This window comes from Toxoplasma gondii, chromosome XI, assembly GCF_000006565.2.
Source record: "Toxoplasma gondii ME49 chromosome XI, whole genome shotgun sequence".
Lineage (NCBI taxonomy): Eukaryota > Apicomplexa > Conoidasida > Eucoccidiorida > Sarcocystidae > Toxoplasma > Toxoplasma gondii.
This window is the reverse complement of record NC_031479.1, coordinates 6,296,117-6,430,321: the sequence shown is the minus strand read 5'-3', so window position 1 is coordinate 6,430,321 and position 134,205 is coordinate 6,296,117. Positions and strand designations below refer to the sequence as shown.

General features: G+C 53.7%; 19 protein-coding genes across 19 annotated transcripts in view; 10 read left to right on the top strand and 9 right to left on the bottom strand.

Annotated features, from left to right (window-relative positions):
- TGME49_216055 (hypothetical protein) overlaps positions 1-1,175 on the top strand; it is a 2,774-nt gene extending 1,599 nt beyond the window's left edge. Inside the window, exon 2 of the mRNA XM_018779711.1 lies at positions 379-1,175. Coding sequence (XP_018635225.1) covers positions 379-510 — 132 coding nt within the window. The 3' untranslated portion in view covers positions 511-1,175. The remainder of the gene's footprint in view (positions 1-378) is intronic.
- Positions 1,176-2,499: 1,324 nt separating this feature from the next.
- Positions 2,500-6,239, top strand: TGME49_216060 (hypothetical protein). The gene is made up of 2 exons (XM_002370875.2): positions 2,500-3,315; positions 3,700-6,239. Exons 1-2 carry the CDS (start codon positions 3,109-3,111, stop codon positions 5,845-5,847), a joined length of 2,355 nt encoding a protein of 784 aa, XP_002370916.1. The 5' UTR covers positions 2,500-3,108; the 3' UTR covers positions 5,848-6,239.
- A 3,247-nt stretch (positions 6,240-9,486) lies between these two features.
- On the top strand, positions 9,487-21,733 carry TGME49_216070 (hypothetical protein; the record flags this gene model as incomplete). Its single annotated transcript, XM_018779712.1, has 10 exons — positions 9,487-10,825; positions 11,358-12,135; positions 12,489-14,259; positions 15,152-15,246; positions 15,575-15,656; positions 16,223-16,395; positions 17,159-17,503; positions 18,306-18,427; positions 19,171-19,778; positions 20,102-21,733. The coding sequence occupies 10 exons, from the start codon at positions 9,487-9,489 to the stop codon at positions 21,731-21,733; spliced, it is 6,945 nt and encodes a 2,314-aa protein (XP_018635226.1).
- Positions 21,734-24,048: 2,315 nt separating this feature from the next.
- TGME49_216080 (apical complex lysine methyltransferase) lies at positions 24,049-28,720 on the top strand. The gene is made up of 4 exons (XM_002370877.2): positions 24,049-26,978; positions 27,105-27,293; positions 27,386-27,478; positions 27,606-28,720. The coding sequence occupies exons 1-4, from the start codon at positions 25,368-25,370 to the stop codon at positions 27,840-27,842; spliced, it is 2,130 nt and encodes a 709-aa protein (XP_002370918.1). The 5' UTR covers positions 24,049-25,367; the 3' UTR covers positions 27,843-28,720.
- Positions 27,607-30,285, bottom strand: TGME49_216090 (hypothetical protein; the record flags this gene model as incomplete). The annotated part of the gene is made up of 12 exons (XM_018779713.1): positions 27,607-28,668; positions 28,727-28,888; positions 28,944-29,015; positions 29,071-29,236; positions 29,297-29,357; positions 29,417-29,447; positions 29,509-29,586; positions 29,647-29,682; positions 29,737-29,774; positions 29,831-29,870; positions 29,927-30,066; positions 30,129-30,285. The coding sequence occupies 12 exons, from the start codon at positions 30,283-30,285 to the stop codon at positions 28,597-28,599; spliced, it is 1,053 nt and encodes a 350-aa protein (XP_018635227.1). The 3' UTR covers positions 27,607-28,596.
- Positions 30,286-31,161: 876 nt separating this feature from the next.
- Positions 31,162-36,901, top strand: TGME49_216120 (hypothetical protein). Its single transcript, XM_018779714.1, has 9 exons — positions 31,162-31,766; positions 32,332-32,628; positions 32,784-33,506; positions 34,044-34,286; positions 34,848-34,974; positions 35,330-35,572; positions 35,692-35,816; positions 35,965-36,258; positions 36,558-36,901. The coding sequence occupies exons 1-9, from the start codon at positions 31,551-31,553 to the stop codon at positions 36,792-36,794; spliced, it is 2,505 nt and encodes an 834-aa protein (XP_018635228.1). The 5' UTR covers positions 31,162-31,550; the 3' UTR covers positions 36,795-36,901.
- Positions 36,902-38,812: 1,911 nt separating this feature from the next.
- On the top strand, positions 38,813-42,837 carry TGME49_216130 (ubiquitin conjugating enzyme E2, putative). The gene is made up of 5 exons (XM_002370882.2): positions 38,813-39,120; positions 40,059-40,194; positions 40,539-40,628; positions 40,965-41,053; positions 41,392-42,837. Exons 1-5 carry the CDS (start codon positions 39,106-39,108, stop codon positions 41,743-41,745), a joined length of 684 nt encoding a protein of 227 aa, XP_002370923.1. The 5' UTR covers positions 38,813-39,105; the 3' UTR covers positions 41,746-42,837.
- Positions 42,838-42,890: 53 nt separating this feature from the next.
- Positions 42,891-48,216, bottom strand: TGME49_216140 (tetratricopeptide repeat-containing protein). The gene is made up of 7 exons (XM_002370883.2): positions 47,249-48,216; positions 46,280-46,615; positions 45,979-46,086; positions 45,371-45,559; positions 44,621-44,743; positions 44,185-44,324; positions 42,891-43,637 (listed from the first exon to the last, which is right to left on the bottom strand). The coding sequence occupies exons 1-7, from the start codon at positions 47,951-47,953 to the stop codon at positions 43,547-43,549; spliced, it is 1,692 nt and encodes a 563-aa protein (XP_002370924.1). The 5' UTR covers positions 47,954-48,216; the 3' UTR covers positions 42,891-43,546.
- Positions 48,217-48,465: 249 nt separating this feature from the next.
- TGME49_216150 (peptidase family M3 protein) lies at positions 48,466-53,456 on the bottom strand. The gene is made up of 8 exons (XM_018779715.1): positions 53,067-53,456; positions 52,383-52,479; positions 51,924-52,073; positions 51,208-51,511; positions 50,331-50,551; positions 49,722-49,798; positions 49,268-49,566; positions 48,466-49,071 (listed from the first exon to the last, which is right to left on the bottom strand). The coding sequence occupies exons 1-8, from the start codon at positions 53,369-53,371 to the stop codon at positions 49,004-49,006; spliced, it is 1,521 nt and encodes a 506-aa protein (XP_018635229.1). The 5' UTR covers positions 53,372-53,456; the 3' UTR covers positions 48,466-49,003.
- Positions 53,419-56,660, bottom strand: TGME49_216155 (hypothetical protein). The gene is made up of 5 exons (XM_018779716.1): positions 56,511-56,660; positions 54,466-55,852; positions 54,209-54,242; positions 53,588-54,116; positions 53,419-53,521 (listed from the first exon to the last, which is right to left on the bottom strand). Exons 2-4 carry the CDS (start codon positions 54,547-54,549, stop codon positions 53,809-53,811), a joined length of 426 nt encoding a protein of 141 aa, XP_018635230.1. The 5' UTR covers positions 54,550-55,852; positions 56,511-56,660; the 3' UTR covers positions 53,419-53,521; positions 53,588-53,808.
- Positions 56,661-56,808: 148 nt separating this feature from the next.
- TGME49_216160 (hypothetical protein) lies at positions 56,809-58,576 on the top strand. The gene has a single exon (XM_002370885.1). It carries the CDS (start codon positions 57,010-57,012, stop codon positions 58,282-58,284), a length of 1,275 nt encoding a protein of 424 aa, XP_002370926.1. The 5' UTR covers positions 56,809-57,009; the 3' UTR covers positions 58,285-58,576.
- A 986-nt stretch (positions 58,577-59,562) lies between these two features.
- TGME49_216170 (SufS subfamily cysteine desulfurase) lies at positions 59,563-66,211 on the bottom strand. Its single transcript, XM_018779717.1, has 8 exons — positions 64,841-66,211; positions 64,153-64,239; positions 63,564-63,670; positions 63,087-63,204; positions 62,586-62,786; positions 62,181-62,324; positions 61,231-61,841; positions 59,563-60,852 (listed from the first exon to the last, which is right to left on the bottom strand). Exons 1-8 carry the CDS (start codon positions 65,717-65,719, stop codon positions 60,756-60,758), a joined length of 2,244 nt encoding a protein of 747 aa, XP_018635231.1. The 5' UTR covers positions 65,720-66,211; the 3' UTR covers positions 59,563-60,755.
- Positions 66,212-69,325: 3,114 nt separating this feature from the next.
- Positions 69,326-71,128, top strand: TGME49_216180 (hypothetical protein). Its single transcript, XM_002370887.2, has one exon. The coding sequence runs from the start codon at positions 69,579-69,581 to the stop codon at positions 70,020-70,022; it is 444 nt and encodes a 147-aa protein (XP_002370928.1). The 5' UTR covers positions 69,326-69,578; the 3' UTR covers positions 70,023-71,128.
- A 4,742-nt stretch (positions 71,129-75,870) lies between these two features.
- On the bottom strand, positions 75,871-82,076 carry TGME49_216190 (hypothetical protein; the record flags this gene model as incomplete). The annotated part of the gene is made up of 2 exons (XM_018779718.1): positions 75,871-77,448; positions 77,694-82,076. 2 exons carry the CDS (start codon positions 82,074-82,076, stop codon positions 75,871-75,873), a joined length of 5,961 nt encoding a protein of 1,986 aa, XP_018635232.1.
- A 1,344-nt stretch (positions 82,077-83,420) lies between these two features.
- On the bottom strand, positions 83,421-84,955 carry TGME49_216200 (hypothetical protein). The gene has a single exon (XM_002370889.2). It carries the CDS (start codon positions 84,276-84,278, stop codon positions 83,562-83,564), a length of 717 nt encoding a protein of 238 aa, XP_002370930.1. The 5' UTR covers positions 84,279-84,955; the 3' UTR covers positions 83,421-83,561.
- Positions 84,956-85,580: 625 nt separating this feature from the next.
- TGME49_216210 (hypothetical protein) lies at positions 85,581-110,716 on the bottom strand. The gene is made up of 11 exons (XM_018779719.1): positions 109,519-110,716; positions 108,808-109,025; positions 108,011-108,144; positions 107,064-107,471; positions 101,398-106,492; positions 100,210-100,502; positions 98,336-99,344; positions 93,905-97,789; positions 90,852-93,188; positions 89,752-89,948; positions 85,581-88,746 (listed from the first exon to the last, which is right to left on the bottom strand). The coding sequence occupies exons 1-11, from the start codon at positions 109,877-109,879 to the stop codon at positions 85,986-85,988; spliced, it is 16,698 nt and encodes a 5,565-aa protein (XP_018635233.1). The 5' UTR covers positions 109,880-110,716; the 3' UTR covers positions 85,581-85,985.
- Positions 110,717-115,902: 5,186 nt separating this feature from the next.
- Positions 115,903-119,148, top strand: AP2XI5 (AP2 domain transcription factor AP2XI-5; the record flags this gene model as incomplete). Its single annotated transcript, XM_002370891.2, has 2 exons — positions 115,903-117,520; positions 118,160-119,148. The coding sequence occupies 2 exons, from the start codon at positions 115,903-115,905 to the stop codon at positions 119,146-119,148; spliced, it is 2,607 nt and encodes an 868-aa protein (XP_002370932.2).
- A 187-nt stretch (positions 119,149-119,335) lies between these two features.
- TGME49_216230 (hypothetical protein) lies at positions 119,336-120,668 on the top strand (the record flags this gene model as incomplete). The annotated part of the gene is made up of 2 exons (XM_002370892.1): positions 119,336-119,657; positions 120,562-120,668. The coding sequence occupies 2 exons, from the start codon at positions 119,336-119,338 to the stop codon at positions 120,666-120,668; spliced, it is 429 nt and encodes a 142-aa protein (XP_002370933.1).
- A 2,031-nt stretch (positions 120,669-122,699) lies between these two features.
- On the bottom strand, positions 122,700-133,460 carry TGME49_216240 (hypothetical protein). Its single transcript, XM_018779720.1, has 13 exons — positions 131,759-133,460; positions 130,986-131,216; positions 130,438-130,537; positions 129,877-129,975; positions 129,333-129,395; positions 128,110-128,189; positions 126,950-127,075; positions 126,158-126,391; positions 125,548-125,794; positions 124,939-125,166; positions 124,051-124,139; positions 123,672-123,741; positions 122,700-123,229 (listed from the first exon to the last, which is right to left on the bottom strand). Exons 1-13 carry the CDS (start codon positions 132,559-132,561, stop codon positions 123,185-123,187), a joined length of 2,415 nt encoding a protein of 804 aa, XP_018635234.1. The 5' UTR covers positions 132,562-133,460; the 3' UTR covers positions 122,700-123,184.
- Positions 133,461-134,205: the final 745 nt, after the last annotated feature.

Here is a 134,205-nt window from a genome sequence, read left to right as displayed (position 1 = left end):
TGGAACACTTGCTTCCACAGGAAATTGCGTGGCGAACTCGTAGACCCGTGGAGCAGTGGCTGAAGCCGATTTCGGTGGCAAAATACCCTTCACCATTTCATCGTAATGGCTTGCATTGCTTTTAGATAGCTCGCTCTCCCACATATCACCCTTGCTCGGTGGCTGTTGAGTCTGACAACCGGTCGCCACTGCATGCTGTGGAAAATTCCCACGAGCTAGAGTTCTCCGGACTACCGGCGTCCTTACGGCCTGTTCCCTCACGCGTCGGCCAAGAGTACATTTTCGTTTCCTGCGACTTTACGGCAGGACGGGGAACAGCTCGTCTGTATGCGTGCCACTGGAGTGTCAAGGAACCTGTGTGTCTGTGCTGTTCTCCAGGATGACTCAGAGAAGACCGGAGCATCAGAGGCTACTTCGCCTCCGGTCAAAGCAGCATCGGAGTCGGCTGCAGATACCTCAGCACCTGACTTGGAGCGGACCAGCCAAGAAGCAGCCGGAACGTCACCATAGAACATAGATGAGAATTCTCAGAAGTAATAGAATGAAGGGCTGCTAGATAACCGCGAATGCACTCCAGATAGCCCGAGGACAAACGGTGTTTTGTGGTGCGTCCATTAACTGCAGGCCCCGTGGTGCTGCGCGTGGGGGTAAAGAACAAAAGAATTTAGTGTGGAAGTCTAGCTCGAGGCGGACCGTGGACCGGCCGATATTTGTGTATTAGAGAAGGAGCTGAGGTTTCCCTCGTAGAAGTAACCGGTTCTTATCGCCGAGATGGCAGAACCGTTATCTGCCACCCCATTACCGAGGGGGAGCCTTCATACAATGGGACGAGCATTCGAGAGTGGCTCGTCTGAGAATGGATTGGTGTGGCGCACCAACATTCGGCTCAAAAAGAAAACTCACCGGCAGAACATTTCCCTTGAGAGATCCACAGCCTCGTACTGCTGTTTACAAAAACGAGCACAGTTTCGACACAAGGCGCTGCATTCTGTGCTGCACTGTGTCAGTTGCTGGATAGTCGCATGAAGTGGATGTGAAGGGTAAATGGAAGTTCCGTTGCTGATATTCGCAATATGAAGACTGCGTCTCTCGTCTTTCCTCTTTGCTCACTGAAGATATATAGCGTTTGGGTACGATGCGTGTGCGGATGGTGGATGTTTTCGTGGAATCCTCGGAAGAAACACCTCATTGGGTGTTAGGTGATACTGAGGTGTACTTTTTCAAGCCCTTCAAAATCTACTCTATCAACCTGCACGGACTTGTTTCCGAGCGTCAGCTTTTTTATGACGCTTCTGAAGTCATTGCCACAGAGAACGAAATCGCAGTACGCTTTAAAATGGAAGGTTCCCCTTCTCACTTCGTCGACGGAACCCATCACATCGTCGCACCTGAAAGCATTTTCTTAGACCCGCTTGATTGTAGGGAGTGAAGATTCACAAGGTGAAACGTAGACATGGACAACCCGCGTTCGTGTGGAACCAAGCACGGCTTGCTATGAACGGTACGCTAAGGCTGTAGCCGGGGCCGCTACTCGTGCTTGCCCAGCAATGGCGAGATGGCGAGCGTTTTTTATGTCCTGAAAAGGGAACTGAGGCCCCTTTCAGGATCCCATATCTTCTTCCTAATTCTGCAGGGGGTGTATGATGTGTACGCAGTAAGACAGTGCCACAGAGTCGTATTCAAAACTGTTCTGAGTAATCGGAACCGCTGGAAGTCTGCCGCTACAACGGAAATCGAACATGCGAAGAAAGCTGCTTGATTAACGTCCATATGGACCACACGGACCGCGTGCAGTACTGTTGTAACCAGAGTCGAAGTGGCTGTTCCGCGATGCTGCGTCGCAGGCACTCTGTGATCCGACTTACCTTGGTTTCCGTCTTCTACCCCTTCGTCCCAACTTCGCATTTCCTAGTTTAAGCCGCCAGCCCTTTAGTAGCAAGCTTTTGAAACAGCGAAAGCCTTCAAGAACGTCTGTCTCTCCCATAAAAACATGCCAAGGTTCCAAGACCGCGCTCAACCGAGACAACGTGGCACACTCAAAGCTTCAACAGTGTGTTATGCAAATAGGAGCCACACTTCAACCATCCCGAGCAGGACATGACATCTGCGAGGATCGAGCTTACGCCCAGAATCAAATGTGACCAGATGAAAAAGCCGGTAGGCATTGTTATCAACTGAATGCTAACGCCGTTGGCTGCTTGGTCGAGCAGACAGCCACCTACAAAAGGCATTTGGCGTTTAGCTCTTCAATTGGCACTTGTCTGCGCTGGAAGTTTCATCTTTCTCAGCTTTCTCTGCCTCAATGTCGGTTCGACTATAGAGCTTTTTAAAGGTTTCCAAAGAAAATAAGGGTTTTCTGTACGTTTTCTCACAGCTCTCGAGGGCTGCCACGCAACTCGCACAGCACATGCGCATGCAGCCCTACAGGAAGGACGCTGTCGTATCTACGGAAGTGACCAACAGCAGTTTTTCCCGGCATGCGTCGATTCGGCAGCTGCAGTTGACCTGTCTCCCTTTTTCGCCATTCTTTTTGCTTACAGTTCGAACACTGACTTCTAGTCTAGCGTTCTGCCACAGAAGCGCTTTTTCAGTACCTAATTGCGTCATGTCTACACTCGCCGCCAACGGGTAACAATTTGTTCCGTCTCCTGGCACCGAAATTCTATGCTCCTCGGTCTGAGTCGCTTTGCAGTCCCAGTAGCATGTCACGTCTGCCACCGAACGACGGCAACTCAGTGCTGCACATGACTCGGATATGTTGACACTGTCTGAGCGATTTGCCGGCGAACATCCCGGTGTAGTCAAACAAGAAAACGCCGTCCCTCGTCTCGCGCTGCCTCAGAAACATTCTCTGTGTTCGGTCTTGAAATGACCGGTCTCTCAGTCCGCACAAAGCGTGGATGCGTTCGACCAAGCTGCGAAAGCACTGTTGGGTGTGGGGTGACCAACTGGGAACTGTCAACTTTCCGTGCCACTGCACGTGCGCTGTTCAGTGCCAAAGGGGAATGCCGCGAGCCTTTGCCGACGTTTCGCTGATTGGTGGAGCGGCTCGGGGTAACTCCGTCCTGCCTTTTCGCCTATTCGTGTTGCGTCGCTGCCCTCGCTCAAATGGTAACTGGCGGAATATGGCGTCCCGACTCCCTCCCGCTTTACAGCCGAAGCGGCGTCAGCTCGGGCAACGCGAGTGGCTCTCTTCCCAACTACAGCCGCAAGTCCAGCTCAAGTGCGGATGGTACCCAGCAGAAACTGAACAGCTCTCGCGGTGGACAACCCACGAGGAAAAGGGGGAAGCGACGGAGGCGGCTAAGCCGAACAGTAAGTGCAGGAATCAGTGGACGAGCAGCGTTTGTGTAGCGCGGCATTCCACCAGAAGCGCCAAGGTGAAAGTCGTCACACACTCTGCTTTCCTAGGCACAAACAGCCAAAACCAATGCGAGCACTCGGGTGGGGACCCGCAACGAAGAGCGGGCCGTACGCGGCGATCCGGCCGGCATACCAGTGGCGCCTGGACAGCTTTTCCGTTGTCGAGCTCTACGTAGTGCTAGGCGTTTAAGAAAATACGTGAACGGGAGTGTGCCTCAGCGTACGTCGATCGCATGCACTGTCGCTGGCATCTTCAGGGAAGGCGCTTCCCGAGGCGTTGGAGTTCAGAGAACCTGTGAACAGCGCCCCTGTCTGTATGCTGTGTGTGGAGTACAGGGCCGCTTCGTTGTTGTGATCTTACTGCTGCTCGTCTGCCTTTGGCTGGTGGTTTTGTGGAGGTGGATGGCAGTTCCAGCCACATCTTCCCAGTCTGGAGACTTGCACGTCGTGCTAGACCAGCAATCCGCTGGAGCTAGGGAGCCGGTGCCTCCTGTCTCAAGTGACGAGGCACCTGTGGTGGATAAACCGGACAACGAAGGCGATCCTCAGAGCCGTGCAGAACGAGGCATCGATGAGAAGGTACCGACGGTTCACAAAACTTCAGTTGTCAAGCCCGAGGTAGTCGCTCCTGCTGCAGGCGGGCAGGCAGCGGTCGGGTCGCCTGCTGCACCCAGTGCTAGCACCACCTCGAGTTCGTCGCCTTCTCCAGGTTCGCAAGAGGCCTCCGCGTCCCAAGAAGCGGTAGACGGGGAACCAGGCGCGACAGAAGAGACGAAGGAATCGTCGCACAAAGACAGCGTCCCTCCACAAAGCACGCCGGACATGTCTCAGACGCCTCCTTCCGTGAGTGAGCTGAAAGACACGGAGACAGCGACACCGAAACCGAGTGTCGCTTCAAGCGTCCCTGCGCCTGAGAGTACCTTCGCGACCGAAAGCCCTCTATCGGGGGAGCAGCAGGGAGCTCCGAAGAGTGACTTAGAAGCGCATGCACCAACTCTACCGGAATCGTCGGATCTCTCAACTGCGAGTGAGTCCAAGGTGAAAAGCCGGGTATCTCCTTTGGAAACGTCACCGGAGCAGAAGCCAGCGAGTCGTGTGGAAAACCGGGAGAGTCAGAAGGGTATGAGCGATGCGGCTGAAGGCGACCAACGAAGGAAGGTGGACACCGAGGGCGCAGGCGCAGTCGAACACGGCGTCCCAGTCAAAGACGCACACTCCGAAGCAGAGGGGAACAGACAGAAGGAGATACGAGAGGCTGCAGGAGTGCGAGCGCGGCAAGTGGACAACCGGGCGCTAGCGTCGGAGAGGAGGGAACAACTTGTGATGGCCTCCGAACCGGCTGTTGGAGCAGGCGCTTCAAGGCAAGCGAGGAAGGGAAGGGACGCAGGTCAAGAAAAAAGAGCCGCGGCGCATGCACGCGAGTTCCGGGTTGAGAGAGTGCATGCTGAAGAACACGCTTCCCGTCGAGCGGCGTCATTGACTGCCGCCCGGCGTGAACCGCAAGTGTCAGGGGTCCATCCTCAAGCCAGCGAACGCGCAGTGAGAGCTGCGAAGGCGGACCATTGGGGACTCGGACAACTCGATCAATTCTCGGAGGAAGAAAGTGACGAAGATTTGATCCCGGAGTGGCCGCGTCCTTCAGATCCCCGAGGCTTAGTGCCAGAGGGCCCTGGGCTGGGAGACGCACGTCACGACTCGTACAGAATGCAGCCTAAGGGAAGAGTGGATGAGGTCCCGCAGAGGCGCTGGTCCCCGGTTTTCTCAGAGGAGAGAGAGTCTATCGCTGCGTCCGAGCTGAAGCGCGCGCCGTCCCGGGGGGCGCCCTTCGTAGGCATCCGTGGCCGCAACCCAGTGGGGGGCGTTCTAACAGAAGGTGCCTTCGGGGGTGCACGACAGGGGCGACACGAGCGTTTTGCAGCTCCAGGGATGGTCTTGCCGAACACTCCGCATTCTAACGGAGGCCGGCCCTTCAATGAGTGGGAGCCGCAGGGTGTCTATGGAGTCGGAGCGCAGAGGCGGTTCCATGAGAACTACGGACCGGAAGCGACACCCAAGCGACTCGAGTTCAGGGTACCAACAGTCAGGCCCGGTTTTGTGCGCGGCGAAGTGGCGGACGCAGAGGCTGTGAATCGGGCGACAGCGCATGCGTTTTGGGCTGCGCAAAACCCTCAGAATGCCGGGGTTGTCCGAAGAGAACGCCCTTGGGTCGATGAGGGTCTGTCCACACCTAACAAGGCGCCGTTCTACGCTCACGACAGGAGCCACTTCCCAGTCGAAGAGGAAGAAAGCGACAGTGAACCGTCGAGGCAAGGGGAAATGGCGCTGCCAGTCGCCACCCGAGCGCCCGAGCGCACTAACTTCGAGCCCCCTGTTCAACAAAGAGAGGCAGCTCCGCAGGCTCTCGAAGGGGCAGAACGGCCAGGGAAACACAGGTCACGGCAGGGGGAAGGCAACCTCAAAGGTCACGTGTGGGGGTGGAAGTAAGGCGGTTAAAAGAACAGATCCTTCCCAATCTCGGTGGTGCCTGAAGCGGCGCCGGAGACTCCGAAAAGGTGGAGTGAGCAGCTGTAGACGAGTGCAAGTGGTTCCCCGTCAGACGCTACAGCAGAAGGGCTGTGGTTCTTATTTTTGTTGGGACGTAGTTTACAGTGATCTACAGAGCTCGTACGCTGAATTATAAAACAGTCTATCCCCCTACGCACGTGCGGAGGGTTCACCGAGACTGACCGCGTCCTGTATTTGTGAAGTGGATTCCTTAACGTGCCCAATGGAGGAGGGTGATTCCTGAGTCCCGATTCTATGGAATAGGAATTTTTGTTCCCACAGGCATTTTGGGAGTCGTGTGACATACTGGAGTTAATGCACTATGAGCCGCCCGTCGCTCCCTATTATCGAATGCCGAGCCGATACGTAATCTCTGTCGGCCCTGTACACTTGGGGTGATACGGTAAACTAAAGAGAAGGCATTCTTCATGCTGAGAACTTTTGCTACAAGCTAAATAGGTAGGCACACTACAGCAGCGCATCTGCGAGAGCCGTACCCGAATCGTTCCACACTCGCGGCTTAGTGATTTAACTTCCACGTACTAGGGTTGTACAGCCACTTCTCACGAAACCAGTTCCCTCGCAGTCAATTGTTCTTGCCAAAGCACAGAGATTGGTGTCCATGGTTCGATGCACTAGGGCCGACACGTCGTCTCACTTTTTGGCGTTCACTAGTTTCCCCTGTGTAGTTCTTTGCTCCTGGCCTTAATTTTAACAAGATACCGTCGGGATATGCCGCCTTCTGGCCGTACCCCGTATGACTGAACGCTTCGCATATGGCATGGCTTGCGATATTTCGCTCGCTATGTCAGTCCTTAGATGTAAGTAATTCTGAGGGATCAGCTTGGTGGATGTAGCGGTTCATGCACTACGGAGCTAGGGTTGAGCGACGATTGTCGGCGACCTCAAGAAGAAGTCGGTGTGAGTTCGTTATTTTTGTTTATTCCGGCTTCCGGGATTTCTTGAGTTGTCGCCCTTTCGGTGACAGCCAAGCAAAACAACGACCTCGGGGAAAATGAATTTAGGATAATAGCAAACACTTACCAAATACAATGCGACGGACTTCCTAGTGTAGGCAGCATAGTGAAGGAGAAACGATACGTCAAGAACAGTCCGTTATTTTCTACCGTTTAGAAGTCATGGCAGCCTGGGAAGTACGGAAGCTCGCTGCTCTGTGTAACCGGTTGTATGCACACGTTTTACGGCAACAAAGCGCCTCATCGACAAGAAACTCTGCACGTACTCCATTTGAAAGTAATATGCCAGCAGAAGTCCGATTCGACGTACAATTAATCTTTCAGGCCTTCCTTGCTGTGCGTCCAGGATGTGCATTTAGCCTTGACCCAGTCACGCCCCATTCAAATCTCGTGTCTTCCTCTAGTCCCGGTAAATCGTGGGTCTTCTCATCTTTCACCCGTGCGCCACTCGTTGGAAGAAAATGTTGCGAGAAGAGTCAGAATGCATCACATAGACGTAGCAGATGACTTTTAGGTGAGAATGCATCTTTGCATGTCTACAACATCCCAGGGATCAGGTCCCTAATCGCTTGCCCCTCTAAATGTTTTGTCGTGTCTAGTATTCTCACCGACAGTTCGGTGCATTGTGCCGTGTTTCAATAAAGGGAAAACAGTTTCTCCGATATTTGCTGAATCGCATCTGTGTTCAGCTAAGATCATCTGAGTACTGTGCTGGACTACGGACTGTTCCGCATGCCAGATTAGGACGCTATGAGAGGCCATCGTGAATGCTGTCGAAGAGGTCACACCCGAGGAGACGAGCTCTGTCGTATCGCCTCCACGGATTGAAAACAGAATTAATCAGCGGGCGACATAGCAGCTTTTCGAATCGCGATTCTATCTCGAAATAGTTAAATGACAGTGCAGCTAGCTGATACGCACATATCTCGAGGGGCAACACAGTGATCCTTGCCGGATGGAAAGCTTTGGAACGGATGCCCATTGCCAACGGCTGTGTTGTAAAGAATAACAATATACCATCGGAGTCATTTCCTTGGTGGTCTGCGGAATCTGGGACGGTTATGTCCTCTACGGGCAGATGAGGTACCGCAGCAGTCTCGTCTTTCTTACAGTTTTCAGGCAACCCTCAGACATAGTCTCTACCAGCCCTGTCGGTGAGCATTCTTGGCGCATTTGCAATCTACATTGTTACCACGGCTGGCACGCAGTAGAGGGAAGACTCGTTGCAGATCGGGTCTTTCTCGATTTCAGCTCTCGAAGGCGTTCTACCTGCCGGGGAGGAACAGGGTTCAGGCTAACTATAAAAAGTTTAGTTGACCAGATTGGAGAGCTGGGAGTCAGTAGGAATGAAATGGGTTTCGCCAGCGGAATCTTGGTTCCATTCAATGATGCGGTGGCTGGTCAAATAGAGAACGAAGGAGAGCGCGACGAATGCTGCAGGCGTCCTACACACTGTCTCTCGCTTCGCAAAGACACCCTTGAAGGAGCTGTCACCGGCATTTTCTGGAGTTGCCACTATTTAATGCAACACACCAAGCGACGGTTTTCAGCTTCTGTGTACTGTCAACGCGAAAACGAAGTCCTCCGCGCCTTGCAAGCCCGTTTGTTGTGGTGCCTTGAAACTTTTCGGCAGGAAGCCCCCCGACAAAGGCGCGCAGAGTACAGGTCCTGGCTTACTGGAGGGCAGTCTCGTCTGTGCATGTGTTCCGAGCAAGTGACAGCAGGGACGCAGGCCAAACATCTGGAGCAGTTGTGAGAGATTGTGTGCCACGTAGGTAGTCATCTGACCTTGTTTAGGCAACTCTATGACAGGGAGACATTTCGCGCAATAGCTACCAGCGAGCGATAAGTTTGCTCGTGTCTGCATGAAAAAGACGCAACCGGGCTGCTTCTACGCTGCAGCGTTTGTGCTTCTGTTGCAGCAATCCCTGTGGTGTGCATCTGCTCTTTGGAGCAGCCTGGCAAATAAAAATCGGCAGCGTTACCCTTCTTGAACACCCGCGTTTCGAAACGTCCGTTTTCTTGGTCTTTTCTTGAAAATAGGTGCTTGGCAAAAGTCCGTTTGGCGATTTTCTGTTCCATTTCCGAAAAACCAGCACCCACGTGCCATACACTGACTACCAGTTTCACCTTCGGAGAGCGTCTTACCAAACAAACAAACAAGATCTACAGTTTTTCACCGCACTCATTTCTGTTTTCGTTAGATGGCAGAGCCACTCTTCAAAGATGTGATATTCGTCCAGGGAACGGCGGACAGCAGCAAGTGCTTTTCGAAAAAGCTTGGATGCCCACGAATCTTTGTTGGCTGGCATCGGATTGGCGCAATAGACCACAGTGTCTAAATAACAAAAAAAGAGACGCGTGACTGCCTTTGCGGATGTGCGATGCAGCGTCGCTTGTAGCCAACACATCGACATACATCCGGATCTGCCAAGATGTGGCTGTTCTGGGCAACGTCCTATTGTGGCCCGCACCCCGGTTTCTTTCAGCTGCGCCTTCACGGTTTCGAAGAAATGACCGTGCTGCATCGCAGAAGTCCATCTTGGGAGGCTGTATATACTTTACTTCTCTGAAGTGGTCACGCGTCACTGTGTTTGTGCCGATGGCGCCCGCTTTTGGCTCGTCTGGACCGTCGGGTCCTACGTACCTGTACTCCAAGTCCGAGTGTGGCTCCAGCACTGAAGGCCCGGATGAGAGCTCGATTTACCATGGACCATGGGAGTTTTCCTACGGTCCGTCGGAAGGTTATTCGGAAGTTCCGCCACAAACTCCGTTTGACTCTATACCCCCTCGTGGCGTGCCTGGCCAGCTGCCCCGCACACGCGGTCCGTACACCTCTCCACGGACAGCATATTCGCGTCAGACCTCTCGGTTTTACTCTAATGGAGAAGCCCCTTTTCCAGCGTCCGTGTATTACCCGTCGCCAACAGGGCCATGGGAGTTCGCGAACTCAACCTTCAGGAAATCGGTCTCGATGGCGACTCCCTTCGGGCGGCAATCGTCGTCCTCTGTTCTCGGCTACCCATCGGGGGATGCGTCGACCGCCTTCCTCCCGCCAGTTCTAGGTCTCCCGCGCCTCGCGTACGAAAGTGAAGTGGCTCTGATTCACTTCGTTGTCTACCTCATCTGCGCAGTGGGATGTGTGTGTGTGTACTACAATCTCGTGGTTTTGGAAGCCTACGTCTTGGCGCTCTTCTGGGCCGTTGTTTTTTCCATTCCGCTGCGCACGGCGATGAACGTGCTCAAACGTCTCATTCTGTTGAGCGCGGAGCAGAGCATTGACTCCGTGGCTGCGGCGCAACTGTCTGCCGCGTCTGCGGGAGCAGAACCCAACCAACCAGGCGCATCCTCTTCGCTTCCGACAGTCACCGCGAAATCCATTTTCCGGCGGTCACCGCCTCGCCTAGCTTCTTCCGCATCCTCGGCTCTCACGGCGGAGTGTCACACCGGAACTCCCCCGCCAGAGGGGTCTGGCGGGTTTGTCGCTCCTGAGGTGTACAGACACCGCAGCACGTCGGAGTCGATCGCCACGCGCATTGCGTCGCGGTTGCTTTCTTCCGTGGCGCCGACTGCAGCTGCGGCTGAGAGTCTGCTCGCCCAGGAAAACGTCATGATTGCAGAAAAGCAGGGGAACATCAGCGGCATCCTTCAAGAAGTCCTGGAGGAGTCAGGCGAGGGCGCCCAGTCGTCGGCTGCCTCAGGGCTGGAAGCTGCCGATCTGTCTGGAACAGCCTCGTCATCCAAGCACGTCCGCTGCCATGCTCTTGACGCTCCCGCTCGCGACGAAGCACGCATCCCCCAGCTCGGTGGCGAAACGGACGCGCTTAGTTCTGGACACGCTGAAACATCGGTGAAACCTAGGGGTGCCTCGTCTGTCCCACCAAATTTGCTTCCGCTAAGCGAGCAAGGCGGAGCTGACGCTGGTGCGTTTGTCGAATTTGGTGAGCTTTTCACAAACATCGATGCTGCGGCTGATCCCGCGCTGACTGTCCCCGACAGACTAGATATGGATGTCCGCGCAGCTCCAGAATCCTGGACTCGAAATTCGCCTCTTTTCTATCAACGTGAAGTCTACTCTATGTCTCAGCGCACTCTCTCGCTGTCAGCATCATAGAACGACTCCTAAACCTTTTCTTGTTTCACGCAACGCAGGTTCGCCTTCGCAGATTTTCTAAGTGGTGGACTTTCCATGTCGTGTGGAGCTCAGAGCTTGTCTGCATGCGAAGAACTGCTTAAACGGATGAGCTTAGAGCCTTTTCGACCGCGTGCCTCTCGAGTCTTCATGAGTTTTAGTCTGTGCTTCGAGGCTGCTTCTGAGAGTCAATGCCCACTCCGTAGGAGAACTCACAGCTGTAGCTCTATATTGAGTCTGTCCACCCGCGTCAGCTACCTCAAGAGACTTTGCAGCTGCTCAGAAGCTCCCGCAAACCAGCGCTCACGTGATTCATCACCGTTTGGAGACCGTGCATGCAGGCGCTGGATTGGAAGGGAAGCCGAAAGAACGCGAAGGCACACGAACGGGCCGTAAAAGCGACGGGAAAGGCCCAGGTGGAATCAAGAAGAGCCTCAGAGAAGATCGGCTGCGCTTGTCAGCTGCAGCTCTGGCCGCCGCTAGGCGTCCTCGAGATGTTCATGCCCACCGCCGAAATCTGGACCTTGACAGGCGCCTGCGTGCAGGAGCCGGAGGCGTTCGGACGCCGTCGGGTCGCCATCCCGCCGGGAAACGCGCCAGAGTGCGGACGGGTCTGTCACCCAGCCGGAAGTTGGACTTCACCACTTCACGGTGCTCCCTTCGCACGAGAAGATCCGTCAGATCTTCAGCGGAGAACTACGCAGAAACGGACGTTTCTGACATATACGCGCATGCCAACTCTTTCCTGGATCCCGGGGCCTCCTCCGGAACGGGGTCTTTCGTCACGCAGCCCTCGTGGTCTCTACTCGGAGATGTCGTGCTGTCTTCGTCGCTGGTGCGCCTCCCCGCGAGGTTTCTGCTCTTTATGCTCGAGCCGCTTCTCTCGCTCGTTTCCCCGTCGCCGCCTGGAGGCGGAAACTCAGACAGACACGCTTCGCGCCCGTGGTTTGCTCTCCTCTACCGGAGCTGCTTGCTTCTCCTCGTGTACAGACTGGTGGCTTCCTGCACGCGCTACTCTGTCTCGACGGTGTTGCTCTCTGCCGCGGGGGTCGGCCTCGTCTCTCTCCTCGTCCGGTTCGCCCTGATTGTCGCGGGCAAGGAGGAGGCGGCGAAAAGAAGGTACCCACGCACAGTACAAGGAGGGGCATTCTGTTTCATCACGGCCTAGGTTTTCCGTGGCCGAGTAGCCAGTGGAGTCCGAGGCTGCGAGACGCGGGGACGTTTGGATGCAAGCCCTACGTTAGGTTTCCTGTGCTTCCGCTGCAGTTCCTCTCTCTCACTTGACGCAGATCTGTGGAGTCTTCCAGAGGTTCCACGCCAGAAGACCCGGCTCCCGTAGAGTTCTGTGGAATATGTATTTTTAGTGTTTTGGATTCGACAGTGGAGAGTTTTGTCAAGGTCAAAAGTCGACAACTGCGTGGTTGTTGATCTTGTGCTTCTGTGACTCTCTTGCGCGCTGCTCGTGTCTTCAGCTTGAAGTGGCTGTCTCCGCCTTCGATGTTGACGCCAGTGTGGCGTCTCCTCGGCTGGCTCTACGGATCGATGCAGAGTTCGCTAAACCCGCTCCTCGCGATCATCGTGATGTTGACTTCGGTTTTCATCGTCTCGCTGGTCGTGGCCTTCTTCTGTTTCCAGTTCTACAACGAGCTGACGCTTCTCTGGGACGCGTTCCAGCGCACCATCGACACGTACATTTTGCGTTCCTCCACGATGCAGCAGGCCCTCGACACGATTCACAGTTTCGCGGGCGGTCCAGAGCTGTCCGAGTCTCCGGAGAAACCTCCGTCCGCGCCGTCTAACACGACGGCACCCGGGTCGCTGTCTGCCTCTCAGATTCTCTTCAACCTCATCGCGAAGGCTGCGGAAGCCGCGAGCGCTTCGGGCGCAGACTCAAGCCGGGACTCGAGCGCCGAGAGAGGCCCCGACTCTCTTGACGCGTCCGTCGTTAGCGCCTCGGGTGTTCCCTCGAACGCGGCGGGAGCGATGGGCAGTTTAGGCGCGACGATCGCGGCGGCGGTCGCGGCAGGTGCGGGGCGTGTTGGGCGAGAGAACTCGCGCAAGAGAGACAGTTCCGCGGCTTCGCACTTGAAACAGCTGCTAGGCAACAGCATCGGACGCTACTCGGATTTGTGGCTCTCGATTCGGCACTTCGCTGCGAGCGCGTCGGGAAGCCCCGCGGTGGCGCAGGTGACGGTGGCCGCGCCCCGGAGCGCTGGAGGCCCCGCGCTCGGTTTCAGGACCTCGAACCCTGGGGGCGTCCAGTGGAAGGAGCGCGAAGAGGACATTCCCGTCGTGATTGTGCGCAAGGAGCCGGGCGCCGAACCGCAGCTCGCGGGGCCTGAGACGGTCTTTTCTCCTGGGAGCGCAGAGCCAAGTCGGGGTGCGCCGGCGGGTCCTGGCGGCGCCGCGACGAGCTGCGAGAGACGCATGCAAGTGGCGCGAAGAGGCGCCACGGCGACGACGCAATCGCCGACGGAGACTCACTTTGGAAGCCGCGACCGCACGTCGGTTGTCTGGCCGTTTTCGTGGTTTTTTCGGTGGAAAGAGGCTGGCGAACGAAGTGGACAAGGCGCCGTCATTCGCGCCGGGTTGTTCCACTTCTTCGACGACGGGGAAGGCGCCGAGACGCTGCAGCGCGTCTCGAGGGAGGGGCCGAATGGACACAGCGACGGCGCTCGCGAGAACGTGACTGCGCCCGGCTTCTGTCTGACAGACGAGGACGCGAGTCTCGTGTTCCCACAGAACGCGTTCGGAGACCGTGCGAGCTGTGTTCGGGAGAAAGCCAAGGAAGTGGACTTGTTCGACTCCGTTCGATTATCCAGAGAGGACGAAGAAAGCGCGTGCTCTGGGAATGGAACCGCGAGAACCGCTCTTCCCTCAGAAAGAGACTCAGGGCGAGGCTCCACGGTCGTCGGAACGCTCGACGGCGCCGCATTGGGCGAAGGCTTCGCTCTGCCTGGAAGCGGATTGCGTGAGCTGGCAGGGAGTCCCGAGCTGTCTACTCCGCCCACGCGTGGAGCAAGAGAACTCCGCGAATGGTTTTCCGGCGGAACTCCGCGGTCCGCGGACGGCGGCCCAACTCCAGATGTCACGCACTGGCAGGATGCCGCAGGCGACCCAGGGGACCAAGCCTCGGACTCGGCTTTGCACGGAGAAGTTTGGAAGCGATGGGTAAACACCGCGGAACTGATCGGCCAGCTGCGACGCGGGAATTTGTCTGGAGCAGCCGGAAAAGCCAAGGAAGTAAGGCGTCGAAGACGGGCCGTGTTCGCCCGTTCCTCATGGGGAAAGGGGGCTTGGGTTGCGAGTAAACGGGGAAGAAACAGAGATTGGGGGCATGTGCCTCTTCTAGTGATGACATGGAAAGTCCCGAAACAGCGGCTCTGTGTCTTGGCCAGACTCAAACGCGCGAGTACTCCGCGCTGGATGTTCTTTTGTGGGAGAAGCTTCACCGCACACTATGCTGGAAACTGTTCAGGCAGGATGTAAATAGACAGCGGTGGTCTTGAGGAGCACAGGACCTGCCACACACTGAAGCAGATTCAGAGGCTGTGGAAGCAGGGCGGTTCAAGTCGCCAGCGGGCGAGCAGCTGCTTTTCTCCGATGGGAAAACAGATTAACACAGACTCGAGAGTCGACTTTCGACCTCGTCGTACATACCTGCTTTCTTGCAAATCGGCTTCTTCCTAGGGCGCCCGCGAGGGATTCGAAAAGTTCCGGAACGCGTTCCGTCGCCTCGTGCGAGTCTCTTGCGGCGGCCTGAATGCTACGCTTCTTGACTGAGCGACAAGATGCTCCGTCTTTCTGTTTGATTGCCTCGCTGCCACGAAAACTCCGTCATGGGCTTGACTGTCGAGGCCTCACCGTGCTGCAAGGTGTACAGCGAGTGTGGAGGCGAGCGGGGCTGGGGTCGCTGACTGTGGTTCTTTGAATTAATTTCAGCCACGGCATCAAACAGACTACGCGCGGCTTCATCATAGAAGCGCGTGCAAGCAGGCAAAGTCAGTACAGGGTTCTCGGGTACGGATTCTTCGTCGGGGGTGTGTGTGTCTCGTGTCGCTACTTTCAGTTTCGAAAAACTTGATTTCGAGGCTCCTTTGTGTCTCTTCCCTCCGGTGCGATGTGGCGTTTGCAGGCGTGGAGCGAGATCTACTCTCTCACCAGTGAGGGTTGGTGGTCCTATGTCACTACCTACGCGAACACATTGTTTTCGGGTCTGTTGAATAGCGGGTACGCTGGTTTTCCAAAAGTGACGGAGAACTTCGCACTCCTGCTTCTGCAAATCCTAGACAGGAGGGGAGACACCAGTGTCCCTTCGCATGCGTCGCCTGACGTTGAGGTGCATGGCGCGCGGGAGCCGAGGCAGGTGGTCTCGCGGATGAGGGCACAAGACAAATCCGTGGGGGTTCAGCGGGCGGCGAGTCTTCGAAGGGCTCGACAGTTCAACGATAGACAACCGCGGGGACCCTGGTCCACACTGAGTTCAGAGAAGCATCGGCTTCGTCGGAGCAACGCTTCGAATGCTAATCTCCGTTTGTCTCTGGTGCGTGTTGAACAGGTTCGGAGCGGCTCGCGTCTTTTTCTTTGTCTGCTTCTTAGTCTTCAAATTCTTCCTCTCTGCCTTCGACATGCTTCTTCAGGCAAGAACTGACACCCTGACAATCCCACGGCGAATCCAAAGTAGTGACCATTTTTTCTCCTTTCCTCACGAATGCGCGGCGGGTGTCCGACCTGAGTTTTCTGTCCGCGGGTCTGACACTGTGGCAACGTCGCGACACACTGGGGCCGGACGTTCTCCCCGTGTGGGGCACCCGTAAACATCGGCAGCCATCCTAAACGCGGGAGTCCTGTTTTTCTTGCTTTTCGACACTGAAACTTCCAAAGTTTTCCCCCTGAACAGTGTGTGGTCGTGTAGTCTTTAACATCGAGTTAGCTTTGGAACACAAAAATGCCACCTGAAAAAACGCGTGAGTCGTATGGCGTGGAGTTCCTTGCAACTCCCAAAAGAAGCTAGCAACTGCCGCTTGGGTACGCTGTATTTGGACTCGGATTGTCCTGAGAACGACATGGGAGAAGATGCGCAAACACTGGCGTCAAAAGGAGAACTTGGAGCGTTGACCGCGCGCACTGGCGTGGTTCTTTTCTCTCCGGGAAAGGCGTCCGAAACGCGTTTACCCTTGCGTGTGGCGTCTGCGGTATTTCTCAGGCAGTCGTTTTCTTCAGCGCGCTGTACTACCTGTTGTGTAGCAGCCGGAGTTGCTTGGAGTATCTGGAGGAGCTGCTCTGCATCGTCGACCCCAGCTGCATTGTTTCTCACTCAATCAACCGCGGACTCCGCGCCATTCTGTACTCCTCGTTCAAGCGTTTCTGGTTCTACAGGTGAGACTCCGCGTCTGCTTTGTGTCGGAATTATGTGGAGGGTTGAACTGCGTACATGCGGTGTTTTTACGGTGCTACCGGAAATCCTCGAGATTACCAAGGTGGCGCGTTGGTCTCGTGTGAGTGTCTGCGACCGTGACGTTCAACGGGCGGCATGATAGGGCAGCAAGTGTAGGAGTTCTATGCGTGGACTGTGTGCAAATATAAGCACAGAACTGCAGCGTTCCTGCACATGGATTCAGTGTCCAAGACTACGTGGCGCTGTGTCGGGTGTATCGACACCTTGCTGTCGACGCAGTCGTTCCTTGGTAGTGAACCCGATTCAGCTGGGAAAACGAGAGTTCACCATATTTGAAGTTTTTTCTTTCAACTGGCACACAGAGTTGCTCGCTTCTCCACGGATCTTCCAGCTCTTCCCTTACGTCCCGCGTTGAAGCCACAACGCAGCTAGGTCGGCCGACAGCGGGTGGACACCCGCCACATGGATCGAGGGTGCATGCTGCCAGGGTTGAAAAGTTCTCCTGTTTCAACTTTTCAGCCATTCGTTCAGACGTCACGCACAAAAACAACGAGTCTCAGCTCGACGCTGGAGAATTTCCAACTCTCTCTCCGTCGCCTTCTGTACCACCTAAAACAGTGGATGTTTTTGTCCTGAGTGGCGGGTGCGTTTTCGGTTGATCTTTTTTGTTGGTCAGTGTCGCTTTCCTCGTCGATAAAAGCCGATTTCCCAGATGCTTTCCCTTCTCGTACCGTTTGCCTTCAGCCTGTTCACCTGGTTCGTCTACGAGAGCGCAGGAATGCCGGTGGTGTACGTCCCGACGGCTGTCTCGGGGCTCCTCGCCCTTCTGCCGCTTCTGCCTCCTGAGAGCATCTCCGTCATTCCCTGTCTAGTTCTTTGGTGGGGTGGCGCCGGTGAAGAGGCGAGTGCGACGCACGCTGGGGGCGCCGACTCGCCAGGAGCCCAAGGCCCTCAGCCGCGAGGCGAGGCCGGGGCAGAGACAGCGAGTGTGGCATCGGAGACCGTCGCGGGCGCCTGGTGGGCGGTACTCAACGTGGTTGCAGGGTCTCAAAGGAAACTCGGCGCCATCACTCTTTTGGCTGCCAATGCGTAAGCTGGAAAAACGTGTACACAACCGAAGTCAGACACTGGCAGTGAACAGTCGAGAAATTCGGTCTTCACGGGAGACGCTGATAGCGACGGTGAGAGAAAACGACTTCTCCACCACGATATACCGGGGCATGCGAAGGAGAGGGAATCATTTCGGGGATTGCGACTTGGGTCAGAAACAACTGGAAGGGGAAGATGGCTCGCAGCTTTTTCTTTTCATCTGAGGCTATGAAATTTCGAAACGCGGGTGTGGATCCGGTGTGTACCTCTCTTACCGGCAAAATAGTTGAGCCCGTTACACCTGGTTCACGTGTATATTTAAGATCGCCCAGAGCTTTGAATGTGCAGATCGAGATGACACCGTCCTGCTAAAGACGAGCAAAAGTGGTGGAGTTCAAAAGTGCTCTGGAATTCTTGTTTGCCTGGAAGCTGTAGTCATAAATACTGCGGGGTCGGGCGAGTGTAGAGGCAATCAGATCCTGCAGAGCACGCGCTGTGTCTCTCGCGGAAAGACACTGCTTGAGACACAGAGTTGCGTGCTTCATTCCTTCTGGGTAAATTTGTTTCTGAAAGTCTCTACTTTCCAGTGACGAGCTTGTCGGGATACGTTGCGCAGTGCCTTCCTAGTTTTTTCTGTCGATTTTTCAAAGGGAGCAAGGGTGTTCGTCGGACAAGCCAGCAGCGTTTCGCAGGGCTTCTCTCTATCCCGCAGTTTTGGAGAGTTGCCTAGGCCAAGGAAATGCAGGGCATCTACGGTTGGAAGAATCCCTTTTGTTCTCGACGCGTTGTGTCTTGCGAGCAGGGTCGTCTGGTGGAACGTGACGACTGCGATTTACCGGGAAATACCCGATAGCAATCCGTGGCTTGTCGGTTTGTCCGTCGCTCTTGGTCTTTCGACGTTTGGCATGAAGGGGATTATCATCGGTAAGTGCGTTTTTCCTAAGCGGCCATTCGTTCTTTAGGTCGTGACTCTTGTATTTCTTTCCGGAACCCTGTTTGCGTGTGAAGGGTAAACACGCGTCTCACCTTGCACGACCCGTCAGATCCTACTGTAGACTCTCTCTGCAGGAGAGTCGCATGCAGTCGCGTAGGTACTATCCTGTCTCCCCACACAGCAGACAAAAACAAGGAGAACTCTTCGCATTTCCTAAGTGCCGTCAGTGAAAGAGCTCCTGTGATTTCCAAAAACGGAGTTCCAAAATATTGGGTGCTCTTCGCTCCCATCGACTGGACCAAGTTAACAGAGCTCGGAGCGGGGGGCATCCGAGAGAGAGGCAGCAAGTGCTGTCGGTTTTCAGTGTCTTGGTCCTCCGAGTCCAAGCGTCCTTTCTGCGGAAGTGTATCCTGTCGAGCTCCGCACATGTCGCCCAAGTTTGCCAGTGTTTCTCACCACTTCACGACTCCAACGCGCCAAAGGTTTGTGATGTCTGCGGGGTACGGCCGAAAGTTCGGTTGGCTCCAACTCATCGAAGAGCGTTCTTCTGCGAAGGGAACGTCGTAGAGTCGTGAATGCGAGGGCTCCTCCGATGTGGATCGTTTCCCGCGAAGTCACCCTTCACGCACACACACACATTTCGGAGACCCGTGGAGCTGTCGAGAAGGCGCGTCGTCTCTTTCTTTTTCCTTCGCCCTATACTTTCTCGCCTTTCTTCGCTTTCGCTGCTCAGGACCTGTCCTGGCCACGATTCCTCTGATTGCGTTGACGGCGGCCGCCAAGTTCAGCGAGCGACGGACGCGCGAGCACCAGCTGGCGGCGATGGTTGCTCAGCAAACGACGGCTTCTCCGCGGCCTGGCCGCCCCGCCTTTCGGGCCGCGGGGGCCGAGGCGACTCGGCGCCACGCGGCGAAACGCCGCCTGCCGAAGGCTCGACCAGGGTTTGTTTCCGCGTCGAAGGCCTCTGCATGCGCCGTACCGATCTGGCAAGACAGCCGCCAGGACGGCCCTCTTTGGTCGAGCCGTGGCACCAATTGGACGGAGCCCGAGAGTCTGCAGGGGAACGAATGTAAGTCCCGGTCAGAGCGTGGCCTCCGGACGTCCTCGTTCTCGAGCTGGGAAGAGGAGACAGCAGACGCCGTCGCGGGAATCAGAGAAGTGATATCAGGCCCGCCGGCCTCGCCCGCTGCCGCTGCTGCCGCCGCAGAACTCGCAAACGCCGCACATGCAGCGGCCACAGCCGAAGTCGCCGCGCCCATCGAAGAAGCCGGCGGAGCGCCGACTGCCGCCCCGGAAGCTCATAGGCTTGCCCAGCGACCCGTGACCTCTGGATCTAGCCAGGTAACCTCTGAGGCCAGCTTCGGCGAAAGTGCTTCCAACCGAAATGGGAGATGCTCGAGTGCCTCCAGAAGAGAGAAAGGCGTGCGTTCCGCGAGAAGTCGGTTTCTGAGCAGTCTCACGATTGGTGTTGGGCGGGGGTCTAGCAATGACTTGGTGGCGGTGTTTAGGGTTTTGAAGGCCCGTTTCGAGTGTCTTTCAAGGAGGGCAATCGTGAAGCCGTGTTTCTTCAGTTTGAATTTCCTCGGTATGCAGGAGCGCTGGCTTTAAGTGGATGCTCTGCATATAGACCTCTTGTCAGTGTACCTGTCTTTCCCTGTCTCCAGCAACCCGACTACAAGACGTCGCCGCCCCCCGCGGGAGACGTAGAAGGCGCATGCAGTGGCTCGGCGAGGAGTGGTTCGCTGATGGCACCTCAAAGGGTATTTTCGGGTGGACTGTCGGCGCGGGGTTTCTTTGGAAACGTGGGTTCGACGACAGCGGCCGAAGCAGACTTCCCGGTGTCTCCGGAAGACGCGGCAGCAGCCGCGCCAGGGAACCCCGTCGGAGGCGCTCTGCCCGGCGAAGAAGTGACAAAGGAAGCCAGCAGTCGACGCGGGAGCGTCGGCGCGCCCAGCGACTCGTCCAGCGAAGGCCACAAAGAAGCAGGTTGGGAGAACTTCGCAGGCGAAGGCGGCGCGTTCTTCTTGCCTGACGACGTTTGCGCTGTTCCTCGGGTCCGGGCCTCGCTTGCGTGCTACCCAGCAATGCGTTCGGGGACGCGCCTCTTCGCGGGGAAGCTTCACTGCTTTGGAGATAGTCGGCATCCGAAACTAGGGACTCTCTGGCACCATCGGAGACAATCGAAGCGGAGTCGCGCAGTCAGTGGGAACGTGGCGTGGCGTGTGGTGCCGCACCACTTGGGGGTTTTCGCGGGGCGCGTCTCCGCGGCCCAGATGGCGCGACGCAGACACGTTCCGTTCGGCCGCGACTTGGCGCGCTGCAGAAGCTGCGGGGAGGCGCGGTGGGGCGGCGAGTCTGAGGCGAATGCGCTCTCGGTGTCGGGCCTGAGTTTGCCCGCGCGCTTCGTGGAGTGTGGTTCCCGCGAAGGCGACGTCGAGGGTTTGCATACGCCCCTCGGCGGACTCCCGGGACGAGCGGCCGGACCCCTCCCGCCACTGTACCAGCGAATGATGGCTGCTTCAGCGCCGTGGTCTGCAGACGTCCGGGCGGCCAGCTGCGGCGGCGACCTGGCACATAGGAGTTCTCTCACATGCAGCAACCGGAGCGCGCCTCACCTGACTGGAGTTTTGGCTGCAGTCAGCACAGACGAGTTGGAAACCTCCCAGGCCGACGCAGCTGACAGACGGAGCGTGAGCAAACCCGAACAGAGCAGCGGCGACACAGAGGAGAAGGCTCGGTCGTCTTCCATGTTGGCGGCAGCCGTGCTCAAGACTGCGCAAAAACTCGAGTGGCTGCTCGACCGCTCCAGCGGCGCAGCTGGCGCGGGGGCGGCACCAGCAGAGACCGGCGTGGCCGAGGAGGCTGGCGGCGAGACGGCTCCTGGGAGAGGCTCCGAAGAGACGGGGAAGCGACCCCTGCAGTCTCACGGGACGTTTGAGAGCTCCAGCAGATCGCAGCCGTTCCGCAGTGAAAGTATTCGCCACCCGCCTCTCGTGCCTGTCGCTAAAGATAGCCGAGGAAGTGCAGCGGCCGTTGCCGATGCCATTGGGGGGTTAGGTGACCGCCGGGGCGGGAGGTCTGTGAGGGGATTGGGAAAGACAAGTGACAAGGCGGGGAAAAGTGCGGGCAGCCGCGCATCCTCAAGTCCAGGGGATCAAGCCACAAACGCAGACGCAGCGAAGGTCGGCTCCAGCCGCGCCGGTCGGGTACAGGAAGCGGCCTCTGAAGAGGCGCCACGTTCCACACCGGACAGACAGAAAGAGAAAAAGACAGGCGAGACCGGCGGCTCGAAGTAGACATAGCCCAAGGGTGAAAATTGCAGTGCCTTCGTTTTGTGTTTACACGTCAGCTTAGATTTTGCAGAAAGTATCTAGGGAAGGGGTCCCGCCGTTGTTGTGCAGATAGTCGCCTTTGCACTTTGACGGGAGGCTGTCTGCAGAAGAAACAACAACGCTCCGTGGAAGACAAAATGGCAGGTGGACGCGGAGAGGATCAGGTGGTAGGAAGTGACCATGAAGAGAGACACGAAGACAACTCGGTAGTCTGCACACGAGTCTACTGTCACAAACCACCAGGCAGATGATTCGAGCCGAGGAGGTGGGCCGAGTCGTTTTGCGATCTACGACTGGGAATAATGAACTGGTGAACTTCACAGCCCGTCGATGGAGGTTGGTTCCAAGCAGGCTACACAAAGTGTATGGGTCGAGGCCGCTGACAGTTTTTCCAGCAACTTTTTTGGCTTTAGGGCATTCGAGTGCGTGCGCCTCTTCCAGGTCGTGAACGACTCTGCCGCTACATTTGGTTGCGAAACAGATTGGCCCCATGCTCGCGATGACGAATTGCAGTCGGCGCGGAAAAAACTCTCATGCACTCTCTTGTGGTTTTTCGTCGGTACTGAAGGGTGCTAAATGGGGGACGCACTCGATGGATTGTGGCGTTCGGACTTCTCCAGCGATCAGAACATCGCGTAGAAAATGGTTACTGGAAAACTTACTCTCCCGCATATGTAAACGCATGAAATGATGTATTTGCGTGTAATAAACTGTAAACGAGCCGCTTCTGCGAACGAGCACAGCACCGAGGAACGTCGGCTCTTCGGTGTGCTATTAGATGTCTTGTATGCACTGTTGACGATAGTCAACAGCCGGCAGTCCTCCAGTAGCAAATCGCAAGTTTTGAGGTGGTAATGAAAGGCGGCAACGTTAGGAATGAGTCCTCAATTAACAGCTGAAAGCAGGGATTTCACTGAAAACAATTCTCAGAAATCATAATCATTGTGTAAGGGATGTCGGCAGAAAAAACTACTCGAGCACACCAGAATCTGAGGCGTAATCAGTGTTGGCGTTCAGACAAACAATGTTTGTAGACCGCAATTATCACTCTTAGTGCCCTCGGGGTAAACATCTCATCGATGTTGGCCTTACTTCATGTTTTTCTAAGTGGTGTGTTCATTATTCCAGGGGTACAATAAATGGGCGTATTCTTCAATTGGGGCAGCCACTTTTAGTCATTTGATTTGGCGCTGATCCCTGCACGCCCAATGTTAATTATTTCACGCAGCTGGCAACAAGTTCTGGGTACGATGGAAGTCGGTCATTTGTCAGTTCCTCGCCTTTCTAGTTCTCCCCTATGAAAAACCATCAGCCTACAAAGTGGTCAAGTTGCCAATGGATGACGCTCAGAGAAACTCAGTTGCTGTGCTCAAATTATGTGGCATATCATTATCACCAAGCGTAGGCATACTCGACTCAAACACGACATTCGCCCGTGAAGGAACGGCAAAGTATTGGCAAAGCCATGCTACCCGACATTCTGCTCATAGTGTCCGTCTGATGATTACACTGGAAAAGTACGCGAAGAATGAGGGTGAACAAGGAACAACAAAATGGGTGTCCCTCGAAGTACAGAGAAAACACTTCAACCACCTTGTGTGTTCATTTGTTGCTACAAGCAGGAGAGTACCTGGTTTAGCCTTCTGCAAAGCAGCAGAGGAGGCGCATACCAACCTTGGATGTCAGCGTTGCGATGCAGAGCCCTCTCAGGCGGTAACTAAAAGGAGCAACAAGATCTGCATAGCCATGTTGGTACCGCGTACTGACTTTTAACTCGACGTGAAAGGCGGCACTGAAATCTCTACTCGACGTGAAGACACTGAGATTTGTATTCGCTGTCTTCCGATATAGCTACGTGGCGGCACGCAGCCTGTTGTTGCACCTTGTAGCTATTCTGTGTCGTGCTACCACTCTTCAATTTGACAAAAAGCCCACCGGTATCTCACGGTGATAACCGGGCTGTGATTCGTGCACGGCGTGCTAGGGTTACGGCCGCCATACAGTTCGGCGAATCGCGGACGAGAGTTCAGGGTGAAGAGATGCTGTGTCGTCATGTTAAAACGTTGTTTCCTCGAGTATATCTCTGTTTTTAGCACCGATCTTCAACGATTTCCCCGCCTTTGTGCCACCATGTCACCTGTCGTGTCTACTTTGGGGTGGTTTCAAGGGTACCCAGCTGGACTAGGAACAACGGCGCTAGCACTCGCTCGTGTCTGACCGGTTTTTGTTGTTAGCTGCACTGGAATGTGACGAGGTAGAAGAATGACAATTGCGAAGACTGTGGACTCAGTGACGCCTCCTGCCGACGGTTTTCTTTGTCTGCCCAGAACAGCACGGAATCAAGATGAGGATCCAAGTATGACAGTGAACACACAGACGGGGACCGTCCAGCCTCCCATTTCGAGTGTTTCTTTCCGCCTCTCTGTAAGGCGAGCCTGGGCTATGTCTGTTTAAGGTGGCCGCGCTTACGGCTCATCTGCGCTCGCAGATATGTTCCGCCTGCACAAAACTACAACATATCAATAAGTTGAAGAAGCTTTTCCCCCCTCACCATGTCAAATTTTCCAATAGTGCTTGGCTTACCCCGGTTGACACACATTCGATGTGCGGTTCTGCATCTCTTCGACCAGTAAAGAGAGTTGTTTCACCCGTGATCGAGCGCCAGCTTGCTGGTGCCCTGTTCGTCGGCAGCTCCTTACGGTGAACGATCAGTCCGCTGTGGCGCACGCCGTGCCACGAGTTTCCTGTGAGTCTGAGCAAAAACCGACTTTTAAAAAGGGAAGGTGGGCGGCACTAAAACAGAATGACAGCAAGTATGACGAAGTTGATTTGGATAATCCTCGCAGGAAGCAACACACAACAACTGAAGACTTATACGCGTGTGAGCCTTTACTTGAGTGTCGAGCGAACAAGACTCGGCTGGCACGGATGCTGCCGCACAAGTGGCAGCAGTAGCTGTAGAGCTGACAGCGGCGTATGGAAGGACAGCGGCTCACGGGAAATCGTTTTCCGTGATTAAAAATACCCTAAAATATTGGTTACGCGCAACTTGGTGGATGCGGTAATATCATGTTACGAAAATCTCGCAGGCTTCTGCCGTCATGAATGCGGACATTTGGTGACTTCCATTTTTATTGCTCGGGAGTGCAGGCAGCTGCCCAGAAAGGCGTATTCGTCCGGCGTCTTCTGTCGCAACTCAAGTTCTCTACGCAGCCTCCAGGGGCGACAAAAACTCGATAACTGTTTCTCATGGGCATTTCCCAGGAAGGACTGTGGCCAACTGTCTTTGTTCCATGAACCTGCAGTCAAATCTGCGGCATTCCCTTCTCCCGTAACGCTGTTTTGCTCGACGAGCTAAGCGCCAAACGGGGTGCGTGGTTCCCTTTCCGTCCAGAGAGGGAGGAGACATGCTTTTCTCGCGCCGCGGAGGCGACTTTTCGTTAGAGAAAGTTTTTTCTTGTTAGTTGCCTGTTCGTTGAATTGTCTTAGACGTGTGGAATGCCTTGCCTCGCGAGCCGTGCCCCTGGTGACCACAGTACCCTCGACTCTCCATCAACATCACGTCTTAATCTAACAGATCGCTCGTGGTTCTGACAAAATGAGCCGTCGCGTTTCCCACAACAGTTCCACGCGGAACAGTGGTGCTGTTCTGACGGGGGCTGCACTCGGAGGCGCCCGAAACCTCCTCGATCATGTTCGTGGAGTGGCCAGGTCGGGAACTGCACAGGGTGCCCGCCGGCAACATGGGGTTCTGGACCACACAGACAGCATCAAGAGGCGGGAGCTGAATTTTGACGAAGAGGCGTGGGCGAGGACCTCGACCTTGGACTATTCTCCGTATAAGCTTCATCGCATGCAAGAGAGCGAGGTCACCACTCACATAAGCGGTGACGACTACGGGGAAGTGTCTCCGGGAGAGGAGGCAGGCGAAATTGAGGCTCTTGACGAACAAGGAGAGGAAGATGAATACGAGAATGACTATGAAGATTACTACGGGGCGGACAAGGCCGGTGCGGGCGAAGAAGAAGAGGCAGCAGATGCGGCGGATGGATACACCTACGATGGTGGTGAAGAGGAGTACTACTACGACAATAGCTATCAGCAAGGCGAAGGTGGGATAGAAGAAGAGGCAGAGGACGAGGCGGAAGTTCCCGAGGAATACGCAGCGACAGGAGGAGAACATGAGGTGGAAGAGGGTGGTGAGTACGCATACAATGAGTACGGCTACGAAGAGGGAGAGTATGCAGAGGAGGCTCCGGAGAAGGACGTAGGAGAGGCAGAATGGGGTGAAGGTGAGGGATATGATGAAGCAGAGGTCGAGGCAGGAGACGACTACGAGGAAGCAGGCGAAGCAGATGAGGGAGAAGCGTACGAAGAGGCAGCCGAAGGGGAAGTGTACGAAGAGGCAGCCGACGGGGAAGTGTACGAAGAGGAAGATCAAGAAGAGGAAGCGGCAACTCCTGCCAACCCCTTAGCTCCATACACACTGCCCCAGATTGCTACCAAGGTGCAGGTCAAGCATGTGCCAGGCAAGGGGCGATGCTTATATACCAAGCACGACCTCGAACCTGGATCGATTATCTTTGTGGAGACGCCCGTACTTGTGGCAATCCCGTCTTTGGACGAAGAGCTGTGGAGTGTTCTTACCGAGATAAACGACGAAGAAGCACTGGAACTTCCTCCGGTGTGGCATCTGGCAGCGATTTGCAGTCTGACAATGCTTGACGACGAGAAGAAGAAAATTTGTCTCGACAAATGGGTTCCCGATCCAGACAGGGCACCTAGTGATGACGTTCTCCGAGTTATCAACAGAGCCGGATTGCAGGTTCACCCAAAACTTTATGAGCGCATGCTGATGGTTTGGAGGTACAATTCTTTCGGCCACCACACCGAACAACACGGCTTGGTGCTGTACAACCGGATCAGCATGATGGCACACAGCTGCAGAGCGACGGCTTGTTGGCACTACGGAGAAGATGATGCCTTTATTTTGCGTGCACGCGTCAAGCTCCAAGCAGGAGACGAGCTGACGATCTCATACATCGGAGATGACGATCTGTTCAAGTCGACAAACGTGCGAAGAGAGAAAGTGTATGGCTGGCTGTTCACTTGTCAGTGCGTTCGGTGCGCAGCCCCGGTTGACAACGCCCGAGGGTTTAGATGCCCTCTGTGTGGCACTGGTGCGATGTTTTTCAAAACAGAAGACGGGGTAAGTGACAATGCATCCAAGAAAGAGCAGTTTATCATTGGTTATTTAATTGCCTAAGAGCATGCTCTTCGGAAGAACGTAGCACCTCAGCCTGACTGTTGTGTTGTGTGCATTGCCTGTTGACAGGAAACAACGTCGTCCGCTTGCACTATATGCCAAGCCTTCCCAACACAAGAGACGATTCAAGAATATTTGGACTTTGAACAAGCTTATGTGGACAGGCTGGCTGAGACAGACAAATCAGACGTTCCCGATGCAGAGCTCGTGTACAACCAGGCCACTCGCGTATTTGCACAACACTGGGTTTTGTACCAAGTAAGCTTCATGTATCGATAGCTATGTTGAACAACAAGGAACAGCAGCAGAGGCTCACTGTTAAGTTCGATTTGTTTGGGTTTGTTTTGTAGCTTCACACAATACTGTTCGAGGGCTATCGCGATGCTGGCAACTCTGAATCGGCGTCATTCCACCAAATGGAACGAATCAAATACGTGTCGCAGGTAAGCGGAATCGACTGTGTTTGCTTTATCCCCTCATTCGAAGTTCATTTCGTTGCAAAACTCTTGTTTCTTGAGTCTAGGAGAAGATGTTTATTTTCGTCTCCATGCTTTCTGCTTGTGGTCACAGGTCATGCCTCTTGCGTCTTACACGTTGGCGTGGCTCTATGAAGAAATGGGTGACACCATGTTAAACAAGGCAGAGGAATCCGGCCCGGAAGTCCCGGCCCACAAGCTGAACGTGATATCTAGACACTTTGAGGACGCGTATAATCTTCTGTACATTCTCTGCGGCGAAGACCACGACTACACGGTCGCTGCCGGAACCAAAAAAACTGCATGCGAGGAACGCCTACCGGCCAGTTGAGGAACAATTGTGGGAGACTGGCGGAGGACTTCTCGTGTTCGCAAGGGGTAAAGGGCTCAGTGTCGCAGTGACATTTTGGCTTTTATTTCGCTACCAACAAGGAAAAACGGCTAGGTTCCATCAGCGTGTCAAGGGATCAAGTGTCAGCAATATGTCGGTCACTCGAGTCTGTGTACCGGTCGAGCACAGGTTACTCGATCCACTGCATGTGACAGTAATCGATGTTACAATACGGGATGAGATTGTATGAAACGGGAAAATCTCTAAGAGGTAAACACAACCAGGGATGTAGCGTCTCTTTTACTGGCTGGCCGTGTGCACTCTGTCGAAATCTGGTCAGCCTCAAGATGCCAAAAGGTCCAATCTTTTGTTTGCGACTCGAGCAGAATGGGGTGGCCGCATCGATGACGAAGTGCAAGTTCTTCCATGGAAGAAACAGATCCACACTGCGTTGCAACTTTTTCGAATTCAGTTTGAGCACCCTTTAGAGTCTGAGTTCCCTGCCGTGCGGCGGGATGCAGGGTGTTTCTGGCACTTCCGGTTTAGTCTTGATTCACAAAACGGAGTTTGTCATTGCAAAAAATCACAATTCAAGGCGCGTTGGTCTACGGATGGTAGGCGAAGCAGAATGTGCAGCCCCTGTAGCCGTGTGATGTCATGGACGATGGCTGCTCTGTGAGGCAGTCATTCAAGAACAGGGTTGATCAGATGTCGTTGTCTTTCTTTGTCGGAAGCTTGGTAACATAAAAATGTGTTAGTCCTCTTCTTCCGACTCTTCGGATAACTTGTTTCCCTTGGCGCTGCTCGCTCCTCTGGAGCCTTTCCCCTGTGCCACATGACATTGTCAGACGAAACACATACTGGATCGATAGAAGCACTCTTACGTTTCTTCGTTTTTTCTTCCCAAAAGTGCCTTCTGCTCGGGACTCCTCGGCACGGAGTTTCGCCAGGCGATCCTGCATGCTCTCTAATTTTGTTAGCAGAACCTCTATCTTCTCATCTTCAAGCTTTAAATCATCTTTTAGAAAGACCATATCAGCTTTGGGCTGCAACACGGTGTGTCTGCCATAGACGCTTATAGTGAGTTCGCGTTTTACTCACCGCAGCCCCAGCCGCAGCGTTTGAAGTAACCTGACGTAGCTCTTCTTGAAGCTTATGCCTTGACGCTTTCGTCTAGAAGACAGCGTATGCGTTAGTGAGATAATTCGTGTTCTGAAGAAGGACGGACTTCCTGTAGCATCGCCTCCGTGTCTTTAATCTCTTCTTCGAGCTGTGCTACTGTCGTTCCCTTGATTGAAGCCATTTCGGCGAGTTTTGCAGTGCGGATAGCTCGCATTTCGGCAGTGTTCATTTTTCCTCGGCAGGCGATGGCCCTCGAAAACTCGAGTTTCTCCCTAGGACAATGGTAGTGTGGGTCTGTTGACCAATCCCAGCGTCGGAACGGGTTAACTCACATTGCGCTAGTGTCGGGAGAGAGTAAGACGATAACTGGAGCCGTATACAGAGGAGGTGAGGCTGAAAGAAATGACGGCGTTAGATAGTAACTGGTTGGAAGACGGTGTGCTCTAGCGCACCCGCTGCTTCCGTTGTTATCCCTTCAAGAGTCTATGGTTAGATTATAATTTTCAACAGTGAAACCTATTGTTGGCACCCTATGAACACCTACTTCTTCTGCCTTTTCCTCCGGGTTCGCCGCTTTCTCTGGTTGCGGAGGGTTGATCACCGTCGACACGTACTCCACTCCCTATTAGAGTCAAATGGTGAAAAAAACTGCATTATTCAACTCCCACTGAGTGCGTCGGACCTTCCTCTCATTTGCTCCAGTTGCCTTATTCAAGTCCTAGATGCTTGGCGTGTGGAACGGCTTGACTATTGGATGTTTTAAATGACTAACGTTGACTGCTTCTTCCAGCTTCGAACCCAGGGATTCAGCTGAGTTGCCGTGTCAAGCCGTGAACCATTATTCATTTTCGCATGTCTCCGCTTACCCTCCTTCAGTTTCTCAGTCGCCTGATTCTGAACGGCTGCCTGTGGTGGGGTATTATGAGGCATCAGTGAGTGACTCAAAAGATAACACTCCTTACAATATCTTGCAAGTTGACTGGAGCAGGCGTTGGCGTGGGCTGTGCGCCGGCGATAACCGGCGCCGGGTATGGGACAGCAGGAGCAGCCATGACTGCCCCCTCTACTGCTGGTGGCGGAAGCGGTCCCTCGGCAGCACCATCTGTGTGTGTGAGCACAGTTTTCTCATAAATATACACGATCGACCACCGAACGCTGCCGTACCTTGCTGCTGAAGGAAACGGGAGCCGGCTAAGTTAGGAGATGCTGCTTTGCCCCGAACGTGCTTCCCCAGCGCATGGACGGCTTTATGATGACGCGCATATGCCGCAGTCATAACCAAGGAAAAAACAATAATAAGCGAAGGCAATTTTATCAACATTTTGCTTTGCGTTGGCCGTTTGTGCAGTATAGAGAGTTAAATTCGTGACAATAAGCTTTCTGCAGCAGCGGCGCCTGCACCACCACCTCACCTGGTGTCCCTACAGCCGCGAGTGCGCAGAAAGGCTGCTGAAAAAGGCAGGCAAGCCACTGATTGGTCAACTGCCAGTAGCATGGAAAGCGTTCTCCGGAGAGCACAAGATATAACGAACTGCTGCGCCAGTTACGCATGGTTAGCTGTGAAGCTTGTGAAGAGACACCACGCGCAAAGCGCTGCTACTGACATACGTTTGCATCATGGAAGAGATTCGCCGTTCAAATACTGCAGGCTGTCAGTTGATGCGGAGACGCAGACATCTACCTATTCAACAAAAGGACTGTCTCCAACGTCTCACCAATCGCTCAGTCAACAGGCCCGGAACAGCTTCATTAACTTTCCAGGCTGCTGATACCGATCAATTTTTACTCCAACGCACTGTGAATACTTGAAGCTCAGTTCTGTGTATTACATTTCTTTACCATTGCAGTGTGTTGGAAATCGTTTTGACATTGCCTACCTTAATGAGGGGGGGGGAGAGCGTCCGCCACCATCACTATGGACGTCATCTAAGCATACATAAGCGATACTTCTGCCAACGATACCTCAAAATGTGGAAGCGTACGAACCCCGTCCTCATCTGTTCACAGAATTTCTTAGCAATTAATATTTGTGTTTCGAGCTAAGTTTGTTTTTGACGTAAACTGCACATGCTCTGGTAGCAATGGGCAGCGCTGTCCCGTTCTGCGAACTTCGAATGCAGGCATGCATGCATGCATGCGTATGGAAAGCATTTGAGGTCGTTGAGCCAGCCCATGTGGGGGGAGGAAACGAACTTCCATAAATTCGTCCTGGGGCAATATCATTTGGTACTGTATTCATTGATGACTCAGAAATTGGAAGACTCAAGTGATTTGTGCTGTGCTGCGAGGCACGCTGTGGCCTCCGGTGTTCTGGCCAGAACCTATTCTATCAGAGCGAGGTATGGATTCTGCGTCAACGGTCGCATTGGCTGAACGTTATGTTCAAAGAGACAATCAACGGCCAGTTATAGACTGTCTCTTCGCTACTGGATGCAGCAGACAGCAACGAACCTGGGTTGCACTTACAAGCGGGTCAAGTTCGAAACGGCTCGCAGCGCTTGCTGAAACGAGGCAGCAGCAGGAAAGGAATCTATCAATTGTGAGCCTGTCGTCGCCGCTAGAAGAACGTCTGATACGACGCCTGCGATGACGGCCCAACGACAGTCGGGCTCTACCGCCCCGCTGGCTGCGAAGGCAACTGGATCTTCGCAAAAGTCTTTGGATGGCCTTCCGGTGTTTTGCCTACTACATGGAGACAATGAATCGGGACCGTACTTGCCTCTTGGTATGGCAAACGGCGATGGCAGGCTGAATAGCGCCTTTTTTTACGATGCAAAGGCTCACGTTTTGAAGGAGATAGGGGTAAGTCATTGCGTGCCAGCAGCTGCGGTCACTGACGTTTGTTTTTGCCGGGGGCGCGAATTTCCTGCCGCCAAGGCTGATGATAGGTGATAGCGACGCTGTTGGGTTGTCCCTGCCTGATTTCGAAATGCGCATGTCCCATACATGAAGACTCCATTTCTCACCTGAGCACCCATTTCTCCTTTCAGAATTTGTTTCCCCTCTGTCAGTCGTGACGTTACTGCTGGGCGAGGGCAGCGTAGTGTCCCGCGTGAACTGGATCGGTGCAAGAGGATTTTCATGTTGCAGTGGACATTTTAGGTGCTGAAGATGCAGTAGCTTTTGCTCGAGCAGAGCGTACCGGAATCTACGGGTGAATCAACTGTATGCGTGCCCCAGATTTCTGTGCGTATGAGGCGCATAGCTCATCTGTTGTGTGCGTAATGCCAGACTCCCCTGTAGTGTCCACAAGTAGTATCTCTACGCGCCGACATTTTCTCCTTGGAGAGGGAACAAACTTACAAACAGCGACTTCGCGGAGATGGGTATGCAATTGCGTGCACATGTGCTGTGCATGTGTTTCCAGCTTAACCTTCACACTCCCACGCGAGTGTATACGCTGCCTGACTCCTGCCGAGGCTTGAGTGAAGGGAACGGCTGCGTTTTTCGGTCCGGGACTGCGGCAAGCATAGAAGCAACAGGGACTGGAAAAAAACGTTCGAGGGAGGGACTTGTTAACTCCTACGATGCTCTCCGGGACGAAGGCGATCCGCCTGCGGAATCACTAACGTGTATTTTGGCGCGAGGTCAAGGCTTACACAGGCTCAGTGCGTCAGAACGTGGTCTTGGTAACCTAGCGCTCAAGGATGATGCTTTCCTTTCGGTAAGTTACGAGCAGGTATCTGAACCATGTGGGTCATGGAACTCCGTTTCGCTGGCGCGATACCTGCCTGTTCCCAGAGCGAAAACCCGCAAAATCAAGTGTATAGTGATTCGCTCTTTTGCTTTGTCCGTCCATGCGTTGTGTTCTTTTTACAGATTGAGGAAGATATTGTGCACGTGGCTCCGCTACCGGCGATCGGTAGGGCAGGATCCAAGGGAGGATCCGGTATGCAGCTCTGTCTTGCAGTCACGTCCGCAGCGACAAGAGCGCCAAAACAGACGGATGAGCAATCTGAACGTCAGGTGGAACTGCGGTGCCACCTGGTGTCCTGCTCACCTTTTTCGGTTCTTGCCAGCTGCACAGTGGGTCAGTGCCCGCTCCGCGCTTGTCATGGGGAAGGAGGAGACCAGGTATCTTCGGCACAGCGAAAGAAGGGCTCACCCGGACACAGGAACCACAAGAATAACCCTTCGTCTGCGTATCGTGTTGGTGTCAGTAATTTGATGCTTGACGGGGGTCGCATTCACGTCGTTCTATTTGTTGGCGTGGACGCCGACGACATGGACTGTCTGTACGCGCCGCTAGACATAGTTTATGAAGACTCTGGCTTTGCAGTACGGCCGGCTTCCCCGAATCTTGCCGAACACGGCGAAGGCGACAAGTGTGACAAGAAGCTGGGCCAAGTTCTCCCTCCACGTGGGGTAGTGAAATCCGGCGCTGGTTGGCGGGTTCGGCCCTGCTATGAACCGATGCACGAGATGTGTGCAGCTTCGACGTCCGCCGGCTCCATCACCAGCCGACTGGGGTCGAGGCATGCCGGTCGATTGTCCGGCGAGGAGAAACTACTTGTGACTGCCGAAGACGGTTCCGAGTTCCAGGTGAGCATGCACAGCGTCCATGTGCGAACTCGACTGGGATTTCGAGCGGTGACGTCTTTTCTAAATTCCGGACATAGTCATACTGACAGAAAAAGGAAGAAGGATCATTAATTGAAAACGAGGCAGATCCATCTGTCTCTGCTTTTGGAATGGCTCGCATTTCAGCTGATAAAAAGACAAACCCAAATACCCGGCAAGTGCAGCGTTATGACGGAAATAGACACTAACCTATTTGATGTTGCGTTCAAGTTATCTTACCACACTTAAAAGTGGATAAGCCGCACGTTTACTGTGGACCTGCACAGGTGGACCACTGTGGTGTGACGTGAGAATGCTAATGCAAGCGTGACGCCGTGAGTGATTACCGACTGACCAGAAACCTGTGACCACCTATAAATTTAGGGGAGTGTACTCACTGTAGTATGGAGGTGCAAGTATTCTGGATAATCGCTTGCTTATGGTTCAGCTTGTGAAGCATGTGAGGAAGTCCACAAATGTTCACTGGGTTGTCGTGTAAGTTTATCTGTGTATGTCCAGGTACTCGCTTACCACCGGCCAACGTGTTCCTTCGTCCCGACCAGACGCTTTCGCCGCTCACTACCCCCCGGAGACACTGATGGCACACAGCGAGGGGGTGTTGTTCTCTTGAACGCTGATTTGTGCTTGGAGTGGCAGTGGAGCAAATCTTGGTGCAAAGTCATTTTGCGGGAGACGTCATGGGGCGTTCCCTGTTCGTCTATTCTTCGTCTTGAGCTGCCGGCATCTGCCATTGGAACAGTGGTACGTCCGTCTCCGCCGATAGGACCATTGTGAAGTGTCATTGATTTAAGTGAGAGTGCTAATTTAAACATGATAAAGTAGTAGCTAATACAGTTTCTGCTAATATTCCTATTCCTTTCACAACGGTGTGAAAAAATTTATTTCCTGTTGCCTCACTTGAAACACTATGCGGCAGCCCCCCTCCCCGGCAGATTGTTTAGAGCTCCACTGCAGGTGAAGGCAAGTGCCAAGTATTTCTTCTGTTTCTGACTTTTGCCTTTCTTAGACGTTCTCGGGGTGACTAACACAAGACGGGCGAGTGCTACAACTTCGTGGTTGGTTTGAGTGCGAAATGCTAAGAGGAAGATGAAATAGAGCGACTTCTGCATTGTATGAGACGGCGGGTCGGTTTTCATTTCTCATAAGCGCTGATACATCATAAGTGCTTTTGGTTGTGCACATGTGCTCGCCGTGCAGAGCGAGAGGGTGTACAGCGTTTTCCACAGATAGTGGCGATGGAGGCTTTGAGGGCAGTCCAGGGCCTCCCGAAGAGTTCGAAGTGTGATTCGTTTCTGTTTGCAGCCTTCGTTGCTTCCTGGGAGTTCATGGAATACGCCACCGTTCCTAGTGACCGTGCTGTGGCAAACACGGAATGCAGTCTTCTCCACTCCGCTTTCCGTTCCGTCACTTCGCGCTTCCAACACCGTCGGTGAGCAGATGGTGTGTGGTGAATGATCTCTTATGAGGATAGCATCTTCGGCTACAGGACTACAGGTAGTACAAACGACACCGAAAAAGTTCCCCACTAGACAATCGCTCAAGTACCTAACTAATGGAAGTTTCGCGCCACCACAGCGGTTCTCTCTCATCCCGTTGGTTCCCTACGGATCCTATGTCTCATTTCTTCATCAGACGAGCTGTGCACCAAGGGAGGGCTACAATCTGCTCTGTAGATTTGGACTGCTGTGGGAAGAGTTGTTTGTCTCTCGCCGCTGAACGTGTTGCCCTACCAAGCGGCTACGTACGTGCTGCCTTGTGAGAGCTCATGCCGTGTGATGCCTCAGGAGCTTTGGCGGAAGTTCCTTTTAATGATATTGACGAAGTGAATAACTCGAAAGCGAAACGGAGTCATCAGAACGATGATTTAATCCTCGCCGCCGCGGTAGTTACTGACGACAGAGACCGACAGCTGTGTCGGAGCTTGCTTCACTTGTGCCACCAGCCGAGTCGGAATGGGGCAGCTTCTGTGGAACCGAATGCGTTCTTGAACGCGTTGAGACAGCACAAAAATGGCCGCAACGAAATCGGTGAGTCATCTAAAGAGTGCCGCACAGCTGCGAAGTAAGGACTCGATGAAGTGAAACGATCGGCTCAAAGAGAATGCAAAGCTAAGCTGCGATGCGTGTTGGATGTGTCTTTCTCGCAGAAAACGGGATCTGTCGCTTTCTTCGGAGCGGCATGTTGCCGGCATCTTCAAGTTTGGTATCTTTTGTGATCCAGTTCGAACTGGAAAGAGCAGCTGAGTGCTGCTGTACAGACCCTGGCATTCATGTAAGTGCTTCTAGTTGACGGAGAGCCATGCTGCTTCATCCGCTAAGCTGAAACATCTCAAATGACAATGTGAGTTCGACCTCGCCGGTCTGTGAAGACGGCGTTTTAGATAATAGTGTGACCAGATTACTGTGCTGTGTACCCACAGGAACGTGACATTGTCCGTCTCCTCCGTTGGCGTCCCGAGGTGTTTTTGCCGGTTGTTCTGCACCGCACGCCGCATCTGTCGAAACCGCTTCTGATTCAAGCCTTCCAAGAACTCCTGGTGCAGGAACGGGGACAACACTTGGTCTCCGTGCTGCGGATGCTTCAGCAGCTCCTTTCCTGGTTGGAGCTGTACAGCAATGCTGCTTCGCAACAAGACGAGCAGAAGACAGAGAAAGCTCCTTCGCTTGATCTTCTCCTTGACTTCGTGACTGTCCTTGCTGATGCAGAATTGCCGGTGAGTTTTCGAGACAAACCTTAGACTAACAGTTAACTGTCCGGCCCGCGCAGTCGTTGCCTCGTCTGGGCATTCAGTCATTCGTGGACAGACGCGTACTACCTCTCCGTCGCTCTAAGAACCGTGCACACCTTGTTCCTTCACTCCAGAGCTCGCGAAGCATATCACTGCGTCTGAGTAATCCCATGTCCTGTGCCAATTGCCCTGCGATTCGTTTCCACGTGGTGACGCTGTCCAGTCCTAGTGGAACTGAGAGAGTGTGGATGGCCGTTTCCCTCAACTTCTGCTTCTGTCTGCAGAAATCGTTCAACGAAGGAACAAACGAAATGGAGGTTTCTGGTCCGGAACACCAGGAGAGGGTTGTTTTCTCAAAAATTTTGCGAAGGGTGCACGACTTAATGCAGCAAGAGGATGGGGCAGTACTGCGCAAACTCGAAGGACACCTTTTAGCTGTATTGACAAGTGGGCAAGCACTCAGTTCAGGAGAAGCTGCAGTGGGGCATTCTTTGGTTAACAGAGTGACCGTATCCCTTTGATTCTGTTTGCCGAAGATTTTCCTCCTCTATGCCGACAATTCTTGATTTCCTCGTTGTGTGAGAAACTTTCGAAGTCAACTCTGGACCCGTAATATATAATATACCCACATGTTAATCGTCGACTGCCTTTTCATTGTAGCGTGTAAGGGTGCGCCGCGTTTACGAATGAACAACATGAGTGGTTCAAAAGCGTCAACACGGTCTCCTGAGAAACTGCCATTCCTGCTGGCATCGTACACATCTTGAGCTCGCACATGTAGTTCCTTGATAGGGAGACTTCTTTTTGCTATCTTAGGAGCGCCCGGACGCCTGCTTGATCAACTGTGTTTCTAATCGGAAACAGGATACCGCTGTGCTTCAGCACAGATGGTTGCCAGTGGGCGTTTGTGCTTTGACGCTGCACTCTAGGTTGCTATCTGCAGCACTATTTACCGTATAGAGACAAATCCAGAAGTGCTCGAAAACTATTTAGCTTGCAATACTATTTCCCCTTAACAGTGCCGTCCAAACGCGTCGTCCGTTGAAGCGTTTTCGGTGCCAGTGTTTGCTATATGATTCATATTTGTCTCCGAACGACAGAAAATCGCATCCGACGTTAATCCTGTTAATCCAAAAGAATCTAAGATCGTAATCACGTTGACAGCTGATAACGATAGTGAAAACATACGATAGATGCATACTCACTACCACGCGCGTATTTACTGGAGTTCAGGAGGCACACTTGGTGGGAAGAGGCGAAAAATGAAATCGCTGACTACGGTGAACTCGCTGGAGAAGGGTATTTTAATCATTTTCAGACAGGTAGCGGCAAAATGTTGCTGGCATAGGTAAGTGAGGAGTTCCCGGTCCTGAGGCATATAAAGTCCTTGAATGAGTGAACCTTCCAGTCGCGTATCAACTTCGCAAAGCCAACAAAGGTGAGGACAGAGTAAAGCAACTCAAAATTTCACTTCTTCTGTGACCGACGTGGCGAACTGGTTGAATTGACAACTGAACAGATGCGGGTAAAGGTGAGGTCCAACCACTGGGAACACGACTGGTAAAAACAATTTACTCGCCTGTTGTCTGCGATGGTACATTTATTAACTGCTTAAGATACTGCCACCGTACTGAATGATGTCGTTGTGATACGCGCTGCTGAAGCCTCCTGTTGAAGCAGTGAAGGCTGCATAGGAAAGAAGCCCCGCGCGAACACTGCTCACACGGCAAAAAGTCGCCTTCTTTGCGACATCCCTCCGAAAGAGCCTTACTTCACCCAGCAGAACACACAATGTGTCAGCTGAGTAGCAATTTTCACGTGTGTCGAATCGAGCCCTGCTCAGCCTCCATTGCGTAGCTCTTACACTTTGACAAGCTCGGCAAATTAGTTGTAGCCGGCTTCTCGAGCAGTCCATCTCTGTTTTCTGCCGACGATGGGCAGTGTGAAACAATCCCAAATCTTAATTGACGCGGAAAGGGACCAGGCACGTCTTCTCAGACAGCAGACGGCACGCCGTTGTCGCAGCAGCATCACAGAATACACTTCCTTCGTCATCCCCTATATTCGTTTCGCTGTTGGCTTCTCATGTCGGCATATAACTCCCAAGCAAATAACAGTGGAGAAATCTATAGCAAGAGACCGATCTTTATGCGAGCCACTAAAGGACACCTGTTTCGAGGCTTTCCCTGATCTACATCAAAACAGGTGAATCGACTCTGCTAGCGTATCATCCTTTATAAAAAAGCACCCCATAAAAAATTCACCATCAGCAGAAGTATAATACATGCCTATGAATTGTGTGTGAAAACTTTGGCTGGTTTCGATCAACCCGTCGAGCAAATTCTTCCTGCCATGCAATCGCGTGACGTCTCTCCTGTCTGCATGTGGCGGCATGCGGCCCGCGGTCAAAATAATACAACTATGAGCACGATGACACATACACACACAAACGGGGATGTCGAAGAAAATCTTCCAAGCACCGGTGTCAGGTTTTTTATGAGCCAGTCTTGAATGAAAGGAATATCCCTGCACCGTTTGCACAGCCGATATCGCCCTCTGTGGAGGGAGACGCCCTGTGAAAAATCTCAACCGCGTCGCGTCTAGAGGTATCACGATGAGTCGGGTTTCTCACATACCGTTGTGTTGGACTGTGCGCAAGCTCACATGCGACGGCTGAGACTTTCGGTCGACTTTTGTGCCACAGATGATGGAAGAGAAATATTTTGTTCCGTCAAGTCTTCAGTAGACACCGCGTTTCCAAGGAGAGGCTTTTCGGTTCCTTTTTTTTGTTTTATTTGCTCTTTCTAAATTCCACTTAACACCTGCGAAAAGATGTCGAGCCACGCGGTAAGCCATTCAGGAGAACTGAAGGAAAATGACATTTCGTCCTCCTTCTTCTGCAGCAACTTCTTGAGTTCGCCGTTTTTTTGCCGAAGCTGATTGCCCAAGTTTTTCCTCCACAATCTCGTGAGGCGACTCTCTGGCCACTTGGTTGCCCCACCCTGCTGTATCTGTGTTGGCTTTCGACCGAGATGCTATCGCGTGCAAGCGGCTGCTTCATGCTTTGACTGAAGAATGCAGCAGATCTGTTTCGTGTCTTGACAACTCCTTTGTCTATGCGTACGCAGTTCTCGGAAATGAATGGCTACCAGGACAACCAGTGCCTACATTGACAAGAGGAATGCCCTGTCTTGGGGAGGGGGGGAGGAGGGAAAGGCTGGATAGGGGAAGATGCTTGCCTCACTAGTTTGTTGTCTGTGTATGCACACACCACATTTGTTCTCCACATAGATTGTAGAGAAATGCCGGAGGTGCCTGACAGATTGTGAAGGGTGGAACATGGACAGTGAACGCGCGTGCACACAGTAACTCGCCTGATCGGTTACGGTGAACACGAATATCGTACCACCAAAGTCACCGTGGATCTTTTGAAAGAGTTGCTTTCCGTCTAGTATGGCTAATCAAGGGTCGAATGGCAGTGGAGAGACATGGAAGCCGAGCGTATTTTCTTCGTTGATGGCACTGCTTGTTGCCGAATATCTGCTTATACATGCCCTTGAAGCCGCCCATCAGAGGGGCCGTCTGGATTTTGTTCACCATTCGTTCGCCCTACCAGCTAGCAGATCTTCCTTGTCTATAGATCGTAGTTGTCTCGGATTCAGTTCTGCTGTGTAACAGTATTTTTGTCCGTATGTTTCATCTGCCTGTGCTACGCCATACGAGGCGTCCGTATTTGGTGTAAAAACCCTAGTTGATTCGTGTGCGGTGCAACATCGTTTTTGCAGAGAAAACGCTTGATTCGTGATTTTCGCAAGCTACAGACAGATCCTCCCCATGGCGTCAACGGAGCGCCGGTCGGCAACGATATCATGAAATGGAACGCCGTGATCTTCGGTCCGGAGGATACGCCGTGGGAGGGAGGTAAACATTTTGTTTTGCTTTTTCTAACCCGTCGAGTGCCGATGAAATGTATGCATAGTGTGGACAATATGTGAGGGTCGTGTAAAAAGAACAGCGAATACGCTTGCACGGGAATTCCGGCAGATGGCAGGGCAGCCGAGTATCTGCGGGCATCGGTGTCACTGACAGACTGAAGCCCTTTTTCTTGCCCGTTGCTATAGAATAAGTCCTTTCCTCCGAATGAGGATCCGGAAGCTGATGTTGTGTTAGGGAATAATTTGCTCCGCGAGGATGCCACAACATCCCCGTTAATGCTTACTGTTTGTTCATGTTGCTCTGGGATCGGTCCTCGGTTTCTGGTGCAGGCACCTTTCAACTAGAAATGATCTTTAGTAACGAATATCCGAATCGGCCTCCGCTAGTCAAGTTCCTGTCAAAACTCTTTCATCCTAACGGTAGGCGGCCTACGGTGGCCAGGCGGCGTGAACTCGACTTCTTTGTCCTGATGCACGCCTGCAGAAAAAAAATGCTCGTAGGGGGTGAAGGTGTTCGCTTGCACATTGGCGACGATTTTTATGTTTTGCGTACAGTCGATCCATCGTGTGTGATTCAGTTATATGCTGCTTTACGGAGGGCGTCGTGATTAAATAGGGACAGCAGACAACTGAGGATATTATGCAGTTATGTTGCTATTAATGGTATAGTTAGGATGCATTTGAGACTTCTATTCGGTCACCTTATTTTCCGCACGTGATGTGCTGTTCTGGACAAATGTGTGTGTGTGTGTGCAGTCTATAATGATGGCAACATCTGCCTCGATATTCTTCAAACTCAATGGAGTCCGATTTATGACATTTCCGCCATTCTGACATCTATCCAAGTAACCAAATGTTCCGGAGCAACCTGAAAAACCTGCGCAGCGTACGGCACCGCATTTTTACGTGGCAAGGAAAATTTCCTTTAGGTCATGTAGTGGTGCGCTTTAGGTAATTCCCGTCGAACAAGGAAAACTGACCCTCTATGTATGTGTGCAGTATGGAATTTCTATCGGCACAACGCTGTGGATCAGTGGAACGTTGGCATTTCTTGGTAGCTTTAGCAAGTTGTTTCGGTTAGCTGGTTCCTTTGCATGGCTGCCTCTCGCATATACATTAGTCGGCTTTCCCTGTCGCACGATTACGGCATTATGGCATTTGCGCGTCTGGTGCTGTCTTTCAGTCATTGTTAAGTGATCCAAATCCAAGCAGCCCTGCTAACCAGGAAGCAGCTCGGTTGTATGCGGAGAACCGTCGCGAATACAATCGCCGCGTTCAACAGTGTGTGAACGAGTCGTGGGCGGCGGTCCCCAGTGAGCCACCCAACGAGACGGCGCAACAGTCCCCCGCTGCCACCTCAAGTCAAACTGCGCCGGCAACGGATGGTCCCTCTGCTACACAGAGTGGGGCCACAGGTGGACGCTTCGGGTCTGTGGATGGCGCGTCTGATCAGCGGCCTGGTGAGCCAACATTAACGATAAGAAACTCTGGAGAAGCTCCGTCATCTCCGCCCCCGCCTGCCGACTCTATGGCATGACAGTTCCTTTCCTCGAATAGTTGAGTCGTGTGTCAGGAGAGATCGGTAGAGAATGACCCACTGGGGTAAAGGAGTGCTGTGCATAAAAACAGTTGTTTTCCATTCCAGCAGCGGTCTGTCCACGCGAAGTCGGTGGATGCTGTGATTTTTGCGATATTCGGCTTCGTGACTTATCAAAGACTTTTCGTGACCCGAACCCGTCATACGTCATTTTTTAGCCACTACGGGAAAGCGGCTTCTCTACGTGCCCGTCATGGAAACGCGGTTCTTCTGTTGGCTGAATGTTCCACGTGCACACCGCCAAACAGGAGTCGTACCTGCTCGTCATGCGAGAAATTTTGGTCATCTCTCTCAGTGTAACCGGCGACCGGAGAAGTGTGTGGGACTAATTTTTCGTTATTCTGGAGACTGACTCAGTATAGGCAAACTGGAACAGTGAATCCCAGATCAAGGACGTGGTGCCAACGAATACCGTTGGCTACATTGGAAACGTGGCTTAGACGTTCGCCTTCCGGGGTATCGAGCGCTTCGCGTTCACACGAGAAAAATGAAATAGCGACGTACCTCCTCGATCACTACGCATCATCCTGTGGTCATTTTCGAGACCAATTCTCCCTGCGTGGCCCAAAGGCGCGCAAAGAAGAGAGCTTAAACGGGTGTGCACCATGGCTGTCAACTTCCTATCGCCGTGCTACATACTCTGTGATCCCATGGTGACACTAGATAGTGAGTGTGAAACCGGTGGTGGCTGAGTTGTCTGTGATCTGTCTCGGGCGTCACACAACTGAAAAGCTGCATATCGGTTCTAGCAAGTATCTGATTAATGTATTGATAGTTTATATCGTATGCGCCGGATTTCCGTCGACCGGCAGGCTTCCACTTTCCTTTGATACATGCCACGGTCGCAAGCGCATTTCCACTCTTCACCGGTCCCCCTTTAATGCACCGGCTTCGCAGCGTGTGTTAAGTGTACGTTCTTGACGACCTAGAGGAGCAGTGCTCAGCTGGCCGAGCCGTTGGCCGATGGCGCTCGCCCGGTCTCTCAACATGCTTACAGCGCCCCTCCGGTGGCGAAAGAAGCTCTCCGCGCCGATGTACTTATCAACCTTCAAAACCATAAACCGAAACGTTCATATGCCAAACTGTGATACATTAGCTCCTAGCATTGACTGTCAAATTGTTGAGTCGTTAGATGTGACTGTTCAGACATCAGGATGTGGCCACAGCCTCTCTATCCACCAGAAGTTAAGCAATTTCAATACATTCAACAGTCGAATGGCTGCGCAACGAACTTATCTATGGCAGGAGCAGCAGGTTCGAAGCGTTTATGACTTAACACACCCCGGAGAATAGTACTGCCGAGTGGGATTACACTGAAGATGGATTAAATCTTCTGAGCTCAACGCCCATCCTACACGCTGTCAAGGACTCCACCCGGACAAAACTGGCAGGTGGTCGTCTGAGAGGCACTTTTTTTTTTTGAAAACGGGCAGTGATTCCACGTTCCCACACATCCAAGTCTCGTGTTTCGCGAAAACCGCATCCGGGTTTCGCGCGTCGCAGTGGTCTGACGCTGTAGTGTTTGGTTTTACGGTTACTCATTCAAAAATCTTCTTTACTGCGACACTGAACCTCCCGGAATTTACATCCCTGTAGCACGGAACGGTGCGCTGTTGAACCTCCCGTCCAATCAGTTTCCATGGTGGATAACGAGCTGGGCACGACATGCTCTTCGGCGCCGACGCGGCTGCAGGGGTGGAATATTCTGCCTCCGCGCCAAGTTGCACGCGTACGTTCATGATCAGCCGTTTATCTCGACCACGGATGGCGGAGCTTGATCCTGTTTTGTCTGGTTTCGCCTCGACATCGTTATAGCATGCTTTAGCTCCGATCTGCATGTGCAAACGTTTCGACGCAACTGGTAAATTCCTCCACGATGTGTGTCGTCTTGATCCTTCTCAGTCATGATAGTCCTGTACACCCTGTAGCGAAACTTCCGCTTCTGAAGACCAAGCCCTCCTCTAAGTTTAGGCACGGCAGTAATCCGCATGACTATGTACGACACTAGTTCTCATTCAACGACGGTCATTGTGTTGCTTATGACTGGTCTTCCGCTCGTATCCAGCAGTACCCTTAAGTTGCCTTATAAATACTTTTCTGAAGTACTACACACAATTCAATCAACGTATGTCTCGCAGGTTACACCAGACGCTCGAGCTCTGTGGGTACTGAACTCAAAAACCTTCGCAAGGATGGTACAAACAGTCGTAGCTGTATTCGTCATTTTGTCAAACGAATCCCACTCCCCACCGGCCCCGTCCCCCCAATATGTGTGTTGAACAAACGCAATAATTTATTCTTCAATATATTGCTTCATATTCGGCTTGCCCGGGCGTATAGTCCAGTGACTTCTGTGCTCGAGTACGTATGTGAACTTACATAAGCTCCTCATCCCTAACAGGCTCCCTTGTACACGCCTCATATAGTTGCTTCGTGTACTCGTCACTTTGATTCTTCGCCTTGTATACACGGGCTTTTGCCGCATACCCTTTGCTCCACAGAGGGTCTAGTTCTGTAGCCTGAAGACATACGTGGGATGCTTGCTCCAAGCACATGACACTTTAATAAACGTGGGGGTTGTTCGACATGCGAAACGCTTGTGGGCAAAAGGTGGCTACTATACACGGTATGCGTGTGGTCCCGGACGATTGTTTTTCGTATGGTGTTGGGTAGTGCAAAGGCAACGTCTTCGAGAACTCGCGCGCCCTGACGTGATGAAACCAACTACCGCTGCGTACTATTACCCGGTTGCTTTATCAAGAGGAAGCTGGAAGATTTTTCGAAAGTTATCACCGCACGACTGTGGTTTTCCTACTTGTTGAGCGTCCGCTTCCGCTGCCTCGAGATCTCCCAAGCTTATATACATCATGCTCCTCGACGCGTAAAGCATCGCCCGCGCTTCCTTCGTTGTTTCGTTAGCCGGAATTCGCTCAAGAGCCTAAAACGCAGTGATCACGCCTCAGTCAATGTTACCGCAGCCGGGAGCACAGTTTGACAGACATTATGACATGTGTTGCGGTCTTACGGAACAGCTATACACTACAATTACCGTCGAGAGGTGTCACCTATCCGTCTTCCTTGACTGCCCGGGTGTCGCTAGCGAGAAGTCACCGAGTGAACGGCAATTTGACTGACGTGCTAACGAGATCGCATTGATGCGCCTGAATCTCCACTCCGTGTTCATCTCTAGCGGGCCTGCAACGGTACCATGAATATTCATGGATGGTCTTCGGAGCATATCAATCATTTTCGTCAATGAGTAACCTCACTTGAAATCTCTCCGCGCACACTAGCAAGTCTGTCTGCGGGAGAATTCGACGTAAAGACTTTGCTTCGCCAAAGCCTCAGACGGACATTCAGACCGCCAAACCCGTTTCGTCAGCATCGCCAAGTGACGTTTGCCACGCGAAACGACGTACAATACTTCCTTTAATGACACACTGACTGCAACAACCTATACAGTCAGATCTGAGTTAACGGCGTACTGCAGTGTATGGGCGGTGAACTTAGCTGTCTACCCTAGATGGTTGTTACACTGCACAATTTTTAAAGTAGCATTCCGTACCTGCGTGTACTTGTCGACTGCCAGGGCGTAATCCCCTGCTTCGTTAAACGCATCTGCATCCGCCTTTGCTTTCATCGCGTCACTCAAATGCTGTTGCGCCGCAGTACCTACAACCCTTTCACCTGCTTTCTTTTGTTTGTCTGCTTCCAACGCATTCATCTCACAGCGCTTCTTGCGAGCCTCCTGCAGCTGAACACAGTCATGAAGCTTCACATAAAAGCTGGTTTCATGTGCACCTTGTTGAAGGGATGGTGTACTGGGCCCCCTTCACTGTATGACACAAGTGTACCCTCATTCAGAGGTGCTGGTGACCAGCCCCTATTTCAGCAGCATGTTCTGTCGGTGTTCCCTTCTGCTGCTTGGTTTATCCACCGGGACGATTGCAAGAGTTTTTCCTGTCACACGAGGCGACTACTCTTACGAAAAAGTAACCGCGTTTACCGTAGCACTGCTATTGAGACTCCTTAGCGCATATTCCCGCCTAGACAAACCCATACTGAGCTTCTCATTTGTTCAAGCGAGAACTGCATTCGCTCTAACGTTTCCCGTGTCGATACCCTTTTCGTATGCCAACCCGCTCCACACACAATTGACTTCCGTTGTCTTACTGCTGTGAAAATTTTGCCTTGGTCAGTTATAAGTGCCGTTCTGTCTTTAAGCAGATCCGCCACCGCCCAATTCTGGTTTTGCATTGCTAAATCAAACGCTGTCAGACCCTGTAACAAAAACAGCGACACGAGTGTGGATCTTTCAAAGCTCTGCCACAAGTGCCTCCCTCTCTAAGTTGTCCCAACTTTACTGCACAATTTCCGTTCAGTAGTCTCACTTCAATGGCGTAACTATGCCACTTCAAGTGAAGCTTTTCGCCAGTTGAGAGAAGAACGGAAATCGGACAGACACAGTCCTCACCTGCGTCGTCACATCAGGGTCCGCCCCCGCCTCGAGCAACGCCATCGTAGCACGGTATGCACCGCTCTCTGCGGCGCACTGGAGCGCCGTCCAGTTGTGTTTGTCTCGGATATTCGGATTTGCTTTGTAATTCAGTAATAGCTCTGCAATGCAATCCTGACGTGCGTTGCACGCCAACAACAGAGGCGGAGGGAATACCGATAGATGGAGTCGCTTTTCGTTGAATGGGTAATTAGGATCAGCCCCTTTCTGTAGCAGCAACTCTGCCGCCCCATAATGCTTATTCGTCACTGCGTACTGCAAAGGACTGCCAGAAGCCTCTGCAAAGCAGTTGACCTGGAGCACAACGTTAGCAAGTCACGATTCTGAACATGCGTATCGTAGCCTCGACCCTTACGACGGCCGCAAAAGGTACGGTGACAGCGAATCTGAACTGGTTCGACTGCATTCGATTTGCTCTCCTGCTCTACTGCACAAACGGGACGCCATGGGACGAACGAAAAACACGGCTCCGACGCGAACGGAAACGGTGTAGAGAGGACTTATAGTCCATGCTATAGTCACTTCACCTATGCCGGAGCTTGTCAGGACACTTTCACGAGCGTGTGCCAGACAATGAAGTTTCACTTTTTAGACACGCCGATGCCAACAGTGAATCCATCGTAAGGATACGCGGCGGCTCTGTCGAGGCTGCACCCAAAGCAGAACTATTGCCAAAGGCCACGGGACATCAAACACAGCCTCGCTGACTGCAACTATCAAACGTGCTGTTCAGACTGTAAGAACTCCGGTAGACTGCATGAGACGCAAGGCGCTCAGGGCACACCACCTGGAACACAAGCTTCGGAATGAATTGCCTGTGGCGTCACACACGTAGAAAACAGAGGATCGGCTGCAGCCAGTCGCCCCCTGTGGAGGAGCCACAAGTTCACTCTTGAAAAGTCCTCCCTTTTCTGTTTCGATGCTGACCTCTGCTCCCGCATCCAGCACGGCTGTCACGCATGACTCGTCGCCGCTCTCCGCGGCTAAGTGGAGGGCTGTGATGCCGGTTTGGCTTCTTTTTTTCACATCAGCGCCGAAGTTCAGTAACAAATTGACCAAGAGGACATCTCCAGCCCGGCAAGCGATCATTAGGGCAGTTTCACCTGTACTATCCTTGTAATCGACTATGGTAGGACATGCCTTCAGTATCCACTCTGCGTTGACAGGACGCCTCCCCAAGCACGCGTAATGCAGAGCTGTCCTGCCCAGGTCATCTTTGAAGGCAGGTAAAAGAGATCCGAAATCGGCCGGATTACCTGCCTCTTCTTTCAACAGTTGACCTCCTGTCGTTCCTCCCACGGCCTTTTCGAGTCCTGCACTCACATCCCGCGGACCTTTGCAGAATGCAGCCTGCAAAAGGCTTACGACAGCATCTCTTTCAGATTCTCGATCAATTGGAATGCTTGACAGTGTATCGCGACGGCGACGGGGCCCGTTATCTCCATCTGGAGTCATGCTTGCTGTCGCCATTTCTCCAGTTGTCCAACGCACAAGCCCACCGCCGTCATCACAAGCTGTCTGTCTCCCTAACAGCGGGCCAAGGTCCACCTCTCTCGGGCGACGTACAAAAGTCCACCTTGCGATGTGACTGTCTACAAGTAATATCTGTCCCACACGGAAACCAGCTAGCATAAGAGGTTACCGTACGCCAAGCACAAACGCTTTTCCTTTCAACCAGCGTTGCTAGAAACCACCGTCGTGTGCACACATGTGCAACGTCCAGTGAAGGGATCATCCCTGCTGAACAACCGGTGACTCGCACGCTTTAGTTCCACGTTATAAACAGGTATGCAGACCGCACGTACATATATAAGGTGCGTAAAAAGTACACCTTTTCCGATCTAATGCGTTGCACATCGAAGTATCTGAGCTGTTAGGCGAAACCACAAAACGCCACACTGCCTTCTTGTGTTGAATATATGCGTTGCCTCCCTTCCCTCATAGTGCTGGTCGCAGCTTTCTATCGATGCGACGGCAGACGATTGCGACGGTGGTGCAATAGAAAGGCCGCCATTCGATCCACCTGCCAACACGGCAGAGGGCTAGGGAACCCGGCTCGAGGGTGTGATACCCAATCCGAATACTACCAGCGGATTCTTCGATGCGTGGTGCGCCGCCTATTGGCCGAAAATGTGAGCTTCCTTTTTCCTCTGGGGGTAGAAATGTCTTATGGAGGCGTTTAGTCGCACAGCGCCGGTTCTCCTAAGCGTACTCGTGTATAACACAACGGCGCCACGAATGTCCCCCAGTGCATCGAGTATGCGGTATCACGGATGCTACACTGGCGGGGGACGACATGGCGGCGGTATTATTGTCAGCAACGAAAGCTGGCCGGTTGGTCGTTGAATACGAATTCGAGACTACTGGTCCCAACGGCGAGACGCGAAAAAATTTCGGCCCGTGACATTCGAACAGTTCACTGTTTTGAATCTTGAGGGACGCAAGATCGAGAAACGGTGCCAGCTCCACAGCCAACAACACCAGACATCCCTAGACAGACTCTCAGTCCAACTAAAACTGCAGCCATGAGGCACAACCTGACGTTTTGCATGATTCTTTTCGCCGAATTGAATCTCAGGCATGATTCTCCACCATCGATAACGTACGCCGTCCCGTATGTGCAAACACGCTGCCACCTGCGTGGGTGTTTCAAGTGCGTAGAGGTAGCCTCCTAAAAGGAATTCAGTAGCGCGAAGCCTCTATGTATCCTAGTTCTGACGCTAATCGTTCCGCCCGTTCGACTGCAGTACCTGCCGAAGACGACAAGAGAGTGATTGCCTGGTCTCGAATACTGCCACACGTCACTGCGACGACCAGCGCTATACGTCATTTCAGACCTTCATAGGGGCATCACAAGGAAATGAGTGCGTAAAGGGCAGGCTGCATTAGTTCGCTTGGAGTGATCCCTGAACACACGATACTTATGGTATCGGAAAGAATCCTCACCTAGTCTCATGCCGATAGCGTCTCTCCAGAATGACGGTGTTGTGGGGTCGAGTCCAAAAGGGCGGAGGGCTGTCTCCAAGTCGGCCGTGTCGCCAGCCTGGAGAAAACTAATAAATTTTTCTTCAAAGTCGCTGCCATCGTTTTGCGTTCTCGCTGCGAGCAGCGAACCTACCAGAAGGTCCGCAAGGGCGTAAGAGTAGACATAAAACGGGGCCTTTGTGAAGTGGTGGACAGTGCTCCAGTCTTTTTCAATGCCGGCATAGTCATCGAACACGTCCCCCTCGTCGCCAAAAAATTCCCTGCACGCACACTGTAGTGTCCGTCTCCTCATTTCAGCCTATCGAGTAACCGCTGTTCTGTAAGATGGCTATGTCGAGTAAATGCCTGATCATGACGATTACACTCGCTTTCGCTGGGGAAAGCGAAGTAGAGTGGTTGCGAGTAATTAGCCTACTTGGTGCTCTGTAGCCACAATCGGTCGAATTCGTCGTCCCCCACGATCCCTGAGAGCCGGGTCTCGTGCACAAGTTCCTAAGAAAGGGGAACAAGTTGACAGTGCATAAAGCGGGGAATGCCGTAGAGGCCTGGCAGCGTTCTGTCTAGCGGCTAGTGGCCATATTGCATTTTCACGTACGTGTCCTTCCCAAGAATTCAAGAAAAAAGTAGACACATCAGCTGAAGGACCTCGGAAGGCGTTTTAAAGCCAGACGTGACTCAATTAGTTTTACTATCGCATGGCCAAAGCTGTGTCATTTTCACGCATGGGCGCCACACAGTCGAGGGTAACACACAGGAAAAAAACTCCTTCCAACTATACTTCGTCACGCTCGAAGACATAGCCTAAAAACTAACGTACGTAAGGTTGAATGCCTTAACGTAACTGATGACCGAAACTCGAGTCTGGTTTAAGACTGTGACACACTAGTTGTGTTTCTCTGACAAAAAGGGATTCTTTTTCCGGGCCTAAATCTTTTCAGGACCCATTCAAAAAGCTTTGCCACACACTGCCGTTTCGTCCTGGGGCAGCGTACAAGCAGTAAATAACGAAGGTCGGCTTACGAACCTCGAACCGATCGAAAGAAACTTGGCGAGTGATGGTGCCGACCAAGCTGTCCAGGTGTTCCACAAGCATTTCTAGAACTTTGTGTGGAGATTCCGTTTGGTCCAAGAGATGAAAGAAGACGACGGTTTCACCCATCAAGCTTGCAGTCTCTGCCAGTGGAAGAGGGGGATGGTATTGCAAGTTGCCCTGCTCGTATGCAAGCAGGAAGTGAATGGCGTGTCCTGCAGCAAAAAGCTCAGGCGGTTGCCCCGTTCACTACGTGTGCTCACCAGATGAGAGCTCTTTGGCAGAACGACAGTCATGTCATGTGCGTATCTATGGTCTCCTTGTCACAGCACTCACATTGATACTCGGCCAAGGAACACAAACGAAGATACCTAAACTTCAAACTGAAACATGAAGCAACCAACCAATGGAAAAGCGCTACTAAAGAACTTAAGTTCAAGAAGGATAGCGAAGGAGGGTCGTAATGAAATTTGTCATGTCGAAGAATGTCGGATAGAATGCAGATGGCGGGGGAGGGGGGCAAAGTGCCCTGGAGTAATAAGGAGCCAGAACTCTCTTTCCAGAGTTAGACAGAAAAACACTTCAAGAAAAAGTCGGAGACAGGAAGTGCGACTTGCTGACCTCGTGCAGATCAGAAATACCACCAAAGCAGAGCACTAGCCTAGTGACGTCAAAAGCAAGAAATCACATCTTTTGGAACCTTTCCCAACCCTTGTGAGGAATGGGTAGTTGGTGCCCCGCGCGTCCGTTAGCCTCGTTCTCCTTTCTCTTGCCTGGATTCCACGAGGTACATTTTGTTGCTGGCAAGATGGACACCAGAACACACTGTGGGGAGATAAACCTGTGGGAATCAGCGATTCTTCTGCCTGACCTGCTTCGTGGGCCAGTGTCTGGACGTTCGCCTTGACGCCAGTGTGGGTCATGAGAATAAATGGACCAGTAGCCGGTGTGCCACCACTACAAAAAGCACCCGTCTGCTTTCCGTCCGCGGGAGCCGCATCAATGCGTCCTTCATTCAGCAACTTCTCGAAAAGCCTCACGAACACAGGAGAGAAGCTAGCATAACCGTTTTTGACTGTCTCGACTGCTTGGCACCACGGGACGCGTGCGGTCGCTTCCGCCGACGAATCTTTGGTTAAGGTCAAGGGGGCCAGACGATCCACGAAAGAAAATGTCTGGATGTCAAAATACACAAAGGGAACGGGCAAATGTAATATCACGGAACAGACTTGAGAGAACCGTTGCCACTTTTTAATGGTCGGCATTCGGGTGTGAAGCCGTGGAACCGACAATTCGCAGACGTATTTGTCTTGATAAACAAAGTAATTGGCCACCATAGTACTCATTACACAGAGAATCATTATTCTTGTGAACTATATGGATTGCTACCTAGTGGTCTGTAGCACATTCCCATAAACAGTGTTGTTTCCGGTTTCGATAAGCGGTGTAGTTCCGTAGAGAACCCGGGCCGAGTACAACTCTAGCACTTATAGTTGTTTGATACTCATGTAACAGAATTCAGTACATGACGAGACAGTCTGGATGAATTTTTCTTCGGTGAAAATCAGTCCCTGTTGTTTGGCTCACCTTGATCTTCCCTGTTGCAGTAAGAAGCCGCTTCTTCAGGAGCATGGCTCGCCTCGTGACTTGGACACCTTCTTCCTTCACTGCAGCTATGAGTGCATTGACTATTTCATCGGATATGCTGTTCAGTACGTTTCTCCGGGAGCGCGGGGACTGTCAAATACATACCAGCAATTACATTTGGGTGCCACATTTGTATCATGTTGCATACGAGTACACCTTACGGGCACGCATATACATATATTTTTATATTGACGGTGTGCAGACGCAAGAATGTAAGTTATTCGCTGCAACACTACTAATATCTGGATGCAGAGGCGTGTGGAAACGTCTAGCCAAGTATGCATGTATACTTATATCCTTGCACAATTGTATGAATGCAGATCTACATGTGTGTAAGTAGGTAAATATTTTCGTGCATTGCCATTTCGTTGCATTACATTCAAGTGGAGTACGTCCTACGTGGTATCCTCTTTCTCGTGTTTCGATGATCCAGTTGCCCACGACCATATTCAGGGCAAGGGCGGCGAATTTGTCAATGCGATTCTCGACAATTCCACTGCATCCACGCGGAGACACAGCACGCGTATTCCCATGGACACACATGCACGCCGAATCACTTTCCGTAGGCAGTTTTCCTGTTAGCCACTGACGCACCACTGAAACAAACAAACAAACCGTAGTTCTTCCCTCGGAAATATTTAGTTTTTTACGCACTATGCAACACTCATACCGTTACTGGAACTACGTCAAAAAAGGCTCGACCACGGTTTATAGACTGAGCTGCTAGAGCGGACGGACGGAGATCGCAGGAGGGGCTGACAAAGATGGAGAACTCGCTCCCTGTCTGGTATGTTGAGTACTGATGCCACATATCAATGAGCTTTCACAAGTGAGGAAGAAAGCTAAGCCAGAACGCAATGATCAAGAACAGACATGTGACTTTATAGAGAACCTGTTTTTGATTGAACGAACCTTATTCACATGTACAGCAGCATCGAAACAAGGCAAGTCACGCCGAATAATATCTCGACGTCAATATTTTCATTCTGTAGGACACATAACGAATCGGCTCCATTGTAAAAGCAACAAAATCCTATCGTCACTGCTGTGTGTTACCAGAAACCATTTGCACCGCGACCTCACTCCTTAATTGCTTGTTGCCCGAGGTGTCGCGTTTCTTGGTTTTCGCTACGCATAAATTCTCGTATCTGTGAGTAGGAGAGAGCCTCTGGTTGTCCTGCTATTCGGAAGGTCGAGGAACTTAGCTGCTTCCGATAAGCTTTGACAGCAGTGTCAGGTGATGTCCACGGCGCACGGACGTTAAGTGCCCTTTCGATAGCCTCGTCTAGTAAAAACTGTCCTTGTAGTCGAATTCGTCCGACGAAAGCATGATACCGGCGGACGCGCTCATCCGCGGAAAGCAGCTCCTCTAGCGTCTCGGACGGCATATGCGCAATTTCATGCACAATAAATGCCAAATGATCTGCCCGTATTCTTCCACAGTAAACAAGCCCCAAAAAAACGACGGTTTACGGGGGACTGGAGCAGTAACCGACACCCCACCATAGCGGCACCTGTCCACGAATGCTTCCAAATGACTATATGAAAATGTATGCTTGTACAGCGACATTCGCATGAACCGTTGCACGCACATGTGGACGTACAAGCTCGAATATGGTGCAAGTACGCGCACGCATACTGGTGCACGCATATGCGTCTGGCAGTCGTTACTACTTCGATTTAAACTCCACGGATTCTCCAGACCACATACGCGCGTACACACACGTATATAAAGACGTGCCTACATTACCAGAGTGGAGACAGCAGCGGTCAGTTGTTGCGGGTTTTAAAAATTACAAGGGGATGTTGCTTTCGCTACTGAAATTCACCTGCTCGCCCTAGTATCCGCTTTACTTCTCTTCCTTCTGAGCGTGTCGTCAGCCAAATTTTGGCTCGTCTTCAAGCTCCAGTACAGGGCAAACCTGTCGAGTTCTTCGTCTATCTTTTCATATTCTTCTAATGCATCTCCAAGAGATCTGTCCAAGGTTCCACGGTGCTGCTCAGCGAACGCTATAGCTCTCTCCTCAAGTCTGTCCAGAACTGCGTCATCAGCGGTATTTCGCTCGTCTTCTCGCAGCCGAGGAAAGTGTTCCTCGAGATTCCATCGTGGTGCATTTCTGGAGCAGGTTGTGCCTGCACGTAAGGCGTTTTAATTGTCAGAGCTGAAATGCATATGCTTCCCCATGTCGGTTTCAAGAGTGTCCGGATATAGTTTTCTCGCTTACCCGTCACAAATGAAGACGTGATTTCAGTCTCAGCCTGTAGAGGACCCGGAAACAACGGAGCCAATCGCTTGGGATAAAAGTGTTACCAGGGTTCCCTGCAGGTCTCTTCAGCGGAAGTCAGCCAGATATGCACCTCTCAATTTTTAGGAGCAATACCGCAGCCGACACAAGGCTTGTTAGCGTCATTGTTATTTTGCCGGAATCCGGTGTTCTAAATAACGAATCCATACTATCCTCAACCGCACATTTGAGCTTACCTGAAAATCTTTATCAGACGTCCCGGAAACAACGTAGATTCCACAGTATAGAAACGGCACCAGACGCACACATTTGCTCTTCATGGTGGTCAAATACGGCCAATGACAGAGTTCAAATGCACTTCCTTAAAAGACGTCTGCTTCGACAGCTAGTGGGAGTGGTGCCACAGGTGAAACTTTGTCAGGGAAAATGCAGTATTCGCCGTGAGGCATAATCACTTGATCAATATAGTGCCTCCGCTCTTCACAGTCACACCAGTTCAGAGGTAAATGGAAACTTCCTTTCACTTCTAAAGGCGTTAAGGCTGAAACGCGTGAGCAGATGCACGTACATAGCTTAGTCAAGAGAGTTGGAACAATTATTCTGGGGACCCGATCAGCTGTATGGATTTGGAATTGCTAACGCCCAGTTGTCGTGGAAATAAGAAGGGGACGTGTAAGATGAAGAACTCTTACGAAGTGACGAAGCAAATATAGAAAGTGAGGCGATCAGGAGTTTATAAGGGCACAATGAGTAATCATCCAAGAGTTGATTTTCTCGTTTTACAGTTGGCTCAAAAGTCGCAATGGTCATACGACCCTTTGTTAGTCCGATGTCAGTGTCCGCAAGTTTCAGTGGAGTCCACAGTCCACAAGCGGGGCATGTCATATCCGACAAAGACAATTTCACCGAACAAACCATAGGCTGCCGCTCTCTCTCTCTCGTGTCTCACTTCTGTCTCGTGCATTCGTTTCTCTTGGCGAGTTGCGCAAGATGCCCGCCTCTGTCTCATCTTCCTCGTGGAGCTTCTCTGCAGTTTTTCCGCGAACGCCTCCAAAGGAAGACGGTCGGCAGATCGTAACTGGTTTACCTGGACTCTGAACTACGTCACATACGTGAAGGATACAGTGTGAATATAGACAACCACTGTACTCACGCATCCTTCCTGGGGCGTAGCATATGAGACCAGAAAATTCATTATGAAATAAACACGCGAAAACGGAAACCACCAGTTTTGAGAGTCTACAGCATGCGCTGGCGAACACTGCATTTAACAAGTTTTCTTACACAGTTTTACTTCAAAGCACTAAAGTGGTGTGCTTGTGGCTGATGAAGTGGTTTTCCTTGACTGACGTCGGGAACACCTTGCAGCAAACAGCCCGCTGAGAAAGAGTCTTTTCTTCGATCATCCATCTGATTTTGCAAAAAATGGAGAGGCCTCAGGTGTATGAAGCGCGCTCCCGTTCAACTGCATATGAACCTAGGCACTTCTTTGCCATAATGCAAGATGGGACAATACAAATTTCCGTGTCAGCCCGCTATCCTAGATGCGGCAATGAAGTCCTTCTTAAGCACACACATGAGTGGCTGTCCGTTGTGCAACGCTTGGGTGAACGAGATATCAACCTGGTTCAGACAAGGGAAAAAATATTCATTAGTTCCGGAAACACGGACCTGTGTGGTGCGTCAAAAATGAAGACCATGAGTAAAACTGTCACCTTGTTGGAGCGAGTGTACTGTCTGACGTTACGGATCAGGGCCACCACTGACACAGTTGCTGAGGAATACCTTTTTATAAAGACCGGGCACGAACCACATCCCTAAGATGAAACTCATTGGTTAATCTTACGCTGGCGTGAAGCCCTCAGCGCTTCGTTGTTATCATGTTCAGCTCTCTGACAGCCTGGCGATTCTTCATCAGTCCCCATCGGAAGACGCACAAAGTTTGTCAATACAAACAACTGATGCATGAGCAACAAATCCGGCCGATACTGTTGCGGCCATTAAGCGAACCCGACGTGATCCTATGTTTGAGAAATGTGAACCAGATACACAGGACTTCGTCGGCTTTCGGTAACCCGTTCTGCGCAGCGCTTCTTCGGTTCAAAGTAAAGTTGGGTGCCCATTGGAAGCCCTGAAAACTCACCGAGACTGCATCTCGCTTCTGTTTTTTAATTGGGCGACTCACCGTTGTAGCAGTGCATCTGATTGCCACCTACCTGGACAGCTGGTGCCGTCATCTTTCGTGGACACAGTTGACAGAGCACGCCGTGCACTATCTCACTTTTTCTCCGACTTTGATGGTATGTCGCTTGGACGGTCGGAAGGCTGACACTGGAGTCTACACCATTCGAATTGCCTCTTTACATATCCGCTAGTGAGCGACAATGTACGCTGTAGCGTAGGGTTGCAGCTGCAACGAAGCATCAATATTGTGACTCAGGCAGCACCAGCTCTCCCGTTCGCAATCTGTCATTTGAAAACAAAGGCTGGCGCCATTTCACGGCCAACGCGACGCCGATGCTCGCAGGCGCTGCCCCGGCGGTGCTACCGAGAGGGTGGATCTGTCCATGGTTCTTTCATTTCTGTTTCAATCGTTTATATCGCTCCTCGTATGTATTGATCTTCTTGTAGATATCCTCTCATCGCGACTTCTGCTAGTGTCACGAGCCGCTCGCACAGCTGTGTTACCCGATCAGAGCTTCGAGTCCCATGCCAGTGTATTTACCGTTGCGATTTGCTTATTCGTAAGTGTGTTCGTCCGTTGAGTTGAGAATTTCGCGATGTTTCCGGAAACCAGAAGGGGTCGCAAAGCACACAGGGATCCACTTGAACGTGGGACTAGGCGAACGCTCACTGATGTTTCTTTCGTGCGTCGCATCGAGGTAGAGGATGAGGGCAGCGAGATTCACTCTGTGTGCCCGGAATGCTCTCCAGGACTTCGGGTTGACTATTCTTTACCGAGGAACCTGCCATACGGATGTGACGTGTTCATTCCCACCTCTGCCGCAAACGTCCGGGTGAGGGCCGTTGCCCTTGGCCGCTCACACCACCGCTTTCGACGCAGCAGATCAGCAGAAAGTACCCCGGCATGTAACAAGGAATCTTCATGTAGTCACAGTATTTTGTGTCAGGCTTCGGATTTGCCTTTCGTTTGCTCCCGCTCAAGTCTCTTCATGAACTACATCTGGAATTTTTCTGCTTTGCCATCGCCAGCGACAAGGTCACAACGCAGCGCTTTGGGATGCTTTGAGGCTTTCGGCACTCCTTCCTCGTCACAACGGAATGTCGATACTCCTCTCTGCCTCCTCGATACAATCCATGATGCCATTGTTGCTGGTGTGGAGTTAATGCATGAGGGTCCGACAGCAAAAATGGAACGAAAGCTCTTCGGTGCCTCAGGTTTTGAGAGCGGTTGTAAAACATCACAGGCTTGTGTTCAAATCGCCCTAGGGCCGTGTCAAGAAGCATTTGCGGGTGCTGTGGACTGCGAAGACCTGGTCACAATCAAGAATATACAGCCGGAGACAAACACAAAGCTCGACTCGGCTCCCTCTGGCATAGAGGTTTCAGACGAAGAAAGCTGCTTGCTGGACGACAGTTTTTCCTTGGCAACATTTGGCTGGGACACCGACCACTTCGCGAGCGAGGACTCCCACACGTTCACAGAAGACGTGTCAGCTGATAATCTACTTTTCTGTGGGGAAAGCCATGCTTTTAGGGTTGTGCCAAGGGAGGCTCAAGCCGCAATTAACTTGCAATCAGCGACGGTATGCGCAGAGCAAAGGCGTTCCCCGAAGACAAGCAGAAGCTTGCTACAGGCATGTCCGCTCCTCACATTCTCATCACTCGATTTGTCACCGTCACCGACGGTAGGCCCAGCCGCAAGAAAGTGCTTCTGTCGAGCTTTCAATATAGCCCAGGGGCTCCATGGGCTTTGCCATGAAGAAGTTTCACCACAAGGGAAATGCAGTGGCACACATTGCGGTGCCTTGCTTTGTGACAGAGCTAGTGTCGTGGAGGGAGCGATGGGGATTTCTGGAGCCTTCTCGCACTAATCTGCTGTTGTTCTTCTGCAACGAAAAAGCCAGAGAGACAGGAAGAGGAATTCCCTGCTACAAGGTCTCCACACGGATTGAGGAGTCACTGCAACTTGTCACAAATCACTTGCGCGAAGATTTTTGTCAAGGCATAACGCAAGCCTCGCGAAGTGTATGTAGGCGATTTCGGCAACCAGGGAACGGCTTTCAGTAAAACCTTGAACAGGGACGTTATCGCTTAACCGTGCCTACCTCAGTTATTCGAACACCACGTTTCAACTGACAATGATGACTTGAGGTTTTTCGCTCCTGTTTGTTCGAGTATTTCAACGAGGCAAGATCCTATTTGTCCTCTTAAATTATCCAGTTTCTGTACATGCATTCGCGGTGATGTTCTGCCATTTCGCAGTTCTCCCCCATCCAGGTAACAATGCACCGTGTGCTGCAGGTTCCGTGTCCGTCAGCACTCATAACCAAATACAGCTCCCTACTTCGGCTCTTCCGTTGCCAGCGTGCCTTTGAAGGCGCACGCTGGAGAGTTCTGCCAGGAAACTGCTTGATCAAATTCATTTCGTACAGCCGATCACTGTTATACGTGGGACAGCAATTCGTGCGTTGGCCGGACTCAGCGACACATCAAAGAAGGGTTTATTTACGTCTATGCGTGGAGAAGCAGGTAGTATGAGTCATTTTCACGGTATTGGAAGTGCATACGTTATTGTACTATTCACAGCAAAACTGGTTAAACCGTGTTTGTTCAGTTCCCCCACACTGTCCTTTTCCATAGGTAAGGGCCGTGTGGGTCCGCAGGTCAGACTCATTTCCCGTCCGTGTGCCGCAGTCACCGGACGTGTGCTTGGTCAGCTTGTACATTCGGTGGTTTCACTAGTGCATGCTACGAGAGCGCGATACTGCTTGTGTATCTCCAGAAGCGCGTGTGTTAGTCTGCGCAGCCTACTGAACCCTTTGAATAGTTCAGAAGAGCTCGAGAAAACCTCCGGAAATCCTTGCCACGGGTTGACCAGCCTTGCACGCGCCTGCAGTAATGAGTAGCTCACCTATATTCTCTTATCAAAGAGATGCTTCGAAGAGCCAACACCCCCGCTCACCCAACCTTGGGGCCCGCAGTACTAGAGCCAAAGATTCGTATTGCTACTGTGGATAGAACGGTGTTTGACTTTGTGCACAACTCCACAGGAGTGCAGTGCAGAAGGGCCCGTTCCAGAAGCCCAGAAGCGCTGAACGCAGCACTGCTGCGAGCGCCTCCTTCATGTGAGAAAATTAGATCCTTACAGTGTCGGCGGAAAACATTCGAAAAACACAGGTGACATTGTCTTGCAAGCAAGTACCTAGACAATGACTCAACAGTCAAATGATACCAGAACCCGGCTAACGTTCAGGATATGTCACCTTCATACAGATCATATTCAGAAGACGGAAATGGTAGATTGGCACAAACAACACATCATATTTCGTCTTTTACCTTGAAGAACGGTTCTGGAGAAAGCGATCGTCTACAAAAGTATAAATCCTCTGAAGTGTTCGTCGTTCGAATCTTCGGTGGCCTTGAAAAAAGTCGCGTGCCTGGAGAATACGACTCGCCTGAGTCGTTATTAGAGCATGTTTTTAGCATACTCAGTAATCTGGTGCACTGGAAGCGGAAATTCGCAATCACCCCGGTGCACACCAGCCGCCAATCGCCCCCAGAAATGCCAACGTTGCCGAGCTCCCTTGTTCACCGTTCACACCATTGGACGGGCTACATCATTTTCGATGAATTAGCAAAACGTCACGTGTCTCTCAAAAACCCTGTGGTGTTGGCCGCCAACCCTCTTCTTTCTTTGCGTAGCTTGTTAAAACACCGGCTTACTTTACAATAAATTCATATGCAAGTCTGTACATGTCAGTCCGCCAGCATCTCGCCTCGTAACACGCGCGTTCAGGCAGCTGCGCTTTACGAATCTTGAGGTCCACCACCACCGTAATGCGGCGGATTCTTCCTGGTTCCTCAAACAAAATCGAACCTGTACACTGCAAACTGTTTGCCTGCCACAGCAGATCTTCCTTCACTTGCCTTTTCTCGGGTTTCCGTCGTACCTCTGTTCAGCGCTCTTCCTTCCCTCTCCCTTTCGTCGTTCTCTTTCCTTCCCGTTCCGTCTCTGGCTTCGGACGCCGATTCTTCACCAGGTAGAGCAGTTTGTTCCAATTATTGCTGATCTTTCGCCATTGTCTGTCGCTTTTTGTACAGTCTCCGAACCTCGGGGTTGATTATGCGCGAATCACGTATCGTATATGACCCCGCATAGCGACGACGGGCCTGTTTGCCTTCCACAGCATAGCGGAGGATTGACAACAACGAGTTCCTGCTCATGTCGTCGCAGGGTCGACAACACATGCTCCGAATATGCCGCCGATAAACGCTGCTTGTCGGTGAAAACAGTACCACATTCCACGCCAGCACGATGTTTGAGCCAATTCCAAATGAGAAACTAGCTGCTTTGTAAATTTTCAGCGCGCCTACTCGAGAGGGGCTGGTTGACTTGCCGTCCAAGCGTCTTGAGCACCGTCTGTAGCACTTCTCCGAATCTACAAGTCAACGGATGACACATGGTAACTGCAGAATGTCTGTTCTCCCAGACGATGGTACGACTGATCTAGGCGCACTCTCGTTCTTGATATTGGACACACTGCTGGCCTTCACCCTTATTTGTTGTCTGACACGCTAATAATCCGAGGGCATGTCTTCGTTTGCTCTGTGTACAGTGCACCGCCACGGAACTCAGCATGCAAACACGAATTCACCACAGCTGAACTACTGCTTTGGAAATATCACGAACGAATCTGAAGCATTGCCGTCGCAGAAAGGATAACCTAACTGCAGTGTTCCAAGGCGTTCAACTTGACAGAGCGTCAGTAGCCTTCTTAGCGACGCGCTACGTTCAACGAGGTTCTCCTGTGACCTACCTGTCAATCTCCTGCACTGTGTTATACAGTGCAAGACTGGCTCGACATGTCGAGGGCACAGACAGCACGTGGCGATGAAGTGGCTGACAGCAGTGGTGTCCGGAGCGCACGCAGACTCCTCCGCACACGTCTAAAAACACGGCTATATCGTGTGCGTGGATCTCAGGGTGCGCGAACGAGATCAGAGGAATACTTGGAATCCGTTCAATGCCAGAAGCGAAGGCCCCATTCCTTGCTTCGTCAGTGGCCCCAGCAACCGCTGAACGATGAACAGCATTTGCTGTAACTGCGGATCGACCGTCCGATTGGTCCGACTGTACCCAACGGTGCTGCTTAACCTTGGAAAAGTCAAACGCGTCCGACAGCAACTCTGGCGCGTACGCGGTGCCCGCGGACGGAGGACAAAAGAGGCGGAGTTCGGGGAATCTAGAGGCCAAAACTTCGTGCAAGGCACGCTGTAGACGAGCGTCATGCGAATAAATTGCTGGCCAACCGACTTCCTCGATGAAATCTACAGCTGCGCCTAGGCCAATCACCTGCAAGAAGGGGGGTGTTCCTGCCTCAAACCTGGCTGGAGGATTCGCGTACGTCGACTCACACAAGTCCACGAACTGCACACATGTTCGAGACATCAGAAAAGTTCCGCTTTATTGGTTCCGGCTAGTATAACGAGCGTTTTGAGGTGACAGCATGAGGCAATGTTTGTGTTCAGTTCACCACAAGAGCGTTTGGATTTGTCTGATAATCGTGCGTATCACCACGCGCCCACTAGAAGAGTTGGCTTGCTGCTCCTGTTTGTTCCAAAAAGCGCCAGGAATCGGGTAAGACGACAGCACTCTTTCAGCGAGGCAGAGCCAACCGAAGCGCTGAAACGGTGAGTTCACCATGCCCTACATTTGTTGAATGACCTCCCCTGACACTAAGTTGACAGTCACTGGCGCCACACTCACCTCAATCATTTCGCCACCTCCCTTCCAAGGGGGCATATTCCGGAGCAATTCATACTTGCCATACAAAAAGCCGACACCCGTCGGCCCGTACATTTTGTGGCCGCTGCCAACAAGGAAATCACATTTTAGTTTACGGACGTCCGTCTGCAAAATCACACAGAGTAACTAGACAAGCTGGTGCACAACGGTTCTGTGGGCACCAAGACTTCCAGTTCTCTGTATGGCAGGTACGTCATCACGTGATTATGTTACCGCGACACTGAGATGTTTTCGGGTGCGTTATCCCTCTCGTCACAAAAGTCCCCAGCCAGAACATGTGATGTAGTCATTACAGCCGTCTCAGCAGGCGTGACATGGAGACGCCGATGCTCTGAATCGGTTGGTAACTCGAGAAGTGCAGCGTACTTGATGGTGAGATAGGCTCTGCGTAGCGTCGAGAAGGACAACAATGTTAGAGTTGATCTGCTTGATCAGCTTGGTCACATGGTGAACGTACGGATTGAAGGACCCCAGAACGTTGGACGTATGCGAAAGTGCGACGAGCTTCGTGCGTGGAGAGAGATTTGATACAAGCGAAGACACGGAAAGCGTGTAGTCTCGATTGAGCTGAACGCAACAGACATGTCTATTTGGAGGAGCGTGGCCATGTCTCACATTCCGGTACACGCAAACAGAACCGCCAATTTATGTGAACAAAGAAAACCAGCCACCGATCGCCCCCCCCCCCACTGGATGAATTTGGAAGCTGCTACTGTCGCGGAGACAGTTGCCAGCCGCTACTGCGTCACCCACTGCGATTCGCAGGAGGCAAAGGCAGCGAATGTCGGGTCTGAACAGACTTCGCCAGGAATTATGCATTTTTGCTACCCATAGGCGTGGATAGGTGCCCCTGTGGAGTGTGCTGACCTCGACAAACTTCAGTTGAGCTTTCTTTCTCCTCGCCAGAAGCTGCCAAGGAACAAGGTTGCTATGGTGCTCCGCAATAGTGAGGACAATCTCGTCGCCTTCGCCAATGTTCGCTTCACTATAAATACACACGAATAGCAGACTATAACACTGATGAGTCGTGCGTGCTGCAGTCTCGAGAGCATAGAAAATGCAGGAACAGTGAAACGTCTTACCTAGTGCAACCAGTGATCCTCCACCGCCGAAGCGTCCCGCCCACCCAAGCCAGCTACGGGAAAAATCTCCTTCTGAAGCTGCCTACCGCTAAAAGCAGGGAACCGTTCAAACTCGAAAGAACAGCGAAGCAACCCTAAAAGAGATGCTCCTTGTCCTCAGGAAGGCTTGCAGTTAAACCTTGTCCCTGGTTTGTAGTATGCGGACTATGGTGCCGTCAGTTTGCTTTTCTTCCAACTGGTATATTCTTTTTTGTGAACTTACCCCCACGTGTTTGCGACAAGATTGATACCGTCTGTAGCTCCAGATGTAAAAACGATCTCCTCTGGTCTGTCTGCGTTAAGAAATTTTGCCAGTTGAGACCGAACACCCTGCAAACCGGATATTTCCGGGAGGCCGCAGACACACTTCCCCAGTCAATTTTCACTTCTAATACTTCCTTGCAAATCACATTCACGTCGATAGGCTTTTCAGGACCACTCGTAGGCACGGATTTTCATGATTTGGGATACGAACGAAACAGGACACTGCTTGATGAACGCGCTACCCGAGGGTTTCCATGTGGGAAAGGCTTGATCACCGCTGAACTCACCCCAAAAAAGAAAACGCTTCATCAATAACTGGAAATAAAAAGACCAAGGTATGCGCGAGCTACCATAATTAGCCTCGTCTACTGAAACAGGAAGACTACACGCGACGTTATGTGATGCTTGTGCGTGATATATCGTTGCCTGACCATGTTTCCCTACGATGGCGGAGAACGGTCTATCATTTCTCAACCAGAGATTTGCCAAGGACACGCATACAGGCGCGGGAAAAGCAGCCCTTCAAATAGCTGTTTCATACAGCTTACCTCCATTCGCTCAGTGGATGCTGCGCTTCTTGCATACGCTGCTCGATGGACATTGGCATTGAGGTGTACGTACGCTTCTTCAATGGCCTGATTGAGAAGGGTTTCAGAAACAGGAGCGCAACACACGGCACGCATCAAAGTCGAAAATAGATAGCATTTGCACTTACTCTTAGCAGCAGAGTGGCTCCTGCAAGCGCCTTTGAGGAGCACGCATAATCGAACGGAAAATGACATCCCGTGTAAAAAACGCTTCATTCTATCCTCGTTTGAAAATCCAGAGTACTAACATTCCTGAAGGGTCGATGAACAGGGGATAAGCTCTTGCCAGCAGTCTTCACAAGAATGGCATCTGCCAGCCTTCCGATATCTGCTGGAATGGACGAGCTGTCTGCCGGAGCTCCAGTGGAAAAGGCTACAGTCTCTGAAGACAAGAAACGATAACAGAAGAGGTTGCCGGACTCCGCAGGCGGAGTAAATCTCACAAAGTCACTAAGAGAGACCACGAAGTCTCCGGTCCTGAAACCGAGGATGTTTCCAAACACAAAACGTTGCCATACTGATCCGATGTTGTAATTATGCCAGCTAGTCTGCCAAAGGTGAATGTGGCTGCAACTGGTGTCTCAACTACCTCGTGTATGCGAATGTTCCGAATCGGACCTCTCCTGCAAACACTTCTGTGTGGTCTTACGTCGAGCACGCGTCGTGGCTTCTGCGAAGTTGCCGCACTGTCGAAATAAATCATTTCGTCCTGTTCTTTTCCTCCACCACACGACCCTTCCTTATTCGCGCTTCCTCTCTGATATGGAAACTCATCCTTCAAATCAAGCGTGGAAGCACAGTTCACAGAGTGGGACCGGGTAGGTGGCCTCAATGTACAGCACCGGCGCCGTTTCTGCACAGAAGCGGGCGTGAAGGTCGAACCGAACAGAGTCTTCCCTAAGGCACCGAGCCCAGCGTATCGATGAGAGGAAAACGGCTGAGAACTACACCGTACGAACGCCTGTAAATACATCCCAAACCCTCGGTGATTCGTACCCTTCTCTCCCCTGCTCTCTTGAACTGTAAAAAATTGCGGATGGAAGAGGTGATGTTCTGGTCGCTCCTGCCGTGACAGTGTAAAGCCTCGGCTCCTCGAATTTAAAGAAAATATGGACCTAGGGAAAACGGAAGATGATGGGGTAGTGCAGTTGCGTCTGGTGACTGACGAAACACCACTGGAGCAGGCGTATACTGGTGACGTAGCACAGGCACCGGAAGAAGCCACAACTTTTGCAACAAGATCTGCAACTAAAAGAAGGACAGTGAAGCCGAACAACGAAACGCAGCGTGCACGGACACTGCGGTGGCAGAGGGGTTTGAACGTGCCGGTGTTCAAACATTGAAACCGTCTCGCACGAGTAGCAGCGTGTGGAGCAGGAAGGGTGATACGCGTCGACGGTGAAGGGAAGCTAAACAAACTGAGAGGAGTCCACGAATAGCACTTCAAGGAGGCTGTGCAAGAGGAATATCTACGCCGCATCTGTCCCAGAAAAAAACTGAGAAGGAAGGCAACGGCGCCAGAAGCCATGGTGGACAAGATGCCCTGGAAGAACCGGGGAAGCACGCAAAGCCACCGCTGACACAAAAAAAAATCGAAATAATCTTTCGCTCAGTTGATCCTGTGCGGTGAATTAGGAACTCCGGTCGTCCGTTTTCTTTGTGTCAGAATACTCGCGCCTCACAGTCGTGATGAGCGCCTCCGGAATTGCTTTGACGGAAGAAATCACCATTGTGGACCACGCGGAAACATCTCGTCAACTTCCAACTGGTTGCGCTGCGGCATGAAGACTTCCTTTCTCGAATTAGCGGAGAGTGGGCTTGAGTCGAGCCACTTTATTTGGAGTGATTCGAGAATACGGGTTTTTTGGCAGGTCCACTCATGCTCGGCCCTTCACCGCTGTAAAAAACGAGTGCACATGCAAATCAAGCGCCAGAACTGCAGGGGTGACGCTGATGCAACGCCAATCTGACGGATATATCATCTGATATCGGGTCGACGCGGTTGCCACCAGAAAACGCCAACAGATGCTGCGGCAAGGTTACGCCTTCCAGCACCGCCTCCTGACCATTGGAATACGTTTTCCGAAGAGAAACATGCCACAGAGCATCTTCTGTTTTATGCATGCTTCGTGGGTGAGACAGCAGTATGTAGAACAACAGTCTCCTGTGGTTGTCTTGTGCATGCGCCAGCGTGTCTCCATAAGCCAGCGTCAATCAATTGGGCCCGACATCGACGAAAACTCACAACACTTTTAGCTGTCTTAAGCAGTCCAGTGGGGTGGTGGTGTACAGCAATCATAAAGAAGATATGTAAAACTATTATAATACAACCAATAAAAGGCAAGATAAAAAAGTGATGCATGAAGTTGTCAACAGTTCCAGTGTGAAAACGTACTTAAACGGATACGAGTGACTCAGCAAAGAGGTACAACTAAACGGGGAGCAATTGGAACACACAAAAGTCTCGACGATGCCCTTTCTTACAACTTTCGGACCGCTGGGGGCGGCTGCTTTTGCACTGGAACGGCTTGGGGTACTTCGTACCACGTTAGTTCCCCGGAAATGTTCCCAGAAAACACAGGAGTGGTAACCTTGAGCACTTTATTGGCTCGAGGCATCCACCTTGACTCGCTCCCAAGTGCTTGGGCACCTCATTTGGCAGTAGCGCTTGTTTGTTGGAAGGTGAGTGTCGGTCTGCCAAGCGTTCTTCCGCAGAACTTCCAGAACTGCCCGATCATCCTGAATCATTGTTTCTTGAGATCTTTCACAGTGGAGCGGGTGCCCTTCCAAGATGCCTTGCAAAACGAACGCAGGCCTTTCGGCAAGCGTGTTTGCGGCAGCATCATCGGTTGGACCTCCTGTAGCTGATTGACTGCGACACCTCGAGCATACACGTAAGCAAACAACTCACCAAACGGGAAGGATAGATATCGTCACTAGGCTATGAACAGCGCCTTACAACCGCAGAGGCGATCCAACGGCATCCCTCCGGACGAGACCTGCATTTCTGTGAATACGGCCGTTGAGTGTGAGATTCAGACCAACGGGAACGTTCTGCTGCGCCAGCGTAGTAATTCGGGCGCGAATCGTTATGGAGGAATTCCATAAGCTCACTGGAATTCATAAAAGGAAACAGGTGGTTTTATGGCTTGTCAAAGAGTCACGATGAAAATGGACTCCTGCAAAAAAGGTGAACTGTCTCTTTTGGTGCGAACGGCGCCCATCTGAATGAGAAGAGTTACTTATCACAGTCTGCGGCGTAAACGGGAGGAAGCGTCACACTGTGGATAGTGGCGGAACCTCTGACAGTGTCGCCTCAAAAGCCATTCCTTAGCAGCGTCGTATTCCTCTGCGGCAGTGCGATCATTTGCACAAGACGGCCCCGCGGGTCTCCAATCCTGAAGAACAGAAAATCGCTCTCATCCCCAAGATAACTGCGGTCAGGGTACAGAACACCTTCTGTCAATCAGGTGCAAAGGCGGTTCCGGATAACGAGGGGTCATGAGCAGCACCTACACTGATGATTTTTCTTTTCGGATTGACGAACACTTGAGTTACTGATACCACGTAGCACACAGGGGGACGCTGCTCTCCCTCCCGAGGAGAAACTTGTCAACCATCTGCCGGAACCATTCTCGAAAAAGGCAGATCCTTCCTCGGAGTAGTAAACCCTAAACACGTTTTGCTCAGGCCTCAATCCTAACGGGGACTCAGATACGGTCCAGTAGTCCCATGGCTCCCCAGATGCCCCTGCAACTGGGCCGGTTTATTTGATTCCGCACTTGCTACTACACGCGGGACCACCTTTACAGACTATTTCCACGGTGTATGTTGGGGAAAAAGATAGAGTTCACTGACTGAGAGACGTACTTCTGTAGGAACAACAGCATGTAGCTGCTTGCTGTGACACCAAAAGAGCGTGTTTTCTTGACAGACAGACAACATCGTTCCTGAGTGAGAACCACCTTCTCCGTGACACCACCGTAACTTACAAGCGTCGTTATTTGGTCCGCAAGTCTCCTCATATCTCGTGTTTGGGCTTCAAGCAGAACTTCAGCCGAAAGGAATCCAGGAGCCAGAAAAAGAAAAATCAGATGGATATGGATAAATGTCGTCGTTCTAGACAAAACGTGTCCAATGGGCGCTGCTCACCTAACGCGCCTCGTGCGAATGTGTATGCCAGAGTTTTAATATCCCATGCCTGGCCTCAACGTATACACAACACAGGCAGATTCTTCTCTTCTCTCGATGACACGATCACCGCACAATTTGTAGTACTCTCAACTACCATAAAACACCAGCTCGTTATTTCACTTAATCTCCGAAACACTCTGGGCATCTCTCCTACAGGCCTTCACTAGAAAACATGGAGACACTCAGAACGCTAGACCCAATCATCGGTCAGTAAGTACGTAATGATATCCTGTGAACGTCTCCAAATAGACGTTATACGTATTTCGTGCGATGATATCCCGAGATAATTTGATAGATACTTGCGCTGGGCCCACGATACTACATTATTCGAAGGCGCCACGCAGAGGCCAACGCTGAGTGCAGGTAGAATACAAGGAGCTTCTCGACTGTAGAGGACTGTTTAGCTAGTTCTCTTGAGTTCATGACTGTACTTTTTTGGTTCTCGGTGAACACATTAGAAAAATGGATTGAGACACAAGAGCTATAATGCGTAAACTGGCGTGGTGGAACTCTGTGGCAGGGCTGGAGCTGTGTTGATGAATCCATGACAAGAGTAGAACGACCTTTTTTGCATGATCGCGTATTGTTTTCGTCACCTGTCGTGCACCCACTGCAGGGGCATGACGCCGTCGGTCAAACGCCGCTGGCGACAGGAATGACAGGAAAGTGTCTGCGTCATTCCGTCCTCCCGAAACGGGTTTGAAAAATGGGACGACAAAGCTGCGAACCCGCCTGCACCAGGGAAAAGCAGCTAGATTTGTTACCGTTAGTTTCTAGAAACTGTTGAGGGTGGCACGCTTCTACCACGAGAAAGAAACTGGTGTAGTTGGCCTCACATTTTTGCGCGCCCAGTGTCTCAGCTTGCACGCAGCGGAATAACTTCATGGCACCACCCGGTTTGCACACGGGGGGGGTGACAGTAGAGGAGGTCACGTCTCCCAGTCCCACTGCCTCCCAAAGAACCAAAAACAACCGTGCCGAAGAAGTCTGTTCGATTGCATGATCCACCTCTGGTATTCGGGTCTTCACGGATATCACCTGTTGTGAAACAAGGCTTCCTTCACGATTATTTTCCGGTAATTTTCGCCGTGGCAGCACGTCCTTCTCCAAACCGATCAGTTGTGTCTCCACAGCCGCTCGTGGAGTAGTCAGAAACTTTTATACGTTACGGCGGTTCTCTGAATCTCTTCAGGATGATAACTGTTATTTTGTGTTCGGTGCTCTTCTATTCGTTGGGCCTTGTGGCCCCAACCTCGGCGGCATTGCATGCTTGCATTAAGCAGAAAACATTGCCCAACGAAAACGCGATGCTGCTGTGGACACAGTACTTCCTGCTTTTTTCTGCTCTCGTCACTGTTGTGTTTCCATACGTTGTGACTCCTCTTTTCTTCTTGCTGCCGTCCTGGCTACTTGCTATGGTGAAACTGGTTCTAGTGGTGGCACTTGCTGTTCCCAAGCTCGGCTTGACCTCACGATTTTACGGGTGGTTTCTGTGCCATTATGTCGAATACCTCGATTTGATTGCTAAAGCTCTTCAGCAGCATGTGGTGATCCCTCTTAAGACTTACGTTAGTGATGCTATTGCCCGCATGCAAGCCAGCACCGAGGCCTCCGTATCTACTCGGAAGGAGCTGTAGGACGCGGCGTAGGAAAATGAGCGCCGGGAAGAGCTTCCACTGCGCTGGTTTTATGCACACTTTTGCAGGGAACAGGTGATGCGCCATAACGGCAGTGACGGGTGCTACACGTGTTGGCGGAACAAGGAGATGTTGGCCAGACACCACGTTTCGGAATGTTCAGGCGATTTGGTCAGAAGAAACCCGGTAATGTGTAGGGACCGCCAAGTCTTGCTAATGCTGTCTGGTGTCTATCCCAGTGAATATGATGCCTGACTCTTGCATATATGGTAAGCGTCTGCGCCGTGATTGAGTGGACAACTGCGCCAGTCAAGTGCCTGAGGCACTCGCGGTTCACAGGGAAAGGAATCTTGCTCCTGGCGCCCTTGGTGACGTCACTGGATTCTCGAACGCGTTTTTACGCGAAATGCCAAAAGCAATAACGGATAGGAGGTGGCTAGCCAAGACTCGGTCGTATGTACTGCATTCTCCTTTTTATCAGCGTGCCCAAATGGTCCATCAGACCGCTTGTCTCAGTCCAGCTCGGCGCCAGTCGTCCCACATGTGCTGGGGTAGCTAGACCAAAGATGCAATTTCCAAGGACCGGTACCAGAAAAGTGGCAATATTCCTGACATAGCGTAGAATAGTTAAGCTGCAGACACCGTGGCTACTGGTAAACCAACACCACCCCTGAAGCGATTGTACGAGCCCGTTCGCAGCACTGACTGGGTTATGGTACTGTCACAGAAGCCACGCATAGGATGAGGCAGCATCGCTTTTTCGATTACCGTAGCTGTGAGAGCTGTATGGCTGCAGTATTGTTCGAGCAACAAGTTCTTACTGTGAGGTAATTCTGCCGCTCCTTGGCAGTCTTCGTGTAGCTGCGACAGTGATTTCAATGTATGGCGCCACGACACGAAAGACGTAGCAGCGAGGCCGTCTGTCCCTTGTGAATAAGAATGGACGCGTTTCTCATAGAATGCCGTGGTCGTTTTTGGTGGAGAGTAACCGCAAGCACGTGAAATGGGAGCAAGCGTATTGCAAGCATACCGCGTTGCAGCTAGTTAGTTCGAAACTCGGCTTTGCTTGCACTGTTAACAAACTGCAGTCGATGCGGAATATGATGGCTGGGGTTCCATACCGTGTCTAATGCGGTGCTGTGGAATCGCTAGAGACCGAATACGCAATTCAAGCTGTATTTGTTGTACAGAACACTTTTGTAGCACGTGCTACGCTGGTCGGAGTTAGTGCACGACTGCGAATGTTGGTGGCTGCAGAAGAGTTCGGACAATAGACGACATCTGAGATGCCTCCTTGACTTGCTTTGTGCAATGCCAACTGGACAAACAGTGACGGCACCTATTACTACACTACCAGCAGCAAGCGCTGAACGTCACTCATTCAGCTATCAGCTGGCTACAAAGCTTCAAGCGTCCGTGGTATTTACCAGAGTGGCTGGAAAGCCTTTGATGGATTCTCCGGGCTATTGCCCGTTGTGTCCCTCTGTAGCATGCAGCGGTAGGAGCACGTAACTCGTGCTGTGAATATTCAAGAAATAAGCCCGCCTCTGGCACCGACGAAAGATTCCTCGTTTCACAAAGACCTCGCGGATACGAGAGCCAGGGCAAGCTATCATATCCCTTTATCGTGCTTACTTTTCCTACACACCACTACGTGTAAAACTACAGCCAGACTGAACGTTCAAATACACATGAAAATCTACACAGCACCAGATGATTAACAGTACTGCAGACATGTAAACATCAGGAGAACGGATTATACATGCCCTTGATCCCGCTGTGGGTGTGCGTACAAGCCAAGTTGGACACTAGTACCGCGCGGTGGTGTCAACCCATACAGACCAGCCGTCCCTTATACACTGGCCAAAGAACGTCTGCATTGGAGTACAAACAGCAGCGTTTGAGCATTTGCATATTCACAGGCAACTACGTGCCTTTCCTACTGATAAAATCGCTACATATTCCCTCACTATGACTCGGCGTTCTTTGCGATACTCAAAACTGCAGCTGGATAAATACCACTTTGTCATCTGCGGGCTACGCCTGCCTAACCTGTCCCCTTTCTAGATCATTCGTACACCTTAAGCAGTAACTGCTGCCAGCCTTTGTGGGTCTTCAGTCGGCAGACTGACACAGAATCCGTTCTGTAGCTTCTGAGTCGACGTGAAGCCACACCATTTAGAGTAGATTAAACCAAAAAATCATGCGTGGTTCAAACACTTAACAAAAATGGCTCTCGTACGTACCTCAGGTACACCGTTATGTCGCAACAACCGGACAATGAAAAAAAAAACTTCCTGCAGTAAGACTGAAAGAGACTCCCTGACATATATCGAACTCTTTTTGCACAACGACCAGAAATCGGACCCCGGGCACCATTTTCAGACGAACATTACTCAACGTATAACACTGACTTAATGTCGCAGTCTCTCGCGAACGTCGGAGAGCGGGGGGTGACTGTAGCTTAATCACATTTTGCCACTGAAGTTGACGCATAGGTCTGTATCCGATGCGGAGGAGGACGCACGCACCACACGAACGCATGCAATTGTGACAACAAATAACATTTGCTTGACGCTTTCTCGAATTCTTAACCTGATCCCAGAGTCCCAACGCAGATATTGACAATACAGACGTTTCAGCGACAGCGGCGCTGTTGTTTACAGACCACTATCGACCTCTCCACATGCCCTCCTTCGAATGACCATCAGCCGGGAATATTCGCTGCAGTTTGTGGCGATATCGGTAAGACTCTTTCCATCCAGAACAACACCGGATGGACGAATCACTGCATCAAGGACACTGCCACATTTAGATACCGAAGCATTATGGTACTCGTTACCCCCCTATTCTCGGCTATCACACAGCCGTTACACAACTAGCAATATCACCACACCCACATGGGGTAGGGCGGTTGCCGATGCCAACCAGCCACTTTCATTTCTGCCAACACCCAAGAAGACAGTGCACCATGCTAGACTGAATCCACAAAATCGCATGACACATGAATTCCACGCCAGAGGGGCACAGGTCACAAACTCTACACTGCGGTCACGCGCCGACAAATATCTGAAAACGGCCGAAAACCGAAGTGGGTTTTGGTTGAACGTTGGCATACACCGGACCTCTTGTGTGAAAACAAAGGACCACACCAGAACTGACTGCAGAATCCTGGGCACTGCCGGCTACCAGTATCTTCAAAAAAATGAAGTGCGTAGGTCTGTGGAAGAGCAAACGGGATAGTCACGGATGGAAGTGGTCGAAAACACCACCGAGAATCTCCCCACTAGATGAAACACGACAGATTCGAGCGAAATATCCAGAGATCGTTGAGAAGCCTGTCTTCACCTGAAATTTTGAGCACGATATCAGACTGTGGACGTATGCACAGGGTCACAGGGACATCTCCGAATATAACCACTTGCACCGTCAGCATCAACCAAAAGATGCGGAACCGAATGGCGTTAAAAAAAATCTGTCCGGTTCCCAACACTGCGGCCACTACACTCCGTCGGAAAACCTTTTCAATTAGTTGAACGGACATCCACGCAGACGAACCCGTACTGTGGCACTGCACACATGGTTCAGATCCTCGCTCTTGACTGCCGAGTGCAGCATGCCGAAAGATGTTCGTTCATTGAGACTTGCCCAAACAAATAACATATGGCCACTGTAGTGAGCTCGCATTTCCGCTCACTGGGGATGTTCGCACCTCCTCTGCCACGCAATTACTATTCTAACACAAAAGGGTTTCCCACTGGATGACGCACCTTACTACAGAACCCAGTCAACCACGGTCCTCGGCACCACTCACCCGTCAACAAGGGACGCACGATTGTCACACATTTGGAACGTGTATTTGCGCCAAGCCCCTTGCCCCACCAGTAAAAAGAACGTGCTCCCTTTTTAATTTATTGCTTGCCACAGCCAGTGGGTTTCGCATTAGGGATTGTACCACAGACCCTGATCGTGTTCAGCGCCGACGTCACACTGAACGACTACTCGGGCAACGCCATCCCCAGGGGCATTGCTGGAGCTCTTTCTCATCAGGTAGATACAAATCACTGCATGGCCCACACTCTGAAGTTGTTTCTGGCTTTTTGTCGGACCCTGGCCGGGGGTCGAGACCGCCGAGAACGACATCATGGGGTCAAGGGAAACGCTCGGCGCCTGCTGTGGGAGACCGACGACATCCTTGAAATTACTAGAACAGCGGCATGCGTTTCGGGGGGCTCTCAGCACTGTGGCGGAAGGGAGTGCGGACGGACTCCATCAATGACGCGTCCACCAAGGCAGTTCCTGATACAAAGTGAGCGTGAAGCATCACATTCCGAAGAAATACACCGCCAGCCCTCCAGATCTGACACACCGTCCGCCTTCTTCACACCCTTCCAAGTTCCTTGTTCCAGGGAATCTTGCTAGACCTGTTTCGACATCACACATCTTCACTGACACAGTGACAGTTTCGCAAAGACTAGCATTCACCTTGGACGGATCAACTGAAACAAAATCATCATGCAGGACAAACCCGAACGCACTGCACGAGGACAGAAACGGGCGGAGACAGCCTGCACCTGAATGCAGTCAGCCTCGCCCAGCCGGCCTCGACGGCCACCGTTACCTCACTCTTCCACGCAACCACATACGCACACACGCTCGAGATTCGTGCAAATTCTCGACCACTCCCTCGCTGCACGCGCAAACGGCGTTGGTCCCCCTATTGATGAGCACCAACCCCAGCAAGAGGACACGGACAGAATTCTAAGTACCACGGAAACATCCCCCACTTCTACGTTTTTCACAGCCGAAATCGGGACAGTCTCACACGAACACACACCTTCCGGTCACGCAACTCTTGGCAGACAAAGGAAGAGCGCCTGCCTCATGAAAGGACCTTGAGAACCAAGAGGAAAAAACAAAGCGAGCTCGACATGGATATTTCCACAACCTGTTGTCTTCACGAATACTTTTCTACTACTCGCGAAGTCTGCGAACGCCACGTTTCCCTTTCAACAACGTTTCGGCGGCCAATCACATCACGCTTCTCAACCAGTACGAACTCTTTGCCACAGGGAGACGCTTGCTTGTCAAAGCACTTCACATAGCTCGCCGACGAGGGCGACAAAAAAGCACGAGTAATACGTCAGGGCAAGCCAACGCCGAAGGGCAGGGCAACCAATGCAGGACGAACCACAGAAAGTTGATGCCTTTCTTCCTGGTATACACGCTTCCACAACTGCTCAGAGAGGGTGTTCACCGCTCCCTGCACATGCCTTCCTCTACAGACTGATGTGACGCATTCAAAAAAGTGACTGAGACAAAGATGACAAGTCACGTCACCGTAAACTCTGGCTTAGATCCACTGGACTCGTGACATAAGATGCCGTTGACAACGAAAGGAACCAGGTGGCAAACAGAAGGCCTCGAGCAAGAGCAGAGAAACAGCCGCGTCTTGTAGATCTGAACCGGTGAGGACGACCCACGGTAGATGGCATAAAACTAAATTTTGTCCCTCGTGTGAAAACTAAGGCACACCTCTTTAGACTCCTACGATGTTTTTTCGTGATTTCCGCTTACACGGAGACTCGAAAACTCCGAGCGCCCACCACACGCGCTCACAGATCCCGGGTCCCAGTCACTCACATCACGAACGTTGTTTCGTTTGTTCCTTCGAGTAGCTCGGACAACAAAAATAAGCTGTTCTACTGAGAATGGCCGTGGACGTAGGATTATCTCCTGCCTTTCCCACGCACTGGCCTAATTAGAATGTTGACCTCAGTCGCGTCGCCAGCGACTGCTGTTGATGTATCCCACCTGTAATGAACACTTGTAGCACCTGGAGACTTGATCACGCATGGTGACCACGGCCACTGGGACCCCCCCGGTGCCGCTGTCGGGCGCCGACGACATTAACTCGGCTGTAGCTGCCACCGGCGCCGCTACCCCCAACGTTCCCATGGCGGTGGCGCGGGCTCTCCACCCTCACTCCGTGTTGAGGCACAGGAGCTAAGCATCGCTGAGGAGCGGGCCACTTCCCTTCCTGTTCTTGTCCACCGCGGCCTGACCCGAACTGCGACCGGTGCGACTGTGGCAGCCTCGAGGCGCCAGTTCGCGACTCGCCGGGTCGGTGACTTCTAGGGGCAGGTGTCGCGAGTTTGCCAGTGTTTTGTCCAGCGCCATCTTCTCTCGACGAGAGCGCGTGCTTCCCGAGCACGCCGGAATTGCGCTCCGCACCACGGTAGTGAGGATCTCTCTGCCGGCGCTGCGGCGGGTGCTGATCTCGGCGAATCTGCTGCAACCCAGCAGTGAGGAGTTGTTGAGACGGACTCTGCTTGGCGAGGCCCGGGGCTCCTTGGCCAGCCCCAATCAGCGACTGTTGCTGGCGCATCAATGTCTGCCACAGCTGCCCAAGCTCTGCTTGCTCTTCGGGCTTCAACTCTGAGAACAGTCGCGCGCTTGCCTCCGCCAGCTGCTGCTGAGGGCCCAGTTCGTCTTCGGCAGGCTTCGAGCGCGACGGGGCAAAAGGTCTGTCGCCACCCACGTCGACGCAGCCTCGAGGATGAACCGCTGGCGTGTTTTGGTCCCGGAGATCCGCTGTCTGCAGAGAGCCTCCCGGCCATGACACTGACGGCGTATCCATCGTGGCCGCTCGTCCAAATCTGGGGTGCCGACGCTGCTGCAGTGCTTTTGCGGAGCCGTCTCGGTTGGACAAAAAGTTTGCAATTTCAAGAGCACCTTGGACAGCAGACTGAGACCGAAGCAGCACACGTTGGCGTTGAGCCTGTAGCTCCTGGAAGCTGCCAGGTTCCGGCAACGCAGACGGAGCCACGTGAGGCAGGAAACCCGACATCGGCGCGGTGGACCCTGCCCCTTCCTCCACTTGCGGCTCCCCACTGTGCTCCTGCCGAAGCTGCTTGAGCAACAGTAGCTGCTGGTGCGGGTGCTGCACGAAACTTCCCTGGCGCGCGTTCTCAATCACTGTACGCAGAGCGCTGATGCTTGCAAGAGCACTCCCTAGAGGCCCTTGCGGGTGCCTCAGGCCGGCGCCCTGGCGCCCTAGACCTTCAGTGATCGACGCAGGAGGGAGGTGTCGAGCGCCGCCTGCGGAACAGCCTGAGCCACTGGCTCCCGACCCGTGCATCGGCTGGTTTCCGCACGCTTGCTGCAGCAACTGCGGTTTGAATTCCTCGATGCGCACAAACACGCGCTCAATGCCTCGGTCAAATGTGACTGCATGCGCCGCACAGATCTCTGCCTTGAAACGCTCCGTGCTCGACGTGTAGGTTGAGCCTCCATACTGTCTTATAAATGCCTGGGCTGCTTGCGGAGTGTCAAACAATACGCAACAATGGGACCCACGCGGAGGGAACAGCGCGATGCGTACAATGCCGCGAACTTTCAAGCTCACTTCAAACAGGAGCTTCAGCTGCAAGAAAACAAAAGAACACACTACCCTTTCATGACCTTCGGAACAGAGCCTCTACCTTCAACCCACGTGCTAGGATGGCCACCAGGAGCAGCCTACATACAGAAGAATCCTACTTGCTGACTCAGCCCGACACTCTCGAGAGACCAGATGCGGCACCTGATTTGCCGTACAAGCAAAGTCTTGCAGGAGTGTATCAGGGCCCGGTAGCCTGCATGGTCAAAACTGCTTATGGCTGGACTTACTCGCTTCTCCATCTGGTCCTTTTGTCGATAATCTTCTGCACGTGCGACTCGCGGAATCCAGCTGATGAAAACGGAGCAGTGCTCTTTGAAGTCGTGAAGATCGTCGGATCCGTCAAGCCCAAGAATGTCCATGTGCGAAGGAGTGGAGCCACTAAGACTTGGACCAGGGGCGGGGCGCGACAGAGCAGGAGGCGCGGCACCAGGCGCCCTCAGCGCCCTTGCCGCCCCCACGGAGCAACCCCGACTTCCGAGAAGTGCTGCCGCTGCAGCTTCGATTGCGGACGCCGGACAGGCCTCTGAAGCCTCCAGGTGCTCATTACCGCGCCCCAGCTGTTTGGTCCGGGTCGAAAGAGAAGGCGAGACGGAGGCGCCGTGCGGCACACCGGAGGCCAAGGCACCTGAAGCCCTCAGACGTTCGGTCGCTGTCCCGCGATGAAGCTGAAGTTGCTGCTCGATCTGCTGCTGCAGCTGGTGCTGAAGCTGTTGAACGAGAGCATTCATTAACTCCGCAGAACCCGGAAGAATTACCTCACGTCCTCCCACTGGTGGAGGAGACAAGCTGTCCTCCGAAGGGGCGAAGGCCCGCGCTGCGGAGTCGCCCACGGCTTCTCGAGGGCGCAGGCCGCACTCCATCAAAAGCTTGGTGGCCTCTTCGATGCCGGGATGAAATGGACTCTCCAGGTGCCCTCCAGCGACTAAATCGCACACACTCTCGCGCTTCTCGGTTCGCAGTTCCCCACAGGCGTACTGGTCCAGCAGCCGGGAGGCCGCAGTAACAGCCGCAGCAGTTTCGCGGGCCAGTTCGGTTGCCCCCGCCAATGGCCACGGGCCTGTCTCTGCCTGAACGGTATCCGACCCATGAAGCCCCGGAGACTCGAGCGGGCTTCGCAGGCACCCCACGGGGCTCGGCGACTCACCTAGACGCGCCTCCGAAGACACGAGTGGGAATGGCCCTGGCGATGCAGCTGGTTCTCCTACAGCCAAATCGTCAATGTGTCGCGGAAGACTGTCTGGTTCCGGTGCTCTGCTCCTGCGTCCCCCCACTCCCAGCGCACCACCTTCGCGCCCTACCTGAAACTGGGCGTTGTCCTCTGCAGACGATTGCCTAGCGAGATCCGGAACCGACATATGGACTGCAGACGATAGCCACATGCCAGCGGTCTCAGGCGGGGGACTGAAGGCGCGGACGCTCACCGACGAGGAGTCGGCGTCGCGGCTCGTCGTGAGAGCATAAGACGCGGCTGGGCAGGCCTTAGTGGCACCCTCGACACCAAACACGGGCGGGACACTGTTCTGGTCGTCGCAGGACAGCGCCCGAAAAGACGGCAAGACGGACAAGGATACCGGCTCACACACGCTCCGCCGGCGATCAGACCCAGAAGACTGGACACTGGGACTTCCACTCCGCGAAGCGCTGCCGGTGCGCTTCAGAGTTGCGTTTGATCCAGACGGGGCTGGAGGAATGTCCTCGACAGGGTCGAAGCAGGCGCTTCGACCACGGCTTCCTGCACCCGCTCCCAGCGGGCCTTCGCGACTCTCTCTGTTTCCGTCCCGCGCTCCTCCAGACATTAGAGATAACAGCGCGTTAAGCAGTTGGCGCCGCTTCGCTGTATCTGAGAGCAACAACATGGCCTCGTTCTTTGAGAGGCCCGCAGCAACTGCCGCCGCCCCTGAGGCTCCGTCTTGACTCGGATTCGATCGGAGAACGAAGATTTCCGACACAACTCGAAACTTCCTCTGGATCCCCGCAACTCGGCTGTCACGGTGGGCGGCGCGATCCGCCTCGTCGCCAGAAAGTTCCCCCTCCGAAGCGCGCCGGTTCGGCTTTTCCTCAATGGTCAACAGTAGAAGATGCTCAAAAAAGCGCGACACAGCTCGTTCACTTGCCACCGTCTCCTGGGCCCCGGAAGCGTCGTCGGAAGCTGCGCCCGTGAGACTCGCCGCAGGCTTGGTGTCTCTTGACGGCTCACCGCTCGCTGGCACCACCCTTTCAGCGACGTAGCAGCAAACAAGGTTTTGGGATTTGTCACAGACAGCGGAGAAGTTAGTTCCCAGCAAACGTAAACCCTTCAATCTTTGCCGGACGTCCTTCAGTTGCCTTTGAATCTGAAGAAGACCGGAGGCTCGTCGTTCTTGGAAACGTATCCCTGAGTGGTCGGCGCACAGAAGCGTGTGTTTACATCGGTCGCTGTAAAACTGCTCGAGCGTCGAGAGACGAAGTTCCGCGAACGAACCTGGGTCCACCATGCTCGGGTGGTTGCTGCACCTGCTGGCGCTCCGGCTGAACGCGTTGAGGGAGCGGCCGCCGCCTTCTTCGCCCAGAATTTCCCCCACTTCCCTCGATATCACTCCAGACTTGAACGAGTCCAGAGCGCAGCGCCCAGACCCCATGGAGCAGGCTCCGAGAGGGGACCCCACGCCCGGAAAGCAAATGCCCTCCGCGCTGTGCAAACTGCTGTAGGTGCTGCATCTGCCGAACACACTGTGGGTGTACCCCGGACTGGACCAGCCTGCACTGTTTGTGTGGATAATAGAAAGGCCCTGGGTGAGCCCCGGCCTCGGCGGGTGATTGCCGACGCGAATGGTCCTCACCTTCTTGCCCTGACTGGAGTAGTCTGCTTGACTCGTGCTCCGACTCAAGTCCTCCTCTTGCGACACGGACAGGCCTGCCTCCGAAGACGCGCTGTTCTCTTCGCGGCTGTCCTCACAGGTCACTTCCCAATCGATCTTGGGCGTGAGGTCATCCTCCGCTTCTTCTTCATCGCCGCCTAGATCCGCAACTCCCGCAGCTTTACCCGACTGTGCAGACTTTACTTCCACGGTGAACAGAGACTGGTTACACGGCGCCCATGCCGCGCAGTCTTCGCCGTTCTCCGGCATCCGCCCCTGCCCCTCTGACCGTCCTTGCTCTCGCAAGGTCTGGCCCGACGGAGACTGCTCGTTCGCGTCGAACGGCGACCCGTCTCCGTCTGTGTTGCCTTGTTCTTCGTACGCCTCGTCGACCGACATCGGCAGCGAAAGGGGACTGGCGCTTCCCTCGCTGACGTTCAGGAGTCGCTGTGGAGTGAGGAATGTCTCGTGAAGGCTTGTGACAAAGGCTGCGGCTTCCTCTTCTATGGAATGCCATGCCTCCTGACTCGGCTGCATCGTGTCCGCCTGGCCCTCTTCTTGCCGCGCTTCTCTGACACCGGATTCCGCCAGGAGACCCCCGCCGATCTCTGAGTTTTGGCATCGCACCTGCGGCTCTGAATCCATCCCTACCGCTCCCCCGGACGACCTCTCTCTCTCCGCGGTACACTCCGTCTTGGGAATGCTTCCTCCACCTGGTGTCGAGCGGCAGTTCGTCTGAATAGTGCACTGACGCTCAGGCGCTCCTCGCATAGGTGCCCGCCCGTCTCTTGGCTGCTCCGTTGGTCCCCGAGCTCGGTTCTGCACACTGGGCCGCGCGGCGCAGAGTCCTTCTGCCGCATCTGTGAAGCTGCGACATAAAAGGTTCCAAGCATCCACTGACGCATTTGTCTTTGCTTCGCTGTCGGGCTCGAGGCCGAGACCCCCAGCCGAATCCAGCGCCGTCGAGGCAAAGTTCAGGAGCTCCTCTACTCTGGCACCGGCCGCATCGTCGGTCGTGTGTCCTAGGTCTTCTCTCACATTCGGCAGCGACACTGCCTCTTGGTTGGCGGGGCTGGAGCCGTGCATGCGCTCGCTGCGGCCCCCCGACGCGCTTGCGCGCGCTGAGGGGTCGATGCTCAAGTGCAGGTGAGGAGAAGCACTGCCGGCACCATACGCCGGCGCAGCATCCGTCGTGTATTCGGGAGAAAACCCATCAAAATCCCCACCACGCCCGCAGGTGAAGCCTTTTCCCGCGAGTCCTTTCAGTGGAACAGACCCCTGGCCCTCTGGGAGCAGAGGACTGTAGGAGGGAGACACAGCTCCGCCAATCGACGGCAATGAGAAGTCTGGACTTTGCTCCCGGTTGGAAGGACCTTCGGAGCATCCGACACCGCTGGTGAACTGCGGAGTAGAGTCTACAGCAACGGAAACCACACCCGCCTCTCCCGCGGGACAGCGGGGACCTGGCAGGAAGCCCAGCGTCTCGCCTTCCGGCTGGGGCGTCTCGGCAGCGTCCACGAGAGAAGAGAGAGATGAAGAGAGGGCGCTGAGCTCGCGCATACACGCAGCAGCCGACACAGATACAGATAAGGGATGAGACACAGATTCAGATAGCGGTTGAGAAACAGATACAGATTGAGACGGCACCAGGGGGCCAGGCGAAAGGTAGTCACATGAGGCTTCGATCGGCGTATCTGCATCAGGGACTGAAGGGGAGAGGCTCCTCGCCCCTCGTTCTCCCTCCTCCAACGAAGAGGAAGAGAGAAATGTCATAGTGGACGAGCCTGCTTACGACAGCCAGGGACGACAAGGGAGGCAGACTCTCCGAAGGGGAGCCACCACCGAAACCGACACACACAGAGACGCACACCGATGGAGAACGAGACAAATCCCTACGATCGACAGGGAAGCCTGCTCAACCTTTCAAAAACGCTGTCCTGAACCAAAACGCTTGACAAATCAGACGCGGAACGTTACCAAGCCAACGCAAATGAACGAATCGCCCTTCCTTTCGCGGGACTGAAACACCTCAGGAGAAAAACTAGATGGTAACTTATTCGAACAAAACGCCGTTTGGAGGTATCCAGTACACGCATGACAAAACGCCCCGCCGCGCATTCACCCGCGGCGAAGGCGCACGTGGGGGAAAATAAAACCGACAAGACGCGTCAAACAAGGACCGTACAGTTGAAAAACGAGTGCCGTGTACGAATAGGATTGACGAAAGACAAATGAGAAAGGAGACGACAAACACAATCGACAAGCACTCGGTGACACTCTCAGACCGGGAAGGCCCACCCTAACAAGGCTATCCGTCCCGCACCAGACACAGGAAACGGGGTCGAAGACAAACACGGTAGCATCTCAAAACAGTTGGGTAGGATTGGCTGCAGTTATTTAACAAGTCACTGGTTAACCCAACACCGGAAGCTTGCTCATTGGAAAACTCCTCGTTCCCTAGCAAGGACACCGTCGGCTACGGCCCGGCGAAGCATAGGGAGTAGGAACGTCTAGGAGCCAGGAGGCGCGGAATCCGCTTCGCAGGAGGAAAAAGAACCACGCACCAATAAAATCACCACGAACAAGAGATAAACACCGTGGGACGCGACGAAATACCGTGGAAGCAACGAGAAAGAAGGCGCAGCACCACAAGAGTGAGAGGCGAAACCTTTCAGTCAGCACCGTCGGTACTCGAGGCAGAGAGCGGCGCCCGTTGCATGCGATGTGGCGCGACCACGAATCCCATCGACTCGATAATGCCCCTGGAAAACATCACGAAACGCATCCAATTTAAACGACCTGGCATCTCCCCTACTGACAACGAAACTGGCAAAAATGCGGGGGGCAACACGATGCCAAGGCACGATACGCCTCCGTAGTGTGCTCAGCGTTTCCGGTCGATCCTTGCCGTTCCAAATCTACGAGAAGGGACAGGCCGCATACAAGGATTCCTGCGCTCAGTCCCGTGAGTCGGGGGAGTGTCGCCAAGTGTTGACGAGAACGACGGGTTGAAAAAAAAAGCTGTGTCCCTTGGCCACTCGTTCCCAAGAAGTAAAAGTAATTTCCACAGAATGCCTTTTCCAGGCGTTTTCCGCCCCACACTCTTCTCAGGTCGCTGTGCCCCGGTACCCACCGCCTGCAGAGAAAGGAAGAGACAGGTGGGACGCGAGCGCCGAAACAGACAACGCAAATGCGTCGCCCGGCCCCGTTTCGGCCCTCGGACGGCGCGACACCGGACCAGTCTCGACCAGTCTCTTCTCAGGCGCTACTGGCCGTGCACCTCCGACGCTTCTTACCAGTTTCCCTGCTTTCTCTCCGCTCGACACGTCGTTTTTCGAAAATACAGGCATCCGTCGACTTGTACAGGTGACAGGCACAAACTCCCCGAGAGTCACTGCGGAATCCTACCAGGCCAGAGAGCAACAATGGGTGAGAATGGAGCGGCGGCGGAAAACATCGCCGGTGCGACCGATGCGGAGGTTCGTTGCTTCGGCCTCCTCCCACAATTCTTCTCAGCCCTGTAGGGAAAAAATCGGACACAATTCCATGAAGATCCAACCGCGACAACAAACCAGCGACCTCTCTTGGCACAAAACTTGCAGACGCACAAACGGGGGGCCAGACAAGTACGCCTCGCCTAGGGTGTTCATATACCATAAGCGAATCGGCGAAGAGGTCACGCGAGGTCACGTGAGTACTGGACCTGGTGTGTACACGGTTCCACCGTCCAAGACTAAGAAGGGTGAACGGCCGACAGCGTGTAGGCGCCCGGGTCCTCTTCACGGATTGGCGACTGGCGGGTTTCGGTGATCCCGTCGAGCCGCGCTTTTCTTCAAGTCCGGCGTACCGATCCGTTTCGGTGGAGGCAGGGGCTTCGCGTGTCTGCCCATGCCTCGAACCCCAAACAACCCAAACGACACGGAAAGAAAACGACGTCTGCGTCATCGTGACATGCCAACAGATGGTTAACGCCATCGGCGGACCCCGCTGAAAAAAGTGCTCTTAATGTTATAGCTGTTCCGGGCTGCGGGGGCGTTATTTTGCAAGCGACGCCTCGTTCCAATGGCGCCCGCCAGTCGGACGACAAACCGAGCGATGCCAGTCAGGAACCGTAGCTGCAGAATGAATGGAACCACGTCTTCAGTCGCGGCACTTGACCTCCAAGTGTACATAAGAGTTTCGGAGAGTGCCGGGCTGGAGTATTTGCTCGAAGAACCAGAGATATATCGAGGCTCCACACGGTAGCGAATACTGCGAGTTCTCGCGGTCAAATATCAGTCAGCCTTTTGCGATTCACTTTTTTGGACTCTGCGTTTCACGGGTGCCCCGGCAGCTATGCCTTGTAACTTTGTTTAGGCAGGTGAAAAACCTTGACCCACGGTGTGTAACTGAGGCCGAGACAGCCTGTGTCTAGCGGAGCTGGGGGACTTCCTTGAGAGATGATGAGGAATAACTCGACACTTCAGGGTCGAAAGAGTTGCGTAGCTGCGGCCGGTTCCCTGGACAAGGAAACGGCGTGTACGAAAGCCTGCTTTTCCTTCGTTCCAACTCTATGGAGGTCACCACAGGGGCATTACCCCAAGCATTTGGCAACGCAGAGGAATTCTTTCACCCGCAAGAGTCTATGTTGGCCACTTAACGCTTACTCCGGGATTCTTGAAGTGTGCTCAATTAATTGCGTATCACAATTCTCATTAGGTGACTTTTTTTAACACCTGACAGAACGTCACTGGGTTTTTGGGAGAGCTCCGGAATACCTCGTGACCCTCAAAACCGAGAGGGTGTTTTCATTTTCTTTACAAAGGCAGGGCTGCACCTTTGACCCCGACCAGATATGTTTCTGTACGCGTTTTGTCTCTTTCGTAGAGAATTCGGTTCATCAGTCTGATGTCTCGGCATGCACCAGACTCGGGGGCAGAAGTTTCGGAAAGATGATTTCCAAAGCGTGACGAAACCAGCGAAGCGGCGGAACTATACCACAAAATATGGGAGCCTGTAATTTCTGTCGCTGCTTTACATGTGCTGCCATGGAGCCGCGCAACGCTGTGACGTCACTTCATTTGCTTCGCTTCTCTGTTTGTGCCGTGTTTCCCACGGTTAATGAGAGGTAGTGTTGATTTAACAGTGAAGACAGCTACCGTTCGTCGCGGTAACCTGTGGTTCCTGGAAATATTCGACTAAAAATGTCAACTAAATATTGCAGAAACTATCTCAACACGAGAGTGATTAGCGGGTTGACGCTTTGAAGATGTCAGACACAAGAAACAGGAATAACTCCGCCTCGAGACGATGAAACGCGCACGTTTGTGTGTATGCCCTGGCCAACAGTAGATTTTGGGACTTCAATCCAATATTCTCAAAGCAATACCGAAATCACGTTGCTGTTCCGGATACGGAGTCAAACGGGAACCTGCGTAGCGACGTTTCTGTCTACAAATACTGGAGACATCAGTTCCAGAGTGTTACAGGCGGTTCGTCAGCGACGGTGCGTCAATATTATCCGTACACTCACATCAGAACCACTGCGCTGCAAAAGAAAAAATAGACGTCCAGAGAATCAGGCCATCGGCGGAACACTCACGTCAAAAAACATACTGCTCGGCAAAGGAAACCCGACTTTCCTCAACAAGAAGAGGACACCTCGAAAAAGGCAAACAAAGGAGTCGTGCCGGTAGCTGCTTATCAGGATTTCTCTCTTCGTTTTCCGCCTCGGTTTTTCGCAATGAGGAGCGCGACCTTTCTTTTTTTTGACAGTTTCTTCTTGCATTGTTGCCGGCGTCGCTTCTCTGCGTATTTCTGCGGCTGGAGCAAGGCCTGTTGCTGGCTGTCGACCTTCCGTTTCAACCTGCAGGACAGCACAGACGTGCGCACTTTAGCCAGGAGGCCGAGGGCCAGTTCCTCGCGTCCCCCGTCTTTAAGCACTTCTTGAATTTCGCCGAGAAGGAACATGCCACCCGTGAGGACTTCTCTTTGCTGTTCCTTCGGCGACAAAGAGGCGAGGCCCTGCCACAGCGCCGCGAGGGAAGAGCCCCCGTCGGCTGCGAAGGCGCCTTCACCTCGTTCGGTACTCAGCAGTTGAAGCAGCAGAGAGTCGGTCCTTGCCTCCTTCTTGTGGCCTCCCTCTTCGCCGCCTCGAATAACTGTCGAGCATCGATACGCCGCGTCGATAACGAAGAACAGAAGGCGTTCGAGATGTGCCTCTGAAAAGAATAAAGATCCGCCATGGACGGAGCTCTCATCGGCTTCCGTCTCGGCCCCTTTCCGTCCATCCTTTCTGTCGCGCTTCCGTTTCTTCGACGAGGCGCCGAGCGGAAACTCTGGAGAGAAATGCAAACCCCGAGAAGGGTGGAGAGGAAGCTGATAAACAAGAGCGTGGAAGACGCTCAGGATAGCCCCGACACGCACAATCGATGTGCAGATGTCTTCACCTTTTTGTCCGTTCTCGCCCTCGCGACCTCCGTGAGACCCCTTCTTGAAACGCGCCCGGCGGTACGCGCCAAGAGTTCCCAAGTGCCGCCTTAACCAAAAGTTTAGGCGCTTCACCAGAAACAGTAGCGGGTGAGAGGCTTCGTCTTGCACCACGAACGGCCTTGTGCCTCCATTCGTTACCTCAATCTGTTCCTGTGTCTCCCTGTCGCCCTCAGGCCCCACTACGAGTCCTTCAGAGAAAGCAGCAGGGCTGTTTCCCGTCTCTGAGGCAGGAGAACGAAGAGCCGCTGAGGAAGAAGAAGACACGCCCGTTCGCTGACGCTTTGACGTGGCTTCTTGCTGCGTAGAAAGACTTGGAGGCTGCAGATCTCGTTTCCCAGAAAAAGCTATCGTGTCGGCACTGCAGGCGAGCTCCGCGGCCTTGTTCTCGAATGCCAGGAGGTCCAGGGAACTGTCTTCTCTGAAACCCGACGCGGATGAAGAAGACGAAGCCAACGCGTTCTCGGTCGACGCAGCAAGGTCGCATGGCGGGCGCAGAAGCACCTGCATAGCTAACGCTTCCGAGCGTGACGCCTCTTCTTCACTGTCGTCTTCGTCGCTGTCTTTGCTTTCTTCCTCGAGTTCCTCATCAGATCCGCTCGCGCTGCACTCGTCATCGGAATGAAGGTCTTCTGCGTTGTCCTGTTCATCGCCTGCTTCATCCTGTGACTGCTCGCAGTCCGAGCCACTCGAGCTGCGTCGCTTCCCTTCTCCCACTTTAGCAGACTCTTCACCCCCTTCTTCCTCCCCGCCTTCATCGTCGTCGTCCTCCAATGTCTCTCGTGTCTTCCCCAAAGCCTCCTCTTCGTCCAATTCCTCCCCCACCTCATCGGTGGGAGCCAGCTTTCCATCTCTGGTTTCTCCGTCGTCCTTTATCTCTTCCCCTATCTCTTCGTCTTGTTCTCTTGTCTCTTCTTCATTGTCGTCGCTTGCCGCGTCACCCGTGTCGCTCACTGGCTCTTCTGCGGCTTCTTCACTGTCTCCAGCGCCTTCGTTGTTTTCTTCGCCCCTTTGAGCGCGAGACAGGCGTCGCCTGGGTGGCACGACGACGACGTCAGGCCGACTCAGGGCGAGTTGCAAGAGCGGCAGCACGAGCGCGCGCGCCGAGAGAACTGCGGCTGGGTTTTTCTCAAGGAACAGATCTTTGCAGAACGGTGATAGCGCAGCCAGGACAACGTCTGCGCCTGGACGAGCAGGGGCACCGTCCGAGACGATGAGGCCGAACTGTTTTGAAACGCGAGATCTATGAAGGTAGAACAAGCACGGCGTCGAGGGACGGTAGGATCGTGGAGACTTCGCCGCGATGTAGGCGCCGACACAGCGGAGCGACACCGCTCGCAGCCACGGGTGTTCGTGTCTCAGACCCTCCCCGACAGCCTCCAGCCAGAGGCGGCCAACGGCCGCGCCTACGAGCAAATCCTTTTTCGGAAGCTTCGAGAGGGTGTGTGCGTCGAACTGTTCATCCAAACCCTGTTGTTGTCGCCATCTTGAATGCACTGATGTATCTTGGTCTCCGCCTCCCACGGCCCCGGTGGACGGCAGCATGCAGGACCCCAAGATTTGCGCGGCGACCTGAGTCTCGAGCTCCAGATCGACACTGTTGACTCCAGCCGCTTCGGCTTCTTCTCCAGCTTCCCCGCCTTCCACTTTGAACAGCGTCTCTCCTCGAGTTGCCGCCGCTCGCGCAGCCCGAGAAAAAAGACCGTCGAGGTGAGACGGGTGGACAAAGAGCATCAGTTTCTCGAAGGCCAAAAGGGCCTTGTAGCTCACGCGCCAGTCGCCACAAGACGGGAGAACCCCCGAGGCTCTGAAGCGCTCCCGGGATTCTCTGTCTGCGGCCACCAGCAGCATGCGGTGCAGAAGTGGAAGGACGCGCGGCAGCAGTGCCATCGGCCGTTCGCGCTGGCTGTCCAAAAAAACCAGAACGAACTCCTGGAGGGCCATGATCTTTGGAATCTGCGGTTGGAGAAATACCCTGAAGAAAAAGACAAGGAAAACGAGGAAGGTCTCTGTCGGATGTTCTGTACCGACCGATGCAAATCGTATTGTCGCTTTTTTTCGACAGTTATATACGTAAACCTTTGCTTGCCAGATCCTGACGACGATCGATTCGGTAGTAATGGTCTATTCATACTATCGGGTACGCGCATGTGCCAGTCTGTAACCAAGTTGTCGCCCGTCCATGGACTCTTTTCGAGACGTCTGGTCAGTACAGACTAACCACAGGAAGGAGACAAACGGGGTGTCATGGTGTCTGTCCAACTTGCATGCAAGTGATGTTTTTTCCGAAGGAACAAGAGGAGATACACGGAGGCGAAAAGGGGAAACAGACAGAACACAGCCATGACTACGTTTACGTTTACGGCCCGTGAGAAAAGGTCACACGCCGTGAAAGATTCAGCTTGTACAAAGAAATCACGCAAAAGCTCGTCGAAAACAGAGACACGGCGCTGACACAAAAAAGGTCTCCGTTTTCTGGGAAAAGATTTCGACTAGCTTATATCGCGATAGAGTTAGCCGCCGATGCAAATGTACACAAGTGCGTGGAAAACCAAAGCATGCTCATGTGACATAAAAAACTGTTTTTCTTCTACAGCCCTCTCGAACCCCAACAGATGGTTGCGTCGGACTCGGCCGAGTTTCTCGACTCTCTTCATGCTTCTTTTTCAGCCTTCTGCTTCTCCACAATTCCTTCTCTTCACGTCCCTTCAATGGCTTATGGCACTATCTATAGCATCTCTAAATTTATTGGGCTCTATCTATCTATGTACATATATATATATATATGTAATTCATTGACATGTGGACGACGAACAGAGTAAGCAGGACAGACGTCGAGCATAAATCGATTTGTGAACGAGGGTCACACGACTGCGGACTTTGTCCGCAGTGCTCACGCGCCTTCGAAACAACATGCCTCTCAACTAAACGAGGTGCAGGCAGCGCTACATCGCCCCCTCGTCGAAGAAGATGAACCTACGTGACTGCAGTCTGAAAAAGACTGGCTGCGGAGTGTTCGGGGTCGTCGCTGTCTTGGGCGATGTCGAGGAGAAGATGAAGAAGCATGCGCAACATCTCGTGCGCGGTTCGATCTTCTTCGAGCACCAGACGGCCGGAGAGCGCGAGAAGGAATACCTCGCTGTAGCGACTGACGACGAGTTCGCTGGGAAACCGAATCTACGAAACAACCGAGAGCACGCGCTGGGGGGCAGGTGAAGCGAGGTCAGACACAAAGAAGGAACTGGGTGAGAGCGCAGATGGCCCCGTTCGCTTTTGATTGAAGCTTCAGGACAAACGAAGAAACAACTCTAGAGCAGCAGCTGGAGACAAGCGCCATTCAACTGCCACGGGCGTATCACCGAGAAACGGACAGCCGCTGTATTTAGACGGGGGCGGAAGAACGAAGAAGTCGAGGCGAGAGAGTACACGAGACGCCGAGAGACGGGTGAAAACTATCGGACAGGGAGTGAAAGATGGAATCACTGAAGACATCTCTGCACCTTGTTCAACAGGAAAGGAACGGATGCAAATACAGGGGTGGAAAAAACACGAAATCCGCGACAGGTGAAGCCGGCGTCAACCGCCTTTCCTAGATCCGTTTTCGCGCGTGCGTTTCACCGCCATTTGTGACTCTTACGTCATCGACTAAAACGAAAGACAAGTTGTCATCCGATCGCATCGTTTCGACGCTCACTGTGTATGCAATGATCTTGGAAGTTCACAAGCTCATGCCTAGACTGGAGCCGATGCGGCATAGTACTTCTGGGACTACAAGAGAATCTCTGTACAGTATGTGAGGTTCGAGGCGTCGTATCTGGATCTCTGTCGACCATGATGCCTGCCTGTGGACGAATCGGCTTCGCAACCTCGAGAGAGCGCCCAAGACGCTCACGAAAGAAAACATTTGCGTCTTGCGGAGAAGACAACCGACCTTTCTGTGAGTGGGTGGGGGGGCACGGGGAGGAGGAGGATCGAGAGAGAAATCGCTCAACAAAGAGTTCAATGCTTAGAGCGAGTGTTGAAGTTTTCAGCAGTAAAGAAGTCGTTTTTGTTGACTGAAGCTCATGGGCGTTTGCTTACGAGTACTTTGTGGAGACAGTTGAGAACCGCGCGTCGTCCGTCTGGCGCCGAGTAGTGGAGATTCTTGATGAGGAAGAGAATGCGATACTGTTGGGTTTTTTCCGTCATGGGGAAGTTGAGCAGGAAGTGCGAGTAGATGTCTCCGCAGACCGCGGCGAGTCTTCGGCCCTCGGCGTCCTCGCCGGCCTCCTGAATCATGAGGCGAACAATTGTGTCGACGCCTCGGTACACGTCGCACAAGAGCGTTGAGTCGCCAATGTTCTTTCTCGCCTTCTTCCCACCAGCGTCCTTGTCTTTCTTCCTCTTGCCGCCCTCACCCTCAGGCTTTCCCTCGCCTGCGTCTGAGGCGAGCACCGCGGCAGCGACGTCTCGGTAGTGCGGGAGGACGAGCGTCTTGAAGAGCATCAGACCCGAGAGTCGGAGCTGTGGGCTTTCCAGGGAGTGCAGAATCTGGGCAAGGAGCGCCTCCTTGAAGTTCTCTTCAAGCCGCGTCTCGACGTCTGTCTCCCCTCGCCAGCTCTTCTCTTCCTCCTCCCTCAGCAGCCGCATCTGCGTGTCTGACAAGACCAGAGGCTCTTCCACAGCCTTGCACTTCTCCTCTTCGCTCGCCTTCTCCCTGCCCAAGACCGCCTCTGCAGCCTCGGCGGGACATCGCTCTCGCCGGGAGCCCCCAGCCCCTGCTGCGTCGTCTGTCTGCTCTTGTTCGTCTTCTTCTCCGACCTCGGAAGAGCCGTCACTTGCCGCACTCTCCTCACCTTGGTTTTCTCCTCTCTCCTCGCCGACATGCTTCGCCGCTCGCCCGCGCGAGCGCGTTCGCTCCATCTCGGTGAGGAGCAGCTGCCGGTGCGTCTGCGGCACCCGAACGTAGGGGTTCAGAGCTGCAGCGAACCACATGTTTCCCTGAGGGTGGAGAAGGAGAAGCGGCAGCAGCCGAGAGCACGCGAGAAACAGCTGATGGTCCTCCTCGCGCCGAGAAGAAGACCACCCGCCCCCCATGCTGTGGAAGAGACGCAGAGTCATGCTCGCGACGACTGCGCCGCGAGACTCCAGAGCCGACAGACGCAGCGGCAGGAGGTGAGGCAGACAGCGCATCGTCCAGGAAATCAGGTCTGTGATGTTGCTGCAGAAACAAATCAACAATGCAAACGTCGTTTTCTCCAGCTCCCCACGAAGCTGTCGTTGAGTCGCCTTCGTCTTCATCTCAACCTTCGATCCGACCTTTGCGTCCGAACTCTCTTCTGGCTTTGCTTTCTTGAGGAGGAATTTCCACCGCTTCAAGGCTGACAGGAGGAGCCGTAGGCCTGTGAACCCGACGGTGGTGGCTCGGCTGGTGCTGTCGAAGCCTTGGCGCGTGTAGGCGTTGAGGCTCTTCTTGTGCAAAGCTTTTTCGAGAGAAATACCCTTGGCAGCTCCAGGCTGCGTGACCATCGCACGGTCCTTCTTCGCAGCCACCGCCGCGCGGAGGCCGTCCAGGCGCCTTTCGCGGGCCAGTGCCATGGCCTCGTCGAGGCTGTCTGGAGCCTGCAAGAAATTCGCTTCCGCCTGCCCCTCTTCGCCCTCGCCCTCGCTGTGTGCCTCTTTGTCTCCCTCGCCTGAGGGTCGCCTCGAGTGCTCTTTGTCTGCCTCGCCTGGCAGACCGACAGCAGAGTTGAAGAGCATGCAGTGGAAGAAGCCAGCGTCTTCTCGAAGAAGAGCCTCGCGGGTGCGGTGTCTCTGCGGCTCTCGGTCATCGTCTTGTGGGGCGTGCATGCGTTCCTGGAGAATTTGCGACTCCGCCTGCTCTGCACACGCACCTGCCTCGTCTTCAAGAGGTTCTGCGAGTTGGGCGTGCCGGACGAGCGGCAGACAATTCGCCCTCGCCTTCCTGCGTCGGCCTCCCCCAACTTGCTGGCGCCGCAGCTCCTGCTTCGCGAGAAGAAACTCGAGGTGCTCCCGCCTTCTCCCTGCTTGCTCGAGCTGCAGTGGGTGTAGCAGCTGCGACTGAAGCAGGGCAACCGTGAGGGTGAGGAGACGCCGGGAGAGAAGAAAGAAGAAGAAGGGCGAGAGAGAACGGTTCTTGTTCGCACCCTTGACGAAGTGGAGAAAGAGATCTTTTACTCGCTCCAAGTACGCAGGCGAATACGCCGAGGAGACAGTGTCACCGACCCGGCGTCTGCCGCCCAGAAGCGAGTAGAGGAAGGGAAGAATCGTAGACGCGCAGGAGGTGGCGGAGGAACAGGAGGCCAACAGAAAAACCAAAGAGGGACCCTTCAAATGACGCGCCTCGTCGATCTTCGAATGCTGACGGGTCGACGGATCCTGGGAAAGACGATCTGGATCGGCGACGCGGCTTAACTCCTGAACAAAACGAAAATTTCAGAGACGAGGAAGCGAAATCGACGACGCCCAGATGAAGGCAGCACTGTGTTGGTGCCAAAGAAAAAACGAAATTTACTATCGCTGCAGCGCCTCTAGCTCATACGCTGGAACCCGATGTATAGAGGATACACCCAGTGGCTTGTGTAATTAAGCAAATACTTTTGAACCACGCATACAGACTACACACGCAGTGATGCAAGGTTTCCGGTGATATACGGTACAGGTTCCTGTACACTAAAGGGCGAGAAGGCCCGGGAACCGCGCTTCTGACCCTCAAAACTGAGTGTCTCGATGCGAACTGCAGAAACGGGGATGCCTACCACAAGCAGAAATGCAAGTGTACGTCGAGAAGGAATCGTTGAAAAAAAAGAAGAGACTGAATCGTTCGGAGACAAGAAGCAGCATCCCTCATGAGCGAAAACAGACCGACCGAAATCGCGAAAGACGGAGAACCGGAGACGAGAAGACGTACAAGAAGCACAAGGCAGTGAGTTGTCGTCTACAGGCGTCTACAGTCGTCTCTTTCATCGTTCTTCACATCGAGAGAAACAGCAAGAGACGCGTTTGCTGTGCCTCTTCCCCCTACCGGTTGGAGGTCTTCATCCTACACTCCTCTTCTGTCGACGTGCGAACGATCAGACGACCAGACGTCACAGATCTTTGTCGCCTAAGCACCCTCAACAACTCTTCCTCACCTCTGCAATCAGGGGCAGGACTAGAGGCAATGCCTTGTCCAGTCCGGCTTCTTCATGACCGGTCTTGTCTCCCTCCACCTCCATGCCCGGCGCGTCTCCGCGTTTCTTCTCCTCCTCGTCGACGAGCCCCTTGAGCATCGCGTGGACGGTGAAGAGAAACACTGGGCGATAGAACGCCTGCGCGCTGCTGCCGGCGACGTCTTCTTCCTGGGCGCCTCCCTTTTTGACCGACGGCTTCCGGTCTTGCAAGAGAACGCCGACTTCGGCAACAAGGACGGAGAAGAAACTCGGACCCAGACTTACCGCCATGGAGACGAGCGCCCCTCTCGCCTTTCGGCGAAGGTCTCGGTCGCGAGACCGGAGATTGAACGCGACGCTGCGGACGAGCTTCGGGAGGTTCTGCTGGAAGTCTGCAGCCGGAAGAAGGCGGATCAAAAGAAGCAACACCGCGACGATCGAGGGCCTCACATTCTGCTCCTTGCCCTTCTGCGCGCCTCGACTCTGAGAGGTTCCCGGCGGAGATGTCAACATCTGGTCCCCGCCCTCCGACGGCTTCTTCCCAGAAGAAGACCCAAACGCCAGGCGGTAGAGAAGAGGAAGCAGGTCTGCCTTTATTCGTGCATGCATCAACTCCAGACGGTGTCGCGCGCGGAGGCGCCCCTCTGCGGCCTCTCGGCGTCGGCTACCCTCGTCCTCATCTTCGCTCCCCGAAACCTCTTCAGCTCTTTCCTCGTGCTCTTCGCCTTCTCCGCGTTCTTCTTCTTCTTCCTCGTCTTGGCCTTCTTCTTCGTGTTCTTCCTCGGTTTCGCTTTCCTCGCCCTCGGTCTGTCTCTCTCGCTGCGCGCCTTCATCTCCGCCGTCGACTCGGGAGTCCCTGTGAAGCGCCTCGCTGACCGCCTGCTTCACGTGGGCCTCGAAGGCCCGCACCACCCCACAGATGGCCCTGAAGAGAAAGCCCTCGCGTTCGGGGAAGTCCGAGAGGAAGCGCGAGAGGAGGCGGACAGCGTTGAGCGTCATGGGCCATTTGAGGCGGTAAGAGCAGGCTTCCAGGCAGCTGACGGCCTGCTCGGCCAGGCCCTGGTGAAAGACTTCCTTGCGGAGGAAGGAATGCTTCTTCTTCCGCTCTTCCTCGGACCGAGGGCGGAGACTCGCTCGCTGCAGTAGCGAGGCAAAGCACAAAGGAAGCGCGACGAGCCGCAGCGTCGTTGCTCCGACCCCCTTCTCGCGAGCGGCCTGGGCAAGCCGCTGGAGCGCGCGGCCTTGGCGGTGGCGTTGCATGTGGAGGAAATCTCTGAAAAAGTCCCCGCCGGCATCCTCCGTCCCTGGCTTTTGCGTCCCCGGCTCGAGGAGAGCCTCGGCGACCGCCCCCGGCGGCGGCGCAGCCAGCAGAGACGCGAGATCAAGGTGGAAGACCTTGTCAAGCTGGCGCAAGCGCTTCGTCTCTGTCTCCGGGCCCGAAGGACCAGCGAGCGAAGGAAGCCGCAGAGCCACGGGTGCAAGCGTTCTAACTACATACGCCAGCAGGTGGAGACCCTGGCGAAGCTGAGCGTCGTCCGGCGCCTTAAGCTGCGCCCGAACGAAGGGCATCACCAGCCGGGCCAGCAACTGCATGCGCACCTGCGGCGATTGGCGAGACATACACGAAGAAGAAGTGGAAGAAGAGACACGCGAAGCAGGCGCGACAGAGAGCAGGGCAACGGAGTCCACGACCGCCTTGAGCACCGCGGCAGCTGCTTGCTGAACAGACCACTCGATCCCTGCGGCGCCCAGAAGGAACAGACAGTGGCGGATCAGAGGCTCCAGCAGACCAGGCGGGACCTGGCCGATTTCGTTGGAAGCAGGCGACGCGTTCGGACTCGGAAGGCCCCGAATCGTCGCGCTCGCGACGAGTGCATGCAAGACAATCAGCTGCATGCTGCTGTCCGGCTGGTCTTCGTCGTCGGCGAGGAGGGTCAAGGCCTGGCCGCGAGACAGACCCGTTTGCCCCCGGCGATAGTTCAAAGAGAAAACGATCAATGCCACAGAGAGTCTCCACTGGAACAGAGTTTCTGGGTTGTCGACGAAGGCAACTGGAGCCTCAGGCGCGGTCGCCTCCCTGCCGGCTGGAGAGGCTCTCGGCGATCCCGGTTGGGTTTCTCCGTATGCACTTCCCCTCTCTTCGATGCTACACCTTCGATACAAGAGAGAGCACAACAGTTTTTTCTCCATTCGCGCGTCCCCGCCGTCCGTCTGGTCTTCTCTCTCGGTCAAGAGCGCTCGAAGCAGAGAGCCGCCCGGCACGAGCGCTGCCAAGAGCTGCTGGCCCTTCGCTTCCACGCCCACTTCGTCTTCCTCTTGAGCTCCAGTCTGAGGCCTGCTCAGGAGCCGTTCGATCTGCGCCCCGACCTTTTCGTCCAGCTCCGTGTCAGAGGAGAAGAGCATCACGCCGCAGGCAGCAAATTCAACCGCGAGGAAAAGCTTGGCGACTGCTGCGCGACAAGCACTCGACACTGTGCTCTGGAGCAGGATCGAGCAATGGCGGGTCATCGCCTCCAGAACGCCTTTTAGCTCGAGCAGCTGCGACGACGGAGACGCCTTGGACGCCTCCCCAGGACGCCCTGCATCCTCATGAACCACGCCGGCAAACGGGCCTGCTTGTGCTCCGATCTCCGCAGATGCAGCGCCGGGCGTCGCTCCTTCTTCTTCCTGCAGGGCGCGAACCTGCGCAGCAAGGGGGAAGGTGAGCTGCAGAAGCGCCTCGAGGGAGAGAAGCAGCCTGGTGGTACTCGATGGACTCCCCAGACGAGCGTTCAGGGTCGGAGCCACCGACCCAGAAGGCAGCGACTGAACGAGAAGGCGGATGAGGCGGAGCACGACGGAAAACCGTTGTTCGCGTGCCGAGCAAGAGACAGGCGCGAAGGTCGACGCCGCCTCGGACGCCTCCAGGGAAGACGCAGAGGCCTCGATCTTGGGCCTGCCTTTTGACGGGGAAGTGGGGGAAAGAGGCGTTTCGCCCAACTGCTCAGAAGACGCGTTAACGTCGGCAACTGCATAGCGAGCAATTCGTGTTAAGAGTTGAAGCTCCTTCACTCTCACCACCCCGAAGAGGCTTCGCTGGGGACCAGCCGAGGCGTCATCTTCTTCTCGCTCTCGAGGTTCTTCCTCCCCACCCTCGTCGTGGTCTGGCCCTTCTTCCTGCGCTACCTGATCACCCGCTTTTCCAGCATCTCCGTCTTCTCTTGCCGCCTCCAGTTTTCTGTCTCCACTCGCGCCCTGACTGGAGCCGAACGCAGGCGCGGTCGCGCCCTGAGAGCCGCCGAGCGTCGCCAGTCGCCGGTGCTGGAAGAGAATCTCCAGAGAGGCGAGGAGTCCGCCGACATGCGGGAGAAGCGTCGCCATGCCCTCGCGTTCGTGCTGCTGTCTCTCTGCCTCCAACTCGCGTTGTTCACGCAGCAGCGCCTGTCTCCGTTGCGCGATCTCGTCTTCTTCGACCCACATTTCCTTCTCCTCCTCGGAACTTGAGGAAGACGATGACACCGCGGATCTGCGGATCTGCTTCGCGGAGCCCTGGGAAGCGTGTCTCCCGCGCGCCCGAGTTTTCCTTCTGCGCCTCCTAAGATCCTTGATCTCTCCATGGAAAGAGGCCGCAAGCGCTTCTTCTCGCTCTCTGTCCATCCCGCCCACGGAGAGCAGGAGCGCTGCGTCGAGGACCGCCTCCAGGACCCCACACGACGCGCCTAAGCCGCCGCGTCCGCGTCCGAAGGGGACCGACCCAAACGCCCTCCTGCCGGGGCCTTCAGACCCGAAGCTCGGCGCCACTCGACGAAGCACCGCTGGCAAAGCCGGGACCGCAAACAGCGTCGGGAGAGCCTCGGGGACAACTGAAGAGAAAAACGAAAAGTATGCCTGCGAGGAGGGGAGAAGACCAAGCGCCATCGAACCATCAAAGGCGGCAAGTGCAGCACGGAAAAGCCGAAGCACAAGAAAGCGAAGTAACATCCTGGAAGGAAAACCCACTAACAGTCGTGCAAACAAAATGCCAGATGTCAGTCCAAACCGAAGCGAGTCTCTGGAGTCTACGCCCACCCCCGTAAGTCTACCCAAGACTCTATCACCCCGTGCATCTGCCTACCTGTTTAGATGTGCACCTAGCTATAAATATATATATATATATATATATATCTAAACGTACATACTTTTTATCTATCTGCCTGTCTACATATGGCTCTACATCTGCACGTATCCATTATCTATATCTACATATATTTATATGTATATCCATTCATCTCACTGCCTATATGTATATATGTATACGTATGTGGCGTCAAAAAGATTCGAGAGGTGTCACCACCGGGTGTCGGGAGAAGCACAAGAAACTGCCTTTCACATAGAGAGGAATTTTCTTGCTCAGAATGGTCTCGTCGCATGCATTTTGAATCCTGAAACACTCACCGGCTGAGCGGCCCACGAGCAGACCAGGGCGACAACGGCGGGTATGTTTTTCTTTTGTTTTTTCCCCTCTTCGTGGGGGCCCCGGCCGCCTGCAGGCGAGGCCGCTGCAGTGGCGACTGCAGCTTCCAGAAGGTGTTGAAGTGCCGGCCCCGCGGGTTTGAGAATGTCTCTCCAGACGTTGGAAGCTTCGGGGAAGAGGTCCAAAAGCTGTCGAAGAAGCAGCAAGCAAAGATGCACAGTCTGCTTCACATACGCGCGGCCGTCACGCCCCGCGCCGAGGCGACCGGCGGAACTGGGTCCTGGGGATCCCAGGTCCCCTGCGTCCTGCTCTCTCGTCGCCCCCTGGATCTCGCGCGAAGATGAGGAGGCAACCGACGTTGAGACGATGTTCTGAAGAAGTGCTCTGTAGAAGAGAATCAGGAAGGGCGTTGCGGGGAACAGCAGTCGCTTCAGCATGTCTTGGAGCTGCTGGAGAGTCTTGCAGCACCCAGGAAGCCGCGAGGACACATTCGGGGGAAGGCAGCAAGGCGCCAGTCTCACAAGGACGCGTTGCGCCTTCTTTTCTGCATGCGCGGACATCTCGAGCGTCTCGCCAGCAGACCTGCCGTCCACTGTGCACTCGCCGAGAACTGCGGGTGAGGCAGGGGCGCTTGCTCGTCGAGAGAGAAGTTCGCCTTTTCTTCCTTCCGGTGGAGACAGACCGGAGTCCGAAGCAGCGGCCGACGCGTTCAGCTGAGCAGCGACGAATGCGCACAGATACTGCTCTTTGAGGAAGCCGGACAGCGGAACAGAAGACGCGGCGCCCACGGAGAGAGATGGAAGGACCGCTGACGAATCGTGCGCCGGAAACGCTTCTTCTGCCTTCGAGGCCTCGGGGCCAAGCCAGACATCCACAAGCGGGTAAAGGAGAATCGACAGGAGAAGCGGAAGTTCTTGCGCGGCGACCGACGAGAGGAAGGCAAAGACATTTCGACGCTCGGCAAAGACAGCCGTCGCAGATCGCCCTGCTCTGAACACAGAAAAGCAAAGGCGCTTCAAGACACCGCGAGTTGTGGTGTTTCGTCAAGGCGAGGGGAAACGGAAAGTCACGCAGAGAACACGCCTGAGGAAACACCCATGAACCGTTGCAGACCCTGAGAAATCGAAGCGCCACCACCACGCACCTTCCTCCGGACACACTGGTTGAGAGTTGGAGGACGCGAAACGGCGAAAAAAAGATATGTAAGACGTGAGGAGAAGAGCGAGGCAGAAAGAGCTGGGAGCTGACTCACGCGCAAATGAAAACCATATCGCTTATTTCGTGACTCCTCCTTTCCAGAGAGCCCGAGAGAAGGCCAGAGCTCTACAGCTCGAAGCGAGTAAACCAAGGCACTACCTACAGTCGCCTTTTATGGCCGTTTACTTTAAAGACGGTTGTTAAACGTCTACCACGCCTGTTTGAGTGAGTCGTATGAGAAGCCCATTCCGATGAGATGGAAGCGCCACACCAGAAAACTCTCGCCCAACACGGATTTCCATAATTCAAACGGGAGACAGCATGCCAGCTGTCTCGGGACGTTCTTGTCCCAGTTGGCGCACTGCATCTGTGGTGAACTGTTTTTTTCCTAAACTCCGAAAAGCGTTTCGCTCTTGCAGGGAGACAGAACGCGTTTTCCGGTTGCTGTCTTGTGACGCTTAAAAGGAAGAGGAAGCCTTGGCCAGTGACTGTCGTCTTGCGCGAGAGCCAGTCCAACTTGTCGCATGCTGTGTATCCAGACGTTCAGAAGCGAGAAGGGTCCTTGAAGACCAGCATCGTGCTCCACACTTCACACTCTGACCATGTTCACATTCCATGAACGACGAAAAGGAGAGTGCACCTCGAGTTTTCCCCTTACGCTCGGTGCTGCACTTTCGCCATGAGGATGCGGACGACCAAAGGGACAACCAGGTGGCGGTGCTGTTCCTGGACAACGACGAGCTTAGCGACTGTCGCCTTGCCCTGCTCGTTCTTCCGTTTCGTCGTAGCTTGCGCGTCGTCGGTAGCCAAATCGTCTTCTCCCTCTTCCTCCGGTTCTGCGAGCCGGAGTCGCAGTAGCGCGTTGCTCGAACTCTTGTCGCTGATCAGCTGAGCAAGCAGAGGCGCGTAAGGCGCCAGCTGGGGGCGGAGTACAGGCGACAGCTGCAGCACCTGATAACATCGAAACGCAGCGGAATCCTCGAGGGGAGTAAAACGCTCCAGATCGGTGGAGGACGTAAAGGCAGCTTTTCGGGAGAGGCCGTCTGCAGAGGCGCGGGTCGGAGACGCGTCGCCCGAAAACACTCGCGGGTGTCGGTTTCTTGCACAGCAGCCACTCTGCATCTGAAGTGAAAACAGTAGTTTCTATCGGAGGTGTACGATCCGCTAACTCTCAGTTTCGATAGACCGAAGCCACAAAGTCTTGTGACGGCAGCACACGGAGGAGTGCTGGGCAAAAAGGGTCGCAGACGACCAACAGAAAACGTAAAAAACGCAATCGAGGCGAAGCGACGGACGAAAACGTGGAGACTGGACACCCGTCGTCACCATCTAAAAGTTGACCGTGTTTGATGAGAATCTCAATAACAACTCTCACACGTTTAGGCGTCTCCCCTGTGAGGCTCGGAAGTCCTTTTTCCGCGAGGAATGTCAACTCCCGGCAAAGAAGCGTCCTGCTAACTCTTTTCGAATAATGCATCGATATCCGTTATCAGTCGCTGCCCCAAAGAGAGCTGTCCCCAGTTGTGTCTTCTTTCCACCAGCGTGGAGATCAGAGAAACCATTCGAAGTGATCACACCACGACCGACTTCCAGGCTATTGTCTCCACGTCCACCCTTTAGTCAATACGAGCTGGATCGCTTATAGGGATCCTGCTTGTGACACAGTGTTTCCGAGTCAGATGTTGTGCGTCCATTCCTTGTCTGACACTTTGCGCTGGCTGAAGCAGGCCACTAGGGGGTCGTGTGCAGCCGTCACAGAGACGAAAAACTGTCGCGACCCCTCCTCAAGATACAAGGATGGAAAATGGATTTCTGAAAATGTAGAGAGAGAAAAGGAGGCTCGTACCTGAATGACAAGCTGCTGCAGGGAAGGATCTGCGATGGTGACAAGGCGCTGCGCACAGACAGCAGGTAGCCGAGTCCAGAGTCGTTCTGATTCTGCTGCTTCTTTGAGCAATCTGTCTGTCTCATCTGGACCTTCGCCGGCCTTGCCGCCTGCCTTTCCTCCTGCCGCGAGGCCCAAAGCCCCCCCAGGGCTCTGCTGGCTCTTCTCGCCGCTCTTCAGAGCCAACGCACGTTTCTCTGCTGCAGACAAAAAGCAGTTTGAATCGACTCGCGACAGGGCTACGACTGCCCGGAGACAGTCGCATGCACGCGGGACGAGCGAGACAGCATTGGTCCTGAAAATCGCCTCTTCGCAGGTCACAAGGCGCTCGCCTTCGCCCCGAGGCGCCGACGACACACACGGCGTCTCAGATCTCTCTGCTGCCTCATGGGGAGCCTCGCGAATCTCCCGCAGCTCGCCTTCTTCCTCCCCACTAGCGTTGTCCGCTCCGCCTTCCGTCAAAGTCTCCACCACACAGAGCGTCTGGCGCAGCAGCCAGTTAAATCTCGTGAGGGCCTCTCGGCGTTTTGATAGGCCACCTGCGCGAGAGCCGGACATGCGTGCTTCCTCTTGGACGCGCTTCTTGGCTTTTTTCAGTTTATTTGCATGCGCCAGAGGTTCGGAACCTGGTCCGCTCACAGGCTTCGCGTCCCCGCTCTCAGCACCCGGAACAAGCCTTCGTTCTGACTCTCGTCCTCCAGTCTTCTCCACTGTTCCACTTCTGTTCTCTTCCCTGCAGGCGTGCTCTGTCCCTGGCTCCTCTGATTCCTGAACCCCAGGTTCAGCTGCTTCTTCTCGTTTCGAGGTGACGAAGGCATCCTTTCCGTAGCTGCCCATGATTCCCTCGACAAGCCGAAGAAGGCGGGTATGGCGACTCAGAGGGTCGCTGACCTCGTCCGCGTCGTCGCCGAGAGCTCGCTTCCACTCTGTCCGCACAAACCACTTGCTGAACGCGTTCGCTTCTCTTTCGCTTCCTTCCTGTCTCTCCCCAGCTTCCGTGACACCTGCACTGTACCTCTGGCTCTCCACGTCGCAGTTTGCTTCTGCCGCTCTGCCCCGCGCGTCTGGCTCCACAGTTTCTCCTTCTGGGCGCCCCAACGACGCCTCCGGCTTGCGGCAGCTGGGCACCGCCGCCCGTCTGCCGGGTCTGCACGCGCCCAAGTCAGAGACCGCGCGGGCCACCTGCGCCGTGAGAATCTCCCAGGTCGTCGACAGCAATGCAGAGCTCAAGCGTGCATGCATGCGACTCAGCTCGGCTCCCTCTGTCCGCAGCACACTGGCCGAAGCTACAGAATCCGCTTCACCACTAGAAGATGCGCAGGCAGCTTCAGAGGGCGTTTTCCTGGCGACGCACCCCTCATGTTCGAGGCTGGCGCAGGTCTCGCGTTCTCCCTCCGTCGGCTCCCGAGACGCGGTAACAGACCTCGCTGAACTCCTTTGCTCCCCAAGACTCACGGCGGAATCTGAGGAAGAAGAGACAGCAGCCGCGAAAGCGGCAGAGGTGAGAGCTGAAGCCTCGGCTTGCAGGGCCTCACCTTGGAGGGCGTGGATATCCTCGAGGAGCTGCAGCACGGCGTCGACTGCCGGCTGCCACAAGGGTGAAAACTTCACGAACAGTTGCGAGAGGAGCACACGGACGGTTGCCTCCAGAATCGGCGCGACTGTTCGTGTAAAGCTGACGTCGAGACACATTCGCGCCTCCTCTGGGGTCGCCATGCTCTCCTCTGCTGCGTCGAGCGGCTGCGAGAGAAGCAGCAGCCCCTGAGAGAAAACGGAAGTCGCACCTCGGACGAGAGCGCCGTACGCATTTATCAACTTGCGTTCGGTCTCGAGACCCACGGGGAGTTTCTCCAGAGACAGCAGACTTCTCAGCTGGGCGCCGCAGGCGTCTGCGAAGGCACGGTGAAGCGGCAGCAAAGACGGGGCGCTGATGGCTTCCTCCAAGGCTGCGTGAGTCGAAGGAGCAGACACAGAACAGGAGGAAGAAAAGACGGACTGAAGAGAACAGAGGAAAGGACTGCATAGGTGGAGGAAAAAAATCGCATCCTGGCGAGCGCGACGACAGGACGAGGAACAGCAGGAGAGGATGGACGCAAGGTGAGGGCCAACGACGTCTCGAAGGTATGCAGACCCTTGGGGCGAAGAAGACCTTGACTCGAGGACTTCCGTCTTCTCTTCCTCACCATCTACTTCTTCAAACGAGGCCCCCAAAACAGAGGAGATGCAGAAAGCAGCAGATCGAAGAAGAGGGGAAAAGAGCGACACGAACGGCTCCGCTGAGGAGCCTGACGGCCCGTGCAACTCATAGAGGAAGCTGCCCGAAGAAAAGAGAGACAAGATGACCGCCAGCCACTTCTCGGAAGAAGAGAAAGCAGAACAAGCAGCCAGTGAGAAAACACAAAACGATGGGCGAGGCTCCCGCGTCAGTGCGGCTGTGTGCTTGACTTTTTCTTCGACTTCCTGAACGACCTGAAGCAGTTCGATGGGAGGAGCTGGAAGGCGACCGGCGCGAGTCCTCAGTCGCCGCCCCTGAGTGTCTTCCAGATCCTTTGCTGCTTCTGCAGCTTCGCTCGACCCGCGTATCAATGGGGTTGCCGTGTCTAGACACCGGAAGCAAATCCGAAGGATGTGGAGAACTGCCGTGACATCCGTTTCTGCCTCGCGCGTCACTTTCCCCCTGCTTCTGACCGAGGCGAAGGTCGTCGGCAGAGCCCCGTCGCTGTCTGCGGTCTCGCATGCACAAGGGCGCGCACAGTCGCGAGAAAGGACGGTGTCCACGTTTTGAGCAGCCAGGTGTACATCCACCGGGAGCGCAAGCAGCTTTCCGGCTAGCCACAGAAGGAGAACGGCAATCAAATGGGAAGTTTCGGTGTGGACGAGGGCTAAGAGTTTCTGAAGTTCTTCCCGGCGCTGATCGCTCTTCGTCACCCCTGCGTCTTCGCCTTCACCCGCCACGTAGGCCTGGATCTCGGTGGCCGACAGCAGCGGCAGGAACGAAGACAACATGCTGTACGTACACGCCAAGTCGTCGACGGTCCGCCTCTGGGCCGCCGAAGCGAGATCCACTTCGAAACGCGTCGGTCTGCCGCTGTGCGGAGGCGCCGAGTCACGACTCCCCTCGAACGCGGAGCGCGTCTTCTGCAGACGCCGCATGACCGCGAGAAGAAGCTGGGGAAGGCTCTGCTTCGCCTGCAAGAGGAGAAGGCGGCCTTCGTTGCTCTCGCCTTTCTTCTCTTGAGTCTGCGCAGAGTCAACTCCGGAAGCGTCCAGCCGAGAGGACGACGCCTCCACGAACTCTGACATCTCCTCTGCCAGCAGCAGAGACGCTGCGCTTCTCTCCCACTCCAGCATGTCACCAGAAAGGGAAGGAGAATGAGAACGGAGTTGAAGGGGCAGCGCTGAAGAGAGAGCGACCTGGCGGGGCTGAGAGGCGAGAAGACGAAGGAGGAAGCCGCAAGTGGATCTGAGGCCGTAAAGGCCAAAGCCGTGGACGCAGTTTTGCCGGCGCAGCGTCTCCTCCTTAAAGGGGGCGAGGTGCGCATGTAGCATGGACGTGTACGCGAGAGCACAGTTCACATAGGCCTCGAGGAGACAGGTTGGAGAAGACTTGACTGGGAAGACCGACGAAGAAAGGAGAGTCGCAGGTTGCGCGGGCGACGCAAGCGGCAGGGCTCGCGCGGTCGAGAACTGAAGGAACTTCAGAGGGACCGACAGCAGGCCCCCAAAAAGATCTGAAGACGTCGACGACCAGACGGCGTTGACTGCGCTGCAGAAGCTGAGGGGTACTGCTCGCCAGAGAAGGGAGAGAAGGCGAAGCACGGCGCAAGGCAAGAAGAGCGAGAAGAACGAGACAGCTTCGAGCTGTAAGGCCGACGAGAGAAACAAGCACTCCGAGGCAACCAACGACGTTGAAGAAAGTCCTTGACGAGGCGACCTCTCTCCTTGTTGCGCTTCTTTCGCGACCGGCGTCCGGCGCAGACAAACGCAGGTGGCCAGGAGAGGCTGGAGAACCAGCGGGGCGCGTTCGATCTCTTGTGCTTCTTCCTCGGTCGCGGTCACTCGCCAGAGAGAGCCCTCCCAAGACTTTTTCTTCCTGGAATCTTGCTTTGTTTTCTGCTTTTGCTTGTCGCCTCCGCTTTTCAGGAGCGCGGGACTGAGCACCGTGAAGAGGCGGCAGAGAAAGGCGTCAAAAGACCCCTCGAGGCGCGGCAATTCAAAGACCCAAGCGCCGGACAGCTCTATCAACGTGAGTAGGCCGTAGGCGAGGAAGAGCGGCGACGCGGGAGACGAAGGAAGAGACCCGCCAGTTTTTCCTGAAGCGGCGAGCGCGAGAGATAAACATGAGGACAGGGGAGACGTGCGGTCGACGCCAGACAGGTACATGTGGTCTGTGAACAGATGGGGAGCAGGGAAGTTGTAAAAGTAGGCGTGGAAGGGAGAGGCGAGGACGGAGGCGAACGACCCAGAAAACAGGTTCATGCTGTTCGCAGGATGCTTGACGTCCGTCTCTTCGTCAGCCGCGGACCTGCCCAGTTTGGCTAGAGAGGCGAGAAGCGCGGAAGGGGCCGCTTTGACCGCGACGGAAAAAAACTCCAGAAGCAACGCTTCGATTTTCTTCGCTCCTGGACTCTCGAGCGCCTTGGTGTGTTGGCGCGCATGCAGCAGGAAGGACACGAGGCACTTGACCTGGGCGCGGTAGACAGCAAACGCATCTTCCACCTTCGGGATGCCCTTTCCTTCTGTCGCGCTCTCGCGGTCTTCCGCCATCTGCCCTCCTTCCTCCACTCCTCTCGCGGCGACGTCGGCCTCTCTGATGTCCGTTTCACCCTCCAGCTGCGTGTCAGTTTCGTTGCCCGACGGAAAAGCAGCGCTCAGCGAAGGCGCCCAGGACCTCTCGCCGGCTTCCACGTACGGCTTCTGAAAGAGAACCGTGGCGAAGAGGAAGCGAACGACGCAGTCAAAGGGGCGCTTGAAAGACAGCTGGACAGACTTCACGCTCTCGAAAAGAATCATCGCCACGCTCTCCCCGTACGCCTCGCGCGCGGAGAGTGAACATCTGCGAGAGAAAAGGAAAAAACGCGAACAGCACAGAGCCCCGTGGTTCGCCTTCTCGACCACAGCCACCTAGTGACGCGGCCCAACTAGCGAAGGCAGGCGAGAATCGTAAATGCCGACAGAACGAGGGGCTGGCGTCGGAGACACTTGACACGACTACGTAGGTACAGCCGACCTCGCTGGGAACAGAGAGAGCGTTGGAAGTCACTGGTCTACACCGAAAAAAGAGAACATGCAGACTTCCCACAACGCACGCGGCCAGACAACGCACAGACGTCTTCAGAGACTTCTGAAAGCGCGAGGAAATCCGGAGACGCTCGCAGGGAAAGTCACCTGCATTACGGAAGCAAAGCGGGTCATCCAGAAGCAAGGCGAGAGGTCTACGCAGACAAGATCTAAAGAGCCATGGCACGTGACCTGTTTCTGGACCCAGCGAAAACAGAAAGAACAGGGGGAACTCCTGTGTCAGGCGAGTCACTCGCGGAGGCCGACTACAAACGAAGACGCATGGGCGGCGAAACGCTGGCGCTGACACTTGCATGCGCGGAAAGAGAGGCTTGGCTCTCGCTTACCGGCTCATGTGTCTGAAGAGAGTCTCGATGCACCCCAAGAGGTCCCCGGAGTCGCCCTCTTCTCCGCCGGCCTTCCGCAGCAAGCAGGCGAAGGCACGAGCAGCCAAAAGCCGGATTTCTTCGGTGACAGTTTGTCCTTTTCTCGAAACAGACGGCATCTGCTCCGGAGTCTCCTCCGTCTCTTTCTTGTGTCCCTCCCTCTTCGCCTTCGCTGCGGGAGCGCCCTGCCGATTCTCTGCTCGACCGGCGCGTCCAGGTCCGTCGCGCTTCTCGGGCCTCCCACCGCGCGCTTCCCCTGCTTCCGATCTCTCTCCTCCCGAAGGAGGCGAGGCGTCGTCTCCGCAGAGCCATGGCATGAAGAGAGCGACAGCAAAGTCAAACTCGCGCAGAAGGGGGCGTGCAAGATACCTGACCCAGAACACAGCGCGGCAGGCGAGGTGTGGGAGAGAAGGGAGGAGACGCAGATGTGCAAGCGACGGAGGTTCAGGCGACGGCAGTCACGCGTCGTGTGAAGAGACGCATCGGGACAAGACGAGGCTCGAAAAGAGGAGGAATCAAGTCTGGAGCTGTTCAGTCTGTCAGCTGAGATGCGCTGTGTAGTACAGCTTCTCCGTTCTTCCAGAAGCACACGGTCACCTTCGATGTGGACGGATGTGAGAAATCGTCCCTGCACTCAGCTCGTGTTTGAGGCGGGGACGCAAGAGAAAAAAAGAAGAGATGCGGACACGGAGGCGCGCATCACAAGAAGGAAGAGCTCGAACCACCCGCGAGACGATGAAAGGTAAAGCGAGAGCCAAGAGGAAACGCGTTCTTAACGGTTCTGGGGAAACGTTAAACGAGGCGAAGGCAGAAAAGGGAGGCGCGACAGAGTCGCTGGGTCGCGTTGTTGTCTGGCCCTTGAGGCAACAGTTGTTTTCTTCTTTTCTTTCTCTGGGTCCGAGACTCACCGGAAAATGCTTCCAATGCAGGAGAAAAGAAGCCGCAAACGTTCCGCGTCGACTGTCAGTTCCAGCTGGCGAGAGAGAAGAAGCAGGGAGGAGAAGACAGAAGGAAGAAACGCGACGAACTCCGATCGCAAGTCCTAAAGCGAAGAGTCAGACAAAGCGAGCAGCAGTCGAGAAAAACGCGCGATAGGTGAGCCTTCATTCGACAGCGAGACGCAAACAGCCGTCACGACGGAGAAGAGAGGGGAACCTTCTGAGAAGCGATTTCACCCAGGACGAGGCACAGACAGGCAGACGCTCGCTCTCAATATCAAGCCGTCGAAAAACATGTCTCTCCTTCTCTCCAGCGACTCCATGCCTGGAAGCACTGGGTCCCACAGAGTGTCTGGAATCCTCAAAAGACCGCCGCCGACTCTTTTCTTCTCGCTCGTCTGCTTCATCAGGTCGCGTTCCTTTTCTTCCCTCTCATTCTCGTCTCATCTCCTCTTTGCTCCGACACTGTTGCCCATGAACTTTGAAGAGAGAGCATCCCCCTCCCCAACATTTGTATGCAAGCGGTAGAAAGGTCACACGCTTGCCCTCGCTGTTGACATGAGTGGTAACCGTGCTCTACACATTACGCAGGCGATATTCCACATGTACGAGTGTCTGTGCATGTGAAGATTTGCAGGCTTTTCTCCCTCTGAATTCGACCCTCGGTCTTCTGCATCAGCCGAGTCGCCCTGGGCCTCTACCGTGCGTCTCTGCAGGGGCGACTCTCCTTGCTTCTGAGCGAATATCTGTAAGCATTTTCGGCTGACCTTGGCGAGAGCCTGGAGGAGATTGAGAACCACGGTGATCGCCTCGTCTTCGAGAAGAAGGCGAAGGAGAGACTGCAAGATGCGTTCGCGGTGAAAGAGAAGAAGCGGGAGAGAGTCGCACAAAGGCGCCAGCTCAGAGAGAAGCGCAGCGACAGCCGGCGGGTGCTGCACGGTCGCGAGGTGGCGGATGACCTCCCGAAGAGAAGAAAACTGCAGCTCTGCAGACAAGGACAGCAGGCAGAACACAGACATCTGGCGGGTGCGAGGGAGCGAGAACGCAGATAGGCACCGGCCGCGGCGACATAAAGATCGGAAAGCAATCGCGGATCTGTCCAGCGGCCCAGCAGAAGTCGAAGAAGAGCGACATCAGCCACAGAGGAGACTGGAGGAGTCACAGACAAGCTGAAACAGAGAAGAAAGAGTGCACTGGCCAGAAGCCGAGAAGACGAAGAAGGCGCAGGAGAAGCCTGCATGAAAGCTCCACTTGTTGACGAGCATAGAGGAGTTGCGAAGGCATGCAACGGAGTTTCCTCAGAAAACGAAGGAGAGAGAGAGTAAGGACTCGAGACCGGCGTCCCTTCGATTCTCCGAATGCCAGACGTCATTAGAACAGCCGATACACTCCGAGCCGTGCACCAGTGCCGCTGGCGTCACCTTTCGCCATTCTCCTTTCATTGGCCGTCAGCGACGAAACCTGTTCCGCAAACCCACCTTCTGTTTTGCGTCGCTTGCGTCTTTCTTCCTCGGCTTCAGCGTCGCCGAAGAGGGTGTCGGGCTGTGAGCGCTTCCCCCAGCCTACAGAGCCCACAGTTCTTTCCAGAAGAGCCTTTTGCTCTTCGAGGAGGTCGAGGAGCCCCGTGCTGCGTAGCGGCGACGTTTGCGCCTTCAGCTGAATCTGCAGTCTCTCAGCAAAGGAGAGAAACCTGAACCGGGTGGTCGTCGGATCGAAGCATTTCGTCTGGAGATTCACCCGCCTCCGCTCCTCCAGCTGCTGCTTGCGTCGCTCGTCGCAGGCAGGGAGAGACCCGCCAGGAACTGCAGGCCCACGGCCTCCCTCCCGAGGGTTCCCCATGGAACCGACTACCTTTCAAACAACGAGGAAGCGGGAACTTCGAACCATTTACCGCGGTATCGACGTCTGTGTGAGAGGCAGCAGAGAAGGACAACGGAGAGCAGAGGTCTGGACAAGTCGGAAAATGTGCGACAAACGGCGAGCTTGAGAGAGAAGGGGAGCAAGGCAGGCAGTGAAGCGGTCGGTCGGTTGACCTAGGGGGGCTCGCCTTTTGAAAAACAAGGTAGTTTCGGGGTGCTTAAAAAACTAGAATACCATCTTCTCATCGCAACAGAGAAACCCAGCACCCTGTGATAAGAAACGTGGAAAGCAAAGGACGACAGATACTGAAGAATTGACGCTCAACGGTAATTTTGACAGAGACCGGCGGTTACTCGGACGGGAACTGACCCAAGGGTCCAAAGATGGAAATTTATGGCGGACACGGCCACAGGGGGATCTCGAAAGAGGCTATAAGAGCCCCTACAGAGTCACAGACTTCTCCAACAATGTAGGGATTCGCTGTCTTTTTTCATTAGAAATCGGCCGACAAAGGAGCCCCAACGCGGATGGACATTCAGCGAGCAAAGCAATCCAAGTGCCGGAAGAGCAAGAAGAGTAACGAAGGTCGCATCGGGAGCGAAAAGACAACTCATGTACAACGGTTGATGATAACGAAGAAAAAAGACAGGAAGCAATACGCAAATAAGTGATAAAACGGAAACAACTCCGGGTTTCTGCGGGCGACGACGCGTTCTTTTCTCATACGAAGTCTCTGCCGCTAAAGCACCTATCAGGGCGCATGCAACCCAGAAGAAAAGGCAAGCGAGGGTAAGAGAGGAACAGAAACAAGCAGCTTGGGACAGAACTCCACACAGAAGAAACACAGAAACAAATTCTTAACGACAAAATCCAGACGAGAATTGCCTCGTTGCAACCGCTGTTGCATGCATGCAGCGTGCTTGACTCGCGCTTGTGGGGCCTCGTAAAATCGATTCAACTGCGAAACGAGGTCTGTCGATTCCTTCCGACTTCGAGCATCACTCTCCACCGTCGGCTTCTGAGAAGGGGGCGCCCAGAAAGTCCGAGAGGATTTCTTACGTGCCATATGCGCAAAAGAAAAGGATATCGTTTTTCGAAAGCCCTCAAGGCTATGCATGTAAACCCAAAACGTACAGAGCGAGCTCGAGAGGGAGCTATTTTGAGATGCCCGAGCCGTTCAGTGGCTGGCCAGCCCCGTTTATCACGGGAGAATGAGACATGGAGGATCCCCGCTGCACGCTTGGACAGAGAGCACCTCAAGCCCACGCCGGGGGAGGCTGACTGTCTAGGATCAGACACCCATCGCCAGGAGCTTTGAAGCATTGCTCGACTTTCTAATGTTCGTGTAAGTTCGTTAGAACGCTCGCGAGGGTTCCTATAGGGAAAAGCAACGACAGGGAAGGCCCTGGTATCTCCTTGCAGCTGGGCACACCTCTCTAGTTCACAGAGAAGGGCATTTCAGTGCATTTTGGCAGGCAGTGAGGAAAAAAGGTACGGCAACGGAGCAGTGTGTCTCAGTTGCCGATGCAGAGCATGACAACGTCGGGAAAGCGGAACATGAAACGACGGCAAAACATGAAACGACAAAAAAGCATCGGTTTTACTGTGGGCACCAACCTCGTTAGTGAAGGAGCTTGCGGGGTGCTTCGGAAGAGCGAGAGTTTGAATTATACTTTCTCACGGCACACACCTGAACAGAACGGAAAAATGCCGACGCTGCACCGGCCGGGTATTCGTCTGGATGATTGTTTGCATCCCAGAGGCTAGTAAGACAGTGAGGCACGGCAATAAGGGAAGCCCGTGAAAGAGGAACTGGGGAATTTGTAACTTTAGATACAGCGTGATACAGACAGTCACGCAGGAGTGTCGCACTTGCTCGGAGGTCCTAATTCCCTATTTCAGTTGTTTCTGTTTCACTCTTTTGAAGATGTTACCAAAGTGGCAGAGCCAACGTCTTCATCCAAATACTTCTAGCAGTCTGTGTTTAAGGTGGCTTTATCTTCTTTGCACAGTTTTTCTTTGGATGACATAATGCGTGTGATAAGTCTCAGCGTTGGACTCAACCTCTCACATGGATTCCCATGTTGTCGACCTTTAGCTTCAAGGATGTCAATTCCTATATGACGTTTGGTGGTCGAACGTTTCTATCTTTTCTATGTCGCAAAAATAGTGTCTGTGACTGCCAGCCTGTCGACGGGGTGGTGCAGTGCCTTCGTCGTGTCACAGGCGCCATGCCGATCACGAACAGTTGCCAGATGTCTCTATTTCAGAGGTGTCTTTTTTGTAAAATGTAGTTACTAGCCACGTAGTCGAATGTGACTGTACTGTGGCTTAACTTCCTATACCCTCCGGCTTCATGTAGCGTTTGCCTCGTTGCGTAGAGATTGCATAAATGATGGATAAAGATTATACTCTACGCATTTCCGGCTACTTGCATTTGAAGGATGAGAAAGCGGACGTGTCAACTACCGACTCGAGGTCGAGCGAATCTGCCCCTCGGTACAAAAACCCTGACGTCCAGTTCAGGATAGTTTCTGCATCAACGTGATAAGGTCATGTTGATGAACAATCGATCGTTTGAGACAAGGCAAAGTGCAGTCTGGGTGTCTCACGATTTCTATGTAGAAAAGCGGAAAACGTTAAACGGTTGACGACACCAAACAGATTCACAGGGGAAAGCTGTCAGCTCTGAATGGTTAACCGCATCAAGGAGGTTTTGTATTTGATTTACCGTGTTTGTGTCCTGCTGTTTTCTTTTCGTGCTATTAGCGACGGTTCGTCCCTTTCTTATATTCGGTTCTACTTCTTAACTTCTTTCGAGAACTATATTACAGCAATAACATCCGACGGCGTAACCTATTTCCTGCAACTTCGATTTTTAAGGAGGATCAACGCCGGAGAAACGGCGCCACTTGAAGATGACGCAACGAATCTGTTGGAAAAGCAGATGGAGCAGTCCCCCCCCCCTTCCTTGGTGACTGCAGATAAAGGGGTGTCGATGGCCCCTGGCACTATGTTTACAGGGGAGTTGAGGCAGAAATAAGTCACACACGAGTGAGCCTAAGAACAACCGGGACGAAGCCTGAACACTTCCGATCGCCGAAAGAGCTGCTAGAGTGCAACGTTCTGTGTCAGCAAATTAATGTCACGTTACCAGTCATCAACCATGACACGACCGATCAAACAAACTACCAGGTGTCGTATGGGCCTAAAAAATCCGTAAGGAATCATTTTTACAGAGCATACAAGGAAAAGAGTGGCACTGAAGTCGTGGATTGAAGGGTGTCTGCGCAGTGGCTTATATTTCGCTACGACGGCACTTGACAAGTTGCTGCTTCTGGAAACAGACCTCCAACAAGATTCCTCCATTTTAGCTAGTCAGTAAAATGAGATTGAGAGGCAAGTACTCAGTAAAACCAGAAGCTGCCTCAAATGGTAAAAGTAGGCACAAAGGAAGCGGACAGCCTGTAAGGTTTGGGGGTGAGGCGCGGCAGAAGCAGGTGTGTGTTTGTGAACGCTGAGTCAGTGGGTAGCCAGACTGAACGGAGAGAACACCACACTCTTTGTGTACCGTTACCCAAGAATCGCGAGCAGCCGCGATGCTTCGCCTGAACGACGGAGCAGCGCAGAGGTCCTTTAATTGGCAAGCGCACAGTCAGTCGCGTTGAGATATCTGAGTTGCTACTCCCCAAAGTGGGCAGTAATATCAATCTCTGTGTCTCACTCGAACCGTGCCGTAATCCCAACAGACTTGCGGTGCTGTAAACACAAGAACACTGCCCCCCCTCTGCTGAGGGAGAGCTTTTTCCAGACACGGCTCTTCTGCCTTGGATATTCTTTTTGGAACGGGTTTGCCGTGTCAGCACTCTTTCTTCATGCCAAGCAAGTTCTCTGTGGTCGGGTGTTTATTGGGGCAGAGGGGCACACACATAAACCAGCGATGAGCAGAAGATACAGAAATAACGAGCCTGCAGGGAAGCCCCTGCAAAATGGGACGATGTTGCCCTCAGTTGGTCTTGCAAGAAAATGTGTCCTGGCAGGTGCTCAAACTGAACGCACACATTCACTGTGGCAGTTTAGCGAAAGGCCCAGGTGTTACTCTCACGCATTTATACAGAAATGCTTCGACCTTGTCTTCTGGCGCCGCACCTCGTGCACAAGGCGCACTCAGCAGTTCACTTTCGACTCTTTTTCCAAGACTTCTGCAGGTAGCGGTCGTCAGGGCACTAGGGCGGTGCACACACGCCCTCCGCTTTGTGTCTGTACGCGGACAGAGTCCGCACAGATTCTCTGGCTCTGTTACACCCGGAAAGTACCCATTTCTTGCCTCGAGTTTTCCTCCTTCTCCGAGAGTGATTCCGGCCTATCCACCTACGGCTAACTGTACGTTTCTAGGCAGCGATGGAGACATGGCTCAAGTTTCCTCTCCACGTGTGCAGTCTTGTGGGACGTCCTTCTCCACAGGCTCGCCACCTTCTCTGCTTTGCAAAGAGGAAAGTGTGGCAGCTTAAACAAGCAGCAACCGGGAAAGCTGCAGCTACTTTTTCTATACCACACGTAGGAGATCACGTTCTTACTGTCTCGTCGTTGTATCCAAGCGGTGGGAGGTGCGCCTCTCTGCTGCTCTCTGTGGCCTTTGGTTCTGCCTGAAAAGTAGAGTCCTCGTTTGCGAGAAGGCGATAGCGTTACACCCTTCGGCTAGAAGGGCTGTGGGTAGTGAAAGAACGCCATCGCTCCGAAAATGGCAGGATCAGGGGGAGCCTTTTTCCCCCGACACAATTCAAAAGTGAAGTGGGCCGGCCGCCCGACTCCGGCCCCGCTGGTCCGTCGTTTCCTCGAGGATGCGCCGTCGAAACGGTTCGTTCTGTGGGTTAAAGGCTGCATTTTTTTTCGCGCAAGGATATGGATTTTTTCCTCGCTGTGTCTTCTTTCCTCCCAGTCGAGAGTTTTTGGCTGGCTAGCTCGAGAAGCTCGCGCTGACAGATCGTTCAACGAAGCGCGTTTTCCTTATCTAAGACGCCACTCTCCCCCCACAGGAGTCTGAGCGCAGACGGACCATCTCTCTCGCGAATGCTGGCTAAGTCGTAGCTACCTCTCGCTTTCTGGTTCCGCCGAGAGCTGGCATTGCCGACTCTCCCTCCGCGCTTCTGCCCCAAACTGCTCTTGTCGAACTCTTTTTTTTCTCCGGCTAACGTTCAAACTCCCTTGCGCGGTTGTCGCTTTTTTCTGCTCGCAGCCGTGGAAGCATCCCCTTCTCCCCCCGCTGTGGGCGCTCTGTCTAAGTCTTCTCCCTCGTCAACCTTCCGAAAACCGTGCCTTCTTTTTGTCATGGCCACCCGTTTTTGATTCTCCGTTCCGGACACTTTTTTCGTCCCGCGTAAACATTGTTTGTCTTTCGCGACGTCCTCGAATCGCGCCTCTCCTCTCCGGCGTCCTAAAAAAACACCACTTGACTCCGATTTCCTCCCGACACCCAAGCGAGCTACGTTTCTCTCACTTTCAGTTCGGCAGTGGCGAAAAAGCTCCTAGCTCAACTCCGCTTTTCCACTCCAAAATTCTCTCTGTTTTGCGAGTGTTTGGGACCCCAACTTCTTTCCCCTGTAACGTTGGGGAATCTGTGTGTCGCCGGCGCGGCTGCGACCCCGGTGCCCTTCTGTCGTCGGCATGCGGCCAGGACACGATTTTATGCAGCAGCTTCGTCTTCCCCTTTTTCGCTGGCGCCACTTGTGAGTATCTACGCTTTATACACTTTGTGTCCCTCGTCTCCATGTATTCTTCCTGTTTCGAGCTGCATGCCGAGACCGGCTAGCCGAGGGGTGCAGTGCTCCTGTTCGCTACATCTGAGAGAGTTGTCCTGCAGGGGTTATAAGATTTTTTCTTCAACGCGGCACAACCTTCTTCAACGGAATCGCCTTTGCTTCAAAATTTGGGGAGACTATGGGATTCGCATGTGTTAATGCTGAATCTCGGCTTCTGGCGGCCTCGTACATGCGCCTTTTTTCATGATGGATGCTAGGGTGGAGGAGACTACAAGGCAGAGCGAAAGCGGGAAAGTCTTCGAAGCAACAACAGACCTCCCTCCGACTGTTTCCTCAATTGACGAGAGCGTTCCCTCTTCGACAAGCGACTTTTCCGCGCCTGTCAGTGACACGGGTTCTCTGGCAGGTAAAAAAAGTCTTGAAAGGGGCTCGCTGTCCCCCCGATCTTCTTGTGTAGACAACCCGGAGTTTCCCGTGGATCGCGGAGAGCCTGGGCAGACGGCGGAGCTTCTGCCGGACGGGCGAGCGACGGTAGCTGCGACAGCGATTCTCGAAACGCGTATACCAGCAGCCCGCACGGGTGAATCCACTTTTCATTTGTGTCAGTCTCTCGAACAAAAAGACTTGCCGCGGACCGTTTTGTTGGAGAACCCCGAGGCTCCGGTACCGGGAACCACGTCGCAGTCGCAGCCGCGAGACACCGAGTACGTTGCGTCTGTGCACACTTCATCGGGTGTACATACACCTGGCCCGCAGCTAGCTGGCGCCTCGCAGAGCGTGGACGGATTGCGAGGTTTGTCGAAGCAGGATTCCGTCGGCGACGCGAAGTCGGTTACGCGGTCTTTCCCCGAGGGTACCTCTCGGCAGTCGACTGCAGGAAGTCCGGTGGAAGTTCGCTTCCCCGTCGCGTGTGGACAGCAGGTCTCGCCAGCATCCTCACGGTGCGCTGCCTCGTTGTCGGGAGCGGCGTCGAACGAGGACGGAGCCCCGTTTTCTCGCGCTGCGCCCCAGATGGAGCGACTGGAGGAGAATTGCGGAGACGCCGCGGCGACGCCGGCGCCTCTCCCCTCCGGCAGCGGGACCGGCGCCCAAGGACCTTGCTTGATGGGAGCTAACATGCAGAGTCCGTCTCCCAATGAGACTCCCGAAGACGAAGCCGCACTTGCAGACGCCAACCTGCAGGCGGGGGCCCTTCCGGCATCGACGGGTGGATCCGAAGAGGCCTTCGGCGCGACTGCATGGCGCAAGAACGCGAGCGACAGAGACACCTCGGGGACGCACTCGACTGGCGGCGAGAAGGAAGAGATGAAGGAGGAGAAAGTCGACTACTTGCAGAGCGAGCGAATCGAGGATAACGGCGAACCGACTGCGCCGGCGAAACGCAGGAAAAAAGAGGACGAAGACGACCGATTTTCGCTCGGCTCCACGTTCCCCGCGCCGGCGCCGCCCGCGAACGCCTCGGCGCCGTCCGCCCAGGTGAATGCGGCGAACTCTCAACAGGTCTTTCATCAGGGAACTGCATGCCATGCTCCAGGCTGGGCTCAAGCCCCCCAAGGGCCTCTCCAGGAAGAAGAACAAGCCGAAGGCAGCGACGGCCTCGCCGCGCCCCTCTCTCCGGGTCAGTCGTGCCCCCCGCGAGGCGGCGCCGTGGCGCCAGGCCGCGTTCCAGTCGCAGGTGAAAAGTATGCTCAGTGGCTGGACGCCATCTACACCGTCTGTTTAAAAATTGACGACTTGTGTGCGAAGCTGGATCCGGAGTTCCCCAACGCGATGGCCCTCTGGGAACAGAGAGGCCCCGGCATCGACGGCGCGAGGTCGCTCTTCGTGAACGGAGGATGCCCCGGTGGCTACGGCTCTGGAGGTACGTCCGTCTCTGAAGCGAAGGAAACATGTTGGGCAGAAGAAGACCCTCAGAAGAGAAAACCTTGTACAGAACCGCAAAGTGTCGCTCTGCACCAGACACAGCAAAGACGAAGCCTCCGTTCCTTTGCTTGGTGCTTGTGTTGTCACGTCCTCACATCGATTTCCAACATGCATGCACGAGACTCGACCGGGCGCGTCTGCCTCCACACGCATGCGTCGTAGTCTCTGAGTGGGCACATTCTTGGGTGCATGCGCGTCTTCCCTGCCTTCACATGTGCCCGGGTGCATGTTACTTGTATCTCCCGACGCCGTTGTGTGGGACTCCACTGCAGTATACGCCTTTTTGCGTTTAACTGCCTTGTCGTATCATTTTCTATTGTGGGCCGTTCTTCGCCCCTGTTCTCTTGCCTTTGTCCCTTTCGACAACGGTGTGTCGACCCGTTCACTTCCCTGTCCTGTGTTTATCTCCCCAGCTCCCCCGAGTTTAGGTTTCTCTGAGGTTCCTTTCCTCGCCTCATTGCCCCGCGTATTTGTTCAGTTCTTTCGACCCAGGTGTCGCCTCCTGCCGTTTCACAATCCGTCGACGCGCCGTCCACCACCAGGTTTCGCGGTTTTCTCTGTGCTGTGCCCTCTGCAGGCGTAGATCCGACTCAGCGGGCCTTCGACAACATGAATCCAGGCGACGCGTCTCCGCCGTTTGGAGTCATGGGGGAGTATTCGACCGCGGGTTCCCACTGTACGGGGATGTACTCTTTGGGCGGCGGTACGCCGGCGCATGCGTCAACGCTCCCTGGCTCGGGCGCCTGGGCCGGGGGGGCGGGCAGCTTGAAGAAGCGGGGGCGAAAGGACCGGCCGCCCACTAGTCGGCCGGGTGCGGCGGCGACTTCTCCCCCCTCGTCGCTGCTTTCTTCGTCTCTCTTCGGGCCTCGCGGGGCCTCCGGGGGCCTCGTGCCTCTGTCGACACAGGGGGGCCAGGCCCCGCACCTCGGGAGCGGCGCGGCGAGTATGTTGCACCAGCTGCAGGGCCGAGATACCTCGCAGCTCCTGGGGGCCTCTTCGCTCTCCAACGACATGTTCGTGGCGTCTCAGCGGCCTCCCCAGGGACCTGGAGCCGGCAACCTCGGCGCAGGCGCCCGGAGTTCCGGGGCGCATGCAGGGCTCGGCGCCACGGGGGCCAACAGCGGCCACGGCGCGCATTTTTTGCCGCACTTGTCTTCTCAGCTGAGCCCGACGGGGCGCGAGCGGGTGGACCCGGCGCCTGCCGCGGCCCCCGAGAGCGAGTACGAGTACCTTTTGCATTTGCCGGAACAAGAGGGTCCGAATCCGGAGAACGCGACCGACCTGAAGTGCGATGTCGCTGGGGTCTACTGGGACAAGCGGTCGTGGATCGCCTCATGGTACGAGGGCGGTAAGCGGTACTACAAGTCCTTCTCTGCGAAGACCCACGGCTTCTACAGAAGCAAGTACTGGGCGATCAAGGTTCGCCTCAGCAAGGTGCAGAACAGCAACCTCCTTGTCAACAAAGGCGCTAAAAACAAAGACCGCGGGAGCAGCGCCGCCGCCCACTCAGCCAGTGCCGGAGGGTACGGACGAAACCAAGTTGACGACTCCAGTGGATATCGGTGAAGAGGGAACAGCGGCTTTTCGGAGGCGGCCCTCGGACGCGTTAAAAGTAGACCCGCTTCGGTGGGGACAGATTGCGTGAGGTGTAGGCTTAGGGCCTTGTCTAGAGACGTGAGTCTGGGAGCGTAGAAAAGAAAGCGCGGAGACCCTCATGCGGTGTGCAAAGGGGTCTCGGGAGCCAAGGGGAGAAATGGACACAGAAGGAGGAACCAGGCAGTGCGACGCGCTCGAGGACAGGAGAAGACGGCAGGAAAATGCTGAGGTGCCCACTCCGGTGGTAGGCGACAGAGAGGAGGAAAATGGACGAGACGCGAGGCCACGGGAGAAGAACAGAAAAGCCGTTTGCCGGCGAACAGAAACCGAGATTTGCGTCTTCGTCGTGGGTCTGCGAGAGCCTTCTTCGACAGCACGACTGGAGTTCCTCTCGGCCGGCCTCGCAGTGCCTCGCGTTTCGCTTCAGCGACTCCTGGCCACCGCGTCTTTGGTCTCTCGGCCGCTGTTCCCCTGCTGCGGTTGCGGTTTCACCGCAGACAAGAACGGGGACCCGCGAAACGCAGCAGGTCATGCTTGCAATCATGTATCGACATGCACACATATATGCATATATGTGAATATATGTCGTTTTATATGTGGAGTTGAGTCATCGTTTGAGTATCGGTGTTGTGCCTGAACTGTATGCACGCGACCGTCTGGTCCGAGGACTTTGGCGAGCGATGAGGGAGACCGCGTGAGAGTTCGCCGAGACATGAAAAGTAGCTCTGGTGTGTGTGTGCCTCGATCCGATCCCGATTCGCGTCGGCGGTGAGAGGGCTGTGCGCCGAGACTTTTGATCCTGAAAAAGAGGAAGGAGAGACAGCGGAGCTCCGCTTTTGGAGATGCGAACTGACAGCGGGACGCGGGGAGAAACGGAGATGAGAGGCAGCGAGCTGTTTGTGGGAAAGAGAACGCTAGAAACGACTCAAGACGCAGGACGGAAACTCTCTGCGATGTAGACAAATCGGGAGTTTGGGCCAGTGCGACGAAACACGCAAACTCAATCGAAAATCCTCGATGACTTTTTGTCGAGGTCTCTCCATATTATATCTATACAAGTATCTTATATACATACATACATATATGTATGTATATATAGCTATATATAGGAGAAGGCTGTTGGAACCCTCTTTTGTTTTTTTAGTTCTCAGTTTGAGAGGTGGAAGGGGGTTTGTCGTGGCAGGCGACCGACCCTGACGTGACCTTAAGAGCAGTCTTGTGTTTGAGATGCAGACGCAGAGAGATGTTGAGGATCTTGGTTTTTTCCGCGGTATCCGTTTCGAGGTGTGCTTGAGCAGTCGTGTACCCTGGGTACAGAGCCAGACCCGCGATCGCGTCTCTGAGCACACCGGCATGTCTAGTAAAGATGCAGATTCAACACAGGTTCGAAAGAGACCTTGTTTGACGGTTTCGGCGAGTCTCTCGAAATGCGCGTCGGACGTCAATCGCCAGGTGCATCTTCTTTTCTGTCGCGCTTGAAGACTGTGTAGCCGAAAAGGAACACGGAAAAAAGCCAAAGAGTAGCTATGTGCTTGTGCATTTGCACTTGTGTTTCAATTCTGTTGCATGCAGCAGCGCCGCAAAAAGCAGGCTGCATGTCTGGATGTACGCAGTGGGGCTGAGAACAATGGACTGCCTTTCTTTTCGAAAACAGTTTCTAACGAAGTGTATGTGGAACCGGAGACTTTTCCACGGATTTACTCTGCGCTTGGTGTCTGCGGACCTGCATCGTTCGAAACTTCCGTTGCCCTCTTCTATGCTAATGTTTCTCAAGACTTTTTTACTACACTCCCGAAGAGAGGTCAAGCGTTGGAGGTCAACTTCCTTCCCGTTGCCTTGTTTGCGAGGAGGCTGCAGTCGTCAACAGGGTGTCTTCCGCACAGATCCCCTGCTTGCAGAGAGATGTCCTCTCGTAGTCGTAGACAAAGCAGCAGTCTGTACTTTGCCAGAGCGAGAGGCACCTCGCTTTCTCGAGCTCCAACTTCAACTTTTAATAGATTTGGTCCAACACAAGAGGTCAGTGAGGTGGGAAAAAGGGACACAAAGCAAGTCGACAGGTTCGTTTTTACGCGCTGGATCTCTTGGGTGTTCCGTGAGAGAGGCAGGAGGTTCTTCGAGGGCAGTAATCCTAAGAACTCCACGATATTTCAAGAATTCCCCCAAACACATGAATAAGGCGAAGAATGTGTGTTCTGGAAATAGATTAGGCGTATCTCGAACTTTGCGCAACTCCGTAGCGGCTCTGTCAGACAAGAAATCTGACCACACACCATTCCTGTGACCCTTTTTTCAATGGAATTCCTTCGCGTCTGAGGATCGAGATGCCTCGCGACCTTCAGACCCTGGGGGCACGACGTGGCGATAGGGTTAGATACTCACAGAAAGATACAAAACGGTGGACAGACTCATGCACAAACGCAGAGTTTTAGCAATGGACAGGTAGACAGAGAGAGATAGACATACGTCGATGCAGAAAGAGAGGCAAATGCATGTATATGCAAAGACATATAGGTATAGGCAGGTAAAGATACACAGAGATGCATAGACGGACAGATCGATACAGAGATACAGATACAGACTTCCAAAAAATGACCACATAGATTGGTACAAAAAAGAAACAAGTTACCGTATCCTTCGTAGAAGATGATGCGCGCTACAAGAGGCTCTTCCGAAAGGAACTCCTTTGACTTCGGCTGGAGTTGAGCGCTTCAAAAGGCGTCAGCCTCTAGATTGTTTTTGACAGTTGTTGAGTTAGTCGGCGATTTCACCGTTACAAGTAAAATGTTCTGGAATTCCTCTTTGTAGTTGAATGACTCATTTTCTTAGCAAATCAGTTTCAGTTCGCACAACCCTTTCTTTAAGGCTTGACCGCAGCTGTTGGACGCAAATGCATTTTCGCACGGAACCTGGATCTACGCGGTTTCGTTACGCTTAACTCCTTTGCCATGACCTCACGGTCCTTTCACACTTTGGAGTATTTCTCGGTAGTCATTGCAGACGTCCCTTTTCACAATATTAGTGCCTTGGCAACAACTGGGAGAAACGTCCTTACTGACTTCCCTCGTAACTGGCACTCTGGACGTTAAATCGTCCGAGGGAGGAATGAGTAGAAACACGAAACTTGACAAGCACTACGGTTCTTACACAGACCACAGCCCTGACGACTGGAATCTTCAGTTAATCAAGACCTGCCACGTTTCGCGGTGCTTTTGCTCTCGGCTTCCTGTATCTTTTCACCTTCGCTGGGTTCTGCGTTTCTTCCCTCCAACGCCTTTGTTGCTATGCTTTCATGTTCCCTGTGTTGGTGACCCCGTAGATCTACGAGCCTCTTCCTGGCACACACTCGGTGTTCCTGTTTCGCTTGACGACGGGTGGTCTGCCCATGACCTATTTGGACTTGCAGGTATCCTTCCACACTGTGCTGATCCGTTGTCTCCTGGCTATCTGTTTATCGCGGGGGTTCTGTTTTCCTCGCCTCCTGCCTCGCTCCACCTCTTCCCGAATGCTCAGAAAAAGCGAATCCTCTGTGAACTTTACTGTTTGCCTCGAACGTGTGCGACAGTTTTCTCCGTGCAAAGAACGGCACTCCTGTTACACCCCACAAACGGCTCTCGAGAGGCCTCAGTCGCCATCACTCCCAGGACCGGCGTACAAACCACATGAGCATCTGCGTAGGTCTGCGGGAGTACAGCGCAAAGGTCTTTGCGGCGCGCATGCAAGCTCTCTCCTGTGTCAGCGGAGCACCGTCGAGAGGAGAAGAGCTGCTGAAGTGAAACCGAGAGATCACGCGTCAAGAAAGTTGAACCGGACAAGCGGCGGTGCAGAGGTGTGACTTGCGAAGTTTGAGAAAGGATATCCGTGCGAGGGAGTCCCAGGGGACTTTGTGAGGCGTCGAGAGAGCCTCCAGATAAAAAAACCCAAGAAAGCGAACATGAGAGAAATAAAAAAAGCTCGGCAAAAGCAAGAGAAAAGTGAGAAAGAGGAAACACACCCGAAAACAGTGTCCTCAACACCCTGTGCTCCCTGTGCTCGCTTCTCTCGACCGTGCAATCTGCAGAAACAAAGAAGGCACACAATTCAAATCAGACCTCAATACAGCTGAAAACCCTGGACTTCAAGATCTTAAAACAAGAGCTCTTCCACATCGGCCATGTTCTACGGCTCCCCGGTAATATATGTTTATATATATAAATAATTATATATATATAGGTATATATGTATATATATATATATATATATATACATTTGGATTACTGCTCACACTGATCTCCCACACACAACAGAGGAAACTGACTCCTGTGTGTTTCACAAAGTTTTCAGTTTCTTGAGAAAGTTAGAGTTTGAAAGAAACCTTGCATAGATAGCTATTTAACTGTTGACACGTTCTTGATAATTTCTGAAAAGTACTCCTGTGCACAGTGAACTCGAATGGGGAATCTATAGAGCCTCTGTAAGACAACGCGTTTTGAAAAGAAAGATGGCCTGCCTCTCACCTCATCGTGTCGAGGGACGTGACCTGTTGCGAGCCGACTTGCCCGTGCTGAGTGTCTTCTACAGAAATCACTGAAAAAGAAAGGACGCGAAAGACGCACAGAAAACTGCATGCAGTCGGAAGGTCCACATGCGCGCATGCCCACGCAAAACACAGACTGCAGAGACTCGGAGACACCAGAGGAACAGGTCCCCTCTCTCACACTCCCAGCTACCGCTGCAGTGACACAAAACCCCCAGATACATATGCATATACATATATAAATATATATATATATATACATTTGCATGCATACACAAGCTGTCTATAGTATCTGGGTCGAGGTGTACAGACGCCTGAGACAGCCATGTGGGACTTCAGAATCTTTCAATTTGACTCACTGCAACATGAGAGCGAGAATCTGGAAAAACGTTTCTCGCTGTTGATCCGTCAAATTCAAATTCTCCATCATTTCGTGGATACTTTCAACCTGAAGCAACGAAACGCACATCCTGTCTTGAGCTATAGCCCTGCGCAGAAGTGCAAAGATATACATATATATATATATATATATATATATATATATGCTCGTATACGTATATGCCGAATGTCATTGTTGACAGGAGGAACGGCCACTGAGGACGGCAGACGAATCTGTGGACGAGTTTGTTTGACTTTTGGATCAGGAAAGCAGAGCTACACGCATATGCTGAAGAGAGTAGTCTACGCAAAAAGGAAAACTTGGTGAGAGCGACGACGCAGCCGTCCAGAAACGACAGCTTGTTAGTTTGTATGTCGTTCCTTTGTGTCTTTTCGAACGACGGTGTTTTATTGACACTTGCGTTTGGTTTATTTTTTCCAGCACGATGGCAGCTATCAGGATCAGTGGTAGCCCTGATTACGTCGAAAGAGAACGTTGTTGAACATGCACAAAGGTCGCAAGTGACGCATGCGCATGCATCAGTGACGCCTGCGTTGCTTCTTGGGAGGGGGCAAAGCCGTGTGACGAGAAATGTGACGTGCATGCAGAGAATCTCCAGAGACCGCGACGGAGACACCCAAGTCAGAAGCGCTTTTCGCGCCGCGTTTTTCATGAATTAAATGGTTTTTGCAAAGAGTAGCAAGGAAAGAGGCCTTTCTTGAGAGCGCTCTCAGCATGTGAGAGGTCAGGAGAGACTCAAAGGACTCGTGAGATTGGGGACAAAGAGGAAGAGAGGAAAGCAGTCGAGTTCTCGAGAGCCTTGGCCTCCTTTGCTTGAAAGTCTTATTTCGCATGTGAAAACTCTCACCTCTTTCTGCTTCTCAAAGAGAGCTTCAGCAAAGTCCTCAGGAAGGGCAAGGAGTCCTTCTTCTCTGTCAGCCTCTGCGCTTGCAGCCGCCTTCTCGTTCTCGTTTGTTGTCTTTGTCTCCTCGAGTGTTTCCTTTTCAGAACCTCGAGAGTCTTGACAGTTTTGAGAAACGTCGGAGGCGACTCGCGCGTGAGGACGTCGCGGCGCAGGCCTCGGCATCGAAATGGGCTGTCCAGACACCCCAGAAAGGAGAAGGACGACCGACGAGAGACTTCCGTCAAGAACAGCACGAAGGAGATAGGAAACAAACGACGAGAGCGAGAGCCAGGAGAGCAGTTTTTCGACACTACCACAGGTGACTCATGGAGACGCATAGCGGCGAAACTACTGGAACTAGAAATAACTCCCTTGACCTCAACGCATTCTCCTTTCTAAACTGTCTGACGGATCTGAGGTGTCTCGACACTTGACGAGCGGGCGAGCTACGACTGGTGGCTTCTTTCCACCGTCGATGCGAGGCAGGTTTTCTCCAATCAGAAGTTGGTCTCCCCGACCATTTTTTCAACTTTTTCTCCTGAAAGGGAAGCTTTGCAGGGTCTGGCGACTTACGTTGAAGTGCTTGGGATTCAAAAGCTGGAAAATCTGCGAGGTGCCTGCGATGCTTCGGCCGCCGGCGCTGCTGCATCGCGTCGCAGAGCCTTCGCCCACAGGCAGAGCCGGGGACGCTGTAGACGAAGAGAGAGGAGATGAAGAAGAAGGAAACGCAGAAGACGAAGAGAGCGCGGAGACACAGGACCCGCATCCGCCACCAGAGAGAGGGAACGCGAAAGCCGTGGACGCCCAGGAGAGAGGTCGCCTGTCGAGAGCAGAGTCAAAGAAAAAAAGAAGGATCTAACGAGAGAAGATGAAGGCGAAGCGAGACAGACGGAGAAAAGAAGCAAGAAAAGAAGCAGAGAGAGGAAGAAGCGCAGGAACGGAGCCAGGAGAAGTCTTATCTCTTCAGGAGGCAAGTGATAAGAGAGGAAAGACGAGAAGAGGAGGAAAAGAAGGTAAGAAAGAGAGAACAAGCAGTAGATGCGTCGAAGAGTGAAGACCTGAAGAAATTGGTTAGAACGACCGCGAGTTTGATACCGTAAGGCAGCGACAGAAAGCGGAGACATCTTTGTTTTCCAAATGCAGGCACTATCAGACAAGGCGCGAGGACGCTCTCGGACTTTACCCAAACAGAAAGACTTCCTCGTCGTCGTCGTCCGTGTCTGTTTCTCCGGTCGCATCGTCGGCAAAACTTCTGTTTTTTCTTCGGCTCTGCTCTCCTTTTCTGCCTTCTCGCTGTAGGTCCTGGAGAGAGAGAGGAATGTCCAGCGGGGCCAGAACAATTCCCCGGGTGTCTCCACAGAGCAGAGGTGGAGAGGCGCTGCAAACGAACAGCTGGGCGTCCAGCGTGTTGCATGCTCTGGAGACACAGAAAACGGACAGAAAAAGACAAAAGAAAAGTGAACAGGAGACCGAATAAGAAGAAAGAAGAGAGCAGAGCGAAGAAGAGAGAAGAAGCAAGTGAAGGACGACACAACCCAGGAGTCACAAGATAGGTAGCAAGAGACAGAGAGAGAGAGAAGCGCGCAAACGCAGACACAAGTGATAGGGGAAGCGGCCGAAAGAGTCGACGCGACAGAGCAAAAAACGAGGCTGTCCAACCGAACCAGCGCACTGAAAAACATTTCACAACCTGCCTCTCTTTTGCGATTTTTAGCCTCTCTCTCGCAGCCTGCCTTGGCTCTCAGAGAGTAGGTTCGGGGTCGCGCAGCAGCTTCCTGAAAGCTTCTGCGGAAAAGATTGAACATTCCGAATCTCTCTTTCTCTTCCCTCTCGCAGGTTTCGCGGCCATCAGCAGAACATAGCCTCCTTCGGCAACGATTTCGCTTTGCATGCAGCTACGCATTCCCCAACAAGGAGACATGGACCGTGTTGAGCAGAAGCCACCAACAGGTCAGCGAGATGGACTTTTGCGTACTGAATGAGGAAAGCCGCAGCGTGGACCTCGAGTCGCTGGGTATTGTAGAGAGAAAGAATGCCGTCGACCGGGCGTCCACACATCAGCGAGGAGTTGGAACAGCTCACCATTTTCACCGAGGAGACACTGAAAAGAAACACAGGAGACAGAAGCTCTCTTTCAGGAAGACTTCCCTGACACAGACGGAGTCGAAGCGAGACAGAAACGCGCCGATCGAGGAATTCCGGGATGCGTCCGAGCCACCCAAGTAGAGACGCCCCCAGAACGGACCAGGAGGAGACAGACAGGGTGGGGCGGCGCACTGGAGTCTGTCACAGTCGGCCATTGAGGACAGACGCTTGCCTCACGAGAGAGAGAAGAGGAGGAGAAGTCACTCTTTTCCAGTTTGTTTAGTTCCCCTGATGCTGCTGAATCATCCCTTCTCAGAGAGAACTTCTCCCGGAACGATGGCACCGACCAAGCGCTCATCTGCGCGGAGTCCTTTGACTCGCTCTTCACACGAGAGACAAAAGGGATCCCCAGCGCCCTCGACTCCGGTGAGTCCACCAGCTGAGCCGCACCAGGGAACTCCAACGAACACGGCAGGGAGGCCTCAAAAACTCACAGATCGAAATGAAATCTGTAACGGAGAGAGAGGGTGCCAAGTTGTGCAGCACCAAGAGACAAGAAACGTCTGTAGAGGCGAGAGAAAACTACAAACCTGCAAGAAACGGGAAGCAGACCCCACTGGCAAGGCAACCCCAGCCCCCTGCGACGACTGCTTTCTGAAAATGGAGGTTGTCTCTGTGGGGAAGCATTTAGTCAAGCATTTACGACAAAAGCGAAACAGTTTAGTCGTTCTGCATCCCGTGCAGAGAGCCAGCGTCGCAGAGACGTCGGAGAGGGCGCAAAACGCTGTGCGATTGAGGCTCTTCTGGAAACGAAGAGCGACAGCGTCATGGTACCTGCGACACTATCGCTCTCGTCCCTGTCGGAGGCTGGCGAAAGAAGAAGAGAGAGAACAAGGAGAGGAGAGACACGAGGAGAGCACAAGACACAGAGAAGTGAACAACAGGGGACAGATACTTTCTTTGCGAGAGCTGAGACGCCAAAGACGAGAGAGAAAAAGAACGTTCACCGAGCAGCAGAACACCCCACGAGGTATCGACAGAGATACTTACGGGGCATTGAGGAATATGTCGCACTCGCTGCAGTTGATGATGAGGACTCGATCTCTAGGCTGGGTTGTCCCGAGACTCTCCTGAAAAAGAAGCAGTTATTCAACCTTGCACCTCTTACAGACAGAATTCCTCCTTCACCCATCTGCTCTCGTCATTAGAAGCGAAACGAATCCTGCACCAGCCATTTGCGTCTTCCGAGAAAACGACAAACCGGTTTCTTTCTTGGTTGACTCTCAATGCCTCGGGAAGAGACACGACCCGTCCACGATTTGCATGCACGCGTACATCTGCCCACAGGGGTGCCGCAAGGTTTTCTCGATGCCCGCCAGTTCGCGAGTCCATCCGCATTTACCACTCCACGCAGCGAAGCAGACGCAAACAGAAACATGGAGAGAGCACGAGACGCAGCCGGACGTTTGCCGTCTTTCTTGACAACGTCTTTCTGCCAGACAGAGCTAAAGAAGAAGCAGGAAAAAGGACCTCAAAAGCGACGTTCTATCTGTATCACAGATGTCCTTTTCGACCCAGCCTGTCTTCGTCTTTCCTCGTTCTCCCCGTTTCCCCTGTCCTTCTTCTGGACGGTCTGCAACGCTCGGCTGGTTTTCAGACTTTGCTGAGCCTCGAGAGCCTCCCTCGTTCTCTTCTTTGCTGGTCCACGCGTCGGCACACTTCCCCAGAGAGAAGCGCCTCTTCTTCTCCTCCTCAGAGCTCACGCAGAGAAGTCTTGACTCTGGCTCGAAAAACAGCTTAAAAAGGTGAGAAGTGAGTCGTGAAACGAAGGTCGTCCAACGCACGGAACCGACTTCGAACCCCAGAACCTGAGTTCACTACTGTAGCTTGGAAGCTCTTTCCCCAGTGCGGACTTTGGAGAGTGGCTGCTTTGAGGAATCCACGGAATGGAAGAATCATTCGTTTCTCGATTCCGAGTTTCCTTCCAGGTGCTTTTCACAGCCACAGTTAGAGACTTTAGCCGTGGTAAAGAAACCGTTTCTTCGGACTCGGTGAAGCTGGTGACGAGTACCCCTGTTGAAGCAGAGGCCATCGTCTCTGTCCAGCGTTGTCGAGCAGCCTTTCAAAGAGGCCTTTGACAGGCGTTCGTGCAAACGTTTTTCGTCAGTCCGCCAGCCTTTTTGGCACCCGTTTTCCACCCACTTTCTCAAAGTGATTGCTTGGAGATTCGCTCTTGTTTCCGACCGACCCCCCATCCCCGACCTCGCACTCACTCTGTCGATGACCAGCCGTCGCCCGTGTGCCTCTGCCACGACGAAGACGCGCTCGAACTGCTGCTGCAGAGAAGAGAGAAGGAAGAGACCCGGAAGAACAAGGCGTCGAAGTGGGGAGAGGCGCAGGAAAACAGATGCGAAAGGCGAACGAAAAAAAAACAGAGAAGGAGACGACAGACGCTGGAAAACGCAGGAAAGAGGAAGACGACGCACACTCTTTTCTCCGTTCCATCTTCTTGAAAAACGGGACATGCGCGGTAAACGCTAAGCGATCGCGAGACGGAGAACCACAGGTTTGCATCGACTTCGATGTTGGTCTTTCACCGAGACGGGTGTCGAAGGAATTCGCGCGACATTGCAAAGGAGTTCACTGTGAACGCCAGCTGGCTGCAATGCGACTCGAGAAAAGGTTGAAACATCTCTGTCGCCCCGCATGCTCTCTGGCAATTCGATCGCCTTCACAGCACCGGAGCAGGGACTCGGGAGAAACGCGCCACTCATGTGCTCAAGAAACGAGGACGAGGTAAAAGTCGCAAAAACTCACAGAACGCTTCGCGCCATAAAACAGCGCGCAGCTCCCTGCCAGGCTCTGACGCGAGGGGTACAGTCGATCGTTCCACGCGAGTCTCCGCTTCAACCAGACCTGAAGAAACCGAAGAAAAAAGCAACTCCCTTCTTCACGTGCCGCCCAGACGGAGCTCAAAGGGCAACACACACAACATGCAACAGTTTTGTCGCTAAATTCAGAAACATCAGACATATACAGACATGCGCATAAACATACTGTGAATGCAGCTTCTGGACGTCCTGTCTTACGGCGTTTGAACGCTCACGGGTCTGTCAGTGCAAAGTCAAAGACGTAAAAACTCAATACATGTACGCGTCTGAGAGTCCGAATTTACACCTGTGTACATACCAATGTATGTGTACGTATACACGCATATATATATATATATATATATAAATATATAAATATATAAATATATATATAAATATATATATATATATATGTAACTATGTGGTTTTCAATGAGGTCTCGACAATTGGTGTCTGCCACGGGGTTTCTCTCCCGCAGTGGCTGTCCACCCGAGCCGTTTTTCCTGACCAGAAAAGCGTTTTTCTCGAACTTTCTCTTCGCGTCGTCCGTCGCGCCGGGCTCGGAGACGGAGCGCGAAAACGCGGTCACAACGCTTCCACCATCTGCGCTGTATGTACACCGAGAGAGAAATCGAGGGCGCAGCAGACTACGAAGGAAAGTCAACATTAAGATTTCCAGCGCCGCGGCAAAAACCAAGAAGCGCCTGGAAAATACGACTCCAAAGTTGTGCCGACATTACGCGAGAAACGAAAACACTCTCGGAGAGAAAAGAGATGGCTCGAACGAGCAGAGAAACAAAGACGAATGGAGAAAAGCGCAGTGGACGTGAAGACAGGAGGCCACTACAGAGAGAGCCGAGAGAAGAGAATGAAAAACGCGAGAGATGAACTCCCTGAAACAACGAACTAAAAGACGGCGATCCTCCAAGAAAAGCCGTGGTTGTACAGAGATGATTCCTCAAAGCACTTACATGACTGTAGCATTCTAGAATTTCATTTATCCCTGAACTAGCACCTACCGAAGGCACAGTGAATACTTTTTCGTTGATTCCTCACCAGGCGAAGAGAAGCGAGAAGACTTCCACTTCTTCAGCTGAAATCCAGTCCTCCGGCCCGATCTTGGAGTCCGCGAAGACATTCTCCTCGTCTTCTTGACAGTGCGCCTTCTCCAGCTCTCGACTGCAAGCAACGACTGTCTGAAGCAGCACAGGAAGAGATTGCTGAAGAAAGACTCGAAGCCGACTTTCGTCTGCAATGCCGTGCGGCCCCGATTCGCGACTCAGGTACCTAAATGCAGAGACAGAAAAAGGAGAAAAACGAGCAAACTCGCGACCTCAAAGCGGGCGCGAGAGGAAAGGCGAGAACTAGAAAGTAAAGGCTGAGGACGCAGACTGGGAAGAAGCTACGCGCGCGAGGACACAAGAAATTGGGTTCGTGGATTCGGAAAATACAGACCTTTGACTCGGCAACGCGCGCGACAGATGGGAGAAGGAACAGACAAGGAATTCCTGAGGGAAGAAGAAGCATCAGCTGTCTGTATGTTTTTCACAAGGAGGCCCGTGACGAAGATTGGACGATTTCGGTGACAAACGAGATTGTATAGACTGTCTGTAGGCAGTGCAATATCCTCATCCTGGATCTCTATGATGTATACACTGTCAGTGTTTTCGAGTCCTTTTCACAAAAGCGTCTATGGCTTTGTGCCTTCTTCTGCGCTTGCTCTACCGGTCACCACAAGCAGCTCCGCTACGGCTTCGTACGTCTCCACCTCTGCCGTTCTGCTGTTCTTCTTCTTTGCTGCATGCCTTGAAGTTTTCTCTCGTCCTCACCTGGGCGACTCGCCGCGCGCACCGCCACCGAGTGCAGGAGCTCCCGCGGCAGAGGCGCCTCCACTGAAGTCTCTCGCGTCCGTCGCTCCCGACGCGCGCGAGCGCCAGGGATCGTCTGTGCTCCTGGGGTTCACAGGCAGACGCAGGCTGCGACTTTCTTGGATGAGGAGCAGCAGCGCCAGAGCTCGCAGATCCACGCACTCGCGAGAGGACGCGAGCGATCGCTCGAGAGCCGTCTGAAGAACAGGAGACGACGAGTCTCTGTTGGGCCAGGCGGCGTCCGTGGAGGTCGCGGAGCAAGGTTGCGTCGGAGCGCGGAGTCGCGCGGAGCTCGTCTCTCGTGTTCCTTTCTCCTCTGAAGGAGCGAGGAAGGAGAGCGAGGTCGAGACGGTTCTCAGCACCGAGACAAACAGTTGCCAAAAGGCATGGAGCTCTTCCTCGTCGAGGGATGCATCTGCGCAGCCGTGGCGACTCGTCAAGCGGTGGGGAGAGGCTGACGCAGCGCCGAGCTCCGCGGGAGAGGCGCAGCTGCAGGTTCTGTTGAACTCCACCCAGTCGCGGAGAGAGACCGAGACGCACAGGTCCTCGGAACGCGCTCTCTCTGTCTTCACGTACCTGGCGAACGCTTGCAAGTAGCTGCTCGCGCCCTCGAGACCCCACAGACCGCCTCTCGCAGGAGCGAGAAGCGCATGCTCCCAGACTTCTCCCCTGAGGAAGAGAGAAGCGGACGCAGGTCCGGAAGTCGAAAGAGAAGAGTCTCCCCCCTGGGCAAGACCCTCAGAGGCGGCTCTTGCGTCACCCATGGCGAAGCGCGGAGAAACATTCGAGCACGGTGCTCTTCCGGAAAAAGCGTCCTCCTGCACCCTCGAACCCTCCACTTCCACCCGCGCCAGACGGTAAAAGCGGACAAGAAAGAGGGCCGAACGCTTTACAGAGGAAACGGAGGCAAAGACGCGTGCCGTCGAGTCTGCTCGCGACTCGCGGTGACAGCAGCGACGAGGTACCGTTCGAAGGCGACGAACCCCAGGCTTCGAAACAGACGAACCGGTAACGCAAGAGGACGTTGGAAGAAGGGTGGAAGAGAAAGAGGATCTCACGCCAGCAAGACACACAGCGATGCAGGGTCTGTCTGGCGCGACGGGGATGTCGAGAAGACGGGGAAATGAATTTCCTTTTCGAAGAACACACAGAAGTCTCGAGGTCTGCCGATGAGGTTCACGGTCAGGACTGGACAGAAAAAGACGGACATTCTCCAAAAGCGGGCGGTATCCGTGTGTGAGTCCGGGGTGCGGTGTCGGCGCCGAGACGCGAGGAGAGACTGACCAGTTCGAAGAAAGAGAACCGAAAAGTCCGAAGGGCCACAAGCAGCACGGACGCGAAATTGGAGCGCGCAGAACATGCGACGAAAAAAAAAGCGAAAAACCTGGGGGGCAACGAGCTGGAAAATAGCTCCTCGTCACCAACGGTGAGCCCCTCGCGTCAACGGTTCGTGAAGGAAAAGGAATCTGTTCCAAAAAAAGCGGAAACACCCAGGGAACTATCCACCCACGGAGTCCAATCCACGTGACGAATTGCTGAACGAACTCTCGCCCTCGAAAAGGACCAAACACAGTCACTCCTCTGTTTTCCGAGAGGGCGCCTTGAGGACCGGAAAACGCAGGTTTACCGTTCGTCGAGTAGGAAGTTCTTTCTCACATGCGAGGAGACGGAGGTAAGCGAAGAAATGCGCTTCTGGGTCGAGAAGGGGCTCGAAACTCGCTAGAATATGGCGTAAACTGAGGAACGCACTTCTTTTCATGGTTCCAGTACACTTGCATGCAGACGAGACACAAACTGACAAGACACGACTCTCAACAGATGCGGCGCTGACTGGAGAGCCGGTGTTTTTCTGCAGAAGCAGTTCGACTTCGTTGCTCGCGTGACTGCGGAATTAGTTCCACATCTTGAATTGTTTATTGAACCAAAGCTTTATCATTCAACTCTTCGTGCTTCTGAACAGCTTTCGACTTTCAAATAGAGGTCGCCTCAGCAGCCCGCTTACAGCCGGGGATGTAGAAGGGTGCAAAAGAAGATCCTGGGACTTTGCTTTCAACGGAAAGAAACAGACGAACGTTTCTTCTTGAATCTTAGGTCCCTGTACGCTCCACAATGAAGCTGACTCAATTCCGTTATAAAAGTGGCGCAGAATGTGAATTTTTTTCAGCGGCAACTCCCCCGAAACTGCGAGGTCCAAGAGACGTTAAAAGGGATAGCGGTGTACCTATCACTTTGGCAGACTTTTTGCAGTCACACTGTTCCAGAGACAATGAGAGGCACATCAGGAGCTCGTGGCTGGCGCTGTTTCATCTGGAGTTTCTGGTCTTTCTTTGTGTTTCTCCTTTTTCTGCATAAGCCGAAAACCCGTTCTTTCGGCAAGGCTGTTCTTTCTCTCGGGGGTCACCTTCTGG

Bases quoted from the DNA above. Each gene is read 5' to 3' on its own strand.
- TGME49_216060 (XM_002370875.2), top strand. From the start codon at position 3,109: ATGGTAACTGGCGGAATATGGCGTCCCGACTCCCTCCCGCTTTACAGC. The intron at 3,316-3,699 runs GTAAGTGCAGGA...TGTGGAGTACAG, and splicing joins GGAGGCGGCTAAGCCGAACA to GGCCGCTTCGTTGTTGTGAT.
- TGME49_216080 (XM_002370877.2), top strand. From the start codon at position 25,368: ATGAGCCGTCGCGTTTCCCACAACAGTTCCACGCGGAACAGTGGTGCT. The intron at 27,294-27,385 runs GTAAGCTTCATG...TTTGTTTTGTAG, and splicing joins AACACTGGGTTTTGTACCAA to CTTCACACAATACTGTTCGA. The intron at 27,479-27,605 runs GTAAGCGGAATC...TTGTGGTCACAG, and splicing joins GAATCAAATACGTGTCGCAG to GTCATGCCTCTTGCGTCTTA.
- TGME49_216120 (XM_018779714.1), top strand. From the start codon at position 31,551: ATGACGGCCCAACGACAGTCGGGCTCTACCGCCCCGCTGGCTGCGAAG. The intron at 33,507-34,043 runs GTGAGCATGCAC...GTGTATGTCCAG, and splicing joins AAGACGGTTCCGAGTTCCAG to GTACTCGCTTACCACCGGCC. The intron at 36,259-36,557 runs GTGAGTTTTCGA...TTCTGTCTGCAG, and splicing joins TTGCTGATGCAGAATTGCCG to AAATCGTTCAACGAAGGAAC.
- TGME49_216130 (XM_002370882.2), top strand. The intron at 40,629-40,964 runs GTAGGCGGCCTA...GTGTGTGTGCAG, and splicing joins AAAACTCTTTCATCCTAACG to TCTATAATGATGGCAACATC. The intron at 41,054-41,391 runs GTAACCAAATGT...GCTGTCTTTCAG, and splicing joins CCATTCTGACATCTATCCAA to TCATTGTTAAGTGATCCAAA.
- TGME49_216140 (XM_002370883.2), bottom strand. From the start codon at position 47,953: ATGCTAGCTGGTTTCCGTGTGGGACAGATATTACTTGTAGACAGTCAC. The intron at 46,616-47,248 runs GTCAGCATCGAA...GTTGTGCTCCAG, and splicing joins TGCTGGATGCGGGAGCAGAG to GTCAACTGCTTTGCAGAGGC. The intron at 45,560-45,978 runs GTAAGACAACGG...GACTGTGTTCAG, and splicing joins AAGGCAAAATTTTCACAGCA to CTGCAGGAGGCTCGCAAGAA.
- TGME49_216150 (XM_018779715.1), bottom strand. From the start codon at position 53,371: ATGCCGTCCGAGACGCTAGAGGAGCTGCTTTCCGCGGATGAGCGCGTC. The intron at 51,512-51,923 runs GTGAGCCAAACA...TTTGACATCCAG, and splicing joins CTGCAACAGGGAAGATCAAG to ACATTTTCTTTCGTGGATCG. The intron at 49,799-50,330 runs GTTCGTAAGCCG...CCCCTTTCTTAG, and splicing joins TTTCTTTCGATCGGTTCGAG to GAACTTGTGCACGAGACCCG.
- TGME49_216155 (XM_018779716.1), bottom strand. From the start codon at position 54,549: ATGAAGAGCAAATGTGTGCGTCTGGTGCCGTTTCTATACTGTGGAATC. The intron at 54,243-54,465 runs GTAAGCTCAAAT...GGTCCTCTACAG, and splicing joins CGTCTGATAAAGATTTTCAG to GCTGAGACTGAAATCACGTC. The intron at 54,117-54,208 runs GTAAGCGAGAAA...CCTTACGTGCAG, and splicing joins CACGTCTTCATTTGTGACGG to GCACAACCTGCTCCAGAAAT.
- TGME49_216160 (XM_002370885.1), top strand. From the start codon at position 57,010: ATGTTTCCGGAAACCAGAAGGGGTCGCAAAGCACACAGGGATCCACTT.
- TGME49_216170 (XM_018779717.1), bottom strand. From the start codon at position 65,719: ATGGCTTCTGGCGCCGTTGCCTTCCTTCTCAGTTTTTTTCTGGGACAG. The intron at 63,205-63,563 runs GTAAGTTCACAA...GTGTATTTATAG, and splicing joins CTTGTCGCAAACACGTGGGG to TGAAGCGAACATTGGCGAAG. The intron at 60,853-61,230 runs GTAGGTCACAGG...GTTGACTTGTAG, and splicing joins ACAGTGCAGGAGATTGACAG to ATTCGGAGAAGTGCTACAGA.
- TGME49_216180 (XM_002370887.2), top strand. From the start codon at position 69,579: ATGATAACTGTTATTTTGTGTTCGGTGCTCTTCTATTCGTTGGGCCTT.
- TGME49_216200 (XM_002370889.2), bottom strand. From the start codon at position 84,278: ATGGCGTTAACCATCTGTTGGCATGTCACGATGACGCAGACGTCGTTT.
- TGME49_216210 (XM_018779719.1), bottom strand. From the start codon at position 109,879: ATGGGGAACCCTCGGGAGGGAGGCCGTGGGCCTGCAGTTCCTGGCGGG. The intron at 109,026-109,518 runs GTGGGTTTGCGG...CCTTGTCTGCAG, and splicing joins CAAGCGACGCAAAACAGAAG to AGCTGCAGTTTTCTTCTCTT. The intron at 106,493-107,063 runs GTAAGCGAGAGC...TTTCTCTCGCAG, and splicing joins CTCTTCAGACACATGAGCCG to ATGTTCACTCTCCGCGCGCG.
- TGME49_216240 (XM_018779720.1), bottom strand. From the start codon at position 132,561: ATGGGTGACGCAAGAGCCGCCTCTGAGGGTCTTGCCCAGGGGGGAGAC. The intron at 129,396-129,876 runs GTGAGTTTTTGC...TCTTCTCTGCAG, and splicing joins TTTATGGCGCGAAGCGTTCT to CAGCAGTTCGAGCGCGTCTT. The intron at 125,795-126,157 runs GTAAAGTCCGAG...TGCTCTCGACAG, and splicing joins GAGGAAGTCTTTCTGTTTGG to GCGACCTCTCTCCTGGGCGT.